We start from the raw sequence: 110,839 nt of genomic DNA on the forward strand, positions 1-110,839 counted from the left end.
GTGTTTTGTAGGTTGATGGGGGGGGGGGGGGGGACAATGCACATCCTGCTCCTAATGATAGACCACTGTAATTAATGATTGTGTGTGTGTGTGTTTGTAAAGCGTTCTTCTCGAAAGGCCCCCCCCACACACTAGAACGATTTTTTTAGCTGATTGTCCGATTTCTGACCGATCATCCGATATATCGGCCTTTTTTTTTTTTTTTTTAAGCGAATTGGTTATTGCCTTAAGGCCTCTCTGGACAGTGAGCACTACCCTCAGAAGTAGTTGGCACAATGATTGAAGAGCACCCATCCTCTGTTATAGTAGCATGGATAGACGGCACATACAGAGGTGGTTTCCAGAGCTTGCTCTGCATAATGCATGAGCCTCTTGTGTCTGGTGAATAATACATAGCACAGTTCCCCTGCATCAGATAGGCAGTCCGCTCTGTGCCTCTGATAACCAGTCTGCTCTACTTTGTAGGGGAAGCTGATTCCCTTTTACAGCAGAGTCACTGGGCTCCAAGCTCTCAGTCTGGGCTTTAAAAACCTTCATAGCCTGTTGCGTTATTCATCAATAAATCATCCTTTCCCCTTAGATACAAGAAATGCTCCTCGCTCTGCACCGCTGCCAGGAATTATTTATGAGACCCAATAGATCTGTTTAGGTTTGTTCTTTCCTCCTAAACCAGTGGTTCCCAAACTGTGTGCTTAGGCACCCTGGGGTGCCTCAGGACACTTGCAGGGGTGCCAAGATCAATTCATATTATTTACCAATGTACCAGGCAAAACCAGTGCTTGTGGCTGCCAATCATAATATATGTGGACAAACAGAAGCAAATCCTGCCCCTCACAGATAACTGTATCATATAAACACAATGCACTTCATTTATTTTGATGCTCTAGAGTGCCGTGATTCAAAAAAGTAAACAGTTGATTAGAACAAAGGAGAACGTCTCGGCTGTTCCCAGCACTTTGTAGGCTATACAGGGGAAAAGGAGGCCAGAGCCCAGGGTACACCTCCCACAACACCACCATTGTCTGGAAACCACACTGTGTCTGTCACTGTCAGGCCCTCCTGTGGAGGCAAACCACATGTATTCAGCATTCACAGATTTTTAAAGCTGCTCCGTGCGATCCTGCTATAGATCTGGGCCAAATCCATTCACCGTTACAGGAGCTGGTGCAGACTGTAGCGTGTGGCGCTGTTTTCAAACACTGCGTGTGAGCTATTGACATGCGTAGCTCCTGGTAATAACAGCAGTTATGCAGTATGGCCAGAGGCCTGGTGTAATGTTCCTATTCTCTTTTATTTATACAGCATCAGCACATGCCGTAGGGATTGTCAACCAGGTACATCAGTTCCATTGTATGGAAACCTACCACCGGGGGGTGGGTGCATACCTCCCAACATGACCCTCTCCAGGAGGGACAGAATGCTCTGTTTGCGGACTTCCATCTTAATTTATGATTGTCATCACCTGTTTTAAACAGGGTAATTGATAAGAAAGGTGTTTAAGCACAGGTGATGGTAGTCCAGAAACAGAGCAATGTGTCCCTCCTGAAGAGGGTCATGTTGGGTATGCACCTCCCTCCCCCCCTTCATTCACGGCAACCCCACGATTAAATGGCACATGCAAAACACTGACATGGCTATGGTCGACAATGAAAAAGGTTGACAAGATTTATTTTTCACTTTGTCAATGTTTTCATATTCATTCTCATGTGTCGACATGGACACCAATGAAGTGCCACACTTATGTCAACATTTACATGTGTTGATCTTTCTGTGTTGATTTTTTCTTGTGGCGATTCGCGGCACCCCCCGCGACCCCCCTCCCGCGATTTGCAGCACACCCCCCGCAATTCGCAGCACCCCCCGTGACTCCTGCGATTCGCGGCCCCACCCCGTGACACCCCCCCTCCTGCGATTTGCGGCACCCCGCAACCCCCCCTCCCACGATTCGCGCCAACTCCCCGGGCCCCCCCTCCCGCGGTACACGGTGCCCCCCACGACCCCCCCTATCGCGATTCCCCACCCCTGACCCCCCCTCCTGTCATTGCGGCAACCCCCCGCCCCCGCGACCCACCCTCCCGCGATTCACTGCAACCCCCCGCGCCCCTCCCACGATTTGTGGCACCCACACCCCCCCCCCGCGACCCCACCTCCCGCAATTCACGGCATCCACCCACGACCCCTCCTCCCGTGATTCGCAGACACCCCTCACCTCCTCCCTCCCCCCCCCACCCCCGCGCAAGATTCACGGCAACCCCAGGATTAAATGGCACATGCTAAACACTGACATGGCTATGGTCGACAATGAAAAAGGTTGACAAGATTTATTTTTCACTTTTTCAATGTTTTCATATTCATTCTCATGTGTCGACATGGACACCAATGAAGTGCCACACTTATGTCAACATTTACATGTGTTGACCTTTCTGTGTTGATTTTTTCTTGTGGCGATTCGCAGCACCCCCCCGCGACCCCCCTCCCGCGATTTGCAGCACACCCCCCGCAATTCGCGGCACCCTAGGTGACTCCCGCGATTCGCGGCCCCACCCCGTGACACACCCCCCTCCTGCGATTTGCGGCACCCCGCGACCCCCCCTCCCATGATTCGCGCCAACTCCCCGGGCCCCCCCTCCCGCGGTTCACGGTGCCCCCCACGACCCCCCCTTACGCGATTCCCCACCCCTGACCTCCCCTCCTGTCATTGCGGCAACCCCCCGCCCCCGCGACCCACCCTCCCGCGATTCACTGCAACCCCCCGCGCCCCCCCTCCCACGATTCGCAGCATCCACCCACGACCCCTCCTCCCGTGATTTGCGGACACCCCTCACCTCCTCCCTCCCCCCCCCACCCCGGCGCGCGATTCACGGCAACCCCAGGATTAAATGGCACATGCAAAACACTGGCACGGCTATGGTCGACAATGAAAAAGGTTGACATGAGTTTTTGAAGATTTCTTTTTTTTAATGTTTTCATATTCATTCTCATGTGTCGACATGGACACCATTGAAGTGCCACACATGTCAACATTTACATGTGTTGAACTTTCTATGTTGATTTTTTCTTGTAGCAATTTTTTTCCAGTGACAACGTTAAACTTAAAAATCATCAACCAATTCTTTGTATAATATATAACACCTGTTCTGTTTTACTGTAGGTGTTTTAAGTCAGATCTTTTACTGCTACTATTACTGTTTATGTAAATGCATTCTGAATGACAGCAACATCCTACCATCCTTCTACAAGAATATATAACCAACTAGCTGATTCATCATGCCCCGTGCCCCCCCTCCCGCGATTCACAACCCCCCCTCGCGCAATTCACGCCCCCTCCCACGCTTTGCGGACCCCGCCCTCTCCCGCGATTCGCGCACACCTGCGCCCCCTCCCTCCCTTGATTCACGGCACCCCCCGCAATTCACGGCACCCCTAAGCCCCTCTTTAGTCCCCCGTATACTCACACACCCCTATCACTACCCAGCTTCCTGCTCTCCTGAACCGTAACTTCCATCACTGGGGAGTCGCTGACGCTGTTTTGCCCACATGCCCCTATCATGCCTCATAGCCCAGCCTCCTGCTCTCATGTACCCGAACTCCCACCCAGTAGGAGGAGACACTGACTGAGGGCCACCATCCTGTACTCCTGTACTGCCACGCTGGACCCTCACCCACTGGCAGAAGCTGCACAGTGGCAGAAGCTGCACTGGCAGAAGCTGCACCCTCCTCTTTAGTCCCCCTTATGCCCACACACCCCTATCACTACCCAGCCTCCTGTTTTAGTGTGTCGTGACCTCCGCCCGTGGGGAGCCGCTGACTCAGAAACACCCTACTATACTATTGCACACACACACACACCTAAACAACATGCACACACAGCCCCCCCCCCCCCCCCACACCCACAAATGTCACTGTACCATCCACACTATCAATGTACATCTTACTCTGTAACCGCTTTTTAATTAAACAAAACAATACACACCCCCTTCCAAATCATATGCTCTCTATTTAACACATTTCACCTATAACTCAAGTTGCAATACAGGCATCTTTCATACAATTCTAACCATATTTCTCATATACAAGTGTTCACAAATTAAGGGGGCGCAGCCCCTTACGACGGTGTGAAGTGCGCCCGTAGGGCGCGATGAATCACCTAGTTATGTTATACAAGGCACGGCTGGATCCCGTCCTGCAAGCTGACCTGGAGGCTGTCGGAGCCGCACTCAGGGGTCTGAGCTGCTGGAATATTGCATAAGCACATAATACTGACAGCCGGTGCCCCGGGGATGCTGGTATCAGAGATCAGACTCATTATCGGCTTAGTTGGCAATACTGTGCCATGCTCTCTCGTACATCTCTCAAAGCCGCACAGCAAGCTACAAAACATTTCCTAATGTGCAGTCAGATTAGGGGGGGCCCATGGCATACTATAACCCTGGGCCTCCTGACTGGAGCACTCTGACATCACTAGCTGTCCCTCTTATGCAGCAGCAGAATGCCAGCAGGACAGTATGCAGTGAAGGCCGAGTATCAGGTCTCATTAGCTACTGCTGCAGCTTCCCGACCAGAGGAGAAATAGGAGGGGGGATAGATTTGTACGTGACACAGGGATCCCAGTTTCTCCTCCTCCCTGTCTGGGGTCTGGGCATTATTACACTATTAGTTCACATCTAATATACACAAGCCATATACCTCCCAACCATACTTGCCTACCTGACACTCTCCATGAGGGAGAAAATGCTGTTCCTGGACATTCCTGGTAATGTATGATTGCCAGCACCTGTGGTGAAACACCTTTCTTATCAATTAACTAAATTTCCACAGGTGATGGCAATCATACATTAGAAGGGAAGTCCAGGAACAGAGCATTTTCTCCCTCAGGAGAAGGTCAGGTAGGAAAATATGCTCCCATCATGGCCATGTTCCAGGAGGGACAAGGTGGACCCCCACACCACCCGTACTATCAACGCCAACCCAAAGCGTGGCAAGCGCAGCGTGCCCGTGAGGGGTGGCAGTACGCGTCCTCCAACCTTTTCATACCCCCACTATCCACGTCGGCGTGGAGTTGATTTCATATAGTGTGGCGAGCCCCGCGAGGCGTCGCGGAATACATATGAAGTAATGCGCGTCCGCTCGCCTCACTATATAAAATCAACTCCACGCCAACGTGGATAGTGGGGGTATGAAAAGGTTGGAGGACGCGTACCGCCGCGCTCGCCACGCTTCGGTTTGGCGTGGATAGTGGCGGTGGCGTGGGGGTGCATTTAACATTGTAAGCACCTATTAAGGTGCTTATACAATTAAAAATCGTATAGGGGGACCATTTAACATTGAAAAAACTCATTAGGGTGCTTATACAATTTAAAATAACATCGCATTGCATGCCATGCCATATACAATTTTAAATTGAATACAATGCCATATGACCGAATATCGTGGGTGCCGTGCTAGGAAACAAGTACCTCTGCTGTGTGTGTGCGCACACACACACACACACCCGCATACCTCCCAACATGACCCATGCCAGGAGGGACACAATGCTCTGCCGCTGGACTTTCTTCCTAATGTATGATTACCTCCATCTGTGTTGAACAGGTTAATTGATAGGAAAGGTGCTTCAACACAGGTGATGGCAATCATACATTAAAAGGAAAGTGCAGGAGCAGAGCAATGTGTCCCTCCTATGACTGTGGGCTCACTGGGCTGGTTCTCTGTCATGTGAGTCAGTCATGTGAGTCAGAGGCTCCACCTAGCGTTACAGCTTCAGACACACTTTGAGTGACAGATGTAGCCAAATATATAAGAGATTCAATGTCTCTGAGCTGTGAGTTTGGGAGTCTTCATCATACAAAAGAGACTGCCAGTGGGCCTTTGCACAAAGTTATACCTTCCTCTGTTCTACAGGCAGATAAATCCCTGTATGTCTGCTCTCTGCAGCCCCTCCCCAGCACCACTTGGCGTTTATTCCCCGCACCCTCCATCAGCTGGAAAGGTCAGGCTGATGCAAGTGCAGATTCCCTGAGGGGATGCCTCAATTAAATGCGTCACTGCCAGCGGTAGAGTAATCGCATCTCTGGGTCTCTTATGAGTCTGTACCAGCTGAAAGTACATTTACTGAGGGAAGGTGAACTGGGAACCTTTAGTGCTGATAATTGCTTGCCCACACCCTGCCATTCACTATAAACACTAATATTTGTTCTATAGCTTCACCAAATCCTCTGATCACATATAAACTGTAATTAAGCAGTTACCCTCTGCTTAGCTCATGTCCCCACCCCACCAGAGCGCACAGAACCCATTAAGTGTACTTAGTGAGGGATGGTTGGCACTGTGCCATCTCTGCATGTTGCCTTCGCCCAGGCCCTGATTAGGTCACTGATTCATGACATAGAGGTCACACATTACTGTTATATAAGGGTGATGGTTATGTTGTTGCAGCAAAGCTGGATAGGACACCCAGTAACCGTGTGTGGACTCTGGGGCAGATTTATTAAGCTCGGTGAAGTGATAAAGTGTCCGTTTTTTATCACCGGCCAATCAGCTCCTAACTGTAAAGTTACAGGCTTGGTGTGAAAAATGACAGGTAGGAGCTGATTGGCCGGTGATAAAAACCCAGACACTTTATCACTTCACCAAGCTTAATAAATCTGCCTCTCTGTGCCTCATTATGGGACAGGGCAAAATGCAAATTCTCTGTCATTTTGTGTTTTGTGGCCACATTTCATTATTTCATTATGTGCTCATATGCCATTGATAACTATTTATTGTGTGTCTAAAAGAGGTAGAATGTGTGTTTATAGTTTCAGAACACTCGGTCTTTCTTCTGGCGGCATGTGAAATAAGGATAGGGGCTGGTTCAGAGATGGGCGCAACCTGTTTTTTTGCACAATTGAGCGGTTATTGCTGACTGCTTGGGCATTGAAGTTGCATTGTGCATTTTTATTCGTCCCGTTTGGGTGACGTAATCACCATCACGCAATCACACCATTAACATTCGCAGTCCGCACGACTGCTTGCTAATAAAACCGTGTTTTTCAGGAATGTATGCACCTGTGCATCAGTCTGCTTATACTTCATGCCCCAACTGCAACTCTCTCCCCTGGTTCTCCAGGCCCAGGCTGGAGTAATGCTGGGTACACACCAGATGATTTTCACGGCCGGAGATATAGCTAACGGTATCGGGGGGATACTATGGGACCACAATATTACTTACTCATCTGCCACTATCTATATGTACTCATAGGGTTAAACACTGGACGATATATACACGATATTGTCTGTATCACTGACGATTAATCGGCCATCATGTATCCAGCTTAATGCTATAATCCTGTCCCTCTGCTTGCTGCATACAAGTGGGTAGGGGCTGGGTGATGCAATTACCCACCCATCTGTCACCCCCTGCATGCGCAGTGGCACAGACAGTCCGATCATGTAGAATCACAACAAAAATATAAATAACGTTTTGTTTTCCAACATACTTTAAATACATTTTTAATAATGAATAAATTACCCATAATGGGTTAGTCTAATAATGTATACCAGCCTGGGGCAGTACTAAGCATAGGGCCACCTTTCCAGACAATGCCTCCTTAGCTGTATACAGAGAGGTGATACCAGCTGCCGCTGCAGGTAGACTGATGCTCACCTAAAATGGGCACATGGCTGTAATCTTTGAGGTCACATTGCCTGCATAGACTGGCAGTATTAAGTATCCTGCTCTGTTTATTATATCTGCACACACGCTGCCACTATTAGTAAGATTGTAAGCTTGCAGCAGGGCCCTCTAACCTCCAAGTCTGTCTGTCGTTAGCCAGTTTGTTTTATCACAGTCTACCATTGTAAAGCGAAACGGAATCTGCTGCGCTATATAAGAAACTGTAAATAAATAAATAAAATAATGTAGTCTGGTGTGACAATACATTGAACACAGCGACAGGTACCAGCTAAAAGATGGTCACAACCAGACTGGTGCTCGTTAGAAATGGGTAAGACACACAAGCTGAGACATAAGAAGACAGCGGGAAAACAAGCCGAGACATAAGAAGACAGCGGGCACACAAGCTGGCACTGATCAGGACAGATCTTTAATGAAATAGGAACGCTGCAATATAAACTGGTGCAACCTCACATGGTGACAGCCATTGTCATTATTACATGTAGTGTGACAGCGTTCTGTCCTCACAGTGATCACACCTGTAGTGCACACAGCCTCCCTGTAATCTTCTACACGCAATATCATAAAATACATTTATTCCAAACACGCTGGCTGTGGTCACTGTGGTCAGCGACCCGTCTTCATTGTCATTCAGTCAACATGGTCTGAGAGGTTTCTCCGCTGGGATTAGTATAGTGCAGTGGTTCTCAAACTCAGCTCACATATACTAGATCACCCAGCAGGTGCACAGGTGTACTCATTACCCACTGACACATTTCCCCGGTCACCCAGCAGGTGCACAGGAGTACTCATTACTCACTGATACATTTCCCAGGTCACCTAGCAGGTACACCGGTGTACTCACTAATCATTGACATATTTCCCAGGTCACCCTGCAGGAGCATAGGTGTACTTATTACTCACTGACCCATTTCCCAGGTCACCCGGCAGGAGTACATGTATATACATTACCCACTTACACATTTCCCCGGTCACCCGGCAGGTGCACAGGTGTAGTTATTACTCATTGACATATGGTACTTGTGTATTATCACGGCGCCCGATTTCTAAATCGCATCCGATTCCTGCTGATTTGCATGTTATTCCATCCTTGCACACCCCCAGGTACTATGCGATGGTATGCGATGTGATTTTCGGGAAAATGCCCCTGATTGTACAATTAAATATCGCATAGCAACGAATGCCAGCAAGTGGCATGCAATGCGATGTGATTCGCAATGTTAAATGCACCCCCATTGTTAACGCCACCCCCACTATCAACGCCAACCCGAAGCGTGGCGAGCGCAGCGGTACGCGTCCTCCGACCTTTTCATACCCCCACTATCCACGTTGGCGTGGAGTTGATTTTAGATAGTGTGGCGAGCGGACGCGGATTACTTTACATGTATTCCGCGGGGCTCGCTGCACTCGCCACGCTTCGGGCTCGGTGGCTCGCTGCGCTCGCCACACTATCTAAAATCAACTCAACGCCGATGTGGATAGTGGGAGTATGAAAAGGTTGGAGGACGTGTACCGCCTCCCCTCGCGGGCTCGCTACGCTCACCACGCTTCGGGTTGGCGTTGATAGTGGGGGTGGCGTTAACAATGGCAGTGCATTTAACATTGTAAGCACCCATTAGGGTGATTGTACAATTACAAATCGAATTGCTTCACATGCATCGCATGGCATGCATCACATGCCACTATATTGCATGCGATGCACTACGATGGAAATCGGGGGTGTGCAAGGTGTGCGAAAATCGGCCGCAAAATAGCATCCGATTTTTCCATGCGATTTTCGGCCGATTTCGTGGGCGCCGTGATAATACACAAGTACCTAACATATTTCCCAGGTCACCCAGCAGGTGCACATGTGGAGTTATTACGCACTGACACGTTTTAATAGGTTCTCAGGTGGCGCTTATCATTGCACTTGGGATTCTGTGAAGAGATCTGAAAAACAAGGTACAGTACTGTTTTGGGTCCTGAGGACTGGGTTTGAGAACCTATGGTATACGGATAGTCTGTCATGGTAAAATACATGGAGATTCCTGAAATAGCTTGTTCCAAGATGGAGATCAGGTCACGGTCTGTGAGGGTGTTCCTAGTGAATTCATAGGCTTGTATGTATTTTGGTTCAGCCCACAAGATGGCTGCCTCCAGGTGTATTGGTAATGTTTACGCTGTGTATGGATCTTGCGTCTGCTCCAGAGCTGAGACCACGATCACTCCATGCTTTATACCAGTCATAGCTGTAAATGACAGACGCCTGACTGGTAACGAAGAGGTTCTGTACTGGAAGGTAGAAACATTTGGAAAAAGCCAGAACTCGTACAACCAACAAGTCTATCCTCAACTATGGATCTAATTGGGACCTGTCTGGGAGCTGCAGCCTACTGGTGGGACTGGAAGGTGTATTGGGAGGGGTGACCCGTCCCCCAGGTGTAATGCTATGATTCCCATTGTCGTAACTAGCAGGTGGTCTGTAGAACTCCAAGTAAAAACCTGTTAGGTTACTGCTCCCCTTGTCTTTCCTCTCTACCTTAGCAATAGATTTTCTGGTCTGTCCGGGTAGTGTCTAGGTCAGGCATGTCCAAACTATGGGCCTTATTCTAGTTCACTCTTTCTGATAAAATCCTTCTTAGATGGACAAACCCATGTGCACTGCAGGGGGGCAGATGTAAAATGTGCAGAGAGAATTAAATTTTGGGTTATTTTGTTTCTGTGCAGGGTAAATACTGGCTGCTTTATTTTTACACTGCAATATAGATCTCACTTTGAAGTAAAACCCCACTCAAATCTAATTCTCTCTGCACAAGTAACATCTGCCCCACCTGCAGTGCTCATGGTTTTGTCCATCTTAAGCCCCGTACACACGGGGCTTAAGATGGACTAAGCCCCGTGTGTACTGCTAGCAATATATTACTGAGCAATATATTGCTCAGTGTCCCCTTTTCATCAGCGACCAGAGATGGTCGCTGATGAAAAGGAACCTCAGCCAGCGGTGCCGTAGAGGTAATCAGCTGGTCGCAGGAGCAAGCTCCTGTGACCAGCGATTAGAATGGGGCAGAAAAGGGGAGCGCACACCCGGCGATTTATCGCCGAGACACACTCCCATCACTGGCAATATGGTCGCCAGCGACCATATTCCCAGCGATATCAGCCCCTATCGCCCCCCGTGTGTACACAGCTTAAGAAGGATTTTGACAGAAAAAGTTAACTAGAATAAGGCCCTATGGCCCTTATTTAGATCTGATCCCAGTACAAATTTGTTCTCAAAATGGGCAGTAGTTTCACAACAGCTGGAGGGCCACAGTTTGGACATGCATGGTCTAGGTAGACACTCAATAGGTCGACAACATATGGAACAAGTACTTTTTAGGCACTGCAGATTCCTTGTGGTGCCGGTATCCAGATGATAGATAAACAATGATTTAGCTGACATGCCATAGGTTGGCAGTCGTTAAGGTCGACGGTTGCAAAAGGTCGACCTGGTGAAAAGGGATAGTGTCCATGTGGACTGTGTTGAATTTCGGGACAAAAAAAAGTGGAAAAATCCCATGTCGACCTTTTGACTGTCAACTTTCCCCATGTTTGTTGACCTAATGCTCGTGTCGCCCTAACCTCATGTTGACATTCAGTCATGTCGACCTTCATGCATGTCGACCTAGTGGTGTTGACCATATGCTGTCTATCCAATGATCCATACCCGGTAAAAAGGTCGCCATGGTCATGGCCGACACAAGTTTTAAGGGGTTTTTAGGACAAAAATTATATTCCGTGTTATATGACCAGCATCAGTGCAAACGTGTACCCTGGCAAGCCCGCTTCGGCCGCCACAGGTTACTGATATATCCAATAAATGTCCACATGGAGAGTAAATAAAGCAATAGCCTCAAAATTTGTCAACAATTGATATGTTGAACTTTTGACCTTGTCAGCCTTTTGCATTTGCCGACTCTAAGCACTGTTGACCTTTCATCTGTTGACCTTTTGTACCTGTCGGCCAAAACATTGTCAATCTATCATCCCGCTACCGGTGCCACAAGGGTTCTGCAGCACCTAACAGACTAGCGCGCTATTCCTTCTGCACCAATGCTTTTGAGTCCAATGATAAATCCAGTATGAGATTTTGCACCATTTAACGCTTCACTGTTTTCCTAACTGCGCCCCATGCAGTCCCTGGGGCTGTACAGAGAAATAAAAACTAGTCTAAGATTTCAAAGCAATCGATCCGGTACAGTAGACTCCCCATGGTATCATTGCCACCTGACAGTAGAGGACTCCCCATTGTATCATTACCGCCCGACAGTAGAGGACTCCCCATTGTATCATTACCACCCGACAGTAGAGGACTCCCCATTGTATCATTACCGCCCAACAGTAAAGGACTCCCCATTGTATCAATACTGCTGACAGTAGAGGACTCCCCATTGTATCAATACTGCTGACAGTAGAGGACTCCCCATTGTATCAATACCACCCGACAGTAGAGGACTCCCCATTATATCATTACCGCCTGACAGTAGAGGACTCCCCGTTGTATCATTACCGCCCAACAGTAGAGGACTCCCCATTATATCAGTACCACCCAACAGTAGAGGACTCCCCATTATATCAGTACCACCCAACAGTAGAGGACTCCCCATTGCATCAATACCGCTGACAGTAGAGGACTCCCCATTGTATCAATACCTCCGGACAATAGAAGATTCCCCATTGTGTCATTACCGCCCAACAGTTGAGGACTCCCGATTGTATCATTACCGCCCAACAGTAGAGGACTCCCCATTGTATCATTACCACCAACAGTAGAAGACTCCCCATTGTATCATTACCACCCAACAGAGGACTCCCTATTATATCATTACTGCCCAACAATAGAGGACTCCCCATTGTATCATTACCACCCGACAGAGGACTCCCCATTGTATCATTACCACTGGACAGTAGAGGACTCCCCAGTGTATCATTACCACTCGACAGTAGAAGACTCCCCATTGTATCATTAGCACCCGGCAGTAGAGGACTCCCCATTGTATCATTACCACCCGACAGTAGAGGACTCCCCATTGTATCACCACCCAACAGTAGAGGAGCTCAGCACTGCATCTATATTAAGCCCCAGCTCAGCGCTGCATCTGTAATAAGCCCCAGCTCAGCACTGCACCTGTAATAAGCCTCAGCTCAGCACCTGTAATAAGCCTCAGCTCAGCACCTGTAATAAGCCCCATCTCAGCACTGCATCTGTAATAGGCCCTAACTCAACGCTGCATCTGTAATAGGCCCCAGCTCAGCACTGCACCTGTAGTAAGCCTCAGCTCAGCGCTGCATCTGCAATAAGCTCCAGCTCAGCGCTGCATCTGTAATAGGCCCCAGCTCAGCGCTACATCTGTAATAGGCCCCAGCTCAGTGCTGCATCATTCTGTAATAAGTCCCAACTCAGCACTGCATCTGTAATAAGCCCCAGCTAATAGTGAGGCAGATGTACTAAGCCTGGTGAGGTGAAAAAGTAAAAGGTGATAAAGTAGCAACCAATCGGCTCCTTACTGTCTTGATACAGGCTGGGTTTGAAAAATTACTGATTGTTTCGGATTGGCTGCTGCATTATCACCTTCCACTTTATAACTTCACCAGGCTTAGTACATCAGAGTGTGAGGTGAGGCAGGAATTGGTCGCTGAGATGGAAACCTTTGGCAGCGCAGTGACGTTAGATTGGCCACTCTCCATTTGGAGTCCCGAGCCGCCATTGTCTTGTCGTTTCCCTGTTCAGTGAATAATCTGATTTTGGTATTTATCTCCCTCTTGTCTCCTGCTCGCCCTTAACTCATGTAAGTGTTAATAATTGATGTTTCTAGAGGCAGGTAAGCAATATTGTTAGAGATTTCTGGGACCCAGCCAGCATGCTTTGTTTAATGTAATAAGAGTCAGGAATTGCCACTGTACTGTGTGTGTGGTGTTAGTGGGTAGGAAATGGGCACAGTATGAACATTTGGTAGCTTCTGGCAAATGGATGGACCAATCATGGTGCACCTGGGCCTAGGGGCTGTCCAATCAGCAGGCTAGCCAGCAAAGTACTCAGAGTTCTCATCTACATGGGTTGCAGTGAGATATGTGACCCATAAAATTGGGGGGTGGCTATTGATGCTGTGCCTAGCACTGGGGTGACCCTTAAGTTCTTAAGGGGTGTACACACGGAGCAAATTTGTGCTATTTTCTAAGCAATCTGACTAGATTGCTTAGAAAGTAAGCACAGATCTCTCCGTGTGTATGCTCCGAGAGATTAAATATCTCTTGCTAACTAAGTCAGTGCATGCAGTCACAATCTAGTAAGATTGCTTAGCAAATGACTGCAAATCTCTCTGTGTGTACAGAATGAGAGATACTGATCACAATCTCTCATTCTGAACCATTACCCTGACTTTTTTTGCTTAAGCAAAATTGCTTAGCAAAATCGCTTAGCAAAATCACTTAGCACAAAACTCTGCATGTGTATGTGCTCCCCATGGGAGATCTTGACACCAGCAAAATTGCTTAGCAAAATAGCTTAGCAAAATTGCTCAGCACAGATCTCTACGTGTGTATGCCCCTTTAGAATGATTCTTAAAGGGACATAAAGTGTCCCAAGTTCTTGTTTTCAAGAAGGCTAAGATAGAGGCACTTAGGGCCACGCATAAGAAAATAGCGCCGAGTCTCCATATCTGGACATCTACAAACTAATGTCCTTGGGACAGATGCACTAAGCTTTAAAAGTGATAAAAGGGAGAGTGATGAACAAACAGCCAATCAGCTCCTGCCTGACATTTTTCAAACACAGTCTGTGACATGGCAGGAAGTAGCTGATTGGCTGGCTATTTATCACTCTCCATTTTATCACTTTTGAAGCTTAGTGCATCTGGCCCTTTATGTTGATTCATTTCAGTGATGGCAGCAATGTATCTGGGCAGAACCAGTATTCAGAACAGTGCAGCCTAATCAATACACTAGGAACGGTTATATCACTGTGGTGCAGGTCATTGGATGAGGATCCCCCCACATTTTATGCGCAACGAGTTGGGTCAGGAGAGTTAAAGCCGTCTTAGATACAGGGCTACTTGGAGTCGATCGATGAAAGATCTGCAACCTCTGTTGTACACAGTTGCAGGGATTTGCGACACTGTCTGTGCGCATCTCCAAGCAGCGGCATCGTGTTTTTACACATTAGTTGCATTTAGGATCGCAGCTGCGAAAGCATTAGTACACATCTCTGAAAAAGGCCCAGAATGCAAAGCTGACGGTAAGGGCCCCAACCTGAGATCTCGTATCTATCTCTGCTTTACCAGTAACAAGGACCGCCATCATCTGGACCCCACAAGAGCTGGAGAGATGGACAACCCAAGTAAGATGCAGACATGAGTTCATCTGATCATAGTGGTGTCTGTTCGATCAGGTGCAGCTTACAGCGCACCCTAGGCAGCTCCACATGGAGTTCAGCAGATGGAAATGTGTCAGCCCAGCAGCCATTGCCAATACGAGCCAGGGGTCCAGGACAAAGTCATCCCACCACAATGCTTCCAACGGATGGGCTTGGTTAGGAGAGAAGTCCATTCTGAGTTTCACCTTTAAGTCAAGTTAGTGCATTTAATGCCAGGGCCTACATGGTGAATGGGTGGGGGAAAGTGGGTTTATACAGCATTAGCGTGCCCTGAGCCTCCATGTTCCTACGGGTTCTCTGCTGCAGCCGTTTTGTTTTATCCAGGGACTCACTGACCTGGTCAGTCAGGACATTTGCGGCTCAGGATAAATATAATGCAACACGTTGAAGCGACAGAGGCGTCTGGAACTATAGTGATAAACCTTGTAAGTGTCATAAACCCCTGACTGGCCTAAAGGAAATAATCCCAATGCTGTGGGGCGTAGTCATGTGATTTAAAGTGCAAAAGTGTCACCGTAGTAACAAAACAAAAAGTGGTCACTTGGACTTTGCAATAGGCAACATAGAAGTGGCGCCACCGCTCTGCAAGGTGATGTGAGGACTGATGGATAAATATGGGTTTGTGCAATGCGTCTCCCCATCAAAGTGCTTCCATAGTCAGGGTTCCGAGGCCACCAAAGCTAAGGTGTGGTAGATGGGATGTGTTTAAGGCTGCGGGGGGACAATCTGTGCTTATGAAGGATGTAATGTTTATTGAAGTCTGTCCCAAAACTGCAAATCCTACAGTGTGCTCCTCCACCTTGCATCTCTCTGGGGAGATGTCCATCCAGCTCTCCCAGGTCTGCTACATGTGGTCTCCTGTGTCATTCCATTGGGTATCAGAGAATCCCCAGCACCAGGGTATCACTCATTACACAGATAGTGGTATAACAATGCCTTAGGTCTTCAGGACGGCTTGAGGTACCAAGTCTCCACTTGGTCTTTATCATTCTTGTACCAATGCTTCTTGAGGTTCTATTACTAATTACGGCAGGAGATTCTGTCTTTACCACCGCTCCGAAACAAAAATTTTCCTATTCTCCAATAACATACAATGATCGATTCTCTGGACCTGTCTACTTCTGCTTGGGGTAGGCACGTTCCTATCTATCAGTCTGATGAGTCTCTGTAGTCAATGCAGTTTGGAGAGCTATGGTCTTGGCACTTTCTGTGGTCCATTCCCTGATATGGGTGATAAGAGGGCCGTGGGGACCAATATGAGTGGGGGGAGGGTAAAGGCTTTTAATTCTCTTTGGCTCTCTCTGCAGCAAGGAAAGTGTCCAGCAGGCCTCCTTGCAGCTCGGAGTCACTGAGGTGTTTCTTTTCCCTTTCTGCTCGTGTCCTGGTCCAGGAGGGAGAACGCAGATAGCCAGCCCGAGGGAGGGGAGGTAATTGCAAACCTGAGTGTGAAAAGCAATATGTCAGACGAGAAGGAATTCCCCCAACACATTAACTGCAAATGCAGAAACCTGAGTACATGATATGATCTAGGCCTAGGGTATCATCTATCCCGTATCTCTGTCCTTACTAGGGAACCAAGGTCATGAAGGCCAACTGCTGAGATGGTTCCTCACACATCCAGGACATGCACACACTTTACTCTGCAATAACTGGCTCATCAGCTGTGGGGTGCATGGTCTTGAAGGATTGGTCATCCACCCCTTGCCCAGTCTCTCAGCTCTCTACCCTGTGTATGCCCCTTCATTTGTTATGATGTAATGGGGGGCTTTCACACCTGGTGGAGGCTCATTGTGGGGGTTTTCATCATCAGAATCAGCGAACACCTCAGCCAGCTCCTGGTCGGACATATCTGTGAGCTCTGTCAAGTCCAGAAGATCGAAGTGCACTTCCAGGGAGGAGACGCTACTGAGAGGCTCTACGGGGACAATACAGAGGTTATGGGATGATGCACACTATGGCCTGAGATGACAATAATCCTGTGGTGATATGAAACCCTGAATTAGCTCTAAAAAATAAAAAGGTGTCTGGTACTGGTGTCAAGTCTCCATCAGGTCTAAAGCAAACTATCACTACATCATTTAGTCAGCAGCTTATATTAGGAAACAGGTCCATTGCATGTCCTAAATGGGGCAAAAAAAGTGGTCTATGGGTGGAGGTACTCACGTCTTCGCTCTGTGACCTGTAGAAGCCCCGAACTAGGTGCCAAGACTCCAGTTTCCTCTTCCACCCCAAGTGAGTGTTGAGGTTCCTGTACGGTCACCTCAGTCGGGGTATTAGAGTGTAGGCTGGTTGTGTTCTGGACTTCTCGGGTCTGCTCTACACATGGGACACACAAAATAAGATATGAAGACCTAGATAATTAAGAAACATAGAAACATAGAATTTGATGGCAGATAAGAACCACTTGGCCCATCTAGTCTGCCCCTTTTTTAAACATGTTACCTCAAACCATATTTGATCCTTATTTTTTTGTAAGGATATCAATATGCCTATCCCAAGCATGTTTAAATTGCACTACTGTATTTGCGTCTACCACCTCTGATGGTAGGCTATTCCACTTATCTACTTGGACACAGATTATGAATGTCATTATATACTATTGGCTCACTTGGGGTCACTTAGAGTCAACTGCCAATTAACTGTTTTAATCATTATGACATTTAGCTTCTTCCTGCCGCCGCTAGCCAACTGCCCCTCCAGCCCCAGAACATTTGGTCACATTCTCTATATTTTACACACACTTTAACATTCTGCCATACCCAGGATTCATACCCATCACCAGTAACACTGGAGGCAGCCACCTTACTGATTAAGCTATTTGTTCCTGCTAGAAAATGTGACAATTTTAACTGTATGAAGCTACTTCTAATTATCCTTGTCCAAAGAGTGGGAAGGTCGTAAGAACCAAGAGATTGAGCACAAGTGGAAAAGAAAAGGTCAAGGGAGGAACTTTCAGTGGTTGTTAGATAAAGTCCATTGGGGGAGACCAGAGGAGGATGAAGGTGACAATTGTTTTGACAGTAAACAAGCTTAGAGAAACCAGAATGCTTACACCACCATTTATGTCCAGGTCTAGTAGTGACCTCAGTGCCGATCCTTACTTCACTGGGCCTAGGAGTGACCTCAGTGCCTATCCTTACTTCACTGGGTCTAAAGGGGACATCAGTTTCGATCCTTACTGCACTGGATCTAGTAGTGACCTCAGTGCCGATCCTTACTTCACTGGGTCTAGGGGTGACATCAGTGCCGATCCTTACTGCACTGGGTCTAGTAGTGACCTCAGTACCGATCCTTACATCACTGGGTCTAGTAGTGACCTCAGTGCTGATCCTTACATTACTGGGACTAGAAGTGACCTCCTTGCTGATCCTTACTGCACTGGGTCTAGTAGTGACCTCCTGGCTGATCCTTACATCACTGGGCCTAGTAGTGACCTCAGTGCCGATCCTTACTTCACTGGGTCTAGTAGTGACCTCCTTGCTGAACCTTACTGCACTGGGTCTAGTAGTGACCTCCTGGCCGATCCTTACATCACTGGGCCTAGTAGTGACCTCAGTGCTGATCCTTACTTCACTGGGTCTAGTAGTGACCTCAGTGCTGATCCTTACTGCACTGGGTCTAGTAGTGACCTCAGTGCTGATCCTTATGTCACTGGGTCTAGGGGTGACATCAGTGCCGATCCTTACTGCACTGGGTCTAGAAGTGACCTCAGTGCCGATCCTTATGTCACTGGGCCTAGTAGTGACCTCCTTGCCAATCATTACTTCACTGGGCCTTGTAGAGACCTCAGTGCCGATCCTTACATTACTGGGTCTAGGGGTGACATCAGCGCCGATCCTTACATTACTGGGCCTAGTAGTGACCTCACTCCCGATCCTTACGTCACTGGGTCTAGTAGTTACCTCAGTGCCTATCCTTATGTTACTGGGTCTAGTAGTGACCTCATAGAAACATAGAATTTGACGGCAGATAAGAACCACTTGGCCCATCTAGTCTGCCCCGTTTTTAAACATGTTACCTCAAACCATATTTGATCCTTATTTTTTGTAAGGATATCAATATGCTCATCTCAGCACTGATCCTTACTGCACTGGGTCTATAGGTGACCTCAGAGCCGATCCTTAGGGAACATAAAGACAGGGAGGACACAGAGAGGAGAACGGTGGGTTAGGAGGAGAGCTTGCACTCTATAGGGGAGGGACAGACAGGGGTGACACACAGAGGGGAGAGCGGTGGGTTAGGAGAAGAGCTTTCACTCTATAGGGGAGGGGCAGACAGGGGTGACACAGAGGGGGGAGCAGTGGGTTAGGTGAAGAACTTACACTCTATAGGGGAGGGACAGACAGGGGTGACACAGAGGGGGGAGCAGTGGGTTAGGTAAAGAACTTACACTCTATAGGGGAGGGACAGACAGGGGTGACACAGAGGGGAGAACGGTGGGTTAGGAGAAGAGCTTACACTCTATAGGGGCAGACAGACAGGGGTGACACAGAGGTGAGAGCAGAGGGTTAGGAGGATAGCTTACACTCTATAGGGGGTGACACAGAGGGGAGAGCAGTGGGTTAGGAGAAGAGTTTGCACTCTATAGGGGCAGAAAGACAGGGGTGGCATAGGATTACAGTTGGACATATGTGGTAGCCATGGCTAATGCTGCACTTGGCACTGGATAATGGTGTTGTAGTTTCAGCTCTACGAAATCCCCTAGAGGAAAGTGTCACTTGGAATAAGTGCCACATGACTCCCAGCGTGCCACTCTCTAGGGGCACCAATCTGTTGCCATTGGCAGCATCACGCGGCTGAGCCGTATGACGATGAAGCTGCTGGAATGACTGAGGCTGATCACAGACTTGTACATGAAGCGCTTCCAAACTAATTCTACAAATTAGACTTTTGTCCGTCATACAGTATGTGACTCTATAGCTGCAGTATGTCATTGTGCATCTCTGGCTTATTGTAGACAATACAGGGAGTCTGGGCAGTCACACCGGCCTAGATTACACTCCCCATCCCTGACCTCCCCACTGATGCCTGTCAGACTCTGCTCTGGGGATTACACTAGGGGCTTATAGAGCTTTGCACACTTAAACTAAACATGGGGTCTTTGTGCCTGGATGTCACCCTCATGGCAACACCATCACTTTCCCTGTAGTGCCCTGTTGCTGTTCCTGTACTGCCATGTCACTGTACTGCACTGTCCCTGTACTGCCCTGTCGCTGTTCCTGTACTACCCTGTCACAATCCCTGTACTGCTCTGTTACTGTCCCTGTTGCTGTCACTGTCCTGTCCTGTTGCTGTCACTGTCCCTACTGCTGTACTGCCCTGTCGCAGTCCCTATACTGCCCTGTCGATGTGTCACAATTCAGGATGCACTTCAGCTCGGGAATTGGCTTGACCTATCACAGGGGCGCGGAGTCTAACCGTGCCGGGGGGTTTCTGCCAGTGACCCCTCCAAGCGGGATTTGGGCTTCTGCGGCGCCCGACACGTCGGTCGCGGCCCCCTGGATAGGTTTCCCTAATGAGCTGATGTGCTGGGTAAATATGGACGTGGTCGTCTAGCCGGGTCAGAACCAGATGGGCAGTGCGGTACAAAGTGGTGCAGCAAAGAGTGGTCAGGACAGGCCGGGTCAGGTACACGGGAATGACTAGTATCAGGAATCAGGCAGACGGGTAATCGGAGTCAGGCTGGGTCGGTACACGGGAGATCACAGTGGCGGTACACAGGGGTATAGCAAATGGATGGTCAGGAATAGCTGGGGTCAAATCACGATGAATAACAATATGGGAACGCTGGAGCAGACTTATGTGAGCCTATACTCTGGCAAGGTTTACCTGCAAGGGACTTCCTTTTATCCCTGCAGGTAAGCCCACTTATTTCCTGCCTGTCACTTTAAATTTACTTGTACTGCGGCGCGCGCGCCCCTAGTGAACGCGCACCCGCCTGCTGCTGAGACGCCGGCCACCTCCCCCACCGGCGCTGTTGAGTGCTCCCTGTTGCCGGCGGGGAGGGACACCGCACGCCCCGGCTGCCGATCGCCGATGCCCGGGCGTGATGGGACGGGCGCCCACGATGAACATACCCCCGGACCCGGTAAGTGACGCCACTGGTCCGGGGGACTGTGACATTACCCCCTCCTCTAGGGGTGGGCACCGAACACCCCAAGAACGGCTTGTCAGGATACTTGCGATGGAAGTCTTGCAATAACTGGGGAGCATGAATCTCAGAAGATTCGACCCAAGAGCGCTCCTCTGGGCCAAACCCCTTCCAGTCTACGAGGAATTGGAGCTTCCCTCGGGATCTTCTGGAATCCAGAATTTGGTTAACCTCATATTCCTCGTGGTCCTCTACCGTGACAGGTGCCGGAGGTTGTCTGGTGTTGGAAAACTTGTTAATAACCAGTGGTTTGAGGAGAGACACATGGAAGACATTGGGGATTCTCAACGACTTGGGGAGCCTAAGTCTTACGGCAACTGGATTTATTATTTGCAAAATACTGAATGGGCCAATAAATCTTTGGGCCAGTTTCATAGACGGTACTCTAAGCCGCAGATGTTTGGTGGAAAGCCAAACTCTGTCTCCAGGTTTGAATTGAGGAGAAATTCTTCTTTTAGTGTTGGCAACCTGTCTGTAGCGGTCTGATGCCCTCCTGAGATTCCTCTTGACTGTTGACCAAATGTTTTGAAAATTCTTGACCACATGTTGGACTGCTGGAAGTGTGCCATTGGCCTTTGAAAAGAATTCAGGGAGATTGGGATGGAATCCATGTTGGACAAAAAATGGAGAGTACCCAGAAGATTCATGAAAGAGATTATTATGGGCAAATTCGGCCCACGGAAGCAGGGATACCCAGTCATCTTGATTTGCCGATACGTAGACTCTTAAAAACTTCTCCAAGTCCTGATTTACCCTCTCAGTTTGCCCATTACTCTGAGGGTGATAGGCCGATGAAAGGTTGAGCTTAATGTTAAATGAGGCACATAAAGACCGCCAAAATTTGGAGGTAAACTGTACTCCTCTGTCTGACACAATGCTGCGAGGAAAGCCATGGAGACGGAAGATTTCCTTGATAAAGACTTGAGCTAGCTTGGGAGCCGAAGGGAGACCTTTTAACGGGATAAAGTGAGCTGCTTTCGAGAACCGATCTACCACCACCCAGATGGTGTTGCAACCGTGGCTGAGCGGAAGTTCAGATATGAAATCCATCGAAATGTCCTCCCAGGGGTGATTTGGGATGGGAAGAGGATGGAGTAACCCGGCTGGAGCTTTTGTGGTGGATTTATGTTGGGCACAAGTACTGCAAGCCGCCACAAAGTCCTTGACGTCAGACCTTATGGATGGCCACCAGTAATCACGACAAATAAGTTCTAGCGTCTTAGCAGATCCCGCATGACCAGAGAAGCGTGAAGAGTGGAACCACCGCATGAGACCCCTTCTTGCCCTGGGGGAAACAAATGTCTTACCCGCAGGTATCTTGATTCTTCTGGAGGATGCGATGAAACAGGATGATTTCAAGATGGGCTTTTGCTCACTTAATTCTTCGGAGACCGCTGGCCCATATGCTCTAGAAAGGGCGTCTGCTTTAACATTCTTATCTCCCGGACGGTATGTTAGCACCAGATCGAACCGGTCGAAGAATAGTGACCATCTTGCTTGACGATAGTTGAGGCAGTGTGCCGTCTTAAGATACAATAAATTCTTATGGTCTGTGTAGACCGTCACTGGGAATTTCGCCCCCTCCAAGATGTGTCGCCATTCCTGTAGAGCCAATTTAATCGCTAGTAATTCTTTATCTCCCACTGCGTAGTTGCGTTCTGCAGGTTGAAATTTCTTGGAAAAAAACCCGCAGGAATACCATTTATTGGTATCATCTTTCTGGGAGAGTACTGCTCCGACTCCTACTGATGAGGCATCCACTTCCAAGAAGAAGGGCTGGTCAGGATTGGGACGTCTTAGAATGGGAGCGGATACGAAGAGTTGTTTCAGAAGAAAAAAGGCTTGCTTGGCCTCTGTTGGCCATTCTTTAGTGTTCTCGCCCTTGCGGGTAAGCCTGTTTATAGGAGCCACCACCGAAGAGAAGTTTTTGATGAACTGTCTGTAAAAATTACAGAATCCCAAAAATCGTTGGATGGCCTTCACCCCCACTGGTTGCGGCCAGTTGGCAATAGCCGACAATTTCTGCGGATCCATACGTAGTTCATTACTCGTGACAATGAACCCCAAAAACGGCATCTGCGGTTGTTCAAAGGAACACTTCTCAAGTTTGCAGTATAGCTGGTATTTGCGGAGACGGGACAGTACTTCGCATACCTGGTCCCGGTGCACTTGGATGTCCTTCGAAAAAACCAGTATGTCATCGAGGTAAACCACCATGAACTTGTTTAACAGATCTTGAAAAATGGAATTCATAAATCTCTGAAATACCGCTGGAGAATTGCTCAACCCAAACGGCATCACTAGGTATTCGAAGTGTCCGTCCCGGGTGTTGAACGCCGTTTTCCATTCGTCACCCTGTTTGATGCGAATTAAGTTATATGCCCCACGAAGATCCAATTTGGTAAAAACTCGTGCCCCCTTGATCCTATCAAAAAGCTCAGAAATTAAGGGAAGGGGGAAGCGATCCTTCACCGTAATGGCATTCAAGCCCCTGTAATCGATGCAGGGCCTCAGACCCCCATCTTTCTTCTTGACGAAGAATAGACCCGCACCTGCCGGTGATTTGGACTCGCGGATGAAGCCTCGTTCCAGATTGTCCTTGATGTATTCGGACACCGCTTGTGACTCTACCAAGGATAATGGAAATACTCGGCCCCGAGGAGGTGTCTTCCCAGGAATTAATTCGATGGCGCAATCCCAATCTCTATGGACCGGTAGTTTTTCTGCCTCCTTTTTACTGAAGACATCAGCGTAAGCCTGGTAAGGTTCAGGAATGTTGGCTTCGGATTTTGGTTCTGTTAAGGAGAAGGAACACTGGAGACGCTCGATTTTGGATATGCATCGCCTATGACAATCCTCTCCCCACGCTAGTATTTGCGGATCTCTCCAATCTAACACGGGTGAATGTTGCTGGAGCCAGGGCAATCCTAAAATGATTGGATTCTCAGCAGAGGGAAGGACGAAGAAGGAAATGGTCTCTTGATGTAGAGCTCCGACTCTCAGGGTTACAGGCTGGGTAGACGCTTGGATGCTGGAGAGTGGGAGCCGATTACCATCCACCCCTATAATGTGTAGGGGATTGGACAACTCTTGAGATGGTATTCCCAGATCTCTAGCTGTCTGAGCGGTGATGAAATTACCATCTGCACCTGAGTCTAGGAAAGCCTTGAGGACTTGGGGGGAATCTCGACCTTGAAGGGTGACATCAATGGTAAATCTGGCAGCGGAGACTCGAGGAGGGGTATAGGAGATGGTACCTAAACTGACCCCCTGGCCATCAGTTAGGTCCTGTCGTTTCCCGGACGCTTGGGACAGTTGGAGAGAAGATGTCCAGATTCTCCGCAATATAAACACAGGCGATTTCTGAATCTCCGTTCTCTCTCTGCGATTGGAAGACGGGATTTCCCAATCTGCATGGGTTCTTCCGGTGGTTGGTTGATTGTCACAACCGGTGCAGAGGCTGAACTAGAGCCCGGGGGAACGAACCGAGGGGCTAGCTTGAAACTGTATCTGCGAGATTGTTCTCTCTCTCTCTCTCTCTCTCGGTGGCGAAGATCTATGCGATTACACAAGGAAATCAAATCATCCAAAGAAGCGGGAGGTTCACGGGAAGCCAATTCGTCCTTGATTCTGTCGGAAAGGCCCTGCGTGAAAGTAGCAACCAAGGCCTCCTCATTCCACCCTACCTCGGAGGCTAGGGTCCGGAATTGAACAGTGTACTGGCCCACCGTCTGGGTCCCTTGTTTCAGACGAAGAATGGCTGCTGCGGAGGAAGTCACCCTTCCTGGTTCGTCGAAGACTTTACGGAATTCGGCAATGAAATCGGCACTCCGGTTGACGATCGCATGGTTTCCCTCCCAGAGAGGAGAAGCCCAGGACAGAGCTTGACCGGTCAATAGGGAAATTATATAGGCCACCTTCGTCCTCTCCGTTTGGAAAGAGGCCCCTTGGACCTCGAACTGGATTAAGCATTGGTTCAAAAACCCTCGACATTCCTTGGGGTTGCCATCAAACTTGGCCGGGTTAGGAATTCGCAAGGACGGAGCCCCGACTACTACGGCTGGCGGTGCTGGCACAGGAGGAGTTGGCGGAGGCGATTCTACCCGCTGCATCAACGTTTGGAGGCACTGCATAATCTGTGCTTGGTCCTGCTCCTGTTTTTCCACCCTAGTGAGGAGGTGTTCCAGGAGCTCCTTTGGAGACGGTCCAGCCGCTGGGTCCATATTCACTGGGCCAGAGTATTCTGTCACAATTCAGGATGCACTTCAGCTCGGGAATTGGCTTGACCTATCACAGGGGCGCGGAGTCTAACCGTGCCGGGGGGTTTCTGCCAGTGACCCCTCCAAGCGGGATTTGGGCTTCTGCGGCGCCCGACACGTCGGTCGCGGCCCCCTGGATAGGTTTCCCTAATGAGCTGATGTGCTGGGTAAATATGGACGTGGTCGTCTAGCCGGGTCAGAACCAGATGGGCAGTGCGGTACAAAGTGGTGCAGCAAAGAGTGGTCAGGACAGGCCGGGTCAGGTACACGGGAATGACTAGTATCAGGAATCAGGCAGACGGGTAATCGGAGTCAGGCTGGGTCGGTACACGGGAGATCACAGTGGCGGTACACAGGGGTATAGCAAATGGATGGTCAGGAATAGCTGGGGTCAAATCACGATGAATAACAATATGGGAACGCTGGAGCAGACTTATGTGAGCCTATACTCTGGCAAGGTTTACCTGCAAGGGACTTCCTTTTATCCCTGCAGGTAAGCCCACTTATTTCCTGCCTGTCACTTTAAATTTACTTGTACTGCGGCGCGCGCGCCCCTAGTGAACGCGCACCCGCCTGCTGCTGAGACGCCGGCCACCTCCCCCACCGGCGCTGTTGAGTGCTCCCTGTTGCCGGCGGGGAGGGACACCGCACGCCCCGGCTGCCGATCGCCGATGCCCGGGCGTGATGGGACGGGCGCCCACGATGAACATACCCCCGGACCCGGTAAGTGACGCCACTGGTCCGGGGGACTGTGACACGATGTCCCTGTCACTATACTACCCTGTCCACTGTCCCTGTACTGCCTTGTCGCTGTCCCTGTAATGCCCTGTCACTGAACTGCACTGTCCGTGTACTGCCCTGTCGCAGTCCCTGTACTGTACTGCCCTGTCGCAGTCCCTGTACTGCCCTGTCGCAGTCCCTGTCACTGTAATGCCCCGTTGCTGTCCCTGTACTGCCCTATCGCTGTACTACACTGTTGCAGTCCCTGTACTGCCCTGTGCCTGTACTGTCCTGTCAGAGTCCCTGTACTGCCCTGTCGCATCCCTGTACTGCCCTGTCCCTGTACATCCCTGTCCCTGTACTGCCCTGTCCATGTCCCTTCTCCTGGAAGTAATGCATCTGCATGCAGCTGTCCTGTCTCTAATACAGCAGAAATACTCAGCATTCCACATATACTGCTCCCCCTCTCCCAGCAATAACACTGCAGATGGGATTGTGGTCTGTGCACACTGCTGGGACTACAATCTTCTCCCTGCAGTTACAGTATCTGCCGGCTTCTCCCACTGTGCTGCCCTATAGGACCCATGCATGGAAAATCTCTGGAAAACACTCTTGCAAGGAGAACGGATGAAGACAACTTAATATTGCATTGTACATGTGCATTCCTTACCTCAGTGTGTATAAAGAGGTGGGGAGAACTCCGGTTATATCACTTCTACACATTGATATGCTCTCCGGATATTCTCTATACAATGCAGCAGTGTGTCCAGCATCCCAGACCTGCTCCCGATACCCACATATAACCCATCCGCTACACACTACAAGGCTGGAGCAGCATCCACCTGACAGACTCTCACCTGAGGGACCAGGCCCTTGCTGGGGCTCCATCCAGACACTGGGGCTGCGGCACTCTCCGTCAGCTGGGCAGGAAGAGACAGGGCAGAGGGCAGCATCAGATTGACTAATCCCCTCCTTGCAGCAGGGCTGGAAGATCTGCAGCCCAGACACACATCCCCAGCCTGGGAGTCTCAGTGATGAGTGAGCCTGGCATTGCAAATGAGTATAGAGAGGGAGTGAGCGGGGCGAGGGGAGGGATGTCTCAGGGTGTTAGCAGCTGTGTGTCTATGTGTGTGTGTGTGTGTAGAGGAGACATTGGCAGGAAGCCCAAGCTAGAGGTGGGAAGGAGACAGAACTTCCATCTGAGTTGGATGCTGCAGATCATTGTGGGCAGATATGCCGGACTGTCATATAGAAGCAGATCCCATGTAATAATGGCCATTATTACATTATGACATAGCGGTCTTCAGAGGGACATTTACTTACCAACCTTTCCCTGAGGTATAGGGGTCACATTTGCCCTTCCCCAGTGGAATGTAAGCTCTCACGAACAGGGCCCTCTCCTCATGTGCTTCCTCTTACTAAGGGGCCCATTTACTTATATATAATTGTGGCAAATCCCCCCAAAACACCCATTTTCGGGAGTTAGACGCAAATATTAAGTATCCCTACTGTGATCCCTCTTGTCCTGCTCGCAGATGCATCTCCCATAGTTTTTTTCAGGTGGTGCAGTGTTGCCCATTGTATCAATATTAGGCAGCATCACACCATGTCCCAGGGCAACCGCTCTGAGATTTCAGTAGCCCATTGTAGCCATTGGGCTACAGACTGCACTGCCGGTGGGGCAGTGCGGTCAGCGCTAATCGCACATGTGCAGGCACTCCGGCAGCTGGCGAAGCAGATTGCAGCTCCTGTAGGATGATACACCCAGCAATATGATCACAAATTGCAATGTGATACTGGGTGGTAGATCCTGCCCAGATCACATTGTATACAGTGTGTGATCTATGCTAAATGGGCCCCATTGTCCTGTACTGTAAGGCGCTGTGGGGTAGATGTATAAAGCAGTGATAATGGAGGAGAAGTTATAAAGTGCCTGGTACTTTTATCCCCGGCCAATCAGCATCTGACTGCTAAATTACAGACTGGGTTTAAAAAGGAACAGTTAGGAGCTGATTGGCCGGTGATAAACTACCAGGTACTTTATCACTTCTCCTCCCTTATCACCGCTTCATAAATCTATCCCTGTTTTCTTGATTTGCTCAGTGGGTTTGTGTTATGTATGTATGTATGCGTGTGTTTGTGTACTGCGTTAGATGCTGCGGAACCCTTGTAACGCCATTTAATTAGGCTCCCAAAATTCGGGTCCCCCTCCCAGCCCCCCGGGAAGGTGGGCATGTCTCCCGCATCAGTCACGCAGTCCCCCACACCAATCTTCCCCGCTGCACTAAAGCCCAGTTTTTGCAGGTCCGCGTCGAGGGATGGGCCTAAAATGGCGCGAATTACGTCATTTAGTGTAATTTTCTTTCCTCCCCCTATCTGTGGACCCGTAAATTGCCTTGTTTAACTGCAGTGGGGGCGGGGCTTGGTGACGTCCACCTCGTCCCGCCTCCCTGACATGCAACTGGCTGGTGTTCTAAGTATGAATCAGCGCCCATATGTGTGTATTTATTACCACCAGAGGCACATTACATGAATAAAATAGTACTGGAAAGATAATTGGTGTCCCGCTGTACCTGCAGATCTCCGACCCCGGGACTGTGTGACATCTGCACTTGGTGATGATGTCATAATCACACAATAATACAACAGGAATAGGAGCAAAAACTCTGGATGCAGGGTCTGCAGGACTAGTGAACCCAGGAGCTGACATGGATATAGGAGCCTGTAGGCCACACCTGTATATTAATGCTGATACCCCAGTGCTGGACCTGGGAAAGGAGCTGACATGGATATAGGAGCCTGTAGGCCACACCTGTATATTAATGCTGATACCCCAGTGCTGGACCTGGGAAAGGAGCTGACATGGATATAGGAGCATGTGGGCCACAACTGTATATTAATGCAGATAACCCAGTGCTGGACCTGGGGATGGAGCTGACATGGATATAGGAGCCTGTAGGCCGCATCCTGTATATTAATGCTGATACCCCAGTGCTGGACCTGGTGATGGAGCTGACATGGATATAGGAGTCTGTAGGCCGTATCTGTATATTAATTCTGATACCCCAGTGCTGGACCTGAGGCTGACATGGATGTAGGAGCCTGTAGGCCGCACCCTGTATATTAATGCTGATAACCCAGTGCTGGACCTGGTGATGGAGCTGACATGGATGTAGGAGCCTGTAGGCCGCACCCTGTATATTAATGCTGATACCCCAGTTCTGGACCTGGGGGTGGAGCTGAGATGGATATAGGAGCATGTAGGCCGCACCCTGTATATTAATGCTGATACCCCAGTGCTGGACCTGGGATGGAGCGGACATGGATATAGGAGCATGTAGGCCGCACCTGTATATTAATTCTGATACCACAGTGCTGGACCTGGTGATGGAGCTGACATGGATGTAGGAGCCTGTAGGCCGCACCCTGTATATTAATGCTGATACCCCAGTTCTGGACTGGGGGTGGAGCTGAGATGGATATAGGAGCATGTAGGCCGCACCCTGTATATTAATGCTGATACCCCAGTGCTGGACCTGGGATGGAGCGGACATGGATATAGGAGCATGTAGGCCGCACCTGTATATTAATTCTGATACCACAGTGCTGGACCTGGGGATGGGACTGACATGGATATAGGAGCCTTTAGGCCGTATCTGTATATTAATTCTGATACCACAGCGCTGGACCTGGGGATGGGGCTGACATGGATATAGGAGCCTGTAGGCCGCATCTGTATATTAATTCTGATACCCCAGTGCTGGACCTGGGGATGGGGCTGACATGCATAAGAGCCTGTAGGCCACACCCTGTATATTAATGCTGATACCCTAGTGCTGGAGCTGGGGATGGAGCTGACATGGATACAGGAGCCTGTAGGCCGCAACCTGTATATTAATGCTGATACCCCAGTGCTGGACCTGGGGCTGACATAGATATAGGAGCCTATAGGCAGCACCCTATATATTAGTTCTGATGCCCCAGTGCTGGACCTGGGAATGGAGTGGACATGGATATAGGAGCATGTAGGCCAGACCCTGTATATTAATGCTGATACCCCAGTGCTGGACCCAGGGATGGTGCTGAGAAGCAGTCTTCTTCATTCTTTCCTTTCTGTTTAAGTAAAAAACAAGAATAGATAACGCACATAAAGGTGTTGGGTGTTTGAATGCAGTAATACTGAGACATGGGGGGGGGGGGCAACCCTAATAAAGAAATGCAGTTGCAATTAAATTGGGCGGGACTTTACATGCTGGCCGGGCCTGTCCTGAGCTGCTCCTTCCATACAAGAGACCCAACATGCAGTTTTGCTAGATTCCTAGTGAGTCATCATCATCATGCCCCGCCCCAAGACGTCAATCATGGCATCCACCAAGACAAAGCCAATCATTTCTGATCATTGTTATAATGACTGGGAATAGCGGTGTGTCATCACGATGGCGATCGCAGGGATTGGAGGCATTGCTACAGTGACGCTCAGTAACAGCTGAGTGAATGGAGCTTAAAGGCTTTTCCAAAGTGAAGCATTTATAGAAGAAGAAGGGCCTCCAGCGGGAATATGATCAGATACTGGCGAATGTTCCTGAAGTGGGTACAAGGCTCCGGAGATAACATGACGAGATGCCGTAGAGAATGGCAACTTGTAATCAATAGGAACTTTCACAAGAAACAACAATCATCTTAATAAGCCATCATGTATGGCTTGCAGCACATAGCTATCTCTATGGCCCCTACACACGGAGCGATCTAGTGAGATCACTTAGAAAACACCCTGTGTGTAGGCCCTAATAGTAGTTGGTAGTTCTACAGTATTACAACATTAGCCTGTCTGCTTTATCCGGTATAAAAAAATCGTATTTCTTTTAGTAAAAGATATTTAGGATAACCTGTATGGTTAGTGGATTAGTTCAGTCCTTTGATGTCTCTGAAAGTCCACAACTCCTTAAGTGTTGTCCATAATAACTCTGGCCAGACAGATAAATGCTTTGTCAATGGAGCCAGCAGCCAATAGGAAATCGGCCATAGGAGATTGCTTTCCTCCAGATACGGCAGCTAGTGCTAGTCGTGCCGTCCTATGATGGCCCAGAGGGAAGATGTTGACCTCTTATGTGTATATACGGGTGTGACGCATTTCTCCACCTACAGTGAGCGTCAGTGGCTTCCTCAGAGCGTAAGTGTTATAATATGGTAATATTAGATTATAATAGTGTGCCAGGTGCAGCAAGGCACCACACCCAAAGCATGGCGAGGGGACACGGTACACTTATACGGTGTCCATGTCGACCTATGTTGGCATAGACACCATCCCCGAAAAAAACACATGTTGACCTTTTGACATGACGACATTTAAAATGACGGCATTTTGACCATGTCGATATAATGAATACAGTCATTTTGACCCTGTCTGCATAATGATATTGGCATTTTCATGTCTGTATTTTGACTGTCTGACAATGCTTGTCTCACTTGCTTGAGATTGTCATGATTAAATAACAGGAAGCGGTACATCTGTCAGAACAGACTTAGGTCTACAGTCATTAGGTCGACTCCGGAAGGTCGACTTGCCCCAAGGTTGACAGGGTTAAATGTCGACATGGGTGAATGTCGACTTGACTTAAGGTCGACATGGGCCAATGTCGACATGGGTTTAGGTCGACAGTCATTAGGTCGCCATGAGTTTTTCACTCTTTTTTTTTTTTAGCCGAATGTCGACACAGTCGACATGGACACAGTTGGAGATGCATCGCTCGCTTCACTCACTATGCTTCGGGCACACTATTTTATTCTCCCACCACGCCCTAGTGGATGGTAGGGCATGAAATACCGCCTGTCGGCACATATCGGCTAAAAAAAAAGTGAAAAACTCATGTCGACCTAATGACGGTCGACCTAAACCCATATCGTTGGTTGGGGTATTTAAGGCGCTTTATAAAAACTTTATTAAGCGCCTTAAATACCCCAACCAACTACCTAAAACTTTATTAAGGCTGCTAATATACGCAAGCGCAGTTACCTACCCCTATTCTAAACCCATGTCGACCTTGGCCCATGTCGACCTTGACCCATGTCGACCTTTAACCCTGTCGACCTTGGGGCAAGTTGACCTTCCGGGGTCGACCTAATGACTGTAGACCTAAGTCTGTTCTGACAGATGACCGCTTCCCAAATAACACCATATTTCTGATAAAGTCCAGATAGAAATCACTATAACCTTTGCTAATTATTGTAATTATGTCCATGTCACTGTCCTATCCGCTGATTGCACGTTTCACCTCTAATGTGCGATCAGCCGAGTACTGGGACATTCCCTGTGCCCTGGTACGCATGGCAGGAAGCACTGTGCCACATTACAGAGGGTTTATAGCTAATCCGTCATGATGCGATGCCAGTGAGCTGACAGCTGGGGCAGATGTTCCTCTATGGGAAGGAGGAATAATTCCCAGCTCTGAAGGGGGGGGGCGATGATTGTGAGCCCTGGAATCGGCTGCATTAGGAGTCTGATCACACTATGTCACATGCGCTGGCTGCACAGAGAGAGGTGTGAGCTGACACTTCATCATCACAGCCGCAACCTCATTCTGCAGGATCCAGCCTGACTTAACCCCCTCATTACCGGACAGTGAAGAGCATAAGTTCCACATACTGTATATAGCCTTGTAAATGCTTCTCTTACCAATGGCACAGTGTTCAGGTTACGTTAAAGGACTAATTATCCTCTAGGATTTATTTTTTTACGGTACTAATTGCCTATAGTCCCAAATGGTCTATAGGGCCTGATTCACACATTATCGTGATCTGCAGGTGACTGCGAGTAGAGGCACCCTGCGCAAATCTGTAAACTAATTGTGAAACCCTCATCTGCAAATCCATGCCCAACTCACTCACCATGAACCGTTTTCCCAGTCTGTGCAAATGTGAGTAGCTCTGACCCCTCTACTAATCTGCGACACAGACAGGCTGAGCGAGTCCGGCGCTGACATCACATGCCGGGTGCCGGAAAGTTTCACAACATTCGGGATCTTGACAGTCATTACTCCGACAGTCAAAACCCCAAAACTCAGGGTCCAGATGGCCGCCGGCTATTCTCCCTCGTGGGGGTCCACGACCCCCATAGAGGGAGAATAGAATAGGCGGCGAGCGTAGCGAGCCACCGTGACCGCAGCGTGGCGAGCACAGCGAGCCCACAAGGGGCTTTGTTGCGCTCTCCCCGCTGTCTGAGTCCGGCCAGTCGGGATTCCCGACGTCGGGCTAATGACTGTTGGGATCCCAACTGTTGGGACCATATACCACACCCCACATGCCCGCCCTGATCACATCTGCGCTGACGTTACACCCCCCCTTTGATTACACCTGGGCGCACCTGCGCTGATGTCACATGCCCTCTCTGATCCCACCTGGGCTGACATCACACGCCCTCCCTGGTCATACCTGGGCACAACTGCGCTGATGTCACACGACCGCCCTGATCACACCTGCGCTGACGACACACACCCTCTCTGATCACACCTGGGCACACCTGCGCTGCCATCACACGCCCTCCCTGGTCACACCTGGGCATGACTACGCTGATGTCACAAGCCCACCATGATCACACCTGGGCTCACCTGTGCTGACATCACATGCCCTCCCTGATCACACCTGGGCACACCTACGCTGACATCCCACATCTGCCCTGACGTCACACACCCTCTCTGATCACATCTGCGCTGATGTCATATGCCCTCTCTGAGCACACCTGGGCTGATGTCACACGCCTTTCCTGGTACGACTGTGCCGATGTCACAATCCCTCCCTGGTCACACCTGGGCACCCTGCGCTGATGTCACACGCCCTCCCTGGTCACACCTGCACTGATGTCACACGCCCTCCCTGATCACACCTGCACTGATGTCACAAGCCCTCTCTGATCACACCCGGGCACCCTGCACTGATGTCACACGCCCTCCCAGATCACACCTGGGCACCCTGCGCTGATGTCACATGCCCTCCCTGGTCACACCTGCGCTAATGTCACACGCCCTCCCTGGGCACACCTGCGCTGATGTCACACGCCCTCCCTGGTCACACCTGCGCTGACGTCACACGCCCTCCCTGGTCACACCTGGGCACACCTGCGCTGATGTCACACGCCCTCCCTGATCACACCAGGGCACCCTGCGCTGACGTCACATGCCCTCCCTGGTCACATCTGGGCTCACATCACCTGCCCTCCCTGATCACACCTGGGCACACCTACGCTGAAATCCCACATCTGCCCTGACGTCACACGCCCTCTCTGAGCACAGCTGGGCTGACGTCACATGCCTTCCCTGGTACGACTGCGCCGATGTCACATGCCCACCCTGATCACACCTACGCTAACGTCACATGCCCGCCCTGATCACACCTGTGCTGATGTCACACGCCCTCTCTGATCACAAATGGGCACACCTACGCTGACATCACACGCCCGCCCTGATCACACCTGCAGTGATGTCACACGCCCTGTCTGATCACACCTGGGAACCCTGCACTAATGTCAAACGCCCTCCCTGATCACACCTGGGTACCCTACGCTGATGTCACACGCCCTCCTTGGTCACACCTGCGCTGATGTCACACGCCCTCCCTGGGCACACCTGCGCTGATGTCGCACGCCTTCCCTGGGCACACCTGGGCACACCTACGCTGACGTCACACGCCCTCCCTGATCACACCTGCACTGACGTCACACGCCCTCCCTGATTACAGCTGGGCACCCTGCGCTGACGTCACATGCCTTCCCTGGTCACACCTGCGCTGATGTCACATGCCCTCCCTGGGCACACCTGCGCTGACGTCACATGCCCTCCCTGGTCACACCTGGGCTCACATCACATGCCCTCCCTGGTCACACCTGGGCACACCTGCGCTGATGTCACATGCCCTCCCTGGGCACACCTGCGCTGATATCACACACCCTCCCTGGGCACACCTGCGCTGACGTCACATGCCCTCCCTGGTCATGCCTGGGCTCACATCACATGCCTTCCCTGATCACACCTGGGCACCCCTACGCTGACATCCCACATCTGCCCTGACGTCACATGCCCTCTCTGAGCACACCTGGGCTGACGTCACACGCCTTCCCTGGTATGGCTGCGCCGATGTCACATGCCCACCCTGATCAAACCTGGGCACACCTGCGCTGACGTCACACGCCCTCCCTGATCACACCTGCACTGACGTCACACGCCCTCAATGATCACACCTGGGGACACCCGCACTGACGTCACACGCCCTCCCTGTTCACACCTGGGCACCCTGCGCTGACGTCACACGCCCTCCCTGATCACACCTGGGCACACCTGTACTGACGTCACATCCTCCCTGATCACACCTGCGCTGACGTCACACGCACTCCCTGAAAGCACCTGGGCACCCTGCGCTGACGTCAAACGCCCTCCTTGATCACACCTGGGGACACCTGCGCTGACGTCACACGCCTGCCCTGATCACACCTGGGCACACCTGTGCTGACATCACATGACGTCACACACCCTCCCTGATCACACCTGATCACACCTGCGCTGACATCACACGCCCTCCCTGATCACACCTGGGGACACCTGCGCTGACATCACATACCCTCCCTGATCACACCTGGGGACACCTGCGCTGAAGTCACACGCCCGCCCTGATCACACCTGCACTGACGTCACACACCCTCCCTGATCATGCCTGGGCACACCTACGCTGACATCACACGCCCGCCCTGATCACACCTGCAGTGATGTCACACGCCCTGTCTGATCACACCTGGGAACCCTACGCTGATGTCACACGCCCTCCTTGGTCACACCTGCGCTGATGTCACACGCCCTCCCTGGGCACACCTGCGCTGATGTCGCACGCCTTCCCTGGGCACACCTGGGCACACCTACGCTGACGTCACACGCCCTCCCTGATCACACCTGCACTGACGTCACACGCCCTCCCTGATCACAGCTGGGCACCCTGCGCTGACGTCACATGCCTTCCCTGGTCACACCTGCGCTGATGTCACATGCCCTCCCTGGGCACACCTGCGCTGATGTCACACACCCTCCCTGGTCACACCTGCGCTGACGTCACATGCCCTCCCTGGTCACACCTGGGCTCACATCACATGCCCTCCCTGGTCACACCTGGGCACATCTGCGCTGATGTCACATGCCCTCCCTGGGCACACCTGCGCTGATATCACACACCCTCCCTGGGCACACCTGCGCTGACGTCACATGCCCTCCCTGGTCATGCCTGGGCTCACATCACATGCCTTCCCTGATCACACCTGGGCACCCCTACGCTGACATCCCACATCTGCCCTGACGTCACATGCCCTCTCTGAGCACACCTGGGCTGACGTCACACGCCTTCCCTGGTATGGCTGCGCCGATGTCACATGCCCACCCTGATCAAACCTGGGCACACCTGCGCTGACGTCACACGCCCTCCCTGATCACACCTGCACTGACGTCACACACCCTCAATGATCACACCTGGGGACACCCGCACTGACGTCACACGCTCTCCCTGTTCACACCTGGGCACCCTGCGCTGACGTCACACGCCCTCCCTGATCACACCTGGGCACACCTGTACTGACGTCACATCCTCCCTGATCACACCTGCGCTGACGTCACACGCACTCCCTGAAAGCACCTGGGCACCCTGTGCTGACGTCAAACGCCCTCCTTGATCACACCTGGGGACACCTGCGCTGACGTCACACGCCTGCCCTGATCACACCTGGGCACACCTGTGCTGACGTCACATGACGTCACACACCCTCCCTGATCACACCTGATCACACCTGTGCTGACATCACACGCCCTCCCTGATCACACCTGGGGACACCTGCGCTGACATCACATACCCTCCCTGATCACACCTGGGGACACCTGCGCTGAAGTCACACGCCCGCCCTGATCACACCTGCACTGACGTCACACACCCTCCCTGATCATGCCTGGGCACACCTGCGCTGACGTCACACGCCCTCCCTGGTCACACCTGGAGACACTTGCGCTGACATCACAAGCCCTCCCTGATCACACACCCTCCCTGATCACACCTGGGGACACCTGCGCTGATGTCACACGTCCTCCCTGATCACACCTGGGGACACCTGCGCTGACGTCACATGCCCTCCTTGATCACACCTGGGGACACCTGCGCTGACGTCACATGCCCGCCCTGATCACACCTGGGCACACGTCACACTCCCGCCCTGGTCACACCTGCACTGACATCACACGCCCTCCCTGATCACACCTGGGGACACCTGCGCTGGCATCACACGCCCTCCCTGATCACATGTGGGGACACCTGCGCTGATGTCACACGCCCGCCCTGATCACACCTGGGCACACCTGCGCTGACATCACACACCCTCCCTGATCACACCTGGGGACACCTGCGCTGACGTCATATGCCCTCCCTGGTCACACCATCCAACCCCTCGGCTCCGGACTGTCTGTGGGCACCGCTCCATTTTGATGGTACCCGGCACCATCTCCGAGACGGGCACATCCAGTTCACTCTGTCTACCCAGAACCAGCCCCAGCTGAGAAGCTGCAGCACGGCGGAGGTGAGGAGGAAGAGGCAGAGGTGCAACACTGCCCACAGCGTGTGCCCGACCTGGAAGTACCGCACGGCGCTCCACACATCGGCGCCGAGGTCCCCCAGGAAGGCGAAGGTTCCCCCCAGGGCGAACAGCAGGTCCAAGAACCGAGATTATGCCTGCCGTGTCTAATTATAAGGGAGATGGGATGCGGGGCCTAGCCGTGTTCATCTATGATATCAGGAACTGTGAGTATGCAGGAGAGCTGGGCACAACTATCACCTGGTGCCCGGATGACCAACCAGTGGGCGTGTGCTGCTAACTGGCACTGCCTGCCTAGTGCTGGGGGGATTAGTGTGTGTGGGGTGTATGTGTGATGTGCCTGTAAGGCCACTGTATGCCCTGTGCAATGGGAGGATGCAGCATATGCACTGTTTACTCATCCTGAATATGTACAGCCTATATAAATATACAGTGTGTGAATATATAAAATGTGCAGCCTGCATTGCATGTTCCCTTATACACTCTACATCTCAATTGCGAATTTCTTAACCATCATTAATTATGCCGTTTTTTACGTCACTTTCTGTGACAGTTGTAACAGATTTGAAATCTCCCATGCTGAATCTTCCATTATGAATCTCTGACACAAATCTCTGTGTATGTAGGGCACTATACAGTAGGATCTCAAACTCACACCACAAAATGTGTTTTCCAGGTCTCCTCACAGAATCACAAAGGAAGTAATTAGCGCCACCTGTGGATGTTTCCATCATTCACAATGGAGGCCGCACTCTGACGTAGACTCTGCGTCTGGCATACAGCTGGTGTACGTTTCATTGGTGTGGCCAATGGCTGCGTCTGAATAGGGGGGGGGGGGGGGGGGGGGGGCTCGTCCTTGCCTGATCAGTGTCAGTAAGCTGCTATAAGTGACGTATTTTCTAAGCCACAGGAGTCAAACAAGGAGGGTGAAGACGTAAGCCAGTGTTGGTGCACTGGGCGGGCTTAGAATAGCTGCAGGGATTAGGCAAAGCCAAGGTCAGGATACAGGAGATCACGGCTAGGTCCCCAGGGTTATGGTGGGTCATAAATATAGGGAGTCTCAGCATGTCAGAGCTAGCGGGTAAGGACAATACTCCGCTCCAGAGCCGGATGGAGAATGGAGATGTCAGCTATGAGCCAGCAACAGCACTGCTCACATGACCAGGGGCATAAAGCTGAGGCAGAGTAGGCATCAGCCTATGGGTCCCACGCCTTTTAGGGGTGCAGTGACATCACATTCATTGTGGCCATCTCCAAATCAGGCCCATAGTATCACATCATCAGTGCGGCTGCCTCCGAATCAGTCCAATAGTGTCACATCATCAGTGCGGCCGCCTCCGAATCAGGCTCATATTGTCACATCATGCTTGAGCATAGATGGTTGAATTGAAAGAGCGAGGTTCTTCAGCCCTGCGAGCAGGTATACCCCGCTCCACCAAAGTGAAATCCCGCCTTGTGCAAGCCTGCAAATTTATTAGCAGGGCTGCAAAAAAAGTAGCTGTATTGAGGATTCCCTGCAAATCCATTCGCACTAACCATGGAACGATTTCTCAGCATGTGCGTGCGCAGTCTGTTTGTAGCCTAGGAGTTACTCAGAGGCTGCGATAGAAACAGGGCCAGAGCTGACGTCACATGCCCTCCCTCCAAACAACTGGGCACACCTGACACTGCCAGAAAACGTCCGGGTGACAAACGTCGGCTTCCTATCAATCAGCTGGATCAAAGCCTGGTGCACATGTGCATGTAACCAGCTGGATCCGGGCCTGATGCACATGTGCATGTAACCAGCTGGATCCGGGCCTGGTGGACATAAGACTGTAACCAGATGGATACGTGCATGGTGCACATGTGCATGTAACCAGCTGGATCTGGGCCTTGTGCACATGTGCATGTAACCAGCTGGATCCGGGCCTGGTGGACATGAGACTGTAAACAGCTGGATCCGGGCCTGGTGCACATGAGCATTTAACCAGCTGGATCCGGGAATGGTGGACAGGAGACTGTAACCAGATGGATACGAGCGTGGTGCACATGTGCATGTAACCAGCTGGATCCGGGCCTGGTGCACATGTGCATGTAACCAGCTGGATTCGGGTCTGATGCACATGTGCATGTAACCAGATGGATACGAGCATGGTGCAGGAGTCAGAGGTGCTGTTATGTGTCTGCACTAATGAAAGGGGACGTCGGAGGTGGTGAAGGAGCGATGACTTATTAATCAGAGAAAGAACGGGTTATAAATAGAGTAATCCCCTGCGCGTTTGGTGTCACTTTCAGGGGAAGCTGTGAAAGTGGACGCTCAGCTGTTACTTCCCTCCTTTCATTTCTGTGTCTGAAAAATGCCCAGAAAATCCGCCAAGCTCAGATCTCAAATTAGATTATAACTGGCATGTGTGCAGGCGGCAGGCAGCGCTGGTGTAACGGAGACTGGGGAAAATGTGTTTCAGATGTATAAATCCGTCAGGCACATAATAGAATTTTGTAACTATGATAGCGCTGGGCTTGGTCATGTCACCTATCAGCGGGCATGCCCACAGGCTGCCCCGGATTTAGGGGGTTATTCAGACCTGATCGCACGGCTGCCTATTCGCAAGCTGGGTGATTTTCCATATACTGTGCATGGTTACGGCCCATAGTACGCATGCACGAGGCTGTCCTGCAATAAAATTCTGCTAATATTTTTGATGGCCGTATGCAAGGTGATTGGTTGGAGGCCGGTGTTTGGGGGTGGTAACCGCCTGTTTTCTGGGAGTGTCAAGGAAAATGAAGGCATGCCAAGGCGTTTTCAGGGAAGTCATGGATGTGACATCAGCTCTGGCTCCAATCAGACTGTTTCCTTCAAAGCCGTAAGTCCTGGGCTACACACAGTCTGCACACACTGGAAATATTGTTCGATGATGAGCGATTGTGAATGGATTTGCTGCTAGTCGCAGGGCTGAATTTTTTTCGCAAGCTGAAAAACCACAAACTGTCCTGACATCCTGGTAAGACTTTAATGCCAGGATTGTAGGGGGCAGTGCCACTTGGCAACTGCAGCAAGAACAGGATGCTGGAGGCCTGGCATCTGCCTGTGCCCAGTTTTTGATACAATGTTGGATTTATGTGTACTGACTGTATGGGTGCTATGTGTACTGACTGTATGGGTGCTATGTGTACTGACTGTATGGGTGCTATGTGTACTGACTGTATGGATGCTATGTGTACTGACTGTATGGGTGCTATGTGTACTGACTGTATGGGTGCTATGTGTACTGACTGTATGGGTGCTATGTGTACTGACTGTATGGGTGCTATGTGTACTGACTGTATGGATGCTATGTGTGGACTTTCCATTCTCACATTTCACTCCATGTGGTTATGGAGGTTATTAGATTCATTTCCAGGTCTCCATTCTTGACGGCACTACTAGAAATAAGTGTGTGTGTGGGGGGGGGGCACACATGTACAACGCTGCGGTATATGTGTGCATGTGCATGTGGTAGGGAAAATAGATTGTAAGCTCCACTGGGGCAGGGACTTATGTGAGTATTCATATATTCTAAAGCGCTGCGGAATATGTGTGCGCTATATAAGAAACCGTTAATAAATAAATACAATTTGGGGGCTTGATGACGTGTTGGCACTGTGGACAATTCTGATATTTGCTATAGCAGCCCAGTGACATGAAGCTTATGATGGGCCTTAGTAGCTGTATGTCTGTCATTGCATACCTCCCAACTGTCACGATTCCGTCGGGACAGTCCCGATTTTCGGGTCCTGTCCCGACGTCCCACCCCCGGCAGGCATTGTCCCGCTGCGGGGGGTGGCAGTTGGGAGACCCCCCAATCTAGTAGAATAGACGCTGTGCGCATGCGCACAGCGTCTATTCTCGTATGAAAATGAGGTCGCGGCTAATTAGCATAAGCCGCGCCCTCATTTGCATACGCCCCGCCCCCTTTTCGCGCGAGTGTCCCGATTTGTTCAAGTAAAAAGTTGGGAGGTATGTCATTGCCAACTGGCTCTACTTATTTTATAGGAACACTGGGGGTTATTCAGACCTGATCACTGGGCTGTGAATTCGCGGGCTGACCATGCATTGATTGACTGCGCATGCTTACAGATCATAGTGTGCATGCGCGAGGACATTCTGTGAGAAAATCAGGTCTTTTTTTAATCCTAGCTGTATGCAAGTGGTATGACAGAAAGCCGGTGTTTGCAGGTGGAAATCCGACGATTTCTGGGAACCATCGGTGGGCCATGTTGCCTGAGGGTCCACCCCCTACTCTAGGGATCAGGATGCAGACTGAATTATACGTATAACAATTATATTACATGATTACACTGCACAGGACTATGGAGGACTATGGAGTATTGCTGCGACTTATTTGGTATACCATACATGCACCAGCCGTATATACTACAGATGTTTATCACGGGGACCAGACCATGCACGCCATGGCCAGGCAAACCTCTGATGTGGTGGGCCACACCCTCTCTCAACCAGTGACACCCCCTTTTTGTGCAGTCACCCGCAGCCCCGAGTATGCACACCCCCTGCATTGTTTCCGATTCCTAATGAAGTGGGCAGAATGGGGAAATTAATACAGTATAATCACTGGAAGGAGCAGACTCTAATGACGCAATAGTATGGTAACTGCGTCATGTTAGCCAGACCTCCATGCAAATACTCAGTAATCGTGGTAATTTTCCGCGAGGGGCCCAATGATTTGAATATCCCGTCACCTGTTTCTCCTCTCCAGTTGGGGAATGTATAAATGAGGATGACCAAGCAGACCACATTCTCTTCGTGGGACCATCATATGGTGGCGCACTACAGAGACACCCACATTCTGTTAACTGTGAAAAAGGCCACTACCTAGACGACATATGTGAGGTGACCAAAAAAATCCCTAAACCATACTTGTTCCCTAGCCAAAACTAGTTTCAGGGAGATAAAAATTGGTAGTAGAATTTTGCACAGAGCCCCATTGAGGGGGCGTGTCATGCTCCACTTAAAGGGCGTCTCTAATTCCATATATGGAGAGATTGTGAACGTGGCACCTATAAGCATGGGTGTGTACTGCTACATCTGAGAGGAATCTTGTAAAATTACTTATATCCTAAAGTAGATGAGCCCCAGAGCAGTTAAGGGGTGTATACATGGAGCAAATTTGTGCTATTTACTAAGCAATCTGACTAGATTGCTTAGAAAGTAAGCACAGATCTCTCCATGTTTATGCTCAGAGAGATTAAGTATCTCTTGCTAACTAAGTCAGTGCATGCAGTCAAAATCTAGTCAGATTGCTTAGCAAATGACTGCAAATCTCTCTGTGTGTACAGAATGAGAGATACTGATCGCAATCTCTCATTCTGAACCACTACCAGGCCTTTTTTTTGCTTAGCAAAATTGCTTAGCACAAATCTCTGCGTGTGTATGTGCTCTCCATGGGAGATCTTGTCACCAGCAAAATTGCTTAGCAAAGATCTCTACGTGTGTATGCCCTTTAGAGATACTATACTTGGTAAAGTGCTGGGAAATGCTGCAGATGATACAATGTAAATGTATCTATCTATCTCTCATTCCTTTTTTCCCCCCAAAAATGTAACAGTGTAATATAATATATATATATATATATATATATATATATATATACAGGGCCGGCGCCACCACTAGGCAAATCTAGGCATTTGCCTAGGGCGCCGGCCACTGGAGGGCGGTATTTCGCCCCCCCTTGCCGCCCGGGTACCTGTCCTGCAGCGTATATGTGCGTAAAAGCTGGCGGCGGCAGCGGGGGGTCCCTGCAGTCAATAAGAAATAATGAGCGCTATCTGCCGGGCTATGCTGAAGCGCTTCTGTTTTGGAAACACTGGCCGCACGCTGATTGGCTGAGATTCAGCCAATCAGCGTGCGCCGTGCGGCCAGTGTTTCCAAAACAGAAGCGCTTCCGCATAGCCCGGCGGATAGCGCTCGTTATTTCTTATTGACTGCAGGGACCCCCCGCTGCCGTCGCCGCCACCAGCTTTACAGTGCCACAGGACAGGTACCCGGGCGGCAGACACCGGGGCGCCCCCACCCCGACTTGCCTGGGGTGCTCTGGTGCCTTGCACCGGCCCTGTGTATATATATATATATATATATATATCCATCCATAAGGCAGGCACTCTCGTCTTCTTGGTAGGAGTTAAATGCTGGGGTGACAATCCAAGACAGCTAGTAACAGTCCACTGGATATGTAGTATTATAAAGTGGAGTCACTCACCAGTGTTGTAGTTATATATGAGTATTTAATCAGGCAGCATGGTGGCAGGGCATAGTTAGAATCGAGGTTTCGGTTCGCCTACGCTACGGGACCTTTGTCAAGATGGTTAACAGGAGCCAATGTATCTCTATTATTGCCTACGGTGACCCAGTAGTGTTAGGGAAACAGTTTGATAACCAACTAGGTGATTTTACGGTAAAGAAAAGTACTGGAAGCATCACAGCATATATAATATTTAATCAATAAATGGCGCAATCATGAGTATAAAGTTGTAATGTATATAATTGAGGTTTACTATTCCTGTAGATCAGCGTTTGTTAGCTGAGCCGCATGCTGGAGCGCACTCTAGAGGATGCGGAAGTGCTTCATCATGGTATGCTCTCTATTCTCTCCGTTATTCTGGATTTGTTTGATATTGCTGTTTCCGGGTGAGTTACTGCCCGGAAGTATGTGAGCGTTATCTGGAACGCATGTGACACGCATTTAGCGCTACATGCAGTAAATCCTATTTTATATATGTTGGATTCCGTACTGAGGTGGATAATTTAAATACTAAATTATTCAGATATGGTAAAATGACATATATGGTCAAAAAAACAAGTATAAAAAAAGAGTGAATTAGCAAACTTAAATAAACAGTGAAAAAATAATAATACTGAAACTATAATAAGAAAGTGCATATTTAAAAACTATTAATAATAATAATAATAATAATAAAATAATATATATATATAATTCTCATAATAGTAGGTAAATATGGCTGCTTTCAGTGTATGTATCTGTATTGGTACTTGTTTCCTAGAACGGCCACAATCGGGGGGTAATCGTGTACCTTAACTTATGGTACACGATTACCCCCGATGGACCCGATTTCCTTTGAAATCAGGTCCATTTTGCCGGCAAAGGCAAAATCGGGTCCATCGCGTCGGTCGGGTGCATTAACATGGCACGCGACGCGACCGACGCGATGGACCCGATTTTGCCATAGGGTTCAATGTTAAAATATTTTTAACATTGTAATCCGGGAAAAAATGGGAAATGGGCCAATATGGGCCATTTCTCATTGTATATGGCACCCCCCCCATTGTGAACGTCACCCCCACGATTGACGCCAACCCGAAGCGTGGCGATCGTAGCGAGCCCGCGATGTGCGGCCGTACGCGTCCTCCGACCTTTTCATACCCTACTATCCACGTCGGCGTGGAGTTGAGAATATAAAGTGTGGCGAGCGCAGCGAGCCACCGTGCCCGAAGCGTGGCGAGCGCAGCGAGCCCCGCGAGGGTACGCGTATACCTGTGAAGTTATACGCGTCCCCTCGCGGGGCTCGCTACGCTCGCCACGCTTTGGGCTCGCCACACTTTATATTCTCAACTCCACGCCGACGTGGATAGTAGGGGGTATGAAAAGGTCGGAGGACGCGTACCGCCGCCCCTCGCGGGCTCGCTACGCTCGCCACGCTTCGGTTCGCGTCAATCGTGGGGTGCCGTTGAGGGGGTTAAAATTGTGGTCTGGGGAGATTTTTACATTGAATCCAATGTAAAATAGGGTCCCAGGGACCCTATTCACATATCAATCAATGTAAAAATCGGGGCCATCGCGTCGGTCGCATCGCATGCGATTTGATCGTATGCGATGCGATCGACGCAATGCGACCGACCCGATCAAAATCGGTGTGGCCGTTCTAGGAAACAAGTACCTCTGTATTAAAGCACCAGAGCTCAGCATGAACCCTGTACACTCCCCCCATACACTCTTTGCAGAGTGCAGAGCAGACCCAGAGCTCGTTACTAAGCAAGCTGTTTACCAGGTGTCCATAGCAACGGCCGGGATCCCGGAAGTGCTGCAGCAGGATCTCGCGGTACTTGGGCAGCTTGTGTTGCCAGGAGACTCTGTTACATTGTGTCAGGGAAGAGCACCGGGATCAACATGGTGAGTGATCTGCGATAGGGGATGCGGGGGGCATATCTTTCTTTACCCAGTGCTGGGCATGCTGGGATCCTGTCACATAACTGCCCCGGGGATAGGGGCTGCGGAGTCATATCTGTACCCGGTGCTAGGCATGCTGGGCTCCTGCCACATAACTGCCCCGGGATAGAGGGTGCGGGGGGGGGGCATATCTTTACCCAGTGCTGGGCATGCTTGGCTCCTGCAACATAACTGCCCCGGGGATAGGAGCTGCAGGGAGCATATCTGTACCCAGTGCTGGGCATGCTGGGCTCCTGTCACATAACTGCCCTGGGGATAGGGGCTGCGGGGGGCATATCTTTACCCAGTGCTGGGCATGCTGAGCTCCTGCCATATAACTGCTCCAGGGATAAGGGCTGCGGGATGCATATCTGTACCCAGTGCTGGGCTCCTGCAACATAACTGCCTCAGGGATAGGGGCTGCGGGGGGCATAAATGTACCCAGTGCTGGGCATGCTGGGCTCCTGTGACATAACTGGTCTGGGGATAGGGCTGCAGGGGGCATATCTTTACCCAGTGCTGGGCATGCTGGGCACTTGCCACATAACTGCCCCGGGGATAGGGACTGTGGGGGGCATATATGTACCCAATGCTGGACTGCTGCCACATAACTGCCTCAGGGATAGGCACTGCGGGGGGCATATCTGCACTCACTGCTGGGCTCCTGCCACATAACTGCCCCGGGGATAGGGGCTGTGGGGGGCATATCTGTACTCAGTGCTGGGCTCCTGCCACATAACTGCCCCGGGGATAGGGGCTGCGGGGGGCATATCTGCACCCAGTGCTGGAAATGCTGTGATCCTGCCACATAACTGCCCTGGGATATGGGCTGCAGGGGGTATATCTGTACCCAGTGCTGGAAATGATGGGCTCCTGCCACATAACTGCCCCATGGATAGGGGCTGCGGGGCAGCATATCTGTACTTAGTGCTGGGCATGCTTGGCTCCTGCCACGTAACTGCCCTGGGGATAGGGGCTGCATGGGGCATATCTGTACCCAGTGCTGGGCATGCTGTGCTCCTGCCACATTACTGCCCCAGGGATAGGGGCTGTGGAGGGCATATCTGTACCCAGTGCTGGGCATGCTGTGCTCCTACCACATAACTGCCCCTGGGATAGGAGCTGCGGGGGGGGGCATATCTGTAAACAGTTCCGGGCGTGCTGGTCACCTGCCACATAACTGCCCTGGGGATAGGGGTTGCGGGGGCATATCTGTACCCAGTTCTGGGCATGCTGGGCTCCTGCCACATAACTTCCCTGGGTATAGGAGCTGCGGGGGGCATATTTGTACCCAGTGCTGAGCATGCTGGGCTCCTGCCACACAATTGCCCCGGAGGTAGGGGCTGCGGGGGGCATATCTGTACCCAGTGCTGGGCATGCTGAGCTCCTGTCACATAACTGCTCCAGGGATAAGGGCTGCGGGGGGCATATCTGTACCCAGTGCTGGGCATGATGAGCTCCGGTCACATAACTGATAACGTCAATAAATCTTCAGGCGTGATGATAATAAGGTGTATTTTTTATGCAAGCTTACAGAGAGATGTGCATGAGATATCTCTGGCTTTAGGCCAAGATAACACAGGTTTTATACAGTAATAGATGCTGAGTAAAGGTGCATACACACAGAGCAATATGATCGCTAGCAATATATTGCTCAGCAATCATATTGCTCAGTGATGGTCGCTGATGAAAATGACGCACTGCCGGGAGAAGAAGCAGGGGAAGTCGCTGGTCGGAGGAGCATGCTCCTCCGACCAGCGACCATTAGGGGGCTGAAAATGGGATCGCGTACCCGGCGATTTATCGCTCTGCACACTCCAATCGCTGGCAATATGGTCGTATTGATTGTTTATTGGTTGTTACGGTACTTCCTTCTTGGTGTAATGTCATGTATATCTCCGGAAGGTGGCAGTCCTCACCACTATTTACAATTCCGTTACTTTGGAGGACGCAGTGGCGAATTGGCCCACTGGGTCAGCTATAGCCCCCTTGGCGGGCCGGTCTGCTACTCCCATGGCCGGTTGATAAGATGCAGGAGAGAGTGTTGTTTTGCGGCCGCTTGCAGAAACCAGAAGCTGCTTCAGCTGGGAGCAGCACTGCAGCAGCCAGACAAGTAGAAAAACCCCGGCCAGCGGGCAAAAGCAGCTGAGGGAGTGAGCCGAGAATGATCGGTGGATGGACAAGCAAGGTAAGTACAGTACAGTAGCTTTATGCAGCCACAGTTAGGCTGCTGGCGCATGGTCCCGTCCGCTACAAGGAGAATGGAGCAGTGAGCACCACTGTGGTATGGAGGGGGTTTGCAGGGAGATGGAGCCGCTATGCTGTGGGATGGTGAGGGGAAGGCGGTTGTTGGGCGCTGCAGGATAATGGAGCCACTAATGGGGTCAGAGGTTGCTGGCCGCAGCAGGGGGGTCAGAGAAGGGAGATGCTGGCCACAGCAGGGGGGTCAGAGAAGGGAGATGCTGGCCACAGCAGGGAGATGCTATCCACAGCAGGGGGGTCAGAGAAGGGAGATGCTGGCCACAGCAGGGGGGTCAGAGAAGGGAGATGCTGGCCACAGCAGGGGGGTCAGAGAAGGGAGATGCTGGCCACAGCAGTGGGGTCAGAGAAGGGAGATGCTGGCCACAGCAGGGGGGTCAGAGAAGGGAGATGCTGGCCACAGCAGGGGGAATTGAGAAGGGAGATGCTGGCCGGTGTCGCTGCTGGGAGGACAGAAGGAGGGGGGCAGCTGCTACATATTGCAGGGTGGGAAAGGGAGTTCCTATTTGCTGGCTACTTATGTCAGTTGAACGGAGTGGGGGGGGGGGGTCCGGTTGTATTTAAGTGTTTGCTTATTTGTGTGTGTGTGTTGGCATTGTGTGTGTCTGTGTATCAGCATGTGTTTGTGTGTCGTTGTCTGCTCGTGTCAGCATCTTTGTGTTGGCATTTGTGTATGTTGACGTCTGTGTGTTTCAGTGTCCTTTTGTGTGTCTGTGTCAGCATCTGTCTGTCAGTCCCCTAGACAAAGTAACCCTCCAACCTAGGGTCATACACTATGAACGCCATTTTTTCTTAATTGTGGAGGGCAGTGTCTTTATAATTTTTCATGTTCAGGCTAGTGTTTGTGCGTGTGCGTGTGTGTGTGTGTGTGTCTTGCCTACTTTTTGAAAACTAGTTTCAGGGAGATTATAGTTAGTAATAGAATAGAGATTGTGAAAAGAGATTGTGAATATGGCACCTAGAAGCGTGGGTGTGTACTGCTACATCTGAGAGGAATCTTTTAAAATTACTTAATATCCAAATGTAGATGAGCCCCAAAGCAGTTAGTAAGAGCTACTATACTTGGTAAAGTGCTGGAAAATGGTGCAGATGATTCAATGTAAATGTATCTGTCTCTCATTCCTTTTTTCCCCAAAAAATTTAACATTGTAATGTGGGCTAGGTGACATGAAGGGAGATTGCTATTTCAGGGAGTCTCCTGCAGGATGCAGGAGGGGAGGTTACTTTGATGTAACAGGTTAATGTGGGCTAGGTGACATGAGGGAGATTGCTAGACTAATGAGGGAGAGAGGGAGATTGCTGCTATTTCAGGGAGTTGCTTGCAGGAGGGTAGGAAGCTATGGTGTGTGTGTGTGTGTGTTTGTTTCATTTCCTGTGGGGGCCAATGTATTTTTATTGTTCTCTGTCGGGGCCAATGTGTTTTGTTTTTTTCCTGTGGTCCCAATGCACGGGCATACGAGTAAGGGGGCAGCTTGCTCCCTACAAACATGAGGCGCCGTAGCTGAATGCACATCAGGGAAGTGCCAGGCTGGAGAGGTGCTCTTCCTGCTCTTCTATACCCTGCTGCTGTGTTCATCATTACTGTCAGTTACCGCTGCGGCTCCGGCCTCCTAATTGCTGGCCGCAGGTCTCTCTGGCATGCTGCTGACAGTGCTGCTGCAAGGTTGCTGTAGTGTACAGGAGGCAAAAGCCCTGAGCAGCATCAAGTCAAGGACACAGGAAGTGAGGAGGAGATGGTTCTCTGGCTGCGGAGGCTCCATGGTGGGACCTCATTCACAGCTCTAGCCTTGACTCTGCAGAATCTGAGGCTGCAGGTGAGAGTGGCTGCAGTGTGCAATGTGGGCTCACATTGCTGCTTGTAAAATAGTCTCTACCTGGCCTAGTCTGTGTAAGTGGCTCTACCTAGCATAATGTGTATAAGGAAAGTCACATGGCATAATGTCTATAAGCGACTCTACCTGGCATAATGTCTATAAGCGACGCTATTTGGTATAATATGTGTTATGGGTTCTACCTGGCATAATGTGTGTTAAGGGCTTTACCAGGCATAATGTGGATAAACTACTCTACCTAGCATAATGTATATAAGCGATGCTACCTAGCATAATGTCTATAAGCAACGCTACATTGCATAATGTCTATAATTAACAACAGTACCTGGTATAATGTGTGTTATGGGCTCTACCTTGGATACTATGTATAAACAACTCTACCTGGCATAATGTATATAAGTTACTCTACCTGGCATAATGTGTATAAGTGACTCTACCTGGCTTAATGTGTGTTATGGGCTCTACCAGGCATATTGTTTACAAGGGGCTTTACCTGGCATAATGTGTATAAGCATCTCTATGTGGCATAATGTATTTAAAGTGCTCTATCAAAAGTAATGTGTACAAGGGGCGTTAACTGGCATAATGTGAATAAGCGGAGCTACCTGGCATAACGTGTACAGGGAGCAAGGCAATACTCCTTAGAGTTCCATTCAGATACAAATGACTAGTCAAAGGTGCCAAGATGCTAGGGGTGCCAAACTGAGATTTTATCTTGGGCCCCCCTCCCAACCAAAAGATGGGCCAATATGTGTGTTTTCCCCTGGTGGGCCAAAGTGTTCTTAGTTGTTCTTTCTACAGAGTTACAGTACGGATTAAAACAAAGAGTTGCAGAATATCTCAAAACCAGCAATTTACAGGATCCGAAACAGCATGGGTTTACTGGGGGAAGATCATGTCAAACAAATCTTATTGACTTTTTTGACTGGGTGAATAAAGTAATAGATCAAGGTGGGGGCTGTAGATGTAGCTTACCGTATCTAGAGTTTAAGGCTTTTGACACTGTCCCACATTGCAGACTGTTAAATAAACTTGAAAGCTATGTTTACTACAGAGTTGTAGTAAACAGAATACAGTCAAAGGAGGGAAAGGTTACAAGTGGAGTACCCCAGGGATCTGTACTTGGACCAGTGCTTTTTAATATCATTATTGGTGATATTGCAAATGGAATTGAGGGAAAAAGGTGCCTTTTGCAGATGACACAAAGGTATGCAACAGGGTAGACTGACACACCAGGGGCGAAATGTAATAGGGTGCGATTTTTAGACTAAAAAAAAATCGCACCAAATCGCACCTTTAAAAATCGCATTTTTTGCCGCGAATTCGCATATGTAATGAGATGCGAATTAGCGGCAAAAAATGCGATTTGCCGCGATTTGCCGCGATTTTTAGTCATGAAAATGTGCGCATTTTCAGTCATGAAAATGTGCGCATTTTCAGTCATGAAAATGTGCGCATTTTCATAAATGCGATTTTGTTCCAAAAAAAAAAAGTAAAAAAAAAAACGGCGTGGGGTCCCCCCTCCTAAGCATAACCAGCCCCGGGCTCATTGAGCCGGACCTGGTTCCAAAAATACGGGGGGACAAAAAGCATAGGGGTCCCCCGTATTTCTGAAACCAGCCCCGGACTCTTGGACCGGTCCTGGTTCCAAAAATACGGGGGACAAAAAATCTGGGGGTCCCCCGTATTTTGAAACCAGCACCGGGCTCCAACAGCCCGCGGTGTCATGCCACAGCCGGGGGACACTTTTTATACAAGGTCCCCCGGCCAAAACATGAGCACCGTGGCTGGTCAGCCTTGGACGGGGTACCTGGAGGAGTGGGGACCCCCCCAATAAAGGGGTCCCCCCCCCCCCAGGCTTCACCCGTCCAGGGCTGAAGCCCGGGGCTGTCACCGGCGTCCGTGGCCAGTGGACGCCGGCCTGATAGGGTTAAAACCATCATACATATCATTACATTGCTTTTTACTGGTGAACTACAAGTGCCAGCAGACCTCCCCCGCATGCTGGGACTTGGAGAACCACAAGTCCCAGCATGCGGGGCATTAATGGGCCCGCTGGGACTTGTAGTCCACCTGTAAAAAGAATGTTTATAAAAAACACACACACAGAGAAGTAAAACTTTATTACACACACACACCTCACTTTTACACCAGCGTTACTTACCATTCCTGGATCCAGCGCTGGTCTGGCTGCTTTACAGACGGCTCCCCCCGCACTGACAGGCAGCGGGGAGAACCGTCTGTCTCCGTCGCTTCTAACAGCCTCTGTAGCGCTGTCCGAGTGCTACAGAGGCTGAGAGCGTGATTGGCTGAGCTACAGTATGCGTCTCCATGGAGACGCATAGCTCAGCCAATCAGGACTGAGCTATGCGTCTCCATGGAGACGCATACTGTAGCTCAGCCAATCACGCTCTCAGCCTCTGTAGCACTCGGACAGCGCTACAGAGGCTGTTAGAAGCGACGGAGACAGACGGTTCTCCCCGCTGCCTGTCAGTGCGGGGGGAGCCGTCTGTAAAGCAGCCAGACCAGCGCTGGATCCAGGAATGGTAAGTAACGCTGGTGTAAAAGTGAGGTGTGTGTGTGTAATAAAGTTTTACTTCCCTGTGTGTGTGTTTTTTATAAACATTCTTTTTACAGGTGGACTACAAGTCCCAGCGGGCCCATTAATGCCCCGCATGCTGGGACTTGTGGTTCTCCAAGTCCCAGCATGCGGGGGAGGTCTGCTGGCACTTGTAGTTCGCCAGTAAAAAGCAATGTAATGATATGTATGATGGTTTTAACCCTATCAGGCCGGCGTCCACTGGCCACGGACGCCGGTGACAGCCCCGGGCTTCAGCCCTGGACGGGTGAAGCCTGGGGGGGGGGGACCCCTTTATTGGGGGGGTCCCCACTCCTCCAGGTACCCCGTCCAAGGCTGACCAGCCACGGTGCTCATGTTTTGGCCGGGGGACCTTGTATAAAAAGTGTCCCCCGGCTGTGGCATGACACCGCGGGCTGTTGGAGCCCGGTGCTGGTTTCAAAATACGGGGGACCCCCAGATTTTTTGTCCCCCGTATTTTTGGAACCAGGACCGGTCCAAGAGTCCGGGGCTGGTTTCAGAAATACGGGGGACCCCTATGCTTTTTGTCCCCCCGTATTTTTGGAACCAGGTCCGGCTCAATGAGCCCGGGGCTGGTTATGCTTAGGAGGGGGGACCCCACGCCGTTTTTTTTTTTATAAAAACACTTTTACACATTTTTATTAACAGAAACATGCACAGATCTCAATGATCTGTGCATGGTTCTGTCAAATTCGCCTGTCAGAACCTGGTCTATTTTTTTTGCGATTTTTGGGAACATTTACCAAAAATCGCACCCTATTACATTTGCGAGTTGTATACTTTATAATGGGAAAACATCTGGATGCGAATTGAAATGTGACTAAAAATCGCACTTCTAAAAGTGCGATTTCGCGGTAAAAAGTGCGATTTTTTACCGCGATTTTCAACCTATTAAATGTGCGATTTTCGGAAAATGTGCGATTTCGGCCGTTTTTGACCAAAAATCGCACATGTCTAAAAAATCACACCCTATTACATTTCGCCCCCGGAGGGGTAAAAAAAATAATTGATGATCTAGGTAGATTAGAGGAATGGTGAAGAGCATGGCAACTACAGTTTAATGCCAAAAAATCCCAAATCATGCACTTGGAACTCAAAAATCCAAAGATAGTATAAATGGTACTATATTGGAAACTATTTCAGGGGACTTAAAGTCAGGTAGGCAATGTAACAAAGCAAAGAAGTCAAGTCAGATGCTTGGTTGCATAGGGAGAGGTATCAGCAGTAGAAAGAAAGAAGTAATAATGCCACTGTATAGGTCATTGGTACGGCCTCATCTAGAGTACTGTGTTTAGTTCTGGAGGCCATATCTCCAGAAGGATATAAATACATTAGAGGCTGTACAAAGAAGGGCAACTAAAATGGTGCATGGCCTACATCACAAAAGGTACCAGGAAAGACTAAAAGATCTTAATATGTATACTTTAGAGCAGAGAAGGGAAAGGAGAGACATAAAAAAAACTCACATATATCAATGGTTTTAACAAGGTACAGGCGGGAGACATTCTTCACAGGAAAAGGAGCAATAGAACACGAGGATTTTTCATGTGAACACCCACTCGCTGCCCTGTGGGAACCTCCCCCATCCTCCGATGGTCACCGACCATTGAATGATGGACCAAGCTGTCAGGCAGCCACGAGTGCTCCAGACCACTCGGATAGTTATCCATGTAAAAGCAGGGATATGGACGGGCAGCTGACATCCGGCTATGTCAGCTGCCCCCCTCCCCCCCCCACATGTGTCACGGCCGGATTTCCCAGCTTTTTAATGGGAACGCCTATGAAACGTGCACATATGGTAATGAGCCCAAACAGCCCTTCACGCCCCTCTCCACCCCCTGCTCGGATGGTCCCATACGATCGTTTTCCACACGGAATTCATGCCGTGTTCGGATGTGCGAGGCGTATGCACATGCGCGCACACACAAAACATCAGCCGTCCGCAGACGCAGCCATCCGACTCAATCAGAGTAAGGGCCCATATGATTTCTACTTGCAAATTGCATGAACAACTAAAGTCCCCTGAATATCTCTTTCTAACTTTTATTAGACCACACTATATGCTATTATATCTATATTGAATATATGTATGGTTTATTATCCCTTAACTATACCATTCTAATAAGAAAGATTTGGTACTTGTGGAGTATCACGGCTCCCACGATGTGCATCGCAAGCTAAAAAATTCGCATCGCATGCAATCAAATCCCCAAATGCCCCCAAATGTCATTTTTCAGAGTGTACCACCCCCACTATCAACGCCAACGGTCGGCGGTACGCGTCCTACGACCTTTTCATACCCCCACTATCCACGTCGGCGTGGAGTTGAGAATAGAATAGTGTGGCGAGCGCAGCGAGCCACCGAGCCCGAAGAGTGGCGAGCGCAGCGGATACCTTCACAGGTATCCGCGTCCCCTCGCGGGCTTCACAGGTGTCCGCGTCCCCTCGCGGGGCTCACTGCGCTCGCCACGCTTCGGGCGCGCTGCGCTCGCCACACTATTCTATTCTCAACTCCACGCCGACGTGGATAGTGGGGGTATGAAAAGGTCGTAGGACGCGTACCACCGCCCCTCGCGGGCTCGCTGCGCTCGCCATGCTTCGGGTTGGCGTTGATAGTGGGGGTGGTACACTCTGAAAAATGACATTTGGGGGCATTTAACATGTTTGCTGCACATTTCAATGCATTTGGATGCATTTCAGTGCAAAAACGCATGCGATCGCATCGCATGCGATTTGATTGCATGCGATTTTTGCTAAAAATAGCTCAAAAACGGTAAAAATCGCATCTCATCGCATGCCATCTCATGACACTACATATGGCATGCGATGGCATGCGATGGGAGCCGTGATACTCCACAAGTACCAAATATTTTATTCAGCTTCAACATAACTGCCCCGGGAATTGGGGCTGCAGGGGGCATATCGGTAACCAGTGCAGGGCATGCTGGGTTCCTGCCACATAACTGCCCCGTGGTTAGGGGCTGTAGGGGACATATTTGAACCCAGTGCAGGGCTCCTGCCACATAACTACCCCAAGGATAGGGGCTGTAGGGGGCATATCTGTACCCAGTGCTGGGCTCCTGCCACATAACAGCTCTGGGGATAGGGGCTGCGGGGGGCATGTGTCTCCCAGGCCCTGCACATGGGAGGGGGCAGGGCCTGGGAGATTGCGTTCTACTATCATTCACTCACTCAGTGTCTATCTATCTTGCTGTCTATGTACATATGTATGTATCTATCTATCTGCTATTTATCGATCAATCGATCTATGTATGTATGCATCTACTGTATCTATCTGCTATTTATCTGTCTATGTATGTATCTATCTATCTATCTATCTATCTATCTATCTATCTATCTATCTATCGGTCTGTCTGTCTGTCAAATTTATGATTTTGCCATGTAATTGATTGCCGCTTTGCTGATATCCAGTTGCTGACATTCTTCAGTAATTGTAATGAAGATACCCAGTACATGGATGTATGTATTCCCCACGTGTGGCTGTACTGTGCACACAAATCCTGGTAGAGGTTGCACTAAACCATTGTTATACTTCATGTGACATTATACAAGCCTGTTCTAGCAGTTATATTGTGTAGCTGATATACAATGAGCGACACTGATGTCCCTGTGTCACCTGCTGTGTGTTCTTTAGCCGCCGAAAAAGAAAAAGGTGGAGAAGAAACAGAAGTCAGCCAAGGGGAAGAAGACTACGGGTTTGGTGGATGGCCTGGCCACAGAAGAAATGAGCAAAGACCAGGTAGGTGTTACATGTATACTGCCATTCTAAAGCATTGATTATGACTGTATGATATTAAAGAAGGGTTCGGTCATACTAGCCCACTTGCCATGTGGCTCTTGTTCTCAGTTTACTAGGAGCAAGTAACACCACAAGGTAGGAGGTTTCCCAGAATGAAGCCTCACAATTCATAGTGATGTCACTGGCTCCTAGTGACTGTATAGGCTGCATTCTCAGTGATGTCACTGGTTTCTAGTTACTGGATAGGCTGCATTCTCAGTGATGTCACTGGTTTCTAGTTACTGGATAGGCTGCATTCTCAGTGATGTCACTGGTTTCTAGTTACTGGATAGGCTGCATTCTCAGTGATGTCACTCACTTCTAGTTACTGGATAGTGTACAAGCTTATGTCACTGGTTCCTAGTGACTGTATAGGCTGCACCCTCAGTGATGTCACTGGCCCCTAGTAAAAAGTTTAGCTACACTGGATTTTTGACTTAGGGGGTGATTCAGTATCAAATGTTGCATAGGGAAGATCACTATTCTGCGCATGCACGAGACCGCAAACATTTGTCAGAATACGACTGGAGTCTCAGTGACAGCTGTGGTTGGTGACGCGGCATTGGGTGCGCGCAGTAGTGTAATCTATGAGGTGTGCCCAAGATGGCTTCCTCCCTTGTTTTCCTCATTGAAAGGATACATAATCCTTGGAATCCATGACCCAATATAACTACTGGCTTTCCAGTGACATGAGAGAAGTACCGGGGCCGCTGGGATGTAAATATGCTTGTGGACAATTGCTGGAAGAGATGTTCAATATGCATATGTAATGTTACATACTTGTTACGTGTGATGCTGCAGCTGGAGGAGCATATAGTGCGTCTGCGGGAGGAGCTGGACCGGGAGCGGGAGGAGAGAAACTATTTCCAGCTCGAGCGTGACAAAATCCACACCTTCTGGGAGATCACTCGGCGGCAGATGGAAGAGAAGAAATCGGAGCTTCGCAACAAGGACCGCGAGATGGAGGAGGCTGAGGAGCGCCATCAGGTGGAAATCAAGGTAATGACATGACCTATCACGCTACCCTTGTGTGCTCACTGTAAGGAGTCACTCTGATGCTTCTGTATTATGTCTTACAGTATGTGTATATAGCTGCAGCTCATAGTAACAGTAGTGATCCAGGGGGAGGAGAGGGGTGGGTTACGTTTGGAATGATCACCCCCCATGCACATTTCCTCCACAGTTCCCTCTACGCTAATGTCTGTAACCTCCATTCTGCTGTCACATGGGTTTTTCTCAGCTACTGAACAGACATTAGGGGCATAGGCGAATCTAGAAATATGTAAAAAAAAAAAAAAAGGAGAGTATCACTTGCGCTAAAAGAGCAGGTTGATGGGGTAATCGTAGGTTCTAATATATAAATCAAGCGCTTTATATACTTACACTTGATTTATATATTAGAATCTAGAAATATAAATACAAAAAAAGAGTGGCGTCCCACAGTTAGAAGTTTTCCTTATTAGTAGAATAAAATATGATTTTTACATACAGGGGTAGATTGATCCAGTTTCCAGGCTTATATGTCCATTAAGTGGGATGTAAATAAACAAAATGGTACAACATGTGTAGTACAGTCTCAAATAGAACAACAAAAGTTAATAGGGTGGAGTGATCCCTTCACCTTTCACGGGTGGTGTTCTTAATCAATGTTCTTATAGGTTCACCTTGTGTAATGGACAGGATATTAGCGCTCACATGTATGAGTGCAGGATGTGCCTATATAGGTTTCTTTGTGTGTTAATGCAAACACCATAATAACCAACACCACATACATCTATTAGATCCTTCAGATGCTCACGTGCAGGGCCGCCAACAGGGGATTGCCAGGGGCACAGCTGTCCCGGGCCCCGGCCTCTGGAGGGGGCCCGGACAGCTGCCCACAGTGGCACGCCCCCCCCCCCCCCCACTGCCGCAAATCCCCCCACCTGGCTCCGGAGGGCAGGCGCGCACAATATGCAGTGCAGCCTGCAGAGCACCTAGCCTAGGATACAGAGGGGCTCGGCGCTCTGCAGACTGCACTGTACAGTGAGTGCCCCGAGTCCTGGAGGGAGAAGATGCGGCGCCGCCACCACCTCTGGTAAGTAATAGTAATTGGGGGGGGGGGGGGCGCATGCGAGGGGAGGGGGTTGAAGGTCAGTCCCAGGCCCTAACATTACTAGTGGCAGCCCTGCTCATATGTAGCTAGATTGGAATCCTCATATCAAGGTTTCTTTTATAAAAATACACCTCCGCAATGGCGATAAAAATAATTTTTTTATTTTATTTTATCCAAAGACATCAAAAAGTTAAAACTAACTTTGCCTGCATGGACCAGATTTTACAGTACATATGATGACTATTACTGCTACTGGGAGAAAAATAGATGGAAACCCGGGTAGCTCACCAGAATACAGAAACACAGCCCATATGTGTACAGAGTCCTTTTGCATTAAAAAATAGCACAGCACCAACGCGTTTCAACCGGATGGTCTTTATCAAGGTGGTGCCTATCCTCTGATCGACTGGGTTTATGTACCCAGTAGGTCCTCCCCCTTGACAGAGGTTAATTGATTACATTCACAAAAAACATCCATTATAAATTCAATAAAAAAACGTACTATAATCCATATATATATATATATATAAATTCAGTAAAATATAAAAAAAAAATCCAGAAATTCATAAAAAACTTCATTGATGAATATTTACCAGATTAATATTAATTTGGTGACTTCCACCTGGAAGTCCATATATGGGAACGCTACCTACAGTATTTCCCAAATATGTGTAATCCATTATCCTCCGTACAAGGGATAATCTGCGTTTGTCCGATGCACATCACTGGGCTCCAAGACACCCCCACGCCATGTGACCCGGCAGTCTAAACCCCCCACATAAACGGACCTGCTTAGACTATACTGCCAGGCAGCGCACAGCTCTCTCTGCGCAGCTGTCATCACTTTAAATTGTGTGCGGCCAGCGATCTAATGGGTGGTCCGGTGCACCACCGGCCCACCCCTTAGATTTGCCTATGATTAGGGGGTTTACTTACGAAGAATCCGGTTTTAAAATCAGAATGACCCCCAATATGTCTGTGCACTTTTTTATTAATAACTTGTTTTAATCTCCCTGTATTTAAAACATCCAATGCACAACACTCCCTGCAAGGAAATTCATCCCCAGACCTCATATACTCCTCTATAAGTGAGGTAGGCTGCCCTCTCCATGGTCTCCCAGTCTGTCTGCGCTGCAAAGGACGCCTCTCACTAAGGGAATTATACCACTCTCCTGGCTGTGGTGTTTGCTGGAGCCAGAGAAAGACAGCGGACAGAACATTTTACCCATTGAGTCAGCATTTTCCATGAAACATAATGAATCGAGTTCCTAAAAAAAGAAAAGAGTTGTCCGAGTCATGTATCCTATTCCCACTGTCCTGCTGGGCATCTCTTACTATAACGGCACTGTAGACGCACAACCATGACAGGCGTCATGGAGTTAGGCGTGGAGACAGGCGTCATGGATTATGGAGTGCTGGTTTGTATACATCACATTTGAAATAAAAATTGTATCTTTTGTGTTGTTGTTGGTACTGCAGCTGATATGTCCTGTTGCTTCTTTCCCAGAGTGCCAATGGCTGTCTCAGTGGACTACCTCTCCCACCCACATCCAAGGACACTCCCTCGATCTCGTCTTCTCTCGCTCTTGTTCCCTTACTGACTACACTATCTCGGCTTTTCCTCTTTCTGACCATCACCTCATCTCCTTCTCCCTCACTGCTTCCCCCTCTCCCACCCCCCCTCCCAAGCGCATTGTCTCACGGCATAACGTCAACACACTTGATCTTGCTGCCTTCTCAAACACGCTGTGTCCTCTTCTCGCCCCAATCGCCCTCATGTCCTGCCCGAACCTCGCCGCCTCCCTCTATAATGACACCCTATCTTCGGCATTGGACTCTGCCTGCCCTCCCTCCTCTATCCCCCTTCGATGCTCCAACCCCCAACCGTGGCACTCACCTATCACCCGATTCCTTAAAAAGTGCTCTCGCACTGCTGAGCGCTTCTGAAAGAAATCACGCTCCCTTGCGGATTATCTCCATTTCAAATTCATTCTTTCCTCCTTCAGCTCTGCCCTTGCTCTGGCCAAGGAATCCTACTTTAAGTCCCTCATCCTTTCCCAATCATCCAATCCCAGCAGGCTCTTCGCCACCTTCAACTCCTTGCTCTCCCCCCCCCCCTCCTCCAGCTCTTCCGTCCTCCATCATAGCCGCTGATTTTGCAACCTACTTTTCAACCAAAATCTCCTCTCTCAGGACTGCCATCACTGCTGCCATGACCTCACCCTCTCCCTCCTCCCCTCCTACATCTCCACTCCCCTCCTTCCAACCCCTGTCCTCATTTTACCCCACCACTGCTGCTGAAGTCCACTCTATCCTTCAATCCGCTTCTCCCTCCACCTGCCTGCTCGATCCTATCCCCTCCAATATTATCCGTCGTCTCAGTCCATCAGTCTGCTCTCACCTGGCTCACCTCTTTAATCTTTCCCTATCCTCTGGGATCTTCCCTTCCTCCTTCAAACATGCTCTTGTCTCCCCAATTCTCAAAAAAACAAATCTGGACCCCAACTCTCCATCCAACTACAGGCCCATCTCCCTCCTCCCTTTTGCCTCCAAGCTCCTAGAACGTCTGACCTATAATCATCTCCTAAGCCACCTTACTGCTAACTCCATTCTAGACCCCCTCCAATCCGGGTTCCGCCCTTTACATTCCACTGAAACTGCCCTGACCAAAGTCACTAACGATCTACTATCGGCTAAATCCAAAGGCCTCTTCTCTATACTCATCCAGCTTGATCTGTCGGCTGCCTTTGACACTGTTGACCACCCTCTCCTGCTCAACACCCTCCGCTCCTTTGGCATCACTGGCACGGTCTTTTCCTGGTTCACATCATACCTCTCCGATCGCTCCTTCTCCGTCTCCACTCCGAGCTCCTCCTCTCCTACTACCCCGCAGCCAGTCGGTGTTCCCCAAGGGTCAGTCCTTGGCCCTCTCCTCTTCTCCCTCTACACCACCTCTCTGGGCACCCTCATCAGCTCCTATGGTTTTCATTACCACCTTTATGCTGATGATACCCTAATCTATCTCTCCTCCCCCGACCTATCCCCATCACTCCTGTCCAAGGTCTCCGAATGCCTCACGGCCATCTAAGCCTGGATGACCCAACGCTTCCTGAAACTAAACATGGCTAAAACTGAACTTCTAATCTTCCATCCCCCGAACATCCCCTCTTCTCCCACTATCTCCATCAGCATTGATGAAACCGAGATCACGTCCACCGACCAAACGCGCTGCCTCGGTGTCATCATTGACTCCTCCCTCTCTTTCACCCCCCACATTCGTGCCCTCTCACAGTCTTGCCGCTTTCACCTACGCAACATCCCACGCATCAGACCATTCCTCACGTACTCACCCTACCTCATTACCTCACCTGTGCTCCTGTCCTGTTCTTCCCTTCCTCTACTTCATCTTCAGTCTCCTCGACAATTTTGACACCTACTTCTGAACTGATGCTGATTTTAGTTCTACCAGTTATACCCCTATTTATACTGTATTTTTCAACACACCCTGTACGTTACCTTGTAATTTGTTTTTTTGTTTGCTATGTACGACGCTGCGGACACTTTGCGGCGCCTTATAAATAAACGTACTACTACTACTACTGACTGCTACAGGCAGGAGAGACCTAATGCTATCACCAGTAGCATTGTATATACCTTATAGGCTTGGGAATCCTGATCCTGCTGCAGGAGCAAATGGAGACGTCTTCATGACATTTTCTGCATGGCACGGAAAGACTTGCAGGCGCCATGTATGCTATGGTTCCCCCTGTTGTCTCTTTTGGGCATGTGCAGGTCTCCAGGAACATGGGTCCTGGTGATTTTTCCAGGACATTGTGTCTGTGCCATGTTCCTGGAGATGTCTGTACTGTGCAGGTCCAGATCCCCAGGAACATGGCTCCTGGTACTATGTTCCTGGTGATGTCTGTACTGTGCATGTGCAGGTCCCCAGGAACATAGCTACTGGCACTATGTTCCTGGTGATGTCTGTACTGTGCATGTGCAGGTCTCCAGGAACATGGCTCCTGGCACTATGTTCCTGGTGATGTCTGTACTGTGCAGGTCTCCAGGAACATGACTCCTGGCACCATGTTCCTGGTGATGTCTGTACTGTGCATGTGCAGGTCTCCAGGAACATGACTCCTAGCACTATGGGCCTTATTCTAGTTCACTCTTTCTGACAAAATCCTTCTTAGATGGACAAAACCATGTGTACTGCAGGGGGGGGGGGGGGGGGGGGCGCAGATGTAAAATGTGCAGAGAGAATTAGATTTGTGTGAGTTATTTTATTTCTGTGCAGGGTAAATACTGGCTGGTTTATTTTTACACTGCAATATAGATCTCACTTTGAAGTAAAACCCCACCCAAATCTAATTCATTCTGCACAAGTTACATCTGCCCCACCTGCAGTGCAAATGGTTTTGTCCTTCTAAGAAAGATTTTGTCGGAAAGAGTGAACTAGAATAAGGCCCTATGTCCCTGGTGATGTCTGTACTATGCATATGCAGGTCTCCAGGAAAATGGCCCCTGGCACTATGTACCTGGTAATGTCTGTACTGTGCATGTGCAGGTCTCCAGGAACATGGCTTCTGGTACCATATTACCAGTGATTTCTGCAGCGCTGGTGCAGGACTCCAGAGAGGGAAGTATAATGTACGGGTGTGCAGTGTGGGCTGTAGTGGACCTGTTATAGATCTACCCATGCATAAAAAATTGTTATAGGATCCTAGCTGATCTATAGAATGACTACTAATTCCCAGAATCGGACCCCTCTTTCCCTTCCATAAAGTCATTGAGAGGTTTTTTTTTATTACCTTTCAGATAACTTAGTAAATCTCGTTCTTTCCATCTGTCACTCAGGTTTACAAGCAGAAGGTGAAACACCTGTTATATGAGCACCAGAACAACATGTCAGAGATGAAGGCGGAGGGCAGCGTCGCTATGAAGCTGGCACAGAGGGAACATCACAGCCAGGAGAGCTCACTGCGTAAGGACATGCGGGTGCTACTAGTGGAGAACAAGGAGCAAGAGCTGGCCAATGAGATGGTGGTGAAGAACATGAGGCTGGTGAGAGATGGGAGTAGTGATGATGCCTTCTGCTTCCATGGGGATACTGTCCTGTCTGTTCCTATGTTTCTGAATGTTTGGGTATGGGAACAGATGTCTGTTCCTTGTTACTGAATGTTTGGGTATGAGAACAGATGTCTGTTCCTTGTTACTGAATGTTTGGGTATGAGAACAGATGTCTGTTCCTTGTTACTGAATGTTTGGGTATGAGAACAGATGTCTGTTCCTTGTTACTGAATGTTTGGGTATGAGAACAGATGTCTGTTCCTTGTTACTGAATGTTTGGGTATGAGAACAGATGTCTGTTCCTTGTTACTGAATGTTTGGGTATGAGAACAGATGTCTGTTCCTTGTTACTGAATGCACACAAGGTGGCTACATCTCACACCTGAGAACCGCAAGGCACATAAGGGTTGAAAAACACTGGTCTAGTTAGTTCCTTCTTGGGCTTTTGCAAAGTCCCATGTAAAACTAGAGAACATGTGATGTAAATACTCCAGCTCTTCTCATGCCTCACATTGTACTTCCTACGGTAGAAACAAGATGAAGAGGTCACTCGCCTGAGAAATGACTTTGAGAGACAAGTAAAAGGTCAGTAACGTGTAGTATTGTAGACCCGCTCACCCCTGTCTTTTGGTCAGCACCTTATCTCTAGTTGCTCCCATGTCAGACTTGGGTGTGAATGTTGCACACTGGGAATGCAGTGTTAAGGGCCTATACTTAAGGGGTGTGTACAGTGACCAGAGGGGGTGTGTCCAGTTACCACAGGGGGTGTGTCCAGCTGCCGCAGAGGCTTGGGTGGTGGGGAGCACCCTAATTGGAAACATATGATATGAGATGCAGGTGCACACTCCCTAACATTCCTAGTATCTGGAACATTCTGACTCACCTGATGAGGTCACCTGGCTGTTGTAGGTAGTGCACATTTTTGGCTACAAATTGTGCTAAGAGCCTCATTTTTACTCTGTGGTAAATGATGGAGTTTATTCAAATTATTCTGATACCCAGTGTTCTTAGTGCTTGTAGTATGCACCTGCATTTTCCTATAATACAGTAACAATGTATAAGTTGGAAGCACTGTCTGTATCTTGACGTTGGTGCAAGTGATGGGGCCCACCTGGAATTTGCACGGTACCCCCAGTGGGCCAGATCGCCCTGGTTGGCTCAGTCTGGCTGTGTAAATCGCTATCGGACGGGAGTGTGGCTGGGCGTGAGATTTAAGTGTTCAGAAAGTGATGTATAGAGCCTGTGATTGGCCACCGCTCCTACCCTGTCCTAGCCGCCACCCCTGTCCTAGCCGCCACCCCTGTCCGGTGCTATCACATGTCGCAGACCAGGAACCAAAAGCAGATACTGTAGGGGCCTTCAAGGTTGGAGGATCTCACTGAAGGTCTTCAATTCTTGCTAGCCAATTAGTAATGGATCTCTTAGACAACCTCCTTTTGAGTGCCAACGCTGCTGTGAGCGATCCTCAAAATATCTGCTAAAAATGCCAGTGTCGTTAACAGAGACTGTGCTTTTAGTATAAATCAATACAAAAACAGCCAAGTCAATTCATGAAAGTTTAGTTAAATATTGCACTCAAAGGGTTAAACCAAAGAGAGGTTTTAGTCCCTCCAGCAGTGTAATGAATGGGAATATGAATATTACTTTTCCAAAATGAATTTAAATGAAAAAAAAGGGCCCAATTGATGTGTCAACAGCATAAGAAATAATATTCCTGACTGTTACCTAGATGTGAAATGTGACTGTGATCAATTGCATGGTAAGAGGTTGCATGTTGACCAAACTCTGTGTTGTCGCTGTATCATGCTGTGTCATTGCTGTGTCATTGCTGTGTTATGGTTGTGTCCGCTCTGTGCTATATCCCTGTTATCTCACATGCAGAAATCGAGAATAAATATGAGAAGAAGATGCGGGTTCTGCGCGATGAGCTGGAACTGCGCAGGAAGACCGAGATCCACGAGATTGAGGAGAGGAAGAACGGACAGATCAACACGCTGATGAAAAACCACGAGAAGGCTTTCAGTGACATCAAGAACTATTACAATGACATCACACTCAATAACCTCGCCCTAATCAACTCGTTAAAGGTACCTAAGCCTGGGAGTGGTAGACTTCTCCTAATTGCATGCTGTCCATCAACAAGAACACATATTTATCATTCTAACCCTTTGTTATACTAAATACCATAGAACAGTTGGAGCTAGGTATAGAGTTCGGCCTCTCTTCTTGGCTGGCTCAGATGCACTACTGACCAATATCCGAGGACTGGTTAGTGTTCCGAAGCTCTGGGCTAATGCACTTTTGTGATACTGCTAAGCACCGTACTCACGCAGGCCAGGAGATCACCATTCACAGCACACATGTGCAAGTTATGCACTTCATACAGCGGACATGTTTGATCTTGGTATCAGACTATGCTTGTGCAGCATAAAGGAGACTTTGGCTCCAGGAAACGTGAGGGAGACTCTATAGATGATCAGCCTGCCCAGGTGGTGTGGTAGCACAGTGTATACGGGCTACAGGTTATAGTCACATTGGCACAACCATCTCTTAGCCGTTATTAAACCTTCCTTCAATACCTCCTAGGCAAGTGGTTCCCAAATCTAATCCTCAAGGCAACCTAACCATCCAGGTTTTCAATATATCTATGCTTGAGCCCAGCTGGCTTAATTAGTACCTTAGTCAATCTGTGCTCAGACATGAGTACTGTATCCTCTTAAACCCTGGACTGTTTGGGTGTCTTGAGGATTTGTCGTAGAGAACTGATTGAGGCTGTAGTCAGATGCGATGTTGGTTCATCGCCCAAATGTGCCACCACCGCCAGCTCTTGTCCCAAAGTAACATGTAATTGTCCCAAACCTCTAGTTGTGTGCTGCACTGTTATATTCCCTCTAGAAGGATGACCCTGTATGTGACCATAGGGATCCCACCTACCCCGTGTATAACCATAGGGATCCCTCCTACCCCGTGTGCGACCATAGGGATCCCACCTACCCCATGTGCAACCATAGGAATCCCTTCTACCCCGTGTGCAACCGTAGGGATCAGGGCCGGTGCTAGGGGGTTCGGTGCCCTCCTGCAAACTATAAATTTGCGCCCACCCAAACTTTACAAAGTGAGGGGTGTGGCCACACAATAATGCTCCCACTCCAAATTACACCACACAGTAGCACATTCTTATTCACCTAACACAGCACCAGTGCCGTAACTAGCAATTTTGGTGCCATGTGTGTAAAAACAGGGACAGTGCGCGCCGAATTGTAGAAGCGTGGCTTCATGGGGAATTGGCGTGGTCACATAAAAGTACCAATAACACCATAATCCCCATTATGCTTCACACCTCAAAGCCCATAACACATTAGTATCCACACACAGTAATGCACATTATTCGTAATGCCACACATCATGATGCCTCCTGCACAATATGCAGAACACCATAATGCCCATTACACGTTATGCCACACACTGTAATTCCCCTTACATAATATGCCATGCACTATAATGCCTATATGACATTGACACACATTATGCTACACATAATGCCCCGAGTACTCCTGCATATGCCCACATTTGTAGCGTTGCTTATTCATAACACCCACACCAGTTGCGAAAAGTAGTTGCTCTGCTTACAAGTAGTGCCCACACCAGTTGCCGACAGTAGTAACGCTGCGTAACCATATACCAACTCCAGATGCTGACAGTAGTACCTCTGCTTATACATAACACCCACACCAGTTGCCAAAAGTAGTTGCTCTGCTTATACACATGCCCACACCAGTTGCCTGAAAGCAGTACCTCTGCTTATACGTAGTGCCCACACCAGTTGCCGACAGTAGTAGCACTGTGTAACCATATGCCCACACCAGTTGCCGACATTAGTAGTGCTGCCTGTACACATGCCTACACCAGTTGCCGACATTAGAAGCGCTGCCTCTACACGTGCCCACACCAGTTGCAGACATTAGTAGTGCTGCCTCTACACGTGCCCACACCAGTTGCCGACATTAGTAGTGCTGCCTCTACACGTGCCCACACCAGTTGCCGACATTAGTAGTGCTGCCTCTACACGTGCCCACACCAGTTGCCGACAGTAGTACCGCTGCCTACACACGTGCCCACACCAGTTGCCGACATTAGTAGCGCTGCATATAGACGTGCCCACACCAGTTGCTGACATTAGCAGCGCTGCCTATACACGTGCCCACACCAGTTGCCGACATTAGTTGTGTTGCCTAAACACGTGCCCACACCAGTTGCCGACGTTAGTAGCGCTGCCTATACATGTGCCCACATCAGCTGCCGACATTAGTAGCGTTGCCTATATGCGTGGCCACACCAGTTGCCGACATTAGCAGCGCTGCCTATATACGTGCCCACACCAGTTGCCGACATTAGTAGCGCTGCCTACACACGTGCCCACATCAGTTGCCGACATTAGTACGCTCACACTTTACAATGGTGGCACTGGCAGCTCATCCTCTCCTGTTTCCTGGTGTCTTCAGTCAGCCTTGCTCCCTTGTAGCTCCGCCCCTTCTGGTCCATGTAGCCACACCCCCTCCGTCAGTGTAACTCTGCCCCCTTTTGGACCCTGCCTCCGGCGCTGCTGCCTGTGATGAAGTGTGACAGGCGCAGCAGCAGCCGGCAGGCACGGAGGACAGCAGAGGATGCACAGCAGGGACAGCGCCTCTCCTGCCCGGCGCCTACCTGCTTTGCATCCTCTGCTGAGTGGGTAGCGCCGGCCCTGATAGGGATCCCGCCTACCCCGTGTATGACCATAGGGATACCGCCTACACTGCGTATGACCATAGGGATCCTGCTTAGTTTAATACAGAGGATTAGTAGGTGGCATCTCATCTATTCCTCATCTAGTCCTCCGTATTGGTTACAGCTCTTTATGCCCTGTCTCTGCAGGAGCAAATGGAGGAGATGCGGAAGAAGGAGGACCGGATGGAGAAGGAGATGGCCGACCTCCAGCTGCAGAACCGCCGCCTGACTGAGCCCCTGCAGAAGGCGCGGGAGGATGTGGCAGAACTCCAGAGACAGCTCGCCAACTATGAAAAGGACAAGGTGTCCCTGGCTGTAAGTGCCCACTCCAAATCTACTCTGTTCTGGTAATGTGTGTTCATTTGTCATTCAAATCTTCAGAAATTATGTGACTCCTCCCCTAGGGGCAGCCAATGGAATTCTATCTATCTATCTATCTATATATATAATATATATATATATATCTCTTCTAGAACAACCTGACGTGTAGTAGCATTTGCTTCCACTGGCTGTCTATCTGCTTTGGTACATGGCCACTGCATATGTAATCCGATCAGACCGTCCCCTGGGGGGCACTGTAAACCTGGGGCATAGAGTGCTCAGGCAGGAACTTGGCCACTTTAAGATTTCTGACGTCTTTCTTTCGGAGAATAATGCTCTGGTACCTAATCCTCTATAAGTCAGTAACCGTTGCAGTGTCTGATCATCTCTGTGAGGAGCTTTCTAATCCCGCATATTGCAGACCTTTTGAGGACATGGACAGATTGGAAGAACAATGGTAGATTTCCCTGTTGTATGATTGTCTTTGGATTTATGTATTCCAATCCTAAATTGTGCCAGATGACTGTCCAGCTGTCGGGATCTCAACCAACAGGGCTGTTATTCCTCCACTGAGCCTATAGCATGGCAAGCACAGAGAGCCAATGAGCACATAGCATGGCGAGCACAGAGAGCCAATGAGCACATAGCATGGCGAGTGCAGGGAGCCACCGAGCCCATAGCATGGCGAGCGCAGTGAGCCACTGAGCCCATAGCACGGCGAGGGTAGCGAGCCATCGAACCCATAGCATAGCGAGCGCAGCAAGCCACCGAGCCCATAGCATGGCGAGCCACCGAGCCCATAGCATGGCGAGGGCAGTGAGCCACTGAGCCCATAGCACGGTGAGGGTAGCGAGCCATCGAACCCATAGCATGGCGAGCGCAGCAAGCCACCGAGCCCATAGCATGGCGAGCCCGTAAGGGGCTTTTCTGAGCTTACCCTCTTGTAGAGTACCGGTGGCTGGAATTCCGATGTCGGTATACTGACCATTGAGATACTGACCGTCTGCCAGTCATACCACACCAAGTTTTGCAGCCCTTTAAGATGTTAAACAAACATATCAAAACTGCGCTGGGGACAGCCTAATTACAACTTGCATTTTATTAGTCAATCAAATTCATTATATATCACTGGCCAGTGAAAATATTAAAACAGCAATGCACAGACAAAAACAGCAATGCACAGACAAATATTTAGTAGACAGACAGACAGACTAACATAATGATTATTGGTTAATTTGGCAGTTTTTATAAAACCTCTTTTCCAGTAAGTGAAAAGAAGCATGCACTGGTAATGGTAGTCAGTATGTTAGTATGAAGTCTTGCAAAAATATATAGAAAATAAGTGTGCTGCTGGCACAAACTTAAACTCAAACACTCAGGGGACAGCACACTGCAGGACCAGGAGAGGTTACCTTTTCTGTCAGGCCAGACATGATAAAGTGAGAGACTGCTTCTCATTTCATTTCAAGACTTGTTCCCAATCTGGGAAGTGGGTGCTGTTTGCACCTCAATCTTAGGAATGGTGAGTGTGTTGGTACTTCTGTATCATATATATATATATATATATATATATATATATATATATATATATATATATATATATATATATATATATATATATATATATATATATATATATATATATATATATATATATATATATATATATATATATATATATATATATATATATATATATATATATATATATATATATATATATATATATATATAAGCAAGCAAGGGGTCCGGCACTCAGGCTGTAGAAATTCAGCTGCTTAGGTGCGCTTCAATCTCCCAAGGAGAAGTATAGTACGAACAAACAGAAGTCACTCTAAGAATTAATTCAAAACTGCACGGCGGCAGTCAATGCAAAAAACGTGAAGACACTGGTATAGTGCAAAGCCAACGTTTCGGGCGGGTAGCCCTTTATCAAGACATAACAAGTGTACAAACATTACTCACATTTATAGTAGAAAAACTGTCAAATCACTCTGTGCACACCACCACCATGCTGGCACCCGGCGAGGAACTGATGACATCATCGGCGCTGCTGCACCGACAGGTTCTGACTCACCGGGGGCGTGTGTCTATCACCGTGTACCTGGTAACCATAGTGACAATCATAAATAAACATAAAGGAAATCAGCCACCATAGTAGGTGCATAGTGACCATAGTGTCAATGAACATACAGGCATGTGAACAATCTACCACCATATACACCTTAAGTGAGGGGAATGAGGGAGCGGGATGACCACATGCAGGCTCTGAGCAGGGAACTGCAGTATGCGTGTGCTGCAGCCGGTTCCCGTAAGTGGACTGTGTCAATGTAGTACTACGGCGAGCGGCTGCTGTCAGTCGGGTCAGTGAACGGCAAAAAGCGCCAGATCACTATGTGCATTTACCTGTCAGTCGGCTAACAGGGAGAGCTCTGCGTGCTGCTGGCTAATGTGCGAAGTGTCCCTGGGCTGTATACGCGGGCAGCACGGCTGTCCGATGTCGTAAACGGGAAGGTAGAAACTCAGGATCTGAGGTGTCTGGTTGCACACACGCAGTGCGTGTGTACATGGAGCTGTGGAGAGTGTCTGGAACAGGACACGCAAAGCGTGTGCATGGTGCTGAAAGGAGAATCAGGATGGGAACACGCAATGCGTGTAACCATGGTGCTGAACGGAATGTATCCGTCCAGTGTGCACAGACCTTGTCAAGTAATATGGCAAGGCTGGGTGAACAACTATGTGCAAACAGCTGAGCGCTGTCTAATGGAAATGTACTGTGTCTGTCTGTGTGTAAAAGGCTGGGGAGTGTAATTGAAGGGGGGAAGATGCAACTAGCGGGTCAGGAGAAAGACCCAATGTGTGAAAACTGTACCAATGGATACAGTCTATGCTAAAGGGGAAGCCTTGTGAGTGTGAAGGAAAGAGGAAAAAGACAAATAGTAAATGGGGACGCTGTGAAGTGTGTAGAGTGGGTGAGACACCGTGTATAAGGTGATTTCACCTAGGGTAAGCCGTGCGGATCCGTGACAGCGGACCATGATGAGTGTCTGAGACAGGCAGCAATAACAATACATAAGAGTAAAATCAAAGAAAGCCCAAAACTATCAATGCTGTACCAATACGGTCGACTGAAGAAGGCTGGGCTGCAAAGGGCCCAAACCCGCCAGTGAGTCACAAAAGTAGTCCATGGATAAACCTGGGTCTCCCAGGTCTCAGACTATGAAAAGGGAACATGGTAAAACAATGGGGGCTACCAGCAAGGGTGTGTACTTTGTCCGGGTGCCGGATGGGATCTTCAAAGTGGAGGGACAATGTGTATAGCTGGATAAGTCCCTGGGCATCGGGAAAGAGGTTTCACAGGAAGCAAGACATGGGTAATAATTCGTTCAAACCATGTGGTTGTACAGTGTCAAGAGCATGTATCCATTTCGATTCCAGTTTGAGTAGCGCTTTGCCTCTATCGCCGCCTCTGGAGTTAAGAGGGATGCAGTCGATGATCTTATATCGGATACTCGGCAGGGTATGGTTCGAGGCTTTCCAGTGTCTGGCCACCGGTTGGTCAGAGCCTTTGTTGCCCAGTGCCGCTCGTATGCTAGATTTGTGGAGTGCCATCCTCTCCTTGAATTGTCTAATAGTCTTACCCACGTATAGAAGTCCACACGGGCATTTGATGTAATACACCACATATGTGCTGCTGCAAGTGAGGGGATGCCTTATGGGTATACGTGTTCCAGTTCTGGGGTGCAGGAAGAAATCTCCTGTTTCCAACCCTCTGCAGGTGACACATTTAAGGCATCTGTAGTTGCCGTTTTTTCTCTTCAGGAATGTGGTGGGTGGAGCTTCCTTCAAGTCAGAGATGTCGTTTCGGACCACGAATTCTTTTATATTTCTACTGCGCTTGTACGCTGGCATCAATGTCGTGGTTTTGAGACTGCTCAGGTGCGGGTCGTTTGAAACAAGTGGCCAGAAACGTTTCAGTGCTGGCTGTAGAGTAGCTTTGTGTCCAAATCATCCTGTCTGTTTTAGCTGTCTGGTTGTCATGTTGCAGAAGATCTTCTCTCTTGAGTGCTAAGACACGGTTTTTGGTGTTGGACAGTAGCTTCCTTGGGTATCCTCTTGTGGCGAATTTTTTATACATGCTCTCAATTTCAATTTTAGCCGCCTCCAGGTCTGAGCAAATCCGCATCGCTCTCAGGAATTGCGAGTATGGAAGACTCCATTTGGAAGCAGATGGATGGAAACTGCTACCCAATAGGGCAGTGTTCCTGTCGGTAGGTTTGTGGAAGACAGAGGTTTCAATCCGCAAGTCAGGAGTGAGGGTAATGGTGACGTCAAGGAAGTTAATGGTCTGGAAGCTTGAATTCATGGTGAATTTGATGTTCACATCCTTGCTGTTGATGTCGGTCATGCATAGGTTGAAGCTTTCCTGGGTGCCGCTCCAAAAGACGATGATATCATCAATATATCGATGGTATAGTTTGATGTTTTGAGCAATGGCAGGGTCTGAGAAGAATTCTTCATTAGCCTGCTGGAACAAGCACTATCCAACAACTATTTCCTCTTCGATAATAAGTACTACATCCAGCTAGCGGGAGTTACGATGGGATCTTGTGTGGCACCCAGTCTGGCCAATATATTCATGTACGAGTTAGAGAATGACCTATTCGGTACTCTTTACCTAGAACGGCGCCCATCGCGGTGATCGCGGCATCGCGGGCAGTACATAAACGGCCGCGACGCGATGCCCGCGATCACCGCGATTTTCCCATAGGGAACAATGTTAAAAAGCCTGATTGACCGCGATTTTGCATTCAATGCCTCAATGCCCGCGATTTTCCCATAGGAATCAATGTTAAATGGGCTACAGAGCCCAAATAGGCACAATTAACCCTTAAATGTCCCCCCAATTTTTGTACGCCACCCCACGATCCACGCCAACCCGAAGCGTGGCGAGCGCAGCGAGCCCGCGAGGGGCGGCGGTACGCGTCCTCCGACCTTTTCATGCCCTACTATCCACGTCGGCGTGGAGTTGAGAATAGAATAGTGTGGCGAGCGTAGCGAGCCACCGAGCCCGAAGCGTGGCGAGCGCACGCGGATACCTTCACAGGTAAACGCGTCCCCTCGCGGGCTTCACAGGTGTCCGCTTTTCGCCACGGATACCTGTGAAGCCCGCGAGGGGACGCGTATAACTGTGAAGGTATCCGCGTCCCCTCGCGGGGCTCGCCACGCTTCGGGCTCGCCACACTATTCTATTCTCAACTCCACGCCGACGTGGATAGTAGGGCATGAAAAGGTCGGAGGACGCGTACCGCTGCCCCTCGCGGGCTCGCTGCGCTCGCCACGCTTCGGGTTGGCGTGGATCGTGGGGTGGCGTACAAAAATTGGGGTGACATTTAAGGGTTAATTCTGCCTATTTGGGCTCTGTAGCCCATTTAACATTGATTCCTATGTGAAAATCGCGGGCATTGAGGCATTTTAAAGTAAAATCGCGGTCAATCAGGCTTTTTAACATTGTTCCCTATGGGAAAATCGCGGTCATCGCGGGTACACGATTTTGATGTACCCGCGATTTACCCGCGATTTACCCGCGATTTACCCGCGATGCCCGCGATTTTTTACCCCCGACGCCCGCGATTCTAATCGCGGGCGCCGTTCTAGGTAAAGAGTACCACCTATTCTTCTCAGACCCTGCCATTGCTCAAAACATTAAACTATACCATCGATATATTGATGATATCATCGTCTTTTGGAGCGGCACCCAGGAAAGCTTCAACCTATGCATGACCGACATCAACAGCAAGGATGTGAACATCAAATTCACCATGAATTCAAGCTTCCAGACCATTAACTTCCTTTTTTTTTTTTTTTTTAAACTTTATTTATTCAAAGTTATATTACATTTTCTCAAACAGACATAAAAATACCGTTACAGGAAGATACAGTACATACATTGCCAGGGGAAGGGCAATGTTACCCGGGATATAGAAGAAGAAAATGGAGATGGGGCACAGACAAGATATTGATTGTTTTTTTCCATCTAAGAGATGCATAAAATGGTGAGATGAAATACAAAGGATTCCACTATATATTTCAAGTAGGAGAGAGATTACCCCTATACCCCACTTCATGTACAGTTATAATAGAATACAGTAGGATCAAATCGCTAAGCGGGGTCCACGAACCCCAAAATAATTATAAATATTATTGTGAGTTCTTCAAAGGGAGATACTACACAACTTGTGTAGAAGAAAAAAAAAAAAAAAAAAAAAGGAAGACCATTAACTTCCTTGACGTCACCATTACCCTCACTCCTGACTTGCGGATTGAAACCTCTGTCTTCCACAAACCTACCGACAGGAACACTGCCCTATTGGGTAGCAGTTTCCATCCATCTGCTTCCAAATGGAGTCTTCCATACTCGCAATTCCTGAGAGCGATGCGGATTTGCTCAGACCCGGAGGCGGCTAAAATTGAAATTGAGAGCATGTATAAAAAATTCGCCACAAGAGGATACCCAAGGAAGCTACTGTCCAACACCAAAAACCGTGTCTTAGCACTCAAGAGAGAAGATCTTCTGCAACATGACAACCTGACAGCTAAAACAGACAGGATGATTTGGACACAAAGCTACTCTACAGCCAGCACTGAAATAGTCAGAATTGCCAAACGTTTCTGGCCACTTGTTTCAAACGACCCGCACCTGAGCAGTCTCAAAACCACGACATTGATGCCAGCGTACAAGCGCAGTAGAAATATAAAAGAATTCGTGGTCCGAAACGACATCTCTGACTTGAAGGAAGCTCCACCCACCACATTCCTGAAGAGAAAAAACGGCAACTACAGATGCCTTAAATGTGTCACCTGCGGAGGGTTGGAAACAGGAGATTTCTTCCTGCACCCCAGAACTGGAACACGTATACCCATAAGGCATCCCCTCACTTGCAGCAGCACATATGTGGTGTATTACATCAAATGCCCGTGTGGACTTCTATACGTGGGTAAGACTATTAGACAATTCAAGGAGAGGATGGCACTCCACAAATCTAGCATACGAGCGGCACTGGGCAACAAAGGCTCTGACCAACCGGTGGCCAGACACTGGAAAGCCTCGAACCATACCCTGCCGAGTATCCGATATAAGATCATCGACTGCATCCCTCTTAACTCCAGAGGCGGCGATAGAGGCAAAGCGCTACTCAAACTGGAATCGAAATGGATACATGCTCTTGACACTGTACAACCACATGGTTTGAACGAATTATTACCCATGTCTTGCTTCCTGTGAAACCTCTTTCCCGATGCCCAGGGACTTATCCAGCTATACACATTGTCCCTCCACTTTGAAGATCCCATCCGGCACCCGGACAAAGTACACACCCTTGCTGGTAGCCCCCATTGTTTTACCATGTTCCCTTTTCATAGTCTGAGACCTGGGAGACCCAGGTTTATCCATGGACTACTTTTGTGACTCACTGGCGGGTTTGGGCCCTTTGCAGCCCAGCCTTCTTCAGTCGACCGTATTGGTACAGCATTGATAGTTTTGGACTTTCTTTGATTTTACTCTTATGTATTGTTATTGCTGCCTGTCTCAGACACTCATCATGGTCCGCTGTCACGGATCCGCACGGCTTACCCTAGGTGAAATCACCTTATACACGGTGTCTCACCCACTCTACACACTTCACAGCGTCCCCATTTACTATTTGTCTTTTTCCTCTTTCCTTCACACTCACAAGGCTTCCCCTTTAGCATAGACTGTATCCATTGGTACAGTTTTCACACATTGGGTCTTTCTCCTGACCCGCTAGTTGCATCTTCCCCCCTTCAATTACACTCCCCAGCCTTTTACACACAGACAGACACAGTACATTTCCATTAGACAGCGCTCAGCTGTTTGCACATAGTTGTTCACCCAGCCTTGCCATATTACTTGACAAGGTCTGCGCACACTGGACGGATGCATTCCGTTCAGCACCATGGTTACACGCATTGCGTGTTCCCATCCTGATTCTCCTTTCAGCACCATGCACACGCTTTGCGTGTCCTGTTCCAGACACTCTCCACAGCTCCATGTACACACGCACTGCGTGTGTGCAACCAGACACCTCAGATCCTGAGTTTCTACCTTCCCGTTTACGACATCGGACAGCCGTGCTGCCCGCGTATACAGCCCAGGGACACTTCGCACATTAGCCAGCAGCACGCAGAGCTCTCCCTGTTAGCCGACTGACATGTAAATGCACATAGTGATCTGGCGCTTTTTGCCGTTCACTGACCCGACTGACAGCAGCCGCCCGCCGTAGTACTACATTGACACAGTCCACTTACGCGAACCGGCCGCAGCACACGCATACTGCAGTTCCCTGCTCAGAGCCTGCCTGTGGTCATCCCGCTCCCTCATTCCCCTCACTTAAGGTGTATATGGTGGTAGATTGTTCACATGCCTGTATGTTCATTGACACTATGGTCACTATGCACCTACTATGGTGGCTGATTTCCTTTATGTTTATTTATGATTGTCACTATGGTTACCAGGTACACGGTGATGGACACACGCCCCCGGTGAGTCAGAACCTGTCGGTGCAGCAGCGCAGATGATGTCATCAGTTCCTCGCCGGGTGCCAGCATGGTGGTGGTGTGCACAGAGTGATTTGACAGTTTTTCTACTATAAATGTGAGTAATGTTTGTACACTTGTTATGTCTTGATAAAGGGCTACCCGCCCGAAACGTTGGCTTTGCACTATACCAGTGTCTTCACGTTTTTTGCATTGACTGCCGCCGTGCAGTTTTGAATTAATTCTTAGAGTGACTTCTGTTTGTTCGTACTATATATATATATATATATATATATATATATATATTCGGCGGGTGCCCACACAGCATTCCAGCAATTATAATCCCACAGGCGTGCCGCACTCCAGCCAATTTTCAAAAGGATTTTATTGAAGACAACGCACTCAGGAACGTTTCAATACACTTAAGTATTATCGTATTAATGCCTGACTATAATACTTAAGTGTATTGAAACGTTGCCTAGTCTGCGTTGTCTTCAATAAAATCAGTTTGAAAATTGGCTGGAGTGCGGCATGTCTGTGGGATTATATATATATATATATATATATATATATATATATATATATATCTATATATATATATCTAAAAAAAAATATATATATATATATATACAAGCCAAAGGAATCCGGCACTCCCAGGGTTAATAGTCAAATCTTTTGCTGCGGTGCCTTCCTTATGGAGGATATCCAGATAGGTAGGAGCAATTGAGGCGGCACTCTTTTGCAGATAAAATCTTTATTCCATTTCCGACAGTTTCGGGGTTACCCCCCTTCGTCAAGGATTAGCAGCACACAACTGCTCAGTACACAGTATCACATTAAATACATACAGAGTGTACACTCCCCCACAGAAACCCCACCCACCAAGCACAATCAGGACACCACAGGGACTCACCTGCTCAGGCTCACATCGCCTACCAACAGCGTGAGATTTAACTCCCACCTGTCAGGCTGATTGGCCATGAACAGCCCAGCATACTCCAACGTACTGCTCATCACCGCAAACACATCGCTGCCTAGGCAACGACGGATGCGGGATGACGTCATCAGTGTTAGCCGGGAACTCCGGAGCGACTGTCAGAAACACACCTCCCCTGGACGTCCAACTTACCTCAGGACACCGGGGTGTGCGTATCTTCTAGCCGCGTCCGGAGTCGGAGTCCCCATGACTAACAACAAAATACAAAATGTAAACAACAAAATAAATGGATTAGTGCAAACAAAATAGAATACAGTATTGGTAATGCTGCGAATACAAATATATCAGTAATTAGTATAGGCGCTGCCCATCAACAGTTTAACCAATTGCAACACACAAATATAGAGTAATATAATTGAGCAATTTATATGTGCACCAAAACATTGTGCACATATAGCTCCTACATAGAATCAGAACTACTCAGAGACATGATAGACAAATGGACACAATATTTACATATTCACAGAAAGCATTGTAAGCCCATGGTTTCTTTAAGCCCTTTCGGGGCTAGGGTATTTAACACAAATATCCACTGACTCTCACATTGTAAGAGTGCCTTATTCCGGTTCCCACCCGAATATTTGGGGGATGTGATCAATGATGACTGACCTCATGCTGGCAACACTGTGTTTAAATAAAACACAGTGTCTCGCAATTGGTTGGTCCTATGTTGGGCCATTCGTTCCCGAAATTGCCTCTGGGTCTTCCCAACATAGGACAAGCCACATGGACAGGTCAACAAATAGACAACATATGTTGAGGTACACGTTAAGGCATAATTAATGGTATCATATTTGCCAGTGTGGGGATGTCTACATTTTTCACAGGGCCAGATACCTCTACAGGTGCTGCAGCCCAGGCATCTGTAGCACCCTCTTTTCTGGGACAAAAAATACTGTACTGGTTGTTTCTTATCCCACCCCGTTATGTTCAATTTGACAACTGTATCTTTAAGATTTTTATTACGAGTCAAGCTCGGTAAGATACGGGAATTACGTAGTAAAGGGAGATCTTTATCGGTGGCCACCATGGGCCACCATTGTTTGATTTTCTTAGTGGCTGCATGATCACCTGGAGAAAATTTATGGACCCACGGAACCACTACTTTGTCCAATTTATCATCAGATTTGGGTTTACTGATCAACAGCGAGTCACGTGATAAAGATATCACTCGCTTTTTAGTTTTTTTTAGATCCACATGTGGATCTTGAAATATAATAAAGCACTCTGGTTTTAAGATTATACATTGTATTTGGTTACTGTATTCTGTACCATTGATATTAGTGGTGAGAATTTTGTAGGTGGTGAAAGCGCTCTCTATACTTTCTGTTCCTATTTTCACTTTGCCTCCCACTAACAGGGGTATATAGAGTAGCTGCTTACTTAATAGGGCGCACGTGGGGTCATTCTTTGTTATATATAGTATATGTATTACCCTCTCCCAGCTAACAGTGACACAGCAGCAGACATCGAAAAATTGAAAATGATTTTAAGGAATTTATTTGAGTTAATAACCCTTATTGTCCAAAAATTTGGATTGATTATTTTGCAGCACCGATTATTTTGCAGCACCGGTGTGCACACAGGTGAGGTGAGACTTGTAGTACCCTCTCCCAGCTAACAGTCACACAGCAGCAGACACAGAAAAATTGAAAAAGATTATTAAGAAGTCAATAACCCCTTTATTGTTGTAAAATAAAAATGATATTTTGCAATTTGCACCGACGTGTGGCCTGCACAGGTGAGATGATACTTGTAGTACCCTCTCCCGGGTTACACACACAGCAGCAGACACAGAAACTTTTTAAAGGATTATTAACCCCTTCCCGACATATGACGTACATTTACGTCATGGCCGGGAGGTACTTCCCGACACATGGCATAAATGTACGTCATGACTTTAAACTGTCACTGCGTCTCGAGACGCAGTGACAGAGGGACGATGTCTGCTGTCCCTGACAGCAGACATGTCCCTGCATGCCCAGGGGGGGCTGCGATGCCGCCCCCCCGTCGGCGATCGCTGTGATTGGCTGTTCAGTGTGAACAGCCATTCACAGCGTTTTCCTGTGTTACCAGCGAATCAGACGCTCGGTAACACAGGTGTCAATCACCGCCGGACGTCAGGGGGCATGGGGGGGTCATCGGTGACGATGACACCTCACCCCACCCTCACCCCACCTGCCCCCAAGGCTGTGATTGGTCCGTGGGACCCACGGACCAATCACAGCCAAGGCGCGACATTTAAACTAACGGTGACTGCGCTGCAGACGCCATTCCGGTCTGGAATAGCGTGCAGAACGGTCACCGTGCCTGTCTGCCGTGAATACCGACCTGATCCTTGCTAATACTTACCTGATCCTTGCAAATACCTTACCTGATCACCTGCTCACTGCTTGTAGCGTGCTGGACGCTTCCTGGATCTGACTTCCTGAGACTTCCTGCTGCTGCTGCAGTGTGATAGAGAGATAGAGAGATAGAGAGAGAGATAGAGAGAGATAGAGAGAGATAGAGAGAGATAGAGAGATAGTGACAGAGAGAGCTATATTTTGTGTCTGCTACCCCCCCTTTTTGGGGGTGCAGGGGTTTAAATAACTGTCAGTGCTGCTGCTGCAGTGTCCTAGAGTGATAGATAGTGAGAGATAGTGATAGATAGTGAGAGGTAGAGAGATAGAGAGATTTGTGTCTGCTACCCCCCCTTTTTGGGGGTGCAGGGGTTTAATTTTATATATATAACTGTCAGTGCTGCTGCTGCAGTGTCATAGAGTGATAGATAGTGATAGATAGTGATAGATAGTGATAGATAGAGAGATAGAGAGAGATAGTGACAGAGAGTGATAGAGAGTGTATATTTTGTGTCTGCTACCCCCCCTTTTTGGGGGTGCAGTTTTTTTTTATACATATAACTGTCAGTGCTGCTGCTGCAGTGTCCTAGAGTGATAGATAGTGAGAGATAGTGAAAGATAGAGAGATAGTGACAGAGAGTGATAGAGAGTGTATATTTTGTGTCTGCTACCCCCCCTTTTGTGCTGATCAGTATATCTGTGCTGATCAGCAACTTTTTGGGGGCGCAGAGGTTTTTTTTTTATATATATACCTGTCAGTTGCTGCCAGTTGCACTGTCAGTTGCACCAAAGGTTGTGCACCTGCTGTCCCTCACTGGTAATCAGTGTCGCATCACTGATCACCTTTTTTTTTTTTTGTGAGTGCTGTGGGGTCTTTTTTTAATTTTTTTTTTACACACACTGTGATTTTGTGGGTGTCCTGTGGCCACTGTGCGCCGATCAGTGACGTACATCACTGATCAGCTTTTTCGGCACAGGGTTGATCTATTTTTTTTTTTTTTTTTATCAAATTCCTGTTGCCTTTGAGCGCTGTTCAGTGACGGACGTTACTGACCAACATCTGTGCTCAATTTTTGGCGCAGGACCTTTTTTTTTTTTTTTTTAACCCCTTCAATTTTTTATTTTTAACCCCTTCTTTTTTTTTTTTTTTTATTTGTATAAAGTATTTTTTTTTTTTCTGCACTACATACACACTACACACTACATACCCCCCGGGTTGAAATAAAGTTTGTACCCCCCCCCTACACTATACACGTGTTGAAACATTTCACTACCAGTAACACAAAAATAAAAATGGCATCCCAAATGTCCTCCCAAATGTCCTCCCAAATGTCCTCCCAAATGTCATCCCAGTCATCCAGGAGAATGTATTCAGTGGAGGAGGCATATGCCATGCTTGCTTCTGACTCTGACACAGCCAGTGAGGCAAGCGGGGAATTTGAAGGATTCATCTTAAGCTCCTCTTCCTCCTCTGGTGATGAGGGACCCCCTCAAAGACGCCCCCGTAGATCAGCTGAGATTCCCCCCCCAATAATTGATCTAGTATGGACCCCACCACCAGACAATTTTGAGCCCCAGGTTCCTGAGTTTTTGGCCATGCCAGGAATCCAATTTGATTCCACAGGTCTCAGAGAAATTGACTTTTTCAAATTATTTTTCTCTGATGATTTTATAAATTTAATGGTGGACCAAACTAATTTATATGCCCAGCAGTTTATTGCTCAAAACCCCACGTCATCATTTGCTAGGTGGACCCCTGTAGATGCAGTAGAGATGATGACGTTTTGGGGTCTGGTGTTTCATATGGGCATAGTAAAAAAGCCAGAAATTAGGCAATATTGGAGTACAGATGTTCTGTACAGCACCCCATTGTACCGTATGGCCATGCTCCGGGCTCGATTTGAGACAATCCTTAAATTTTTGCATTACACCGATAATGCACAGTGCCCACCCAGAGATGATCCCACCTTTGACCGGCTATTCAAAGTCAGGCCGGTCATTGATCATTTCAGTGCCAAATTTGAAGAGGTGTACATCCCTGAAAAATTTATTTGTATCGACGAGTCCCTTATACATTTTAAAGGAAGGGTTAAATTCCGCCAGTACCTTCCCAGTAAGAGGGCAAGGTATGGCATAAAAATGTATAAACTGTGTGAAAGCACCTCAGGGTACACCCACAGGTTTAGGGTTTATGAAGGGAAGGATTCAAGAATTCAACCGCCAGAATGCCCCCCCTCCCTCGTAGGTGTTAGTGGGAAAATTGTCTGGGATTTAGTGCACCCCTTCCTGGATAAAGGTTATCACCTCTATGTGGATAACTTTTACACTAGCATCCCCCTGTTTAAGGCCCTTGGTTCAAGAGGTACAGCAGCTTGCGGTACTGTGCGCAAGAACCAAAGAGGCCTCCCAAAAACGCACATTGCCCAAGTAATGAGAAGGGGTGAAAGCAGGGGAATATGCAACGAAAATATGTTGTTGGTCAAATATAAGGACAAGAGGGATGTCCTTATACTGACAACAATTCACGGAGACAGTACCACCTCCGTCCCTGTACGAGGTACCAGTACCCACACCTCCAAACCTAATTGTATCCTGGATTACAATAGGTACATGGGCGGAGTGGATCTTTCAGATCAGGTACTGAAGCCGTACAGTGCCCTGCGGAAAACAAAAATCTGGTACAAGAAGGTGGCCGTGTATATCATCCAGATGGCACTGTATAACGCTTACGTGCTATTCCGTTCTACCGGCCAGAGGGGGACATTTATGCACTTTCAAGAGGAAGTCATAAAGGGCCTAATATTTGGGAACCAGCAGGCAGAGGGCCCCAGTACTTCTAGTACTGGCCCCCGTATTGTACCAGGGCAGCATTTTCCTGATGAAATCCCCTCCACTGGAAAAAAGGGCAGGACACAAAAAAGGTGCAAAGTTTGCTATAAAAAGGGAATAAGAAAGCAAACTATTTTCCAGTGTGACACTTGCCCCGACAAACCCGGCCTATGTATAAAGGAGTGTTTTAAAATATACCACACATCTATGGAATATTAGGTTCATAATTTCACCGTGCTTCGGGGGTCTTGCTAATGCCACATAGCACCCACCATTCATTCCACCAGAATCTGAGCCGCAAAATCCAAAAATCACTCCTTCCCTTCTGAGTCCTGCCATGCACCCAACTGGTATTTTTTGGTCACATGTGAGGCATTGCCGTACTTGGGAGAAATTGGGGCACAGATTTTGGGGTGCTTTTTCTCCTTCATTCCTTGTGAAATTGAAAAATTTTGAGCCAGAACTGCGTTTTTGTGTAAAAAAATGTAATTTTTCATGTTCACTGCCCACTTGTATCAAAATTGGTGAAACCCCTGGGGGTTTGAAATGTACACTATACCCCTAGATGAATTCCCTGAGGGGTGTACTTCGCAAAATGGGGTGACTTGTGGGGGGGTTCCACTGTATTGGTGCAACATAGCACCCACCATTCATTCCACCAGAATCTGAGCTGCAAAATCCAAAAAATCACTCCTTCCGTTCTGAGTCCTGCCATGCACCCAACTGGTATTTTTTGGTCACATGTGAGGCATTGCCGTACTCGGGAGAAATTGGGGCACAGATTTTGGGGTGCTTTTTCTCCTTCATACCTTCTGAAAATGAAAAATTTTGAGCCAGAACTGCGTTTTTGTGTAAAAAAATGTAATTTTTCATGTTCACTGCCCACTTGTATCAAAATTGGTGAAACCCCTGGGGGTTTGAAATGTACACTATACCCCTAGATGAATTCCCTGAGGGGTGTAGTTTGCAAAATGGGGTCACTTGTGGGGGGGTTCCACTGTATTGGTGCTTTGGGGGTCTTGCTAATGCGACATAGCACCCACCATCATTCCACCAGAATTTGTGCTGCAAAATCCAAATATCACTCCTTCCCTTCTGAGTCCTGCCACTTTTTGGTCACACATGAGGCATTGCCGTACTCGGGAGAAATTGGGGCACAGATTTTGGGGTGCTTTGTCTCCTTCATTCCTTCTGAAAATGAAAAATTTTGAGCCAGAACTGCATTTTTGTGTAAAAAAATGTAATTTTTCATTTTCACTGCCCACTTGTATCAAAATTGGTGAAACCCCTGGGGGTTTTAAATGTACACTATACCCCTAGATTAATTCCCTGAGGGGTGTACTTTGCAAAATGGGGTGACTTGTGGGGGGGTTCCACTGTATTGGTGCAACATAGCACCCACCATTCATTCCACCAGAATCTGTGCTGCAAAATCCAAAAATCACTCCTTCCCTTCTGAGTCCTGCCATGCACCCAACTGGTATTTTTTGGTCACATGTGAGGCATTGCCGTACTCGGGAGAAATTGGGGCACAGATTTTGGGGTGCTTTTTCTCCTTCATACCTTCTGAAAATGAAAAATTTTGAGCCAGAACTGCATTTTTGTGTAAAAAAATGTAATTTTTCATTTTCACTGCCCACTTGTATCAAAATTGGTGAAACCCCTGGGGGTTTGAAATGTACACTATACCCCTAGATGAATTCCCTGAGGGGTGTAGTTTTCAAAATGGGGTGACTTGTGGGGGGGTTCCACTGTATTGGTGCTTGGGGGGTCTTGCTAATGCGACATAGCACCCACCAAAATTCCACCAGAATCTGAGCCGCAAAATCCAAAAATCACTCCTTCCGTTCTGAGTCCTGCCATGCACCCAACTGGTATTTTTTGGTCACATGTGAGGCATTGCCGTACTCGGGAGAAATTGGGGCACAGATTTTGGGGTGCTTTTTCTCCTTCATACCTTCTGAAAATGAAAAATTTCGAGCCAGAACTGCATTTTTGTGTAAAAAATGTAATTTTTCAATTTCACTGCCCACTTGTATCAAAATTGGTGAAACCCCTGGGGGTTTGAAATGTACACTATACCCCTAGATGAATTCCCTGAGGGGTGTAGTTTTCAAAATGGGGTGACTTGTGGGGGGGTTCCACTGTATTGGTGCTTGGGGGGTCTTGCTAATGCGACATAGCACCCACCAAAATTCCACCAGAATCTGAGCCGCAAAATCCAAAAATCACTCCTTCCGTTCTGAGTCCTGCCATGCACCCAACTGGTATTTTTTGGTCACATGTGAGGCATTTCCGTACTCGGGAGAAATTGGGGCACATATTTTGGGGTGCTTTTTCTCCTTCATACCTTCTGAAAATGAAAAATTTTGAGCCAGAACTGCATTTTTGTGTAAAAAAATGTAATTTTTCATTTTCACTGCCCACTTGTATCAAAATTGGTGAAACCCCTGGGGGTTTGAAATGTACACTATACCCCTAGATGAATTCCCTGAGGGGTGTACTTTGCAAAATGGGGTGACTTGTGGGGGGGTTCCACTGTATTGGTGCAACATAGCACCCACCATTCATTCCACCAGAATCTGTGCTGCAAAATCCAAAAATCACTCCTTCCCTTCTGAGTCCTGCCATGCACCCAACTGGTATTTTTTGGTCACATGTGAGGCATTGCCGTACTCGGGAGAAATTGGGGCACAGATTTTGGGGTGCTTTTTCTCCTTCATACCTTCTGAAAATGAAAAATTTTGAGCCAGAACTGCATTTTTGTGTAAAAAAATGTAATTTTTCATTTTCACTGCCCACTTGTATCAAAATTGGTGAAACCCCTGGGGGTTTGAAATGTACACTATACCCCTAGATGAATTCCCTGAGGGGTGTAGTTTTCAAAATGGGGTGACTTGTGGGGGGGTTCCACTGTATTGGTGCTTGGGGGGTCTTGCTAATGCGACATAGCACCCACCAAAATTCCACCAGAATCTGAGCTGCAAAATCCAAAAATCACTCCTTCCGTTCTGAGTCCTGCCATGCACCCAACTGGTATTTTTTGGTCACATGTGAGGCATTGCCGTACTCGGGAGAAATTGGGGCACAGATTTTGGGGTGCTTTTTCTCCTTCATACCTTCTGAAAATGAAAAATTTCGAGCCAGAACTGCATTTTTGTGTAAAAAATGTAATTTTTCAATTTCACTGCCCACTTGTATCAAAATTGGTGAAACCCCTGGGGGTTTGAAATGTACACTATACCCCTAGATGAATTCCCTGAGGGGTGTAGTTTTCAAAATGGGGTGACTTGTGGGGGGGTTCCACTGTATTGGTGCTTGGGGGGTCTTGCTAATGCGACATAGCACCCACCAAAATTCCACCAGAATCTGAGCCGCAAAATCCAAAAATCACTCCTTCCGTTCTGAGTCCTGCCATGCACCCAACTGGTATTTTTTGGTCACATGTGAGGCATTTCCGTACTCGGGAGAAATTGGGGCACATATTTTGGGGTGCTTTTTCTCCTTCATACCTTCTGAAAATGAAAAATTTTGAGCCAGAACTGCATTTTTGTGTAAAAAAATGTAATTTTTCATTTTCACTGCCCACTTGTATCAAAATTGGTGAAACCCCTGGGGGTTTGAAATGTACACTATACCCCTAGATGAATTCCCTGAGGGGTGTACTTTGCAAAATGGGGTGACTTGTGGGGGGGTTCCACTGTATTGGTGCAACATAGCACCCACCATTCATTCCACCAGAATCTGTGCTGCAAAATCCAAAAATCACTCCTTCCCTTCTGAGTCCTGCCATGCACCCAACTGGTATTTTTTGGTCACATGTGAGGCATTGCCGTACTCGGGAGAAATTGGGGCACAGATTTTGGGGTGCTTTTTCTCCTTCATACCTTCTGAAAATGAAAAATTTTGAGCCAGAACTGCATTTTTGTGTAAAAAAATGTAATTTTTCATTTTCACTGCCCACTTGTATCAAAATTGGTGAAACCCCTGGGGGTTTGAAATGTACACTATAACCCTAGATGAATTCCCTGAGGGGTGTAGTTTGCAAAATGGGGTGACTTGTGGGGGGGTTCCACTGTATTGGTGCTTGGGGGGTCTTGCTAATGCGACATAGCACCCACCAAAATTCCACCAGAATCTGAGCTGCAAAATCCAAAAATCACTCCTTCCCTTCTGAGTCCTGCCATGCACCCAACTGGTATTTTTTGGTCACATGTGAGGCATTGCCGTACTCGGGAGAAATTGGGGCACAGATTTTGGGGTGCTTTGTCTCCTTCATACCTTCTGAAAATGACAAATTTGGAGCCAGAACTGCATTTTTGTGTAAAAAAAATAATTTTTCATTTTCACTGCCCAGTTGTACCACAATTGGTGAAACCCCTGGGGGTTTGAAATGTACATTATACCCCTAGATGAATTCCCTGAGGGGTGTAGTTTGCAAAATGGGGTCACTTGTGGGGGGGTTCCTAACTTTTAGCATCTTATGGTGCCTTGAAACCTACATGGTGCCTAAAAAATAATCTCATAAAAAGGAGGCTCCAAAATCAAGTAGGTGCTCCTTCTATTATGAAGCCTGTGGTTTGGTCACCGTGCACACTAGGGCCACATATAGGATATTTATGAAAACAAAAGAATTGGGGGAATCAATTTTTAGTCACATTTCTCTAGTAAAATGTACTGTGTTCCTTATAAAAATGTATTAAAATTGCAAATCTGCAAAAAAAAAGAAATTTTGAAATTTCACCTACACTTTGTTTTAATTCCTGTGAAACACCTAAAGGGTTAACAAACTTCCAAAATGCTGTTTTGAATACTGTGAGGGGTGCAGTTTTTGAAATGGCATCATTTATGGGGGTGTCTCACATACAAGTCCCTCAAAGTTACATCAGAACTGAACTGGTCCCTAAAAAAATCAGTGTTTGAAATTTTCTTGAAAATTTGAGAATTTGCTATTCATATTGTAAGCCTCCTAGTGTCCCAAAAAATTAAAAGGAAGTTGAAATAATGATGTCAACATAAAGTAGACATATGGTCTATGTTAGTTATTCACTATTTTGAGTGGTAAGATTATTTGTCTCACAAGCAGAAAATTTAACATTTTGCAAATCGCTAAATTTTCCATTTTTTCACGATATTTTGGTATTTTTCACAAAAAAACACAGACTGTATCGACCCAAATTTACCACTAATTTGAAGTACAATGTGTCACGAAAAAACAATCTCAAAATCACTGGGATAAGTAAAAGCAAAAAAAAGTTATCCCCACTTAAGTGAGACATGTCAGATTTGAAAAAAAGGGCTCTGTCAGGAACGCAAAAACTGGCTCTGTCAGGAAGGGGTTAATAAGTCAGTATTATTTATTAACCCCTTTATTCTAAAATAAAAATTATATTTTGCACTGACATGTGGCCTGCACAGGTGAGGTGAGACTTGCAGTACCCTGTTCCAGCTTAGTCGCACAGCAGCAGACACAGAAACATTTAAAAGGATTATTATTAAGTAACTTGGTGGTAGGGAGTGGGACTGGACACTAGAGGACAGGTAAATCAATCTATATGAGGCACAGGCACAGACTACAGGGATAAATATGTAATATACAGCACAGCACAGACTCTGTCAGTTTACCACCACACTACACTACAATACACTAACACAGTCAGACTCAGCAGGTTGTCACTATCAGCAGTGTAGAACTACTACACCACGCAGGTTGACACTATCAGCAGTGTAGAACTACTACACCACGCAGGTTGTCACTATCAGCAGTGTAGAACTACTACACCACGCAGGTTGTCTTTATCAGCAGTGTAGAACTACTACACCACGCAGATTGTCTTTATCAGCAGTGTAGAACTACTACACCACGCAGGTTGTCACTATCAGCAGTGTAGAACTACTACACCACGCAGGTTGTCACTATCAGCAGTGTAGAACTACTACACCACGCAGGTTGTCACTATCTGCAGTGTAAAACTACTACACCACGCAGGTTGTCATTATCAGCAGTGTAGAACTACTACACCACGCAGGTTGTCACTATCAGCAGTGTAGAACTACTACACCACGCAGGTTGTCACTATCTGCAGTGTAAAACTACTACACCACGCAGGTTGTCTTTATCAGCAGTGTAGAACTACTACACCACGCAGGTTGTCACTATCAGCAGTGTAGAACTACTACACCACGCAGGTTGTCACTATCAGCAGTGTAGAACTACTACACCATGCAGGTTGTCACTATCTGCAGTGTAAAACTACTACACCACGCAGGTTGTCATTATCAGCAGTGTAGAACTACTACACCACGCAGGTTGTCACTATCAGCAGTGTAGAACTACTACACCACGCAGGTTGTCACTATCTGCAGTGTAAAACTACTACACCACGCAGGTTGTCACTATCAGCAGTGTAGAATTACTACACCACGCAGGTTGTCACTATGAGCAGTGTAGAACTACTACACCACGCAGGTTGTCACTATCAGCAGTGTAGAACTACTACACCACGCAGGTTGTCACTATCATCAGTGTAGAACTACTACACCACGCAGGTTGTCACTATCATCAGTGTAGATCTACTACACCACGCAGGTTGTCACTTTCAGCAGTGTAGAACTACTACACCACACAGGTTGTCACTATCAGCAGTGTAGAACTACTACACCACGCAGATTGAACTTGTCACTATCCGCAGTCAAGTAGTTAAAACTACTACACCACGCAGGTTGCACAGCGGGGTGGGAGAGTGAGCATGCGGGCAGGCACCAGGGAAGACACCCAGACGTGCACATGGTTAAATCTCCAAGACTGGAGTGAACATTGCACCTGCCCGGCCGTCCTTATATACATATAGTGACGTTGTAGTGACGTTGTCCAGGATCTCGTGAGATCCAACAGCGGGAACTCGCGGGTGCCTGAAATGTGCGCTCCAAGTCTGGGCGGGAAAACCTGAACAGGCTCTTGAATGCGTTCGGATAGGGGGGTGTTCGGATTCCTGGAATCCCGATGTCTCTGTCTTTGTCTGTCTGTCTCTCTCTCTCATGAATTTGATTGAATAATAAAATTCAAGTTGTAATTAGGCTGTCCCCTAAATCCCCTAATGTAAGCGCAGTTTTTATAGGTTTGTTTACAAAATATAAAATCAAACAAACTACACATACACACACACACACACACACACACACACACACACACACACACACACACACACACACACAATACAGTACAGTACACACACTTATCAGCAGGCTCGGACTGGCCTGGGGGGGAACCGGGGGATTCCCCAGGGGGTCCCTGTCATCTAAGACCCCGCCCACTTTTACAGTGGGGCGGGGCCTAACGCTTCACATGATATGCCGCCGGGTAGTCAATAGCGGCGGGGCAGGCAGCTGGAGGCGGAGGGTGGGGGGCGTGCAGCTGGAGGCGGAGGGTGGGGGGCGTGCAGCTGGAGGCGGCAGGGCGGGCAGCTGGAGGGTGCGGGCAGTGAGACGTGCTGCTGCCATGTAAAATTCACGTCTCACGCTGGACCGCTAGCCAATGGGCGCTTGCGGTCCAGCAGCCAATCAACTGGTGGCTGCTGGACCGCGAGCGCCTATTGGCTAGCGGTCCAGCGGGAGATGTGAATTTTACATAGCAGCAGCACGTCTCACTGAGTCTCTCCCAGACACAGCGGGGAGCGGGGGACTCAGGACCCAGCATGCAACACAGGCAGGGGGAAAGGTGAAGTGAGCAGCTAACCGGCGGCTGGCTCACCCACCCACCCTGCTGCAAGCTGCACCCACCCACCCTGCTCCAAGCTGCACCCACCCACCTACCCACCCTGCTGCACCTACCCACCCTGCACCCATCCACCTACCCACCCTGCACCTACCCACCCTGCACCCATCCACCCAACTACCCACCCACCCTGCACCCACCTACTTACCCTGCTGCACCCACCTACCCACCCTGCACCCACCCACCCTGCACCAAGCTCAACCCACCCACCCTGCACCCACCCACCCTGCTCCAAGCTGCACCCACCTACCCACCCTGCACCAAGCTGCACCCACCCAGCACCTACTCACCCTGCTGCACCCACCCACCCTGCTGCAACCCACCCTGCTGCACATGACTGCAACCCACCCTCCCTGCTGCACCCTCCCTCCCTGCTGCACACTACCGCTCCCTCCCTGCTGCACACTACTGCTCCCACCCTCCCTCCCTGTTGCACACCACCACCGCTACCACCCTCCCTCTCTGTTGCACACCACCACCGCTCCCACCCTCCCTCCCTGTTGCACATCACCACCGCTCCCACCCTCCCTCCCTGCTGCACACACCACCGCTCCCACCCTCCCTCCCTCCCTGCTGCACACCATCCTCCCTCCCTGCTGCACACCACCGGCGGTGCGCTGAATTGAAAATACCGGCCAGGAGCAGGCCGCTGTACAGTTCTGTCCACCTTGGCAACGAGCAAATTCAGACCCCCTTGGCATCGAGCATGAAGCCCCTGGCATTGAGCATGTAGGTAAGTGGCACTTATGTGTCAAATGTGTAATGGGCGTTTGCGGATTGTTATATAGTATGTCATGGGCATTGCAGTGTGTTATATAGTATGCCATGGGCATTGCAGTGTGTTATATAGTATGTCATGGGCATTGCGGAGTGTTATATATAATGTCATGGGCATTGCGGAGTATTATATAGTATGTCATGGGCATTGCGGAGTGTTATATAGTATGTCATGGGCATTGCGGTGTGTTATTTAGTATGTCATGGGCATTGCGGAGTGTTATATAGTATGTCATGGGCATTGCGGAGTGTTATATAGTATGTCATGGGCATCATGTGTGCGACATATTGTGCAATTGTCATCACAGTGTGCGGCGTAATATGTAATTGACATCACAGTGCGTGGCGTAATGTGTAATTGTCATCACAGTGTGCGGCGTAATGTGTAATTGGTATCAGGGATAAACAGTGTATAATGATTTAAGTAGCCTGTCATTGTTTGGTCTTTATCTGTGAGGCGTACTAAGTCACTGTGTGGCCTTCAGCCCACCAACTTAAGTGTGGGAGGACAATGACAATTCCTGCGGTAACCCCAATGTCTGGTCATGCAGGTTGCAAAAGTGAGCTGTAAGGGAATTGTTATCCTGCTAGACCACACCCTTATATTAAGCCACACCCCTTTTGGAATTACGCCAACCCCCTATTTTGGCACGCCTGCGGCGCGCGCAGTTTCTTCACTACCATGTTATGTATTGGGGGGGGGGGGGCGGCATTTTTATTTCTTCGCCCTGGGAGCTGAATTGTCTAGAAACGGCCCTGGACCTATGTGCTGTATTATATGTGGGGGGACCTACGTGCTCTATTATCATCTGTGTGTTGTAATATCTGGGGGGGCTATTTGCTGTATTATTATCTGTGGGACCTGTGCTTTATTATCAGGGTGGGGGATTTATAGATCAGATGTTACACACCTGCGATTTTGGCCCGATTTTGCCTGATTATCGGCCCAAAGTGCCGAAATCGGATGAAATTGGCCCAAAATCGCATAGTGTATAGCCACTCCTCTCTGGTCAGGTGGCCAAACCCCTTCAAAAAAGCCACGCCCCTTGGTGGGCCCCTGTGAGTGCATTTCCCTGGTGGGCCCTTCATGCCCCAGTCCGACACTGCTTATCAGGTGCTACTCATCAAGTAGCCATTATAGAACTACTTACACCAGTGATGGCTAACCTTGACACCTTGACTCCAGCTGTTGTTGAACTATACATTCCAGCATGCCCTGCATCAGGTATACTATTTGGCCATGCTAAAACTGATGCAGGGCATGCTGGGATGTGTAGATCAACAACAGCTGGAGTGTCAAGGTTAGCCATCACTGTTTTACACAGTCCCAGATCACATGCAGCAGCAGCTCCTTGTGTAGTCTGGGGGCGGGACTTGTAACTGAGTGGCAGGCTCAGGACCCCGGAGAAGGAGAGAGCTGATGGGAGGGGTGGCCTTCACACTCCCTGCACGGCTCTTCAACTGCTCTAATGTGAGACTCGGGAGTGCTGGAGCTGGAGGCATGAGAGAGAGGACTGCTGCTGGCAGTCTCTGGCAGGAAACAGTTTTTTTCTTCTCAAAGCCGCCAGTCTCATGTGGGCCTATTATCAATGGGGGTTCTGGAGCTGTAGCTCCATCCGCCTCATTGTTAATCGGGCCCTGCAACCAGACCATTAAGAAGGGATGGCCATCGATTATCAATTATTTTAAAATCATCAATTGTCTATGACCAATGGTAACTACTTTTACCATTGACGATAGAGAACCAGATGGTTTCCCGCATCGATTACACGGAGCTGTCGAATATTTAATATTTCTCCTGGGTGTTGGGACGTGGAGCATAACTCTGCCCCCTGACACCCATGAAGCCACACCCACAGACCCTGATTGGCCCACAATTAACCAATTGTCATCCCTACTGTTAGATCTGTTTTCATAGTAGCTGCTGCTTCCCTACCAGTTCCTAATTGGATCTATGTCTTGTTTGCAGTCCCAAAGGCCTAGTAATTAGTGCTAGGACTCCTTCAAGGGTGTATATCTTTATTACTCGCCCCAGCAGAGTAAGTTGGATGTTTTTCCTTTATTCCAGCCTATTGCTGGTCTAGTAACTAAATGGTTCTGCTTTGTTCATTTAACCCACAAGACCTTCAGCCCCTACGTTCACGTTGAACAGGACAAGTTATGGACATCCTGTGAATGCAGGGGAAGCTGATCTTTATGTCTTTATCTGGGAGGGTCACTAATGGAAGATTTGTGGTTTGATTCCCCCATCTCTGGCTCTGGACCCTGCCTGCTGGTGTTTGCTGGCCCCTCGGGTGTCTTGTAATGTGGATGTAATGGCTGCACTATCCCTTAGATCAGGCATTCCCAACCACGGTCCTCAAGGCACACCAACAGTGCAGGTTTTGTAGATACCCAGCCTTGAGCACAGGTGACTTAATTAGTATCTGATGGATTCTGATTAAACCATCTGTGCTGAAGCCTGGATATCACTAAAACCTGCAGTGTTGGTGTACCTTGAGGACCGTGGTTGGGAATGCCTGCCTTAGATGGAGGAGAATTTAGGGTCTGTAGTTCAAAAACAATTCCCTTTATGGGGTCAGTCAGACTCTGGGTATTAGACAAAAGCTATTCTATATTATATATTAACAGACAAATATGTGACCTCTTCCGTCTCATTGTCTGGCGCTACACAGTTTGGCAGTGTAACGTCTTGGACACGCAGGTTATTTTCTCTGATATTATTGCACAGTGGGACGATGGATGTCGGCACATGTTATGGAGGACCTCGCACACACCTTATTTATTCTATAGATCTGTATTCAGAGCTTAACGCTGTTGTGCAAATTCATACGCTACGTGGTAATCGATTGATTACACATGGGTACGGTTCACAGTGCCCATGCGCGATGTCAAACAGTGACAAAATTATGCAATTTTTTTTTATATTGCAAGCCAGTGGCAGTTTGACAAGATGCCGGCTTTTGGCGGTGGTGATCATCTGTTTTCTGGCATTGTCAGAAAAGCCCCTGGCCTGGGAAGGCATTTCAGGGAGGATCTGTGATGTCATCTGATTGCAGGGCGCTGCAAAATTGCAAAGCATTGATCAGGTCTGAATAATCCTCGCCGTCTGTACTTGGTGCACATGGCCATGAAGAATACCCAGCATCTGAGCTGAGAAGCCTTTGGTGTATTCAGAGATGCAGGAGTCTATAGAGCATGACGGATGCCTGAATTGGGCCTCCGGCTGGCAGACATGAGCGGGGGAAGACCACAATGTCACTTACTGTATGTCAGCAATGTCAAATACACTAATTTGCGGGTTATACTGTATGAAAATGGTTTCTTTACTGCTGGTTGTAGTCTGTGACTGGTCCCTTTTTATTATTATAATTATCGATTATTTATATGGCGCCACAAAGGTACCGCAGCACCTAACAATACACAAATTAGCAAAAACAGAGGTATTATTACTATTCCTATACTATTTCCATCGTATGGGCTTCTACAAATCTCATCGCATCGTATCGCATCCCCCTTGAATATTGCGACATGCAATGCGATTGAATTCGATTTTTAATTGTACAAGCACCCATGCCATCAGATGTGATGGGTGCTTACAATGAGATGTAACCCCCAGTGTCCACGCCATCCCAAAGCGTGGCGAGTGCAGCGGTACGTGTCCTCCGACCTTTTCATACCCCTACTATCCACGTCGGCGCGGAGTTGACTTTAGATAGTGTGGCGAGCGCAGTGAGCCACCGAGCCAGAAGCGTGGCGAGCACCGCGGAATACGAGCCCGAAGCGTGGCGAGTGCAGCGAGGGGACACGGATTACTTTACATGTATTCCAGGTCCCCTCGCGGGGCTCGTAATCCTTGGTGGCTCGCTGCTCTCGCCACACTATCTAAAATCAACTCCATGCTGACGTGGATAGTGGGGGTATGAAAAGGTTGAAAGGTATGAAAAGGCTGCGCTCGCCACACTTCGGGATGGCGTGGATACTGGGGGTTACATCTCATTGTAAGCACCCATCACATCTCATGGCATGGGTGCTTGTACAATTAAAAATCGCATCGCATCCCATTTGCTGACATGCAATGCTATGCGATATTTAATTGCGATATTTAATTGTACAAGCATCGCACACCACTAAATAAGGTACACAATGCCATGCGATGGGCGCTGTGCTAGGAAACAAGTACCAAAAAAGATAACAAATTACAGTGCAAGACAATTTAGGACAAGTACATGGTAAAGCATGTATCAGGGGACAGGACACTGAAGCAATTATCACTGTGGCAGAGATATATACTAAGTAAAGCACATGAGGAGAGAGGACCCTGCTCATGAGCTTACATTCTAAAGGAGAGGGAGGGTTAGACAGACAGGGGTGACACAGAAGGCGAAGAAGTGAGCATAAACAGAAGGTTAGGATGAGAGATGGTCAGGTATTATACAGGAGTGTTATAAAAGGTTAGCTTATTCTTTGATATTTTAAGTCTAAAAAAGCGCTGGGTCATCCAAGAGTAGACAGCAGAGAGACAGTTGGAGACATGAGTGAGGATAGAGGGAGAGAGATCAGGAAAGGAGCGGTAGATTCCAGTATTATCAGCATAGATGTGATAGTGGAAGTCGAGTGAGCAAATGAGCTCACCCAGAGGGGACATGTAGGGATAGAGAAGAAGAGGGCCAAGAATAAAATGTTGGGGGACACCTACTAGCAATGGAAGAGCAGGAGAGGTGAAGTCATTAGAGGTGCATTTGTGCATTTTCAAAACGGACAGTGCAAATACAAGCATTAACATTTCTAGTGAAAGTTTTAGCAGATGTTAAAATGGTGATATTACGGATGAATAGCCAGATTAAGCAGCCAGGAGTAGAGTGTTGTGAGTATGAAGTGAGCTCACTCAAAGAAGTCCTTTGGATTTCTGAGTTGCTTTTGTTTTCTGTCCTTATGTTTCATTTGGGTAGAACGCTGCAGTTATGTTTACATTATGCCGCACTTTAAAATATTATGCACACAGCTAGACCATGCACGGATGCGGGACCATTTGTCTACAACAAGAAGACAGACAGCCATTAGGTCGACACCATTAGTTCGACATGCCACTAGGTCGACATACCATTAGGTCGACATGTTCATTAGGTCGACATGCCATTAGGTCGACACTGCCATTAAGTCGACAGTCAAAAGGTCGACATGGTTTTTTTTCACTGTTTTTTTTTACCCAAATGTCAACCCAGTCGACATGAACACAGTTTGAAGTGAACCGCAGCCCCTCGCACGCCGTAGTGGATGGTAGGGCATGAATTACCACCTGTCGGCACTTGTCGGCTCAAAAAACAGTAAAAAAACATGTCGACCTTTTGACTGTCGACCTAATGACATGTCGACCTAATGAACATGTCGATCTCATGGTATGTCGACCTATTGAGTTGTCAAACTAATGGTGTCGACCTAATGGCTGTCTATCTTCTTGTTGTAGACAAATAGCCCGGATACCACCATGGGATGCGGGACCATTTGTCTACAACAAGAAGATAGACAGCCATTAGGTCGACACCATTAGTCTCAATAGATCGACATGCCACCTATGTAATGAATCTTAATTGCAGAAAGAATACATGTGCACTCATTAATTGGACTCAACCCACCCAATCCCCAACCCCCCTAACACAATGAATGGTAATAAAAGTGGCTTACATAAACACCCATGGCATTCCAAGATACCAAGTATCATTAAGAGTTATAAGATGTTCCTCCCTTCACATAGGCAACAAAGATGTGGGGGAAATGTCATGGGATGAGAGATTCAGAAAGTGAGAGATTTGGTGAGAAATTTCCAGTTTTTTTAAAGCGGCAATCATTAAAAGTGCCCATACATGTTACAATTATTGTATACAGTATTGCATCTCATCGCATCTCGTTTTTGCGATGAGATGAGATCTAGTACAAAAAGTATGTGCAGCACATACTTTTCATCATCTCATCGCAAAACCGAGATGCGATGAAATGCGATATTGTATACAATAATTGTAACATGTATGGGCACCTTTACACTGCAAAACCAGTTTTCATTTTGAAGTGTAAATGATTGCCGCTTTGAAAAAACTGGAGAATTCTTTCACTTTCTGAATCTCTCATCCTATTACATTTCACCCTTGCTATTTAACTTGCAAAATTAAGTTTGTCAATAACACATTTCTGATATCTAAAGCAGTGTGCAGAATGATCAATTACCAAAGCAATTAAATACATCCAGCACATACTCTGGAATACTCTGCAGCCCATATCTGTCCCCCTCTGTGCATTATTGATGAGGTTATATACTGTATGTACATGTGACATCTCCTGATCGCTGCTCATGTCACTCTATAACCGGTTTGTCACCACACACATGTTTGTGCCACACGAGTGACAGCCTATAAATAAATGATTGGCATACTGGTGTCTTCTCCCCTCCAGAGCACAAAGGCACGTCTGAGACTGACAGAGAAGGAGCTGAACGACCTGAAATGGGAACATGAGGTGTTGGAGCAAAGATTCCAGAAGGTAAATATTGGATGAGTGCGAGCTCCCAAGCCAAGGGTATGATTCCGCGTTGTACATGCTGAAGCCACCATGCAGATATATGGCGCAGAACCGCAATGCTGGTCTGCCTACTGCTTTTCTATGAGCTGCATCTATGAATTATCCCATTTTATTGCCCCTTGTGTATGCTGCACCCAACAGCCAATGCACGGGGCGTTTATGACCCCCTCCATCGTCTGTGCATGCAGAGATGAAGGAGTGGACCATTAACGAGGGCCATGCTGCAGAAGCCGCCCCCCCATATTGTCTGTTGCCTGCCGGCATCAGCAAGTGTGTACATACTTGCCAATGCCAGGTCCCCGCAGCCACCGATATTGGTGGCTGTGGCGATTGCTAGGTGTGTATGCCTTTAGAAATGATAGATTCTGGCTGTTACCCTCAAGAACAGGGCTGGGCAACACCGGCCCTCCAGATGTTAATGAACTACACATCCCAGGATGCTTTGCATTAGTTTTGCTATGTGGCCATGCTAAAACTGATGCAAGGCATGCTGGGATGTGTAGTTCATCAACATCTGGAGGGCCGGTGTTGCCCAGCCCTGCTCTAGAAGGTGCTAGATAAATGGGAAGTAGAAACTGATTGGATGCTAGGGGCAACATCTCTCATATGAGAATTGTTAGTATTATTAGTATATCCGAATTAGTGCAAAGCTGGAATATGTGCTGCACCTGGGCCCCTGAGCGCATCCTCCCATGCCCAGGGTGCCATCTCCTGGGCCTAAGCGCACCTTCTCCGGATTGAGATAATTTGGTCTACAGCAGTGGTAGCCAACCCTAGCCCTCGAGAGCTACCAACAGTTCACATTTTCCAGACAACCTAGCTGCTGCACAGCTGCACTCATTAATCACTGACACATTTTAAAAGATCCACAGGTGGAGCTAATTAGCTCACTTGTGATTCTGTGAGGAGACCTGAAAAACACGCACGCACTGTTGGTAGCTCTCAAGGACTAGGGTTGGCTACCGCAGGTCTACAGCATGGTTCTTCAAACTGCGGCCCTCCAGATGTTGTGAAACTACAAATCCCAGCATGCCTTGCCACAGTTTTGCTATAAGGGAGTGTTAAAACTGTGGCAAGGCATGCTGGGATTTGTAGTTTCACAACATCTGGAGGGCCGCCGTTTAAAGACCCATGGTCTACAGCAGGCTTGTCCAACCTGCGGCCCTCCAGATGTGCTAAAACTACACATCCCAGCATGCCTTGCCACAATTTGGCGATTAGGGAATGCTAGAATGATGGCAATGCATGCTGGGATGTGTAGTTTTAGCACATCTGGAGGGCCGCAGGTTGGACATGCCTGGTCTACAGCATGTTGGTCGACATGGTTCTAGGTCGACATGGGACAAGGTCGACTTGGTCTAGGTCAACAGGTCATTAGGTTGACACAAGCATTAGGCCAAAAGTGTCTAAGTCAACATGGGGTTTTTCACTGTTTTTTTTACCCGAATGTCGACACAGTTTACAGTGCATTGCTTGCAATGCTTCTGGCACGGTGCCTCGACCTTTTGACTGTCAACTTGTGTGTCGACCTAATGACCTGTCGACCTTGACTCACGTTGACCTAGAACCATGTTGACCTAATGGTGTCTACCCAATGCTCGTAGACCAAATGACCGTATCCCCTTTCCTTAGCCAACCGTCTCCTGGGCCTGGGTGATCCATAAAACACTGCCTGCAATGCTATATTCTCCTTCTCTCCTATAGGTCCAGGATGAGCGAGATGAACTGTATAAGAAATTCACGGCTGCCATCCAGGAGGTTCAGCAAAAGAGCGGCTTCAAGAACCTGCTGCTGGAGAAGAAGCTGAAGGCTCTGGGAGATCATCTGGAGAAGAAGGAGGCACAACTCAATGAGGTTCTTGCAGCCTCCAACCTGGACCCCACCGCCCTGTCTGCGGTCACTAGGAAACTAGAGGTACGGACCCAGATAATTATACAGCAGAAGCTGGTGTAATGGTTAGCATTACTGCCTCACAGCGCTGAGGTCATGGGTTCGATTCCCACCATGGCTCTTACTGAGCAGAGTTTGTATATTCTCCCCCTGCTTGCGTGGGTTTCCTCCGGGTACTCCGGTTTCCTCCCACAATCCAAAAATATATTGGTAGGTTAATTGGCTCCCAACAAAATACTGCCCCGGCATCCCTTTTAGAGGGAATCTCGATAGAGTTCCGGTAAGTTTACGTACCTGCCTCCCTAAACCTCCTGCCCCTCAGCCTAACCTGAACCTAACTATCTCACAGCCTAAACCTAACCCTCCTACCCTACTGCCTAACCCTAATGCTTTACACACACGGCTTGATACCGACTGCACAGCATGTAACCACATCCCCTGATGCATGAATAAATGTGCATCATTCTCTCTCCATGCAGGACGTGTTAGACTCCAAGAACAACGCCATCAAGGACCTGCAGTATGAGCTGGCCAGAGTGTGTAAGGTAAGGTTCAGCAGTGCACGGAGCAGTGTGTGTAAGGTCAGGGTCCGCAGTGCACGGAGCAGAGTGTGTAAGGTAAGGGTCCGCAGTGCACGGAGCAGAGTGTGTAAGGTAAGGGTCCGCAGTGCACGGAGCAGAGTGTGTAAGGTAAGGGTCACCAGTGTACAGAGCAGAGTGTGTAAGGTCAGGGTCCGCAGTGCACAGATCAGAGTGTGTAAAGTCAAGATCCGCAGTGCACGGAGCAGAGTGTGTAAGGTAAGGGTCACCAGTGTACAGAGCAGAGTGTGTAAGGTCAGGGTCCGCAGTGCACAGATCAGAGTGTGTAAAGTCAAGATCCGCAGTGTACGGAGCAGAGTGTGTAAGGTAAGGGTCCACAGTGCACGGAGCAGAGTGTGTAAGGTAAGGGTCCGCAGTGCACGGAGCAGAGTGTGTAAGGTAAGGGTCCGCAGTGCACGGACCAGGGTGTGTAAGGTCAGGGTCCGCAGTGTACGGAGCAGAGTGTGTAAGGTAAGGGTCCGCAGTGCACGGAGCAGAGTGTGTAAGGTAAGGGTCCGCAGTGCACGGAGCAGAAACGCTAAGAATTATACTTGCTACTCATTTATGGCTGGACATAAGGGGTTATTCTAATTTAATCGGTCCTCCGCGCTTTCACATGGGGGGACCGATGTTTTGCATCTGTGCATGCTCAGGTGCATTTTTGCACATATGCAGATGCAGGGTGCGAGCGGGCATGGAGAACTACATGTTCATTGCCTTGCTCTCACCTAGCATTGGGGGAGGTGGCAGGGGACACAGCCTATGGGGCGTTCCCATGTAAATTCCCCAGTAGCGTGGGTGCAGGGGGTGGGCAGCTGACGTTAGCGCATGTCACCTGCCAGCCCGCTTCCTGCAAAGGGTGCTCACAGATTAGAGACACCATAGAGAGGTCTCAGATCTGTGAGCGCTGGAGAAATCATTCGCTGGTTGACGATCATCGAACGATTTCTCACCCGCACACAAGGCTGCAAATGGATGATTATGCAAATCATCCATTCACAGCCGTGCGAGGGGTGGGGGGGCTATCCCTGCGGGCGGCGTTTAGTCAGTGTTTAGTATGGACCAGAATAAGGTCCATAATGTAGTGGTTTCCATCAAACTCACACTTTCATTGTGTCCCCTTTCCAGTCACACAACGACCTGCTCCGGACGTATGAGGCAAAGATGCGGGCATTTGGGATCCCGGTGGACGAGCTGGGATTTAAACCCCTGGAGAGCTTGGTTCCCGGGCAGATGTTTGGGCAAGGCCCAGCAGGTCTGGTATCAGCCAGCACTTAGTGCTGCACAGAATGGATATTCCTGGAAGATCAAACACACCATCGGATGCTCTCCGCCACTATACTGTGACACACTCTCCTCTGTGTACACAAATCACCACTACACAATCCACACATTGCACAGTGACGCCAGAGTGTGGCTTTTTTAAACTTCCTATTTTTATCATTGTAAAAACGAAATGCTATAAACTATAAAAAAACGAGATATTATCCCTTTGTTTCATTATTTACAAACACAGGAAGTATATGCTATACGCAGGGAGCGGCATTGATGTCACTGATTGCTAGAGATCTGATTGGTACAGTATCAGAGTGCCAGGCTTTTGCCCACTCACCCCAGCTGGTCCGCTGGTGGCAGCCTTAAGTGACTGCTGGGGGAACCCTGTAAGGGATCACTAAGGCAATCCACTGAAATTATACAAATATCACTATTTTAACAACAAAAAAGGGGATTTTTGTAAGAACTTACTGTTCGAATCCTTTTCTCTGAGTCCATCCTGGTGACACAGCTTAATCGTGGGATGTAGTGGGGTCTAAAGGAGCCAGGGACCTATTCTATGACTTTAAGAGGCAGGCTCCTCCACTGCTGCATCCCAGAAATCCTCAGTACAACTACAAGAGCCCACTAGGATACATTACTCAATACAACACCTCATCATATAACATAATAATTAACATGAAACAGTTAAACCACTTACTGAGCGTAAGGGAGGGATCGCTGTGTCACCAGGATGGACTCCGAGAAAGGGATTAAAACGGTAAATTCTCACAAAAATCCCCTTTTCTCTATTGTCCATCCTAGTGATACAGCTTAACCTTGGGAAGTTCAAGAGCCGGTCCTTTGGGAGGGTATGTTCTGGTCCGCAGCCCGTAGCACTGCTCGCCCAAATGAAGTGTCCTCCGACGCAAACTCATGAAACCTGTAAAATTTGGTGAAAGTGTGAACAGAGGACCAGGTGGTAGCCCTGCATAAATGCTCCGCTGAAGCCACGTGACACACAGCCGAAGAGGAAGTAACAGAGCTCGTGGTATGGGCATTAACCCTAGCTGGAACAGGCCTGCCAACTTTGGTGTAAGCAAAGGCAGTAACCGACCTCAGCCACCTAGCAATGGTCTGCTTAGAAGCGGGCCACCCTCTCTTATGTACATCATACAGTACCAGTAACGAGTAAGTCTTATGAGGGTGTGGTATAACACAGAGGGTGTGGTATAACACAGACAGTTGGGATTCCGACAGTCATTAGCCCAATGTCTGAATCCCAACTGCACAGCGGGGGGAGCGCAACAAAGCCCCTTGTGAGCTCGCTGCGCTCTCCATGCTGCGGGCACAGTGGCTCACTGCACTCGCCACCTATTTTATTCTCCCTCTGTGGGGGTCGTGGACCCCTCACGAGGGAGCAGTTGGGATTCCGACATTGGGGTAATGACTGTCGGTGAGTCGTCTTATGAAACTCCTTCACTCTGTCCACATAAACGCGCAGCGCGCACACCACACCCAGTTTTTTAAGTTTGACCCTATTTCTTGCCACTTCAGGAGGACAAAACACTGGGAGCAAAATCTCCTGGTTTAGATGGAATTTTGCAACAACCTTTGGCAAAAATGTAGGTACTGTACGAAGAACGGCCCTATCTTCGAGAAAAACAAGAAAAGGCGACTTGCAAAACAGCCCCCAACTCATACACTCGTCTGGCCGAGGCAATCTCCAAAAGAAAAGCCAGTTTCTATGAAAGAAACTTTAGGTCAGCCAACCCCTGCAGTTCAAAGGGCAGCTTCTGTAAAACTGCCAGCACCAAAGACAAGTCCCATGGTGCCACCGGCTGTCGATACGGGTGTTTAATGTGTATAACCCCCTGAAGGAAGGTCTGAACCTCCGGTTACAGAGCCACAAGAAAATAGATAGAGCAGAAAGCTGCACATTCAAAGACAGCAAACTCAATCCTGCTGAAAACCCATCTTGGAGGAAATCCAGAAGTCTAGCCTAGGTGGTGTGAAAACCTTCTGCTTTTCACACCACCTGATATAAATCTTCCAGACTCTATGATCGTTTGCCGCAGACACAGCTTTTGAGCACTCTGCATAGTCCGAATAACTGCCTCTGAGAAACCCCTCTTTTTCAATAAGGAGGCCATCAAACTTAGACGAGCTAGGTCCTGATGAAGAAATGGACCTTGCCAAAGCAGGTCTGGATGAAGCGGAAGATGCCACTGACAACTTCAGTATGTCCGAATACCAGGACCTCCTGGGCCAATCCGGCGCCACCAAAATGACACTCTACTTCTGTGCCCTCACTCTCTTGAGGACCTTGTCAATCATGGGAAATGGAGGGAAGACATAAGCCAGCCCAAAGTTCCAAGGGACACTCATGGCATTCACAGCCCACAATGTCAGATCCCTTGCCTGTGAACAAAATCTGGCCACCTGACAATTGTGTCTGGATGTCATCAAGTCCTCCTTTGGGAGCCCCAGAGAGCCACAATGTCTTGAAACACCTCCGAGTTCAACACCCATTCCCCTTCCAGCAAGTCCGATCTCCTGAGGAAATCTGCCTCCACATTCTGGATTCCCGGAATGAAAAGAGCCGACATGGCCGAAACACGAGATTCCGCCCATTGAAAAATTTGAGACACCTCCCACATCGCCATCTTGCTGTGGGTGCCTCCTTGCTGGTTGAGATATGCCACAGCTGTGGCATTGTCTGACTATATCCTTATTAGTAATCCGGTCAGGAGCTCCTCCACTTGCTGAAGAGCTGTCCACACCACACGGAGTTCCAATATGTTTATCGACAAGGTTGATTCTGTGCTTGACCACAGCCCCTGCAGTCAGGGGATGGGGAGCAGTAGCGCTACATCTCAGAGACTTGCATCGGTCATGACCACAAACCAATCCCAGGTAAGCAGAGAACGACCCAGCTGGAGCGTTTCCAGATCCACCATGCTCAGGATTCCCTCATCTCCCAAGTCAGGACAAGCCTTTCCTGCTTCATGGTCTTCAGATCCCCTGACCAACTGGTGAGAATGTTCCATTGGAACGTCCTTGAGTGAAATCTCGCATATTGCAGTGTTTCGAATGTGGCCACCATCTTGCCCAACAGCTTCAGGCACCTCCAGACTTATGGGTTCGGGGAGTGAAGAAGTGATAGGACCAAGAGTTGTATGTCCTTGGCCGTGGTTTCCGGTAGACAAACCCCTGATGTAGGCGAGTATCCAAAACCACACCCAACTGCAATCTTTGGGTCGGGCGCAACTGAAAGAACCTTCTGGCTTTGGAACCAGGAACAGGATCCCTTCTTCCGTTACCCCGACAGTACTGGGACTACTACTCCCTTCTGGAGAAGAGAAGCCGCTGCCTCAATATAGGCCTGTCTCATGCAAGCTTCCCGAGGTAAAGGTGGGATAAAGGGACTTGTTGGGTCCCCCTTGAGATTGATCCCATAACCTTGTGAGATTACAGACTGTACCCAAGGATCCTGAGTGGACTGGGACCAGGTGTCTCGAAACTGCAGGAGTAGACACCCCACTCTGGTCCCGAATGGGGAGCCTCCTCCCCGTCATGCTGAGGATTTATCCTTCACCTCGCAAAGGCTCCAAAACGGGATCTGGATAATCGTCCCTTGCCAGAAGGAAGTCTGCCCTTACTGGGTTGCCCTCTGTTAGACGCCCCCCCCCCAGAAAGGAGTAACGAAAGGAAGGGCAGAAGGCCCCAAACCTGGAGGTTCCCTGCTTTGCCTCTGGAGTAGGCAGGAAAGTACTCTTTAATCAGAGCCTCCTAATTCTGTACCAAACAATAACTCTCCTTTTGAAGACTTGCGCTTCCAGTGACTTCTTGGACTCACTGGGGGAAATTTACTAAGATGTTTATTGCACTTTACATGTGATGTTGCTATGGGCAACCAATCAGAATCTACTTCTTATTTATTTAGCACCCTCTAGATGATAGTATATAGCACAGGTCTTCAACCTGTGGCCCTCCAGATGTTGTGGAACTACATGTCCCAGCATGCCCTGACAGTTTTGGCATGCTGTTATAGGAAAAAATGTGGCAATGCATGTTGGAACATGTAGTTTCACAACATCTGGAGGGCCATAGGTTGAAGACCCATGGACAGGATCTGATTGGTTGCCCATAGCAACATCCAACATCACATGTGAAGTAGAATACACATCTTAGTAAACTACTATCTGCTTCCCAGGCTTTGAGCCAGAGAGCTTTCCTTTGCGGTAACAGAAATGGCCGACACTTTACACGTCATTTTGATGCCCTTTTCACCAGCTTCCTACACATACTCAGCCGCACACTTCAACTTTTCCGCTAAGGAAAATGCCTCAGTATCAGCACAACACTTTTGTTGGTAAGCTGCTCAATCAGAGGTGTGTCACTCAGGTGCCAAAAGGGAGGGGTAATTCTGGCTAGGAAAAAACATATTGTATCCCAATTGCACACTGAGTGAAAAATAACTACATAATAAATCAGATAATACAGAGATCTTGGTTGCATATATATGCAGATATAGGGCTAAGCCCCCAGGCCATGCGGCAAGGCATATCTGTCAGTGGGGGTCCCTAATACTGGGTATGGGTCTGGGGTGTAGGCCCCCAACATGCCGACAGGTGTATGCTATGCCCCCAAGCCGCGTCAATGCTTCTATATGTTACTGCTAATGGGATGTGTTTGGGAGTGTGGTGCCCCCTGTGTTGGTAGGGCTGGTCTGCTCCAGGATAGCACACCCTAACACTTTATTAACACTTATTTTTTCCTATCACATTGTATATATTTTGTATTTTAATCACACCTTCACTTCCCTACATAGCACTTATGTGCTTCTTAACCCCTACTAATTTTCATTTGTGTGCTGCCCTGGAGTACCTGTGTCGGCATGTTGGGGCCCCAGACCCATACCCAGTATTAGGGACCCCCAGTGACAGAGATGCCTTGACGTACAGCCTGGGGGCTTAGCCCTATATCTGCAGATATATGCAACCAAGATCTCTGTATTACTGTATCTGATTATTATGTAGTTATTTTTCACTCAGTGTGCAATTGGGATACAATGGGCGGTATTCAATGTGAATACCTGCGAGGTGCAGCGAATCCTTTTTAGGATTCGCTGCACATTCGCCACGTTCCGGAGCCAGCGGGCTCCGGTATTCAACGTGTCAGGGGCTCGCTGCCCCTGACAGGCGAATATGAGCTCCTGCGGCGAATGCCGCAGGGAGCCTGAGGAGGGTGCCAGGCAGAGAGATGGAAGTCTCTCTGCCTGCCCCTGAACGTTTGTGGGGGGCAGGTGGGCTCCCCGGGTGCCAGGCAGCACAGGCTGCCCCCCCGGGGGTGCCAGCAGGGGAGCGTATATTCACTACACACGATCGTAACGATCGTGTGCAGTGAATATATGAATATGTAATGAGCGGCTCGGCTCCGGCGCCCCCTGCTGGCTGCTGTGTAAAAAAAATATATATATTTTTTAAAATTAAATATATATTCACGTGCTTACAGCACATGAATAAAAGTAGCATGCCCCTCCTCAGAATAAAATTCCTGATTTTTTGACACCAAATGTAAAAAACAAAACACTTTATTTTAAAAGTTCACATTCCACTTCACCATAAAAAGATAGCGATTGCTACTCGGTGAATCATGGCGAAAAAAACCTTCAAATGTATTCGCCATGTGGTCATTGAATAGGGTGATTCACCGTTTTTGTCAAAAATTCGCCAAACAGCACAAATTCGCCATAAAAACATGGCGAATCAGGCTCATTGAATACCGCCCAATATGTTTTTTCCTGCCTCAGTATCAGGCTAAGCTGAGCACACAAAGCATTTGGCCATACTATCGTGGCCTTGGAGACCCAGGCCAAAGCAATAACCGGGCGTAGAGTAAACCCTACCCCCTTCAAAAGTGGCTTTAAGGAAACATTCAATCTTTTTATCGACGGGGGTACTTGAAAGCAGCCCCCCATTGAACCGATAACTTTGTGGCTTTGGACAGCCTGGCCACAGGTGCATCTACCAACGGGACCTTTTCCCCACAGTTTCACATGCTCCTCAGGCATGGGATTCAAATTTGCAAACCGTTTAGTAAGCCTTTTATCAGGTGTTTTCTACACTTCCCCCAAAAGCTCCTTCATGCACTCCTGAGGGAAAAGTCCATAAAAGCACTCATTTTGTGCACCCCTGTGCAGTGTGTTGCATAGCCTGCAGCAACGCAGGGTCCCCTTGTGAGGGTAGGGGTGAGCTCACAGAGGGTTGTGATGGTGGGAAAAGCCTAGGGGAACTAGGCTTGTTCAGGGTTGCCGACCCTCCGGAATTTCGGGAGTCTCCCCAAAAATCGGGGCTCCCTCCCGGCCCCCCGGAAGGATGGGCAACCCTCCCGGATTCAGGGGGGACCCCCGCTGTCCCCCGGATCGCGGCATTAAAATGCCGCAATCCTCGGGTCTCAGAGGAGGGGGCGGAGCTAAAAATGACACAATCGCGTCATTTTAGCCCTGCCCCCCTCCACGGAGATCACTGAATTAGCTGGTTTAACAGCATGGGGGCGTGGCTTAGTGATGTCACGCTTAAGCCCCGCCCCTGAGCGGCTACTGAATCTCTCCTCTCCAGGCTTCTCCTGGAGAGGAGAAGAAGAAAGTCGGCAACCCTAAGCTTGTTGCACTTATGTGCAATATTTATTGAATTGCAGGAGCTTGAATGCAATCTGTGTTCATGTGACCCCAAACAAACCACAGACCCCAAATTTCATATTGAATCAGTTTATTTAGGAAAGCACAGCGATACAGGGGATTTGGGCAAAGTGTCAGCACTGTATAAGGATAGGCACAGGAACCTATATAAGCACACCTGCAGCAGCGTTTCCTTAGCTCCCCCTGTAGGTGGTGTATGAGAACGGGCTGAGCAGCAGCGGCACATGGTATTTCTGCTTGGGGTCTGTGATGGTGAATACAACCTTGAAGAGATGAGAAGGAATCATTATGTAGGGTCACATTAACCCGGTGAATTATTATTTAGCCCCTGGAATGTAAAGCTTTTGAAGGTGTGGCTTACATGTTATGACATCAATAAGGGGGAGGAGTCACAGACCTTCCCTGGCAATGGCCGTGTCCTTTTCTGACTGCCGGTGACAGAGGGAACTGGTCCATATACACTGCACACCTACAATAATTGTATATCTCCTAATAGTGTGGTGCCACCCAATTATTATTTTTTACAGTTTCTTATATAGCGCAGCAGATTCCGTTGCGCTTTACAATAGTAGATAGTGATAAAACAAACTGGGTAACAACAGACAGACTTGTAGGTAGGAGGGCCCTGCTGCAAGCTTACAATCTATAGCAGGCATTCCCAACCACGGCCCTCAAGGCACACCAACAGTGCAGGTTTTGTAGATATGCAGGCTTGAGCACAGGTGACTTAATTAGTATCTGAGGGATTCTGATTCAACCATCTGTACTGAAGCCTGGATATTACTAAAACCTGCACTGTTGGTGTGCCTTGAGGACCGTGGTTGGGAATGCCGGATCTATAGGGATGCAAAGGTGTGTGTGGTCATGGCACATTAGGGAGTATGGGCATGTCAGGCTTTTATTAAACTCTAGCAACCCCTATCCCCCTTTACTATCATCACTGAATTGCCTCCTGCTCTAAAGACACCTGCCCCCAGCACATGCAGTCCCCACACACCTCGCTGAGTGGGTACATACCCCTTTTCTCCCCTTAGTACATTTACCCCTTAGAGTTATGGCACTATCACAGCAGATACCTCTACATAAGGGTAAAAACTCTCTTGTTGCATTTTCTTCCAGTAGTCCCCAGTATCGAAACGTAGCTGGAACGTCCCTGCGGTCAGATGCTCTCCGCGCAGGAGCCCCGGACAGCGGCCGTCCTCATTAGTGACACTGTATAAAAGATGGTTTGTGTGGTCATCTGTACAAGCAGAGCCAGCCCTACCATCATGCAGCTGCCTAGGGTGCTGGGACCTGCCGGGCGGCCTAAGGGAAATACATTCTGCTTCATATGGGTGGCAGCTGCCTAGGGCGCTGGGACCTGCCGGGTGGCGGATGGGAAATACATTGCTCTTCATATGGGCGGAAGCCGTCTAGGGCCCTGGAACGTGCGTGGTGGCCTGCGGGGAAATACATTCCGCTTCATATGGGAGGCAGCTGCCTAGGGCACCGAAACTTGCCAGGTGGCCTGCGGGAAATACATTCCACTTCATATGGGCGGCAGCCGCCTAGGCCCTGGACCTGTGGGCTGGCCTAAGGGAAATACATTCCATTTCATATGGGTGGCAGCCACCTATGACCCTGGAACCTGCGGGGCGGCCTGCGGGAAATACATTCCGCTTCATATGGATGGCAGCCACCTAGGGCGCTGGGAACAGCGGGGCGGCCTACGGGAAATACATTCCGCTTAATATGGGCGGCAGCCGCCTAGGGCGCTGGGACCTGCGGGACTGCCTACAGGAAATACATTTCGCTTCATATGGGTGGCAGCCACCTAGGACCCA

At 48.6% G+C, this 110,839-nt stretch overlaps 2 protein-coding genes across 2 annotated transcripts; one reads left to right on the forward strand and one right to left on the reverse strand.

Annotated features, from left to right (window-relative positions):
• Nucleotides 1-9,209: 9,209 nt before the first annotated feature.
• On the reverse strand, nucleotides 9,210-27,325 carry DBNDD1 (dysbindin domain containing 1). Its single transcript, XM_083165434.1, has 4 exons — nucleotides 27,053-27,325; nucleotides 17,229-17,381; nucleotides 16,840-16,980; nucleotides 9,210-16,504 (listed from the first exon to the last, which is right to left on the reverse strand). The coding sequence occupies exons 1-4, from the start codon at nucleotides 27,081-27,083 to the stop codon at nucleotides 16,347-16,349; spliced, it is 483 nt and encodes a 160-aa protein (XP_083021560.1). The 5' UTR covers nucleotides 27,084-27,325; the 3' UTR covers nucleotides 9,210-16,346.
• An 18,601-nt stretch (nucleotides 27,326-45,926) lies between these two features.
• Nucleotides 45,927-102,548, forward strand: DRC4 (dynein regulatory complex subunit 4). Its single transcript, XM_083164046.1, has 11 exons — nucleotides 45,927-45,968; nucleotides 56,350-56,454; nucleotides 57,295-57,492; nucleotides 63,446-63,652; nucleotides 64,189-64,243; nucleotides 65,540-65,745; nucleotides 68,570-68,737; nucleotides 98,466-98,552; nucleotides 100,296-100,505; nucleotides 100,961-101,026; nucleotides 102,188-102,548. The coding sequence occupies exons 1-11, from the start codon at nucleotides 45,966-45,968 to the stop codon at nucleotides 102,335-102,337; spliced, it is 1,455 nt and encodes a 484-aa protein (XP_083020172.1). The 5' UTR covers nucleotides 45,927-45,965; the 3' UTR covers nucleotides 102,338-102,548.
• Nucleotides 102,549-110,839: the final 8,291 nt, after the last annotated feature.

Source organism: Crinia signifera, chromosome 11 (assembly GCF_055691185.1).
Source record: "Crinia signifera chromosome 11, ASM5569118v1, whole genome shotgun sequence".
Classification (NCBI taxonomy): domain Eukaryota; kingdom Metazoa; phylum Chordata; class Amphibia; order Anura; family Myobatrachidae; genus Crinia; species Crinia signifera.

What these genes read in the sequence shown, in the direction of transcription:
- DBNDD1 (XM_083165434.1), bottom strand. Translation starts at nt 27,083, where the DNA reads ATGGAGCCCCAGCAAGGGCCTGGTCCCTCAG. An exon ending in ACAGGTCACAGAGCGAAGAC is followed by an intron (nt 16,981 to 17,228) that starts GTGAGTACCTCC and finishes TTGTCCCCGTAG; the next exon opens with AGCCTCTCAGTAGCGTCTCC. An exon ending in CCACAATGAGCCTCCACCAG is followed by an intron (nt 16,505 to 16,839) that starts GTGTGAAAGCCC and finishes TTTCACACTCAG; the next exon opens with GTTTGCAATTACCTCCCCTC.
- DRC4 (XM_083164046.1), top strand. An exon ending in AAGAAATGAGCAAAGACCAG is followed by an intron (nt 56,455 to 57,294) that starts GTAGGTGTTACA and finishes GTGATGCTGCAG; the next exon opens with CTGGAGGAGCATATAGTGCG. An exon ending in TGGAGCAAAGATTCCAGAAG is followed by an intron (nt 98,553 to 100,295) that starts GTAAATATTGGA and finishes TCTCTCCTATAG; the next exon opens with GTCCAGGATGAGCGAGATGA.